This window comes from Miscanthus floridulus, chromosome 8 (genome assembly GCF_019320115.1).
Source record: "Miscanthus floridulus cultivar M001 chromosome 8, ASM1932011v1, whole genome shotgun sequence".
Classification (NCBI taxonomy): Eukaryota; Viridiplantae; Streptophyta; class Magnoliopsida; order Poales; family Poaceae; genus Miscanthus; species Miscanthus floridulus.
In genome coordinates, this window is record NC_089587.1 from 65,138,380 (window position 1) to 65,282,558 (window position 144,179).

The 144,179-nt window shown below is 44.5% G+C and overlaps 3 protein-coding genes and 5 pseudogenes across 3 annotated transcripts; 6 read left to right on the forward strand and 2 right to left on the reverse strand.

Annotated features, from left to right (window-relative positions):
* Positions 1 to 11,944: 11,944 nt before the first annotated feature.
* On the forward strand, positions 11,945 to 13,723 carry LOC136472358 (glutathione S-transferase T3-like; annotated as a pseudogene).
* A 308-nt stretch (positions 13,724 to 14,031) lies between these two features.
* On the reverse strand, positions 14,032 to 16,806 carry LOC136472360 (protein ALP1-like; annotated as a pseudogene).
* Positions 16,807 to 18,218: 1,412 nt separating this feature from the next.
* LOC136472359 (uncharacterized) lies at positions 18,219 to 24,095 on the forward strand. Its single transcript, XM_066470071.1, has 2 exons — positions 18,219 to 18,846; positions 22,448 to 24,095. Exons 1-2 carry the CDS (start codon positions 18,505 to 18,507, stop codon positions 23,894 to 23,896), a joined length of 1,791 nt encoding a protein of 596 aa, XP_066326168.1. The 5' UTR covers positions 18,219 to 18,504; the 3' UTR covers positions 23,897 to 24,095.
* Positions 24,096 to 36,864: 12,769 nt separating this feature from the next.
* On the forward strand, positions 36,865 to 57,591 carry LOC136469242 (uncharacterized; annotated as a pseudogene).
* Positions 57,592 to 60,203: 2,612 nt separating this feature from the next.
* LOC136469243 (glutathione S-transferase T3-like) lies at positions 60,204 to 62,108 on the forward strand (annotated as a pseudogene).
* Positions 62,109 to 62,415: 307 nt separating this feature from the next.
* On the reverse strand, positions 62,416 to 65,630 carry LOC136472361 (protein ALP1-like; annotated as a pseudogene).
* A 1,026-nt stretch (positions 65,631 to 66,656) lies between these two features.
* Positions 66,657 to 72,724, forward strand: LOC136472362 (uncharacterized). The gene is made up of 2 exons (XM_066470073.1): positions 66,657 to 67,299; positions 70,954 to 72,724. Exons 1-2 carry the CDS (start codon positions 66,955 to 66,957, stop codon positions 72,400 to 72,402), a joined length of 1,794 nt encoding a protein of 597 aa, XP_066326170.1. The 5' UTR covers positions 66,657 to 66,954; the 3' UTR covers positions 72,403 to 72,724.
* Positions 72,725 to 85,401: 12,677 nt separating this feature from the next.
* Positions 85,402 to 106,135, forward strand: LOC136469244 (uncharacterized). The gene is made up of 2 exons (XM_066467519.1): positions 85,402 to 85,644; positions 104,669 to 106,135. Exons 1-2 carry the CDS (start codon positions 85,402 to 85,404, stop codon positions 106,133 to 106,135), a joined length of 1,710 nt encoding a protein of 569 aa, XP_066323616.1.
* Positions 106,136 to 144,179: the final 38,044 nt, after the last annotated feature.

A 144,179-nucleotide genomic window follows, 5' to 3' on the forward strand; every position in this document is an offset into this window, starting at 1 on the left:
TGTCTTTTGGACCATTTGTGCTCTTTCAGGCCTATCTTCTCCAATATGAAATCTATCTGTTTCTGCAATCCACCTTACTATTTGTTCATAGAAGAACGAATCAATCAACATTTCTAAAATATAAGATGTGTACAAATAGCTGTGTTAGGAAATACCCATAATTTTATTGATGTCAGCACGTCTGAACATCTCGTGCAAAGAGTCTAGCATCTGGACCTCACGTTTTTCGACGTTTATAACAGCAAGGTACCAATGTGTATTTGTAACATTTATTGGAAGGAACACCTATCAAATCAAACAATAAACATTTTGCCATACATAAAAAATTGATAATGAAAGACCAATAGACCGTTTAAAAAATGCTACCATGTCATGCTTCAAGTAAGCTAGCACCCTTTGAACTAAACCTAGGACGCTGTGAAGTGCCACTATTAAGGTAATTGACTTCAATGGTCTCATCCTTTTCTCCATCCCTGCTTCATGATTACAACTAAGCACGCAGTTTTAAGAATTAAGATAGACTGTACCTCCTGACATCTTTTTCAAACCCTCTTAGCCTTCAGTAGTTTAATATAAGCATCTATGACCACCTCATGAATTCCTCCCGCTCTAGCGCTACGTGGCTCCTCACGACACGCTCCTTGCACGCCGTGCACATGGTCTAGGAACTATAAGAGACACACGCACGGTATAGGTAGACAAATTAAATTTGTAAGTAATGCGACTCATGCGTGGGTGGACTATGGACACGTATGTGCCATGGAGGCTACAGAGGTCCTCCATCGGGTGTGGCGAGGTCGCAGCGACAAGACCGATGATCTCGAAGACTATTTCGTACTGGGAGCAGCTAGTAGCGTCCGTCGCTGCCACCCAGTGAGGAACCGCTCTGGACGGAATTTGTCAGGGTCTATCCATACCTTGCTGTTCCTCCCGATCTTGTGTATGTCCATTATGACGCTCGCTGGCATGCTATCGGTGGATGTCGATGTTCGAGCGATCGCCGCGTCCATGGCACTGACATCGCGTTAGTGAGATACTATTTGTGCAATATTTAATTGAATAAAAAATACATTGTATGTGTTAGTAATGTTCTGTTACCTTGCCTATGGCGTTAGAACATTCTTAAATATAATATTCTTCGTGAAAGTTCCATCCACTATTGGGGTCTTCTTATCCTTATCTTTTTATTTGACGCATTCTTATTTTTTTTCTTCGGCATTTTTTAGCATTTTTCTTCTCCATCTTTTTGGCCTCCTCCTCCTGTGCATCTGCATCAGGTAGGAGGGCAAGGATCTTAATATTCGTTCTTGACGTGGCTCTAGACATCGCAACGTACAACTGATCGTGAGAGGAACACCAGGTGCGGGCAGGTACACACCTATGTTCGGGATACTTTGGCCCTGTGACTTGTTGACCGTCATGGCAAAGCTCAGCCTGATAGGAAACTGCTTCCTCTTAAACAGGAACATCTCATCATTGGACGGGCATAACGTTATTCGAGGAAGGAATACCCGCTTTCCAGCATGCTGCTCCACCACGATTTTCGCATCGATTGTATTTCTTCGGAACCCTCGCACCACCGGTCTTGTAACATTGCATAGCCCATTTGCAGGGTCAATATTCCTAAGCAATATGATAGGACACTCAAGCTTGAGCTTCAAGATGTGTGAAGGCAGCCTGTTGGGGGTCAGACTGTTAAGGAACTCTGATGGATAGTAGTTAGGTGGATCATCTACCGCGGAGTCAAAACTATGATACAACGTCTCACCACCCTAGAACATATCAATCATTTTCATATTGATCATGTCAACCCAATCGTTACATGTAGATAAAATCGCTCTAGTGGTGATGTAGTCTTTGTCCACCATGTTTTCATTTAGATCTGGAAACATGATGCCGATCAATCTATAAAGATCTTTCTCGCCATCGCTAAAGTACGGGACACAGATCTCATCTAGAATATATACATTGCCATCTTCGTTAACCTCTTCCATTCCACCACCAATGTGCAATAGATAATCAGCCCTCATGTTGTGGACGAGCTTTAGGTGGCGCATGGATTCCCAAAGATATGACCTTCGTAGAGAAGCACCGACTATTTGAGCCCTGGATCCTTTCCTCACAACAGGGAGGACCTATCTGAAATCCCCACCAAGGACAACAGTCTTCCCACCAAACGGTAGGTCTGACTGACCCATTATATCCCATAGGTTGTTGTCTAGTGCTTCCACATTTTGCCTCTTTGTCATAGATGCCTCGTCCCAAATTATGAGAGCTGCTTGCTGCAACAACTTGGCAGTACCACTCTATTTCGTGAAGCTACAGCAACCACCCTCTACAATAGTGAGGGGTATCTTGAAACGCTGAGTGGGCCATCCTCCCGCCTGGCATTATGGATGCTGCGACTCCAGATGTAGCTGTAGCCACGACAAGCTTGTCCTGGTTACGTAGTTTTGTGAGAAGTGCCCTATACAAAAGGTCTTTCCTATCCCGCCAGGTCCATCCACAAAGAACATCCCACCTTGTTTGTTGTAGACAGCGGCCACTTATCTCATCGTAGACAGACCTTTGCTCGGTGTTGAGTGAGTCACACAATAGCACATCTTCGAGATTCTGCTCGACGCTAGCTTCCTCAAATATCTCATGAGGAATATGGCTAGCATCGTTGTATGAGTGATCAATATCTAGAAGAGGAAATGACCTTATGCCCTTCCCCATAGACTGTAGCATGATTCTAATGTCTATCAAAACCATCTATTACACCAGATCCGAGGATGGATTATTGTAGCTGTAGTCCTCTGACATTGCATTGTAGTGTTTTTTCCACAACCATATCACAGCATTCGGCTCGCAGAATACCAATATTGTTGCAAATAGCCTTCGCAGAGAGGAAGGCATCTGGAAGAAAGTTGCTTCACTTAGACATTCATCTAGTGTATTGTCTTCTTCGATTAGACCCCTCCTTTCTGTAGCTTCACGGAACGAAGGCAGTAGCACGCCATCAACCGTCCTAAGGTGTTCATATGAGGTAGCACCAGTAACATTATTTAAGAGAACACGAAGAAAGTAGCGTTCTCCCTTAGCAGGATGGGCCGAGATGACTCTACCAACTTGGAAAACGAAGTTTTTCCTTTTCTGCCAGAATTTACCATCAGACTACCAGGTAAAATGCTTCGAGAAGTCTCAATACAAGATTCGACGGGCTTCCTCATGCATCTTGTTTGCCTCAAAGTATGATGTCAACATTGACTCTTCTACACCTGGCCTATTAACGATCCGTTCGACCTTGTCCTGTTTATGAAATGCCACCATGTGCATGTTGGGTAGATGAAGCTACAGTTGTTGTACTGGTGGATGGTTCTTGCTCAAGTCAAAGCCATATATCCTCCATAATGCTTCTAGAGGCATCACCCACTGGGCGTCTCTATACTGCTTGATCTCATCAACGTTGCCTTTCTCGTCTGCTTTGTCGATCTCCCTCATCACCACCGACGCCCTGTCATGTCCCTTGTATATGTACTTGAACAGATACTTTATCGATTTGATGCTCCTACAGGCCTCAACATTTATATGGCAGTTGAAGGTACGTAGTAGGCAAGGGTTGTAAGGAATGACCCATTGATTGTCCAAGTAATGGCCTCAAACTTTTTGCGTACAGTCGTCATTGCGTCGTCGATAGATGGGGTACGAATCCTTTCCCTATGACGTGGCCTCACAGAATGGGCGCGGGTAATGGTTTTTGCATGACCCGTGGTCCACCATGCATGGACATTATGGATTAAGCGTCCCACAAGAACCATGCATCATATGCTTCATGACCATCTTGTATAGCTCAGGGTACTTTTTCTTGTTTGGTAGCTCTGCAGTGATGATCATGTCATATTGCTTGGGACATGTGAGTTTGTACTTCTATTCCATTATTAGCAAGAAGTGTGCATGCGGCAAGCCCCCATTCTGGAACTCCACTACATATACGTGGCCTTCACCTTCCCAAGTATGTCATTCTTCATCAACATTTTTCTCATCGCCTCTAACTTTGCTCTAAAGACTCGTGTGACAAGATTTGGGCGGTCATGTGGTGTCTGGCATGGATAAAGTTCATTCTTGATCTCATCCCAGTTAGGGTTGCATGTCATTGTGAGGAAGATATCAGGTTTATCGTACTTTCACACCAGAGCCATTGCATCCATGTACCTTCGATGTATGACGAAGACAGGACAGTACACCTTCTAACATTCTCAGTAGATCCTTCACCCGAATGCATGTTGTCCACCAGGCCTTGGTATAGGTCAGCCCTCAAAGTATCTTGATTGTTCCTCATGTAGTCTAAACGCTGAGCTCTCAATCTTGATGTAGGTGTTGACAGGCGAATTGCTAGGAAATGACACCGACCATAGAGTATTGGATTAAATATCCCTGGCCACATCTAGAACTTGTAGCTAGTAGTAGTCATGCACAGAGACACATGTATTCACAATAGGTTCTACTAGGAAGACATTGTTCGAATTAGTATCATGAGTTAACTATAAAAGAGTTTATATTGCATTATTGAAAAGAGTTCAAGTTACCTCCATCATCATCATCACCATTCTCAGCATGCTTTTTGTGGATTGCTCGAGCTTGATCAACGTGAGCCATAGTCACACCCACTTTTGGAATGCAGTTGTCCCACCCGAGCTCACCCATTGGAAAGAACATAGGGTATGACAGTGGGTCGTAGCATGCATTATATGAGCGGATGCCGTGTATAGACCGATCCTTCCCTTGCAGGAGAACACTATGCTCGAATTGGTCATGACGCTCACTCCCCTCAACCCAAACGGTGGCCACCTCTGATGTCAATGGCACGTTATATGTTCTCTGGTCAAGCCACGGGTCAAGGTTCAACTCGACTCAGGTAATCCTCGAGGTTTTCAACAGTGTCCCATACTCCTTAGTTGCTGAGAGTAGGGGATTTCCATTAAAGATACTAACCAATTGCTCTATAACTTCTCTGTCTTTTTGGGTACATTGCTCATAGGCACTTGCTCATCCGATGCTCGAGGGACGGATCGTCGTCATAAAAATAAAGCTCGAGGTGTCTCTTTTCGACACCATCCTCTTTACCAAATGATCAGTATGTTATGGTAAATCTAGCCATGGGCACAGGAATGTGTAGACACCGCAGATTCGGATGTAGTGGTCACACGATCTAGGTGGCAGTACAAAGAAGTGAAAGAGAAGTGGCAGTTGAAATATCTAATGTTTGCACAAAAGTGCCTAGCATCAGCGTCCGAGCTTGACGACAACCTCATGAGCTCTGGTGGTGTCTCAGGAGTTGAAAGATGAATCTTTCCACCCCAACAATAGAATTCAGGCAGTTCACCTTCAAATTTCTTTGTGTTGCAGTGCTCGTAGTTCGGCACCGATGGTAGCATGTGTGACTCTGATGGGATGTTAGTGTAAACCTTATCGTATGGATCCAGGACATCAGGCTCACTGTTCTCTTCCTCATCCATGTCGAGATTGTGCTCGATGTCGGTTTCCTCCTTGTTGTCTTCTAACAAAATATTGATGTGTTACACGTTGAAAGAAAGTTTGTGAAAGAATGTTTTGACTATTACACGATGTACCTTGTCTGACGAAAAAAGTATGCCTCGTCCTCCTCCTCGTCCTCCTCAAATATGCCATCCTCATCATAGTCAGTGCAACATAGTCACATATATGATGAGAGAAACATAATGGCATACAAAAAAACAAAAAAGATAAATTTAATAAAGAAAATACCATCCCTGACCATAGAGTCTAGCGTATGAGCTTATGCACCATTTAGAGGCATTGAAGAGGTACCGTTAACTACAGACGGTTGTGTCTGTGTACCTGTACAATTATTAGGTGGTGGAACTAGAGTTTCCTGGGTGACACCACCTGTAGTAACAAAAGGTATGAGTTTTTGGAATAGAAGAGCGAAGGTGAAAGTACCGACAATATATACCGATCAAGGCTAATTACTGTTGTAAACCACACTCGGTTAAGTCAGGTCATTCAAATCATTGCACTTTCCATCCGCACACCCTCTAGCCCTTCTTCCAATGTTTGCTTCAAAGGCCCGATTGCGATGGGATAGAAGGGCATTTCTCTCTCTAGTGGTCACTCGATGCCTATGTATGGTCTGTGCCATAGCCATTTCAGGGGTTTGGACTTCTAGATTTTGAACTACAGACAGCGTGATGTCAACAATTGTGCCCCTCGATTCGGGTATTTTCATATCATGTGAAGGTGTTTTAGGAGATTGAGGTGAAGAAGGGAAAATAAGCTGAGGGTTAAAGTGAGGGCTCTCCATGGCTAATGAGCCTGGATGCAAATTGTTGGCTTGGTGTTCTCTCACCACCCTATTATAGTTTTTCTTAAATTCTTTTTGCTTCTCCTTCTCTTGTGGAGTCATTTGTAGTTTTCTTGCTGCATTTTTTGCCGCATACAAGTCACGCCGCCTCTTGTTTATTAGCGCTTTTTGTTCAGGAGACAGTGCAACCCGTCATGCTCTATCTAGTTCACGCTTGCGCTCTTTTGGATACGTGACAATATTGTTGATGGAATTTGATGCATTTGCAGCACCTATATATTGATAAAAAAGTACGGTCTCAAATAAATTACAGAAGGGCACATATTGCAAGAACATTAATTCCTTATTACATTGTCATGAACCACATTTGGGTTGCCCACTATATTTTTTCTTCTCAAATAGATAACATTAATGAAAAAAACAATGTACCTGGGTTTAGATCAGGTGATGCATCAATCAAGTCAATTATGTCACTTTGATCTATACATCTATTAGAGTAGTCATCTACATATATAATAACATGATATTAACCATGGTCTCGGCATCATACAAACACAACAAAAAAATAAGTAGTATTAGGAACAAAAGAAACCAAAATGGTACATGTGTTATCTTTATCAATCTGCATGAGTTCGTATGAGTTGTTTCGATGTAGCCAGTCATTATCTTCATAGCCATTAGTGTTTTTCGTGGTTGATTCAACTTCAACTGGTACAACATAATTACACAACAAATAAGCGAACCAATGACTGATGCAAGTAGGTGGTATCATTCATACACAACAAAAAACTTTTCTTAATTTGCAAAGTTTTCGTCCATCTGATTTTTTCCTAATTTGCACAAAACTTTTAGCTTAATGTATATACATTTACAACATGTACATCACTATACATTAAATAAACTAAAAATGGTAATACTGAATTTAGAAATGGAAAATCAGAATGTGGTGGACCTCTCGACCCAGCAGCTAGTGTAGTTTTTGCCTTTCTCAGAAGATACTTTTCTCTATGTTTTTTATTTTTTTTCATTCCTTTCTTGTTGAGTCATTGCTGCATATCGTGCTTTTTCTCTTTCCCTTTTACGCTGCGCACGTTAATCAACTTGCGCTTGTGCATTTGATGTTGTCTGAACCGCTGTTTGAAAATAAGTTGATAGATATTTACTTAATCACCACAAATAATACTAGTGAAAGCGTCTATGGACATGTGTATAAACAATTACCTCCATTGATGGTGTTTGTCAAGTCTGCAAATGGTGTACGACCTTCATTATTTTGCATAGGTTCCATTATGATGAAACTAAACATAAAATTAATCCCTAGTTTCAATCAGAATTTAATCTCTCAAAGTGGTCGAAGTTAGCAAGCATAATACATGTACACAAATGTAATTAGATCAGATCCAAATACAAATAACCAATTATCTTAAGTTAGGGTTGGATCCTCGGTTTAGTAAACTATCACCACTTGTGTCAGTTGTAACCAAGTGGCGATCAACAGGACAAAAGCTATCTGTGTATCTTGATTCCTTCAATTTCCTCACATCTAAGTTTGATAGATAGCAAAAAGCTTGGCATTGAATAGAATTTGGATGTGTACCTATAAATGGATGGATGTGCTTGATTTTTTAGAAGAAAATCTTGAGAGACCAATAGCAGGAGTTGCCTAACCTGAACATCGAAGGCATATACAAATTCATAGTAGTTCATATTTGTGGCTGCAGCTACTGGCTGTCAAAGGTATATACAAATTTAGAGTAGTTCATATTTGAATGCACACAAAATATACAATAGCACAAAGGCACCATACTAGTGATCATCTGTTGAGTTCACATAGTGGACATGCCAAAATCCCATGGTGACAGTGTGGGTGAGTGGAGTCAACCGGCCCAGGGTCGACCACATAGGTTGGGACAAAATCAAATAAGGGCCTTTGAGATGGTAAACAGGCAATCACTTTAACTATATTTGGGCTCAAAGCACAATGACCATACATGAACAGGAAGCTAAAGAAAATAGCAGGGCATGAAAATTAAAGCACATGACATGCAATATTCAATCAAATGGAAGATGTAATCGAGCACTATTAGGTAAGTAGATCAATGGACTGTACAATAGCACTATATATGGATTGAGAGCTAGATTGTTTTTTAAGTCAAAATCCTACAGTGAACAACTTGATGATGATAGTTAAATAGTTGTCAGAGAGCATATAACAACAACCTAGTGTTCTATAACTATGCTGATTCAGGTTCCCTACAAAACTCTTAAGTTTACTACTATCCAGAACTACATACAAGTTTATGATATTATGATTGCTGACTAATTCTGTAATTCATCAAAACAAATATATTGATTGAGAAACAGTAGTGCGACCATCATCCCTGATGCCGACGTCAAGATCGGGGAGATGACCGAGTAGGAAGCGGGAGAAACAGGACACGGTGAAAGCAATTCACATCTAACTGAATCCTCTCTACTTCTGAATCCAATTGCTGGACCATGAAGGATTAAGAAATTACTTGGTCAGGCAAACTCTGATTTCAGGCATTGCTTGGCTGAAGCCCTGCAATCATGCTTGTGTGAATGACACGGGCAGACAGTGGTTTGATTTTTTTAGTTCCTGCGAGTCCCAGTAAAGAACAAAAGCATGTGTCATTATTTATATAAGAGAAGTTTTAAAATATACGTTGGACAGTTGTGCAGTTCAGTCATTCTATCTTAAAGGAAATAATATCAGCATGGCTTGCAGTCTCACGAGAAAGGAGTATAGGACTGATTTATATTTATAAAAATTCTGAGATATTTACAACACCAACATACTAACAACATCAGATTATGATGGCTACTGACCTATTGTAATAGGCATAATTACTAAACAATTGTTGCACTTATGGTGATCGGGGAGATACACCAGAACGTGTTAGCATTTTAGTAGTCTATTAAATTATTTGACTGAAAACTTTATGAGTTAGCTGTCTTCTTTTCCTGACAATTTGGACATGAAATTTAGTGAACATTGACAATGTCTGTTGTTACCTTATTCTGACCGGAGCTCCAAATCATTGCCGTTGGTACTGTTTCAACGGTCTCCAGCCCTACTGTTAACAAATTGCAGGCACCTACAAATGCAAGCAGAAATGCAGATGCTGAACCAAGATTATCAAAACACATGGAAGCAAGCAGAACACCATATTGATGCAATCATGATTCATGAAAGAGCATGATGAGTCCTAACTTAATATAAAACAAGGCACAAACTATTTAGCACATTGTGATTGCCAAAAAAAAAACAGAAAAAATCATGCTTGTACCTCAATCAATCTATAATGACCTATCCATCGAGACCTAAAAGACATACATATTATTATTTTTAAATAATTAAGGTATACGAAACATGGAGGTCATTAATTTCTTTGTTCTACTTTATTTTTAAAAAAGTATTATATTCTCTCGGTTTAGTTTTCTAAGCACTAATAATGAAATCATTTATATTTGTTCTGTTCAATTGAATAACTAAACAAAAATAGCGATAATTATTTAGCTGATTTAATCAAACCCTAATTATGATGTATTTTTATATAGCTATATATCATTTCAGTGCTCACACCAGGTAGCTTTGCCTCGGTGTAAAGCAGACAGCCCTAAATAAATAAGAACGATTTGGTCCCAAATTAGTATGAATGGTTAACTGATTATCAAACTAAATAATTTAGTTGAGGGATATCAAACATGGGTATGTACCTTAATTAATTAAAAACATATTCAATTATTTTAAAATTGCAATCATGCCATGTATATAGTATCATGTTTTTTTCGCAGAGAAATGAATGGTAAGGAGGCAGACCTGGACTGCAGGTAGCCTTGGCCAATGGTGTCGTGACCGTCCCTGAACGACTTGTGCTAGCTGCTGATGCACCGTTGCGGGCGGCAGGTTCGTGGATAGCGAAGCTTGTGTTGGAGACGACGTGAGGCCTGAGGGAGCAGTGATGAACCAAAACCACAGAGTCTGCAAATCTAGGACCTTAATATATTAGAAATCACACGACTGGCGTCGATCCTCACGGAGACAAGAGGCAGAAATGAACAATTAATTAAATTAAGCAGTACATGAATTTTCAGTATACAATTAAAGCATGATTAAAGATCACGGTATACCTTAGGCCAATCGTGGGAGGACCAACGGTTGGTTGTGGAACAGTGATGCAATCCACTGGACAAGGGATCCGAGGTGGGTCAGGCGGTCGTGGTGATGCGTGGTACTCGTCTCCTCCTGCCGTCGAGAGAAATCACTGTGTATTGGATAGACGGAGGTCGCCGCCGGTGGCTGGCCGTATCACCGAGGTGGGATGATCAGGGCAGCAGTCACTCGTAGGCCCTTGGTGAATGGTTGTCTGCTGCAGGTGGCCCCTTGTCAAGGCTAGGAGTGGGAGGTGAAGGAATTATCGGTGTCGAGCTCAGGCGGCAAATGAGGAATGACGACAGATGGGCGTGGAGAGGTCCTTAAAGAAAAGAAAAGATGGAAAGGGTGTCCACGATTTTGGAGCAGTTGATTTTGCATGCGGGCATGTGGCCGATTTGTGAGGGGCGCTGATCTTGCGTGGTGTCGATTTTGCATGGAGGCGCCTGCAGCTGATCGTGAGCAACAAAAAAGGAGAGGAAATCAGAAATATCCGGAGGAGGCGTGGATCCTAATGGGGAGAGGTAGACCCAAAACAAATATCGCACAAAAAAGTGTCCACGCTTTGTTCTTTTTAGCTGTAGGAGAAGATTATTATAGGTAGAGACTTGTCTCCGCTACACTAGATGTTTCATTTTGTTTAGGCATACGTGCATGCCAATGGCATGTGGGTCCCTCCTTGCATGCGGTGGTGGGGGGCTTACTTTCTTCTCAAAGCAACTCCAAGAGATGATGTATATTTGTCTTGAAGCCAAAATTAAGATTTTTTTAACAAAAATAGGCCTCCAATAGGTTATGTATCCGGTCTTCCAAAATACAAAGCCATCTATCTCGTGAAATCCGCTATCCAAAGATAGCCTTCCACGATGGCTCGCTATTTCTCTTCCCCGCGCAAAATTTTGCTCTGCGCTCCCCTTCCTGCATCGTGGGAGAATTGTTTTCCGCGTGCTGCAGCACGACACCATCTCCGTACCCTCCCTCATCTGCGCAGCTGCCTTCAGACGACCCTTCACCTCCGTCCCCTATCTGTGTGGTTCCCTACGTCCCTTGCCCCGTCCATGCGCCTCCGAATGGGCCTTCCCCGTCGGCTCGTCTCCCTCGGATGGCCGCTGCCTGGACTGCGCATCTCCGGACGGTCCTTCTCCATTGGCGAGGCTCCCTCAGTTGACCCTCCCCGTATGCGCCATTGTCGCAGCCAGGTACCACGTCCTTGCCCTTGTGCTCGTCGGTGTGCCTAGTCTTGGACACTCGTTCCCGGCACGCACGATGGGTAGCCGCCCCTTCTCTGGCCTTGCATGTCTCTAATTTGCATGTGTTTCCTCAGAATGTCGCATCCATCTGATGGCACTTCACCCACCATGTGCTGGGAAGACCCCAATTCTGCTTCTATGTACTCATTCCCTATGTTCCCGGAGGCTGGCGAGTGGGAGCAATTAGAGTCGCCGATGTTGGCTTGGTTGGAAAATGCGGGTGTTCCTGGGCAGCGGCGACGAATTATTCCTCCCAATGTCGCGGCCACTGCATCGGCCTCCTTCCCCAACATGAGCTCTGGTGAGTTGGACAGACCTATATGCAATTTTTAAGTTTTCGTGTTGTGATATATGGTTTCTGAAGAATGCATGACCCGTGTTCGAAATGTGTTTGGTGTTTCCACTGAAAGGAAAGTGTTTAGATTTAAATCAATGACATGTTAGACAAAATCACAGAATTGCTTTCAGCTACTATTGTACTTGGGACAAAAACAGTCATGCACAATGGTGTTCCAATCATACATGTGTCCTGAAAGCATTCAACAATTTAAGTAATCTTCTCTTGCCTTTGCAACTATAATCCTGAAAGTCATTTCTGCACGGCTAATTGCAAGTTAATTTGGGGCTTAGGTATTTTGATTAGTTGTTGCACGGCTAGGCAATGTTCTGAAGAGAGTATACGCAGAACAAGAGCCTTGATAGCTCTGAAAATTGCAGTAAGCTTACTTGACAAAGTTCAGATATGGACACTCGATAGAGAAAACAAGCATGTAGTTCTTATGAAGTCCTCAACTTTATATGTCCATGGGAGTCCTATTCTCGTGAGGATGAAAGCATGTATTTTGAAACTGTTGCTTATCTGGCACGCTTTAATTTTTTCTAATTGCTGAAATCATAATTCAGGTAATGATCTTATATGTTCACAGGTGGCATCGATTCGGAAAGATCTTTCACCGACATGATTATAGGGGGTTGCACTCCTGCTACTTTGTCTGATAATGTCGCGCATACTAATGAAACACCAACATGTGAGGAGGCCCTAGGAAGTGTGAAAGGGCAGAAAAGAAGCAAAAATTTCACCAAAGACGAGGACTTAATGTCGGTCTTAGCATGGCTAAATGTGAGTTTGGATCCGGTTCGTGGAGCTGATCAACCACGTTCGACATATTGGAAAAGAATATATGATTATTTCCATTCCAACAAAACATTCACTTCTGATCGAACGCAAAACTCCCTAATGAGCCGTTGGTCCGGTATACTGCATGATGTGAACATCTTTGCTGGTTGTGTTTCAAAGGTAGAGGGTAGAAATCAAAGTGGCTTGTCTATCTATAATAAGGTTAGATAACATACCTTGCCCTTTCAATTGTATATTATGTCTGTCTACCTCATGCATTCTTGGTGTTATTTGCAGCAAGCAAACGCATTGACCATGTTCACGGAAGAAGACAAGATGCACCAAAATTTCCCGTACATCCATTGCTAGAAAAAATTGAAAGACCAAGACAAGTTGATCAATAGGAACAACCCAAGTGAAACTCAGAAACCAGCACCCAAAAAGCAAAAAACCACTGCGAAATCAAGTTCTGCACAACTAGTTGTAAGTAGTGATGTTGATGATAGTTAGCCCGGAGTGCCTACGCTGACAGGCCTATAGGGAAGAAGAAGGAGAAAGACAAATTACGGCAACGTTCCAGCATCGAAGCATTGGATTATCTGTTGGCGAAAAAGAAAGATGCTGATGTGGAGAAGGAATTGAAGAGACAGGAGAGGGAGTTAAAGAAAGAGGAGAGGTGCCAAAAAGCCCTTGCTTTGCAGGAAGAAAGGTTAAAACTTGACCAAAAAAAGTTTGACTTCGAGCGGGATAGAGATGAAAGAATTTTGAATGTTGATACGAGTACCATGTCAACCGATCATCAATAGTTCTATGCGCACCTAAAGGCTAAAATACTTGCAAGACAGCTCAAAAATTAGGACCATCTTCTTCAATTTTTAGATTTCTAGCATAGTGTGAGACATGTCTATTTTTCTCACATTTTAGATTTCCAGAATAGTGTGACTAATGTTCTTGTATTGTCCCTTGTTATCTGAACTGATATTTGTCTTTGATGTGTACTCTATAAAGGAGTCAGTTTCCATTGAACTATTAAAAGACAGATCAAGTAAATTGAGTGGCGTCCTCATCTCAAAATCAGATTTATTACAATATTTATTACATCAGATAAATAAGATAGGTCCTCAAACTAATACAAAATGCCTAGATATTGTAATATTAAATGTAATCATTCAACAATATAATTTATATATAAATCTAGAAAATTATGCCAGAAGTGTTCAATAAGGTCGGCTTGAAGCGTTGTGTGTGTTTCCTGGTCCTTGATCTTCTTGTAATTCTAAATAAATTCATCAAATATCATCATGTGATATAGTCACCTTTTCTCCCACATCATCATATCTAAAATCTTTTTCATCAACTCCTTCATCTTCAACAATCATGTTGTGCATAATGATACAAGCTATCATGATAAGTTGAAGCGTATTTTCATCCCACAGACGAGCTGGCCCTCGAACGATGGCAAAGCGAGATTGTAGAACTCCAAATGCTCGTTCAACATCCTTCCAACAAGCTTCTTGTGCTTTTGCAATATACTTCTTCTTATTACCCTACGGCTTAGGTATGGTCTTCATGAATGTGGCCCACGATGGATATATACCATCTGCTAAATAATAACTCATTGTATAATCATTTCCGTTAATGGTATAATTTACCTATGGCCCTTGACCTTCAGCAAGCCTTGCAAATATAGGAGATCTTTGAAGAACATTTATATCATTGTGTGAACCTAGCATCCCAAAGAATGTATCCCAAATCCAGAGATCTTAGAAGCAACAACTTCTAGTATAATTGTAGGCTCCTTTTTATGTCCCATATATATACCTTGCCATGCAATAGGACAATTCTTGTAGCTCCAGTGCATACAATCAATGGAACCAAGCATGCCTAGAAAACCTCTACTCTCACCAATTGTCGGGGACCAATACTAGGGTATCCAAAGAGGAGGGGGCTAATGGTCATCAATATTAATTCATCCTAACAGTCAAAAGCGCGACTACGGCTCCAACCAACCCCTAGGCGTGCCTCTGGGGAAGGACTCCACCTCGCCCGACCCCAAGGCCGTGGGCTTTGCCTCGCCCGACCCTTGGGTTTGCACTCCGCCTCGCCCGTCCTTTGGGGGAGGGCTCCGCCTCGTCTGACTCTTGGGTTTGCGCTCCGCCTCGCCTGGCCTCTAGGGGAGGGCTCCACCTCACCCAACCCCAAGGCCACGGGCTACGCCTTGCTTGACCCTTGGATTTGCGCTCCGCCTCACCCGGCCTCTAGGGGAGGGTTTCGCCTTGCCCGGCCCCAAGGCCACGGGCTCCGCCTCGCTTGACCCTTGGGTTTGCGCTCTGCCTCGCCCAACCCGACCCTTAGGTTCGCGCTCTGCCTCGCCTGACCCCAAGGCCACTAGTTTCGCCTCACCTGACCCTTGGGATTGCGCTTCGCCTCGCCTGACCCCGAGGCCATGGACTCCACCTCGCCCGGCCTCTGGGGGAGGGCTCCACCTCGCCCGAGGTCACAGACTCTGTCTCGCCCAACGAAGAGCTATGCTACCACCAACCACTCTAGGTCCAAGTGTATGAGCCTGGGTCAAAGCTCTGATACCAGGAAGGTGATCGGCATGCCCTGATATAACCCGCTGCCACAACGGGTCATACTCGAGGATTCACATCAGGAATAGCGTCGGGCATACCGATGTTGTTCTGCCTAACCCTCGTATGAACACCGACAGGCATGTCAGTTCACCACGACATCTGCTAGGACGGAGTGGAGCGCCATGACCGGCAGACGACGCCTGCGCATGGCGCCAGTGACGGATAGGGCCACGACGTGGAGCCATCCCTGTTGACATCTACAGGGTCGGTGGGACCCGTATGAAGGATAAGGACCTAGTGATCCTGAAGGCCTTCGGCTCTCTCTCGTTCTTCTTTTTCCCTCCGCTGTAACCCATGCTTTCTCTTGGCCTATAAAAGGGAAAACAGGGCGCCCCACGAAAGGGATCGATCGATCGATTGAGGCCAGACCCGATCGAACCATCACAAACCCATCGAACCTCGAACCGACCAGAACACAACACAAGCACTCGGTTGAGCAGCAACCGAGCTCTCGGCACCCGTTCACTCCTTCCACCAGAGACTTGGGACCTGTCTCTCTCTCGTCCATTTGTAACCCCTACTATAAACTTTCAGTGCTAGTAACACGAGCTGCGACGAACTAGACGTAGGGATATTTTGCCCGAACCAGTATAAACCTCGTATCCTCTAAGCACACCATCCGAGCCAGATGCACAATACTAAAAATTTACTCGTTGGTGGTAACTCGAAACACCGACACCAATTGCAAGTAATCTAGCAGTATCATGCTCATTAGGCAACCTCAAGTATTCAGGTCCAAATACTTGAACAACAGCTGTGACAAGCTTTCTAAGACTTTCTAGAGCAGTACTCTCCCTAATATGGATGTAGTCATCCATAGCATCAGCTGCTCCTCCATAAGCTAACATCCGAAATGCCGCTACCACCTTCTGCAAATAAGATAGTCCTAGGGTTCCAGCTGCATTCCTCTTCTGCACGAAATAGTCGTCATACTCCTCAACAACATTCATTATATGTACAAATACATGACGCGTCATTTGAAACATGTGGCATCCGATATAAAATTAGCCACAATTGAATGCATGCGCTAAACATAATTGAACAAAATATGAGAAAATTAACGTGCGCCTAAAATAGCTCGGCCCATACATAGGATTATCTGAGAAATAATCTTCATACAGTCTGATGTGCCCCGACTGCCTATCACGATTTAAAACATGATGTCCCTCTACAGAACCACGATGGCTTGCTGAATTTGCAATGTCTGACACTACGTGTGCTGCCGCAATATAAAGTTCATCGTCATCATCCGAAGACGACGACGACGAATCCATCATCTCATTCAATACATCTTCCGAATCCATTATAGACTTTTGATTAGGAGAATCCCAGGAATTTGTTCGAGCACCTGCACAAGGATTAAAAAATAAGATGTCTGGTAATTATTTCCCATGCAATGTTACAAACTCAATCTGCTCATCATATAATGTGACCTAAATAAATATTTCAAACAAGAATTAACACCAGAATACCATGCATAAACATCATACATCTCAAAGTCGTCAATATTTGCATCTCTGTTCTAACGAAATATAAGAAACTAATTTAGTGTTAGAAAACTTACTTGACAGAATTGGGCAAGGTATGATAGAACAGATGGCGGGGAACTCTGATCTCGTGCGGAGGCAGCAGTCTGTCGCCGCCAGAATCAGCGTCACGTGGTGCAGTCTGAAGTTGAAACCTGGAACGTCAGTCTGAAGTCGAAACCTGGAGGCCGCAGAGTTCTATTCTCGCGGGAGAGACGTAGTCTACGGAGTCCTATTCTTGCGAGGGAGAAGTAGTCCGTAGGATCCAATTGTTGCCACAAAACTAGGATCGGTTGGGATTTGGATGACAGGTATGTTGACGTGGCTTGTTTTCAAATATAGAAGAGCCAAAATAGCTAGGCTGTTGTAGAGTCCTCTTTTTTATGACTTTTCTATTTTACACATAGGCTAAAACAAGGAATTTGGCTAGCTATTTTTAGATGAACTCATGGAGTTGCTCTCATGTGGTGTTCTGCTGTATTGGTGTGGGCCCGGTGGTGCCACGGCCCTACTGGTTTTTGTGTTTGGTCAAAGGAAAAAGGAAAAAAGAAAAACGGGCCAGAGAGGAAATCTGGCGTGCGGTGCGGTGCCGTGGCGTGGCGTGCCTCTTCCGTTTGGTTGAAAGGAAAAATGGCGAGCCTAGCGTTAGGGTCTCGTCTCACTCTCAAATTGCCTGGCCTGCTGGTCTCCGGTCTCTCTCTGGGATTAACCGAATAACCGTTGTAGTAGTAACTAGTAAGGTGTGGCTTCTGCATGCCTTGTTGACGAGGGAAGGAAATTAAGGAAGCGCGAGCAACCACAACGCCGGGATAAGCCTGCGCGCGCCGATCGTTGATTAGGTTACTTATACTTGTACGAGTAGTACGTACTACCTCTGTTCTAAAAAGAATACAATTATAAATTGTGTGTCATGAAAAGTGATTCAACGTTTGACTAAATTTTTATTGAATAATATTTACAGTTATATCCTTAAATTAACTTATTATGAAAATACATTTCGTAATTAATTTAATGGTATTTATTTGGTATATAATTAATCAAATTTAAGGTACTAAAATGTAACACTTCACTAGAATTACATTTTTTAGGGAGGGAGGTAGTATATTCTACGTGTGGCTGTCGTACGTAGCTGCGACCTGCGTGCGTATACGGAGACGGAGGGACGTGGTTTCTTCTTCTTCTCCTCCTCCTCCTCCTCCTTTCTTCCGTAGATATGTACTGTATAGTGGAGTCGTCGTTTAGTGCAGTGCTCTCTGCCGCCTCTGCTTTCTTCTCCCTCCCTGGTCGTCGCGGCCTGGCCGGTGCAATTATATATATCTCCGTGCCGTCAGATAGCTAGCCCTCCATCGATCCATCGATCATCCATGCATATAATATAAATTATATATTCCAAACCTAGCTAGCTTGGTTACTTGAAGCAGAGCAAGCAAGCTACTAGCTAGCTAGGCATCCATCACTCCATCCATCCATCCATCCATGAAGAAGAGCTTGGAGGAGCAGCGCGACGAGGAGGAGGGGGCGGCGTTGGTGCCGCCGCCGCTGCCGCAACATGAACAGGAGGAGGATCCGGAGAAGCAGCAGATGGAGGATGAGCACGACGGTGAAGATCAGCACACAAGAAGGACGACGACGACGACCAAGCAGACGACGGAATCATCATCAGCCGAGCGGCAGCTGGTGGCGGCGTGGTGGAGACGGAGGGCGCAGAAGCTGGTGCCCACCAGAGGCGTGGGCCTGATCATCGCCGGTCTCCTCGTGCTGGCCTTGCTCGTCGGCGGCGGCGGCACCAGCCGCTGGATCCACCTCGACTACGCATCGGTATGTAGCTACTTAGCTAGGATCCTCTCATGTGCATACATGTCCTTAATTACTGCACACATAATTACTGGCTTACTGCGGAGTATATGAATGAACTGCGCACATGCAAGAAATTAAAGCATGCATGATCTAGCTAGATCTATCTGCAATATAATTCTGCATGATACTCGTAGTATATATGCATGATTTGTAGCGCGTCAGCAAGCTATAGCAGCTGACGATGCATGGTAGTATGGTTTACGGTGGAGGATCGGATCAATAATAATAATAATCAAAAGGAAAATTAATATATAATCCCCACCATGAACAACCTGGCCAGACCCGGACACACGGCAGAAGAAGGCTTGAACTACATCTTCAACGCGTGAAATAGAAATAGAATAGAATAGAATGGAATGGAATTCAGCAAGAAATTCTTCTCTCTCTCTACTTTTGCTGCTATCTAGATAGTCCACGGATTACATGCATGATATCATCGTCAAGACTCCCAACATATCCAAGGCAGCCACGCATGCATGCAGCTAGTAATAGCTAGTATATGGGCGCCCTTCAACCTTGACTAATCAATCTTCCTTGACACGTGCGATGCATGACGATATATGACAACATCACAAACTAACTTGTAGTCTGCTACAGTATATATAATATATATATATATATCCTACCTGCCTACTATACTACTCCTACATAAGGGCCTGTTGGGTTTCCTCCTGCTAAACTTTAGTCACTTTATCTACTAAAATGCCAAACAAACTGACTAAAAATAGGCTAAAGTAGTTTAGTCATATTAGTACCTTAAGAAAGTGCCCAGTGAACAAGGGCTACCCCTCATTATTGCTTGCCCCCCACCCTGATTTGTGTATTCATTAGGAGTAGTTTGGTCTTTGTTGAACTGCTTTAATAGCCTTTAGTCACTGGAATCAAACATGAGTGACTAAAATTTAATTATTGGTTTTGGCAGCTAAATTTTAGTCATGGAAAACCAAACGGAGCTTGAGTCGTAAAGTAATTAACCCAATTATACTAATACGCAAGTCAACACTCGCCCGGGCCCGGGCCCGGGCCCGGCCCTTCATCTTTTTTTTTTCTCTCTCTCTTCCTACCTTGACTTGGAAATGGAAACACACACTAGGGCCTTGTTTAGATTGCAAGTTTTTTTTACTCTCTCTCCATTACATTAAATTTTTAAACACATGCATGGAGTATTAAATATAGATAAAAAAATAACTAATTACACAATTTGATTATAAATTACGAGACGAATCTTTTGAGCCTAGTTAGCCTATGATGGGACAATAATTGTCAAATACAAACGAAAGTGCTACAGTGCCAAATACTGATTCCTAACCTCAATCTAAACAAGGCCTAGGTAGCTAGCATAGCAGAATATAGGACTGCCTAGCTGACCGTTCAAAGCGCTTCAATGCCTGCTAGCGGCTACCCTATACCGTAGTAGCTCTGGATGTGAGCTGATCGAGATACATGATTGATGTTGAGAGGCAGGCAAAAGGGTAAGGTCGGGTAGCTATAGCCAATTAGCCATCTCCAGTGCAAGAATGCATGTGCGTGGGTTCCTTGCATGGTCACGTACGCACATATATGCACCATCCCTTATGAATCCATCACGAGGAAAGCGTCTCACGGGATATGCGCCATATTTCTAGCTTCCACATATATGCATGATGCATCAATTGCCATCGTCCTAGCTAGGTTCATCTATACCGTATCTCCCTCTCTTCGTTTAATTTCTACATGTATGTATGTACTAACTATGTACGTAGTAGTACCCGCAGCTTCACAGTTCAAAGTCCAAATAAACTAGCTAGGTACGTGCCAAATAATTAAATAAGGCCACATATTGATCGATCGATCTGGCCGCCCGCCCATGGAAACAATTAGACGTGCGTACCACGTACTGACTTTTCAAGAAACAAAATTCCATCCATTGTTTTGACTTCCAAACCCTGACTTGGCTGTGTGCACCGATAGCGATGTCCATCTACCTTCCTTTTGACGTTCACACTCATGACCACGACAAGCTATTTACTACTAATGCTCTCTCCATTTCAAAGTCGTAACCTGTTCTAGCTTTTCTAGAAAATTACTCCCTCCATCGGTCCATAAAAGAACGCAATTATGGTATCCATGCTGGTCAATTGAGCTCAAATTTGATTAAGTTTATAGTAAATAGTATTAGCATTTATGTCTCTAAATATATTTATTATGAAAATATATTCTATAACTAATTTAATGGTACTTATTTTGTATAAAAAATATTTATACTTTTTTATATAGATTTAGTCAAAGTTTGGATTGTTTGACTCCTCGAAATCCGAAAATTACATTCATTTTGTGGACGCATGTAGTAGCTTTTGTTAATTACTACACATAGATATATATTATGTCTAGATACATAGTAAAACCTATATATGTATTTACAAAACTCAAAATGACTTTTAGTTTACAACAGGGGGAGTAACTATAATAGGGTCGCTACATACTTTCTGATAAGTATACATAGTGCAAACAACCAAAAGCGCCAAAGTCCCATCGGATCTCCTTTTTCCCCCTCAAGCTTTCACTTGAAGAGGGCAACTTATACTCTTTGAGCTGCTCATCTTTTTTCATTGGCTTAAGCTTTTTTCGGTATAATCGGTGCATGTATACAACTTACAGTTTGACCTAAACGGTCCATTAAATGGTTTGACCCCATTAATTGGTTTGACTGTTTGAACAACCAAAAATAGGGAAAACAACTTAAATAGAACGGAGGTAAATATGATAGTTAGATTAGATGATCTAAAAGGCTTTTTATATGATAGGAGAAGTGAGATTTCAACCACCACAACATTGGCATGCCACAAATTGACATAGTAAATATACGAGGGAGACTGAGATTTAATAATTTCCTTCACAGAAAGTTTTTACTCGCTAAAATACTTTATTTTGGACATGCATAAATATGTGTATGATATATATATACTACTACTACTACCACCACCACCACCCACTAACTCAGTGGCACACTAACTCAGTGGCACAGCACAAACCTTGTCTAACCCTCCTTAGTCGGGGAACACTAACTCAGTGGCACAGCACTAACCTTGTCGAAACAGGGGTTTATATAATTGGCAGAGGTGTAGTTATCAGTTGCATTTTAAGTCAAGTCAGCTACATAAGTGCTTTGTTAGGGTGAGAATTGATGGATGGAGACAAACACTTGCACCATTACGTTGCACCATCATCCCATCCATTACAGTATTGTATATAGAGGTAGTAGTACTTAGTAATTAGAGAATTGCTATTTTTCAGCTGTCTGAATTTTCAGACAATAATTTTACACAACCAACTTGTACAATTAAAGCAAACTCACAAGGGATAATTTATATTATTTTATAGTCAGACAATAACAAAATTACATGTTATCCTAACACAACAATGAAAAATCAGACACCTTAGATATGGGAGTGCAGTAATTATAGTCAGACGAGAATAGTATGTCAGTTTCTTGTGTAATCTTTTGCATTGGAACTTGGCACAAGTCATTTGAACTTATGGCATTGCATTGTTCTCTCTAAATTTGCATGCATATTGGTTGCAGTCGTTTCTGCTTGGGAGCGGCGGCGGCGTGAAGCAGCACCGATGGCCTCCTCACCACGTCCCCTCACCTGAAGCGGACCTCGTGCCCATACCCTTCAGCTGCGGCAAGGGCACTGGGTCGCCGGGGACATGCCGCCGCCGTGACACGACGACAGTACAATCCCCCTCTCCGTCGCCGTCATTGCAACCAGTAGCGTCGTCGACGTCGTCCTCCAAATCAGCATCGAAATCCGCCCCTCCTCCTCAGTGCCCGGAGTACTTCCGGTACATCCACTCCGACCTGTCGCCATGGCGCGAGACGGGGATCACGCGCGAGGCGGTGGAGCGGGGGCGCGACCGGGCGGCGTTCCGGCTGGTGGTCGTGGATGGCCGCGCGTACGTGGAGACGTACCACCGCGTGTTCCAGACGCGGGACACCTTCACGCAGTGGGGCATCGCGCAGCTGCTGGCGCGCTACCCCGGCCGCGTGCCGGACTTGGACCTCATGTTCAACTGCGAGGACATGCCGGAGGTGCGCGCCGCCGACTTCGCTGCCGCGCCGTTCCATGCGCCGCCGCTGTTCCGGTACTGCAAGGACGACTCGACGCTGGACATCGTGTTCCCGGACTGGTCCTTCTGGGGGTGGCCCGAGGTGAACATCCGGCCCTGGGCGCCGCTGCTGGAGGAGATGGCGGCCGAGATGGCGCGGCTGCCGTGGGCGGAGCGGGAGCCGTACGCGTACTGGAAGGGCAACCCCGGCGTATCGGGGGAGCGCGGCGACCTCCTCCGGTGCAACGACTCATCGGGGGAATGGAGGACGCGCGTGTTCTGGCAGGACTGGGGCGCCGCCATCCGGGACGGCTTCCGGGACTCCAACCTGGCGAAGCAGTGCCGATACAGGTACAAGATCTACGTGCGTGGGCGGTCGTGGTCCGTGAGCCAGAAGTACATACTCGCCTGCGACTCGCCGGTGCTGCTTGTCGCCACCCCCTTCAAGGACTTTTTCTCCCGGGGCCTCGTCGCCGGCAAGCACTACTGGCCTATCGAACCCGGCGCCCGCAAGTGCGCCGACATTAAGTTCGCCGTCGACTGGGGCAACGCGCACCCGGAGCAGGCGCGCCGGATGGCCGAGGAAGGCAGCGGATTCGCGCGTCACGACCTCAGCATGGACTACGTCTACGACTACATGCTGCACCTGCTCACCCAGTACGCCGGCCTACTCCGCTACAAGCCCACCGTGCCGGAGAACGCCGTCGAGCTGTGCGCCGAGACTGTCGCGTGCCACTCTGCCACGCACGCTAATAACAGGGAATTCGACTTCATGATGGAGTCCAGGGAGAGGTACGTCGCCGACTACCAGCCCTGCACGCTGCCACCGCCCTTCACCGCCGATGAGGTGAGGGAGATGACACGAAGAGACCAGGAGGTGCGCGCCAACGTGCACAGGATGATGACCATCATGACTCCATGACGACCTGATGATCAGCTAGATAGCTAGCTGACGTCGTCCTTAACTCCTTACTATACGAAATACGATACGATACGACTCCACGCACGTCACCAAGCTCCACGTCCACAACATTCATGGTCCAGTCATGGATTCTGTTACTATCTTTCCATTTTACTATTCTCTATTCTCTATATATCTATACATTTTTGGATATCCAAAATTCTTTATAGTCGTACGTATAGATGATGAGATTATATATGACAGCATTGGCCCACTGCATGGGGACTGGGAAACAGAAACTTCTTATATACTCAATACTATTGTTCAAAATAATTAATCTTATAATCTTACAACACATCGGTTGTATTTATTTATTTTCCCAACATGTAACTATTAATAAAAGGGTTCCATTTTAAAACTCTATTCAAATTTACACGTTTTTGTAATACATGGCACTGATGTGTAGGCATGAGGCACATGGGCAGCAATTTTGGCCCGGCACAGGCATGGCACGAGCCTATGCTAATCGTGTACAGCATGCTTGGGCCGAGGATGCGGCCCCATTAACCTATCTCTTATCAAGCGAGGCAACATGGTTTTGGGACCGCTAGGCCAGGGTTTTCATGGGCTGTTGACGGAAAATTAGAAGTAGTAATTGCTTTGTTTAGGGCTGGATCAAGGGGTGGAGCCCCAAGCCCTAGGTGCAAACCCGCCCTGCATATGTATACAATTCTTCGACCCTCAAATCCTAGCTTCTTCGTTCTTCCCTACCGCCGCCATCCCAGCTGCACGCTGCTCCTGCTGCTTGCTGCTGCACCACACTTGCCAGTAGCCTGCTGCCTTGCTAGCTTGTTGCTGCACCGCACTTGCCAGCAGCCTGCTGCCTTGCTTGCTGCTGGAAGTCTCTTACTTGGTCAATGCATTCACACGAACAACCTTGCATGCCACACCTTCCTGCTCTTTGCACGCACTCGTGTCCCAGCACCCTACGCCCAGCCTCCTCTTCACTCCTTGACATGCTGCAAGAAACAGAGACACCGTCCGCCATGCTCGTACTTTATCTCCAAGCATGAGCTCACAGCTCACCATGCTCCTTGTGATCATCTCCAACGGCACCCTCGCAGCCTCCGTCATGCGTGCTCACCCACACGCGCGCAACCTTGCTGAAACAGCTGCGCCTCCCACGTCGCCATCTCCCGGACAACAACATCCGCATCTTGCCGCAGGCCCTGTAGAGCGTGGTCCACCTGCACGTTCAGGCTCTGCCGTGACAACGATGCCCTCGCACACCTCCTGTGCACAAGACATGCTGCACCATGGCCACACATCACCGACACCCTCTGCTCGCTATGTCGTGCCGCCGCCCCTATGCAACGCCCGGTCACACCACCACTATGGTGCTCCCACACTCCAACCGACCCAGCTCCCACCACGTCTGGCCCTGTCGGTCTGGATCGCGAGCCAAGGCCGACGCTCCCTGTGCCGCCTTCACCGGCCACTGTGTCGGTCTGACCGCCACGATGGTCGATCCTCACCGACTTGCAGCCCATCGGACGGTCTAGGCCTCCTACCTAGAGTGCCCAACACCACCGACCGGAGCACCGGTCGCCGCCATGCTCCACCTTCACTACAGGAAACACGTGATTTGCCGAGTGCAAAAATCTTTGCCGAGTGCCAAATTTCGGGCACTCAGCAAAGACCTGCTTTGCCGAGCGCCGCACTTGGCAAAATATGACACTCGGCAAAGAGGCCTGGCACTCGGCAAAGACCTGCACTCGGCAAAGGCTATCTTTGCCGAGTGCCTGGCACTCGGCAAAGGCAGACACTCGGCAAAGATTGGTAGGGCTTAACGGCATCCAGCGGCGTCCTCTTTGCCGAGTGCCCCCCGTTTGGCACTCGGCAAAGAATTTACTTTGCCGAGTGCCAACCCTAGGCACTCGGCAAAATAATTTTTTTGTTTTTGTTTTTTGCCACCATTTTTTTTGAAGCTTTAGTACACTACCACAAACAACATGTTTAAATTTGGGACATTTTCATTGCCTTTTGGCATATTTCTATAGTTTATTTTGTTTTGTTGAATTTTTCCAGAAAATGTAAGTTTGAACTACAGGTGCATCGAATAATGGATTACATTCGTTCAAAAAATGTTATCCTTGTTTCTTAGTGTAAATTTAGGCTAAATCCAGGAACTGTCTCGAAATTTCGATCAACGTGCTCACGGGGCAACGCCGCCAACTTGCGTGGGAGTGGTTTTTTAATTGTATAAAATGCGAACGAATTCTGAAAATCATGAAACTTGTCGAGTTGTCGCCGTATCGTATCGTATGCGTCTGCCTGCACCGCATCGCCTCGCCACTGCACCGACACGCCACTGCCCCGCTAGCCTAACTCCACCGCCACCCTAGGTATAACCCTCTCCTCCTTTGCATGCATGTTTTATATGGTCACGTAGCCCAGTTAGGCGTCTTCCGTTCGAAAGAGATACGGTCGGAGGTATGCAGATCTTTGCATATCTGCGACCGTATCTCTTTCGGATTGTCCACGTATTTTGGACAGCCCGCGGATGCGTAGATAAGGTTAGTTTTCATGTTTCGCTCCGGTCCGAGACAGACTTTCGGCATCACCTCCCTGTTGTTCTCCGGATACACACTCTCCCTTGCAGGACGTGTATCGGGAGAACAGCGGGGAGGTGCTGCCGAAATTCTATCTTGGATAGGTGCGGAGCATTAAAACTGACCTCATCTACGCATTCGCGGGTGGGATTAGGACCTATCCTCACCTATTAGATGGTAGGAACGCCGTGCAGATGCAATTGCTGGTTATATTACTCGCTTACATATGTATATGCCAGAGGATGGAGAACCGTGATTGGATGTACACGGGCCACACAAGTATGACCCCAGAATGGATGACTAAGACTAATGCTTTCTTGGAGCATTCATTTGGCGAGGCTGCTAGAGGGTCGAGTCGGATGCCGTGTCCCTGCAGCAAATGTGACAACCGTGTAAGAAAGAATAGGAAGAACGCGGGGGAAGATCTTTGCAAGTATGGATTCACGCCAAACTATACCTGCTGGATCCACCATGGTGAAGCCGATCATATTAGAGAGGAGGTGGTGAGACCACGCCTCGAGGCTTTTGATGGAGATGTAGGGGTAGCAGACTGGATGGATGACTTTCAGGAGGCACGGTTCGGTGAAGGATTAGAGGACGAGCCAAAGGAATCCACAAAGGAGTACTATGATATGTTGTCTTCGGCACAGAAGCCCCTTCACGAAAAGACAATGGTTTTTGCAACTGGATGCCATTGGACGCCTAATGGCGTTCAAGTCGTAGTGTAGCATGAGTCGAGACAACTTCGATGGTATGTTGGCAGTTGTTGGATCCCTGCTTCCGGAGGGTCACATTCTGCCGAAGAACTTGTATGAGTCACAGAAACTTCTTCGTGCCCTTAAGATGCCGTATGAGCACATCCATGCTTGTCCGAATGGTTGCGTCCTATTTAGGAAAGATCACGAGAAAGCAACACACTGTCTAAAGTGCAAATCCTCTAGGTATCTAGAGGTCGACACTAGTGATGGCAAGAAGGAACAACTTGGTATCCCCACGAAGGTCCTACGGCACCTTCCTATCATACTGAGGATCCAATGGCTGTACATGACAGAGGAGTCCACGAAACAGATGACATGGCACAAACATGGCAAAAGATACAATGGTGACAAGATGGTACACCCATCGGATGGCGATGCATGGACCCATTTTGATGGCATACATCATGGTAAAGCTGAGGAGGCTCGGAATGTACATGTAGCGCTGGCAACAGATGGGTTCAACCCCTATGGATTGCTGGTGGCCCCGTACACTTGTTGGCCCCTGTTCGTGATCCCCCTCAATCTCCCCCCCGGCGTCATGTTTCAACCCAAGAACATATTCTTGTCACTGATAATTCCTGGACACCCGGGGAACAAGATGGGTTTGTTCATGGAGCCTCTCATTGATGAATTGATCCTTGCTTGGAAAAAGGGGGTACTGACATACGACCGAGCTACAAAGAAGAACTTCACAATGCATGTGTGGTACCACTACTCCCTGTATGACTTCCTGGTGTATGGCATATTCTACGCGTGGTGTGTTCACGGGAAGTTTCCATGCCCAATATGCAAGACAGCTGTGAGGTTCACTTGGCTGAAGAGGGGTGGCAAGTTTTCTTTGTTTGACCAACATCGTCAATTCCTCTCTCTTGACCATCCATTCAGACGAGACGTCAAGAACTTCAGGAAAGGGGTTCAAGTCACCGACCCTGCACCTCAGATGATGACCAGTGCCGAGGTTCGTGCTGAGTTAGAGGCTCTCAAAGATGATAAAGAGAAAGGTGGTTTTATTGGATATGGTGAGGAACACCAGTGGACTCATAAATCGGGCTTGACTAGGCTCCCCTATTTCAATGACCTTCTTGTTCCACACAACATTGATGTAATACACACAGAAAAGAATATTGCCGATGCGCTTTTTGCAACACTCATGGACATTCCTGATAAGTCAAAGGACAACGTTAAGGCTAGACTGGACCTGGCAACGATGTGCGATAGGCCAAAGCAAGTGATAAAGCCTCCCACGCCCGGCAAGAAATGGAGAAGGACTCCGGTCGATTTCATCTTGAAAAAGGACCAAAGGAAGGAAGTACTGCAGTAGATCCAGACGTTAATGTTCCCTGATAGGCATGCGGTGAATTTGAGTAGGGGAGTGAACTTGTCCACTATGCGAGTCTTAGGGATGAAGAGTCATGACTACCACATATGGATTGAGCGGCTCCTTCCTGCGATGACCCGGGGATACGTCCCTGAGCATGTGTGGCGCGTGCTGGCAGAGTTGAGCTATTTCTTCTGCCAGCTTTGTGCCAAGGAGTTATCTCAGGGCGTGATTGATGACTTGGAGAAAGTGGCACCTGTGTTGCTCTGCAAGTTGGAGAAGATCTTCCCACCCGGCTTCTTCCTGGCGATGCAACATCTGATTTTGCACCTACCATACGAGGCACGAATGGGGGGCCCGTGCAGGCCCATTGGTGCTATACAATTGAGAGATGTCTAAAGATTCTTTAGAAAAAGTGTAGAAATAAAGCCAAAATTGAGGCTTATGTGGCAGAGGCATTCATTCTGGAGGAGGTGTCAAACTTCACAACAGCATACTATAAGTATGGCCTTCCCAGCGTGCACAATCGTCCCCCTCGTTACAACGCGGACGAGAGTTCATCGAACCTCAGCCTTTTCAAAGGGCAACTCGGAAAGGCAAGCGCATCGGGCACCAAGACCTTGCGGCATGATGAGTGGCGCACTATCATGCTGTATGTGTTGTTGAACCTTGATGAAGTGAAGCCTTATGTGCAGTAAGTTCTCAATGAGCTTGTTACATACGCCCTTGTCACTATCCTCCATCTATCGAACCCCCTTATCTCTTGTTTTTTCAGGGAATTTCTGAAAAAATACCGGAGAGGGAATAGGGCTCCTTCCCCTCAAGAAGAAGATAGTCTTCTCAAAGATGGTGTGCCCGATTTCATATCCTGGTTCGATACGAAGGTACCGTCCAATTTACCTCGTTCAATCTTTAACATCCCACTTTGCTCCTACGAGCGAGTAATGTAACGATCTATCCGGCCTCACCTTGTAGGCCTGCAAGGATGCAGAAATGGATGCTGAGTTGAAAGGGCTCGCCAAAGGCTTCGCCTACAAGGTCAAGTCATTCACCATTTATAATGTGAATGGCTATCGCTTTCACACAAGAAACTACGAGCGGAGTCGGCCCAATCGGAAAACCACGAATACCGGAGTTCATACGCCCGGCACCGATGAGCGCGACTACTATGGCATAGTAGAAGAAATATATGAGCTCAATTTTGAGTGTCGCAAAGCTCCTAATTAAGTCGTATTCAAATGCCATTGGTTCAATCCTAATGTCACGAGAACAACCCCTAAGATTGGATAAGTCAAAATTCAACAGGATTCTATCTATCAAGGAGAGGATGTCTATATTGTGGCTCAACAGGCCACACAAGTTTATTATCTCCCATGGGCGTGCCAAAAAGACCCCAATCTTATCGGTTGGTACCTTGTGCAGTTGGTATCACCGCACGGTAAACTGCCTGTCCCAAACGATGAGGATTACAACTTTGACCCAAACACACGGGAGTTCTATCAACCAGACAGGCTAGAAGGGAGGTTTGACATAGACATGTTTTCGCTGATGGGCATGGAAGTAGACAATGACATTGATCAGGACGATGGAGATGAGGACGATGAAGAAGAGGTGCAAAATGCTTGAGCGATTATAGTTAGGCGATGACAATGATGACAACGATGGAGATGAGCCCGATTTACTCGACAATATTGATAGTGATGATGACACCTATGATCCAGCCGCTGCCGATCATGAAGAATATTTCTAATTCATGTAATACTATATTATTATTATTATTATTATTATTATTATTATTATTATTATTATTATTATTATTATTATTATTATTACAATTATGTTTTGTTCATTTTGCATCTCTTTATAAGTACTTGTAATTTAACTGTGCTAATTGGTTTACTCTTTGAAATTGCAGGCACTCGACAAAATGCCGGGCGGAAGGCAGGCCCGTCGGGGGGTCAACTCCCTCTACACGAGGGAGCGCTCACCACCCCATGCTGAGGAGGACCCCTTGCCGAAGCCGCCGATGAGGAGGACGAGGAGCGGCCGCCCCCGCGGCCGTCCAAGGACGAGGGTGCAGCCGGCTGCCACCCCGTCGGTGGACGAGGACGACCAGGCGGTGGGCTTGCACATAGGAGGGGGTGGCACTTCCTCTGACTCGTCGGACCATGGGGAGGCGGCGATAGCGACACCAGGGGGTTCCACTAGCACTGCCTCTGGCTCTACCTCGTCGGGAGTCTACTTGCGCGGGCCCTCGTAGCTCCCGGCGCGGCCGATCCCACTTCACCGGCGCCCAGTGATTCGACCCAGCGGTGACAAGTAAGTATTATTTCACTACTATTTCATATGACATGTTGAAAATCGAACTACATCTCCACAATTCTTCTTAATGACTCTTACAGCAACTGGGAAGTTGTGTCCGGAATGGGCCAGCACATCAATGGCACCCTGGGCCTTCTGATTCAGCAGCACTACCCTGGCATGGTCACCTACGCCTCGGTGACTTTGCCGCCCTGGACGTGGGACCACTTCTACGCCGTCGAGGACAACGAGTTCGACACCGTTGTGGCGCGGATCAAGGCCGAGTTCTGGGTGAGTCTTCATCACACTAAATTGGTCAATACTACGCATTCATTGGTCGTTCTTGAAATAATAAAATAATACATGATGTCTGTATGCAGGACTTCTTCAGGTGCGACGAAGGGTTTGAGGACTAGGCGGCGTTAGTGTAGGACAAGGTCTGTAGGTCCCGACTCTCGGACCTGTACTACGAGACGCGGCTCCAGTGCATCATCAACTACAGCGCCGACGTCCTTGGTCAGGTGGTGAGGAAGGCCGATGCCAGGACCAGGACGCTCACCAAGGAGCAGTACCTCTTGGTAAGTACGAAACATTAATACTGACTCCTTCCATGAAGAATAGGTAGGCTTTATTTCATCTTCTGACATATCAATAATTTGATGGTATGCAGCAATGTCCTGATTGGTGCGCCAGGCACCGCCTTTGCTAGGAGGCCATTGTGGACAGGTGGTTCTCGGAAGAGTGGGCGAAGAAGCACAACATCCGTCGGGATTGCCACCTGCAGATGGGTGGGGCATCACACCACCAAGGCAACCGGAGCCTCAGCGCGTACGCCCAGACATGAGTAATCTTCCTTGTGTTTTCATCTTTATTTATTTATTCTAACGCTCAATTCTCATTACTTGTAATCATCTTTGTGTTTTCCTCGTAGTCCCAGGCGCACCAAGGCCAGGAATGCAACGAGTTCATGGCGTACGCCCTGGCACACAAGGGCAAGGCGACGTCCCCGGAAGTCACCTACAACCTAGCGGACGGGCCCGAGGCGTACACCAGCGCGAGCGTCCACAGCAAGCTTAGCGAGTACACCTCGGCGGCCCGCGAGCGCCATGGGGAGGACTTCGATCCGGCCACCCAGCCCCTGGACACAGACCTCCTCATGAGGCTGGGAGGAGGGAAGCAGCATGGCCGGTACTGGATGGAGGACAGCACAGTCGACTCTACCTCTGTTCCCAACCTCGCTGAGATTCAAGCAAGGAGCACGAGCTCCTCCCTCCCCATACGCTCTCGGCAGCAGAGCTCACAGCAGTAGATGGTGGAACTCCAGGTTAGTACTGTTTTATTCGTCGTTCATTGCTTTTACACATCTACCTTGCCTTTGCATTGTTTAAACATTGCGGGTGGAATATTGCAGGCTGACTTGCGGAGGTTGGAGGCCCAGCAGGTGGCCCAGGCAGAGGCCCATCGGCTGGAGATGGAGGCTGTACAAGCCTAGAGGGCGGCCAAGACGCAGAGGCTGCAGGACATGTTCAGCTTCATGGCGAGCCTTCAGACCTGTGCTGTGTGTTGATATATATGTGATTTCTTTGTTTGCGCTGATGGAAAGCAAAAAACAAAAAAAGCATTTTCCCCCTCTTTGCCAAGTGCCACACTCGGCAAAGAGGGCTTTGCCGAGTGCCGTGACCATGGCACTCGGCAAAGCTGGGAAGCAGAGACCCAATTTCCCAACTTTGTCGAGTGCCAGAGCCATGGCACTCGGCAAAGATTTTTTTTAAAAAAGAAAAAAATTCTTTGCCGAGTGCAAGAGTATGGCACTCGGCAAAGAGGCCGTCAGAGTTGACGTCGGTTTTTTTTTGCCGAGTGCTGACGTGACACTCGGCAAAGGCTTTACCGAGTGCCCGATATGTGGCACTCGGCAAAGAAACCTTTGCTGACGGGTTCTTTGCCGACTGCTCTTTGCCGAGTGCGGCACCCGGCAAAGCCTTTACCGAGTGTATTTCGGGCTTTGCCGAGTGCCGCTGGCACTCGGCAAATTGCTTGTTTCCAGTAGTGCTTGTGCCACCCTGAGCAGCACCTCAGCACCCGTCGAGCATGATCTTCGAGCTTCCACCTCTTCCCTCGCCTCCTAAGATCCTCAAAACAACCATACAACTTCGATACCAATTGTTGTGATATCGGCGCCTAACATGAATCGATTGCTTGGATCTACCTAGGCGAGATGCTCACGAGAGATCGCACACAACACATAAGAGATTTGATGTTTGGTAACGAGGTTCGGCCGAAGCCTATGTCCCAAGAGCATGCTTATGGATGCTCCTCCCCGATACCACGACACCGGCTACCCGGGGCACCGGCCAAAGCCGCCAGCACCCCTTGCGAGCCTGTCACTACGTGTTGCTTCTCACTCTCGTGATGGAAGTGGGTTACAAGTGTAGCCCCCTCCTTCTATAGAGGGATCAGGTTACAAGAGTCAACACCTAGCTCATCTAACCCTATAATGCTAATTACAACATAAGTCTACTATAACCCCATTAGTACAAATAAATATTCGACATATTTTTAACATCTATGAATTTTATGGCCTGTTCCCACCGTATGTTACTACATGTTATGCAAATGCACAAAAACCGTGGAGATGGTCGCCAAGGAAGGCAGTTTCCTCAAGTTGGCTGTTTTTTTTCTTGAAACAATAAGTTGGCTGTTGAAAGGCAAAAGGGAGCTCAGCCAGCTCAGCAAGGCCTAGGTGCAAACCCGCCCAACATATGTATATAATTCTTCGCCCCTCAAATCATAGCTTCTTCGTTCTTCCCTACCGCCGCCATCCCAGCTACACTCTCTTTCCCCTTCCACATAGGTTAGTAGCGTGGCTCCGCTTGGTGGTGCGGCCTCAACGAACTCGCGTGGTGGTGTGGCCGGCCATTGCAAAGGCGGTAGCGGCATCCTCCTCTTGGATTTGATTCATTTTTTTTACATAGGATTTGATTTGACTTTGTGTGTGTATGAACAATGAATGTGAAGGATGAATTTTCATGATCAAAGATTCCTCTTGATTTCATGTTTTGTTGAGCTAGTCGGGCTAGCATGACCCATTGGGCCCGTTAGGCCGGCATGGATAACCCAACATACCATTGTGCTGGGCCAACCTCAGGTGGGCCGTGCCTTATTGGGCTTGTTCCGGGCCACCCATTTTTGGCCATCTATACCAATATGACCAAATCTAATACCTTTTGCATTTTAGGAAAATTAGGAAATGTTAACTTCTTTCACTCACGCCATATCTATAAACCAAATATATTTTGGCACATATATGCATCTTAGATTTCCTTCATATTCTCTCCATTTCAAATTATAAGACGTTTTGGTTTGTCAAGATGCATAACTTTTACTATGCACTTAGATTTATACTATGTCCAGATACATTGTAAAAGCAATATATCTAGAAAGGCCAAAACATTTTATAATTTAGAATGGAGGGAGTATGTGCTTAATTGATATTCTATTTTTTACAAGGACATGGTTCCAAAACTTTGGAAATTAGTAAATAACTTTAAACAATGCTAACCATCAGTTTTTAAATTATTACACTATTGATTTTTTCCATTTATTTGCATCTTTTGTAAATACTAGGTTTGTGGACGTGGGTTGCAGCGGGGGAGCTGAAAATTTGTTACAAGATAACTTGTTGATGAATCAGCGTCAAGCTTCCCAAGGAAGCCATCGATGAGGACGGATATGTCTGGTTCGTTGCTCACCAATCACACATGTCCGTGTAGCTGGATAGTCATTGAAGTTGCCCCAAGATACTCACGTACATTTTCATAGTTGTCAAATCTTTGTCGCATCTCTATACTTACCAATAACAACCGTGACAAAAACGCTAGTAAGGATGCTAACAAAAAAATAATCGGTTTTCAAGACCATGTAGTTCCTACTTGTCCTCATCATGGATGTCCAGCAAATGGTTGCATGGTAAAAGCAAAAGTTCTTCAGCCTATTATTGCTAGAAATATATAAATACACAGCATCTCCAGGAGACTCTCCATATCCTTCCTAAATGCTAGGAATAGAGATTTTGATGAAAAACTATCCTCCAACAGCTTTTCCAAATGGTCATCAAAATATAGCTATCTTCTATTTTAGATTTTTCGCTAGCCAAAAATAGAATACGAGAATGACTCTCTAGAGTGTGCATGAGATATAGAAAAACTGTTGGAGAGTGAAAAGATATAGAAAGCGATTTTTAAGCAAATGACTTTTCAAATAATGATTTAAAGAGTGAAATTTAGAAAGGCTCTTGGAGATGCACTTGGATGCTGTCTATCAAATTTATGCTCTGTTCCCACCGTGTGCTTATTTTCTATCTGTCGGATGGTCTTGCATCTTTAATTAAATTGGACTAGCATTATCCCTATATTTGTCTCAAAAATTAAATATTTATGATATTAATGACTGCATGGTTTATTCCTTGCAACACACATATAAGTGTTGCAACAAAGTAAATCAATATGTTGCAACAAACCATAGAAGTAGTTTGCCGATGGTTTGTACACAGACATATAAGCGTTGTCATAACCTATTATTATGTGTTGCAACTTTACAACAGTTATTAGTATGTGTTACCAACATATAAATAAGTGTTGCAATTGATCCTTGCAATGCCACTCTTTAAGCAATGCATATTATACGCGTTGGTAACTAGGTATAAACCCTGCCAACACATATATGGACTTTTAGCAATGCATATTCACGTTGCAAAAGGGGGTGTCATGTTGTAGTGAGAGTTTGTGTATATAAAATTAGATGTTTATGATTATTTGCCACATAATCAAATGGGATTAGTGATCCAAATAGCATATTACCATGACCAACCCGTTTAAAATAAACTTTTATTGAACTTAATAGTCCACAAATCAAGGCTATAATCGGAGGTCCTAATAATTATGAAAGAATGAAAAATGAGTCTCTACTTAGGGTCTGTTTGGATCCTATATATAGACTAAGTGGCTAACAACTTTTATCTAAAATTTTGCTTAGTCATCCATAGTAGGGCTAATTTTTAACAAGTATTGACTAGTTGTTAGCCCATTAGCGAAGGATACAAACATACACTGACTAATATTTAGATGGCTAATTTTTTAGCTCGGCTAATAATTAGTCTTAGCCTATCAAATAAACCTTACTATTCTTATGTCTACTTGGTATCGAGTCTATTTGTACCTCAAATGGAAAAAAAAAATCTCCACAATACAAATCTGAACACTAGAGATAGTCTGCAAACATGCAGTAATTACTTGCTTGGCATTGGTCGGCTCGAGCTTATTTCATGCTGCGACTCTTTCTTGCAGACCTCCAGGTTGCACGCCATGGCGTGCTTGCAGTTTTAGCACACACCAAAGACAAGTAAGTGTCTGAGCGTATGTAAAAACGGCACCATATGCCGTCCGTCCCTACATCCACCAAGCACGCAAGGAAGAACAAGGTAGGGAGAAGAAGAGGACTTATAGTTTTGGTAGTAGCAGCTAGGTAGTAAAGGTGTGGCGTCTGCCTGGTTGACGAGGAAATCAAAGGAAAGGAAGCGCGCGAGCAACGTAACCGTAGTAGCAGTGGTAGTATATTATACGTGCATGTGTTTCTTCTTCATAATGATGATGGTAAATATGTAAATAATCCCTTAGCTAGCTAGATATGTTTAAGTAAAGACCACGCAAAGGGGGTTCTTCTTTGCCGATTAACACGCAAACGGAACCACCGATGGAGTGGAAGACTGCCCTCGATCTGCGTGCGCTGACTATTAGCTAGTGGAGTCGTTTAGTGCAGTACTGCAGTGCTCTGCTTAATTTCTTCTCCCCCGGCCCGGCGCGCGCGGCCGGCCGGTCAAATAGCCCTCCATCCATCATCCATGCGACCATGCATATAAATTAACCTAGCTTGGTTAGTCCAAGCAAAGCAAAGCAAGCAAGCTAATAGCTAGTTAGCAGGCATCCATCATCGTTCCATCCATCCATGAAGAGCTTGGAGGAGCAGCGCGACGACGAGGAGGGGGCGGCGTTGGTGCCGCCGCAGCTGGTGGAATCATCATCAGCAGCAGAGCGGCAGCTGGTGGCGGCGAGGCGGAGGCGTCGGGCGCAGAAGCTGGTGCCCGCCAGAGGCGTGGGGCTGGTCATCGCCGGTCTCCTCGTGCTGGCCTTGCTCGTCGTCGGCGGCGGCGGAGGCACCAGCCGCTGGATCCACCTCGACTACGCATCGGTACTATGTACACCTCTAGCTAGCTAGGATAGGATCCTCACGTGCATACATGCATCATGTCCTTAATAATACGGGCATGGCTAGCACCCAGACGTCCGGGCGCTAGCCCGTCTGTTCGGACGCCCGCACCGCTGCGCCCCATCTCGCATCTTGCGCTTGCCCGTCCATGTCTCGCCAGCTGCGCAAGCCCGCAAGCATGTGGGGCCCGTCCGCGCCAATGGGGACTGCCTCCGTCTTCCCGTGCCTGACACCTGAGGCGAGACAGCAGAAAGGCGATGAGGGAAGATGCAACACTTGATCTAATTTTGAAACATTCAGATACAATAATTGCAACATACGTCCCAAAATAAATAAAACATTTGAAACATGCGTACGAAGCATTTGAAAAAAACACCTGAAAAAATACTTGAAACCATTATAAACATACACAACATCCAGATAAAACACTTGCATCATATGTATAAAAATATATGCAACATCTAGATAAACAACCTGCAACATACATTGGAAAAAATAGATGAAACATTGAGAACGAGAGCTTGCAACATATGTGTACAACCATTACAACAAGTACAACATCCTGATCTACTTTTGCAACATCCAGTATGAAACACTTATAACATACCTCCAAAACATCCGAAACACTTGAAACAAACGCTTGCAACAACCGTTTTTCACCCTTCTTCCGTACGACGCAGCACAAGAGCGGGGGACGGCTGGTTTCGGCCAGCTAGCAGCCAAGGATGCTGGCGCTGCTAGTTGCGCCTGGGCCTGGCCAGTGACGCCCCCTCTCCTGGCCGCCTGGCCTGGGCGCGGCGAAGGACGGAACACAGCAGGGTGGCAGGGGACCGAGGCGCCGCTGCACTCGACGAGCACGTGCATGAAGCTTGGAGGCGGAGGGCAAGGCGCCAACGACCGGGTCCGACGGCAATTGCAGTCGGTGGGGCGACTGGCAGCATACCTCACGCGGAGGATTCCTCCTCTCCGCGAGAGACGGAGGTGCTGTAGGGATGGGGGCGCCGTGGGGATGGCGCTGGCGGCGCGGGATGGAGACGGCGGCGCGGCGAATTGGGACAGTCGGATGACCACACGACGCCGGAAAGCCACGACGCACGAGCGTGGAGTTAGGGAGACGAGCTTTTCATGGGGACTTGATTTTTTTAGACGAACCATGCATGCGACAATAAGTGGAGCGTGGCGTCCGGCCTTTGGGACATTTTAACGGTGGCTTCATCGTAGTAATACATATATCGTGAATGACGTTCGATATATATGACAACATCACAAACTAACTTGTAGTCGTCGTCATGTACAGTATATATATATATATATATATATATATATATATATATATATATATATATATATATATATATATATAAGTATGTCCTATCCACTTCAAAATGGAGAAAGAATATTGAGTTACCACTTCAAAATAATATAATTTTCAATCCACCCCCACCAATTTTGATTCATTGGAACATATGAGACCCACTATAAAAATTTGGTACTGTTTTGAATCGTTTTGAGGTAGCCTCAGTTCAACCTCCAGTTAATTTGTACCATCACACATAAATTTATTTAAACTATAGAAAATAGCAAACCATCTCCGAAAAAATCTGAAACTTAGCATCTCCTTAACTCGTGGCATGCACAAGCTTGAGAAAAAGTTTGAGGCGCATACGACATCGAATCTCAGAGCACTTCCAACAGATTACTTATCCTCTCTCCCCTAAAAGCATATATGAAGGATCTCCTAATATTAGTTTCTATCTAGGTTTTCCCCTATCATCCAACAGATTACCTAAAACCAATTTCTAATGGATTACCAACGTGATCAACAAATACTTTTGTTTTATCATATATATCACGTTGAAGCTTACAGGTGAATAGATGGAAGATTAGAGAGTTATGCTCTAAAATGAACATGACCTATGATAAATGCACAAATAAAACGAATATCAGTGATATATTTATTTACTTTGATAGAACAACGAAAGGTCCTATGTTCGATTTCTACTAGATGACGTTTTTTTATTTCTTTTGAATGCAAACTTGCATTGAATGAAAATTAATAATTAATTATGTTTAGTAGCCGACGCTCGTAAAAGCATTTGGGTTCTAGTGGTCTTGATCCTTAAGGTTTGTGGAGTTTGATTCTTGAATCGGGGTCCTTATTTTTCTCTTTAGATAAGAATCGTACGTATATTAAACTCGCAAGATATTGTATTACACAAACATTTACGTGTTTAGTGGTATGACCACGTTTCCTCTAAGTGGCCGTTCTCAGGTTCTGGCCTTTGTTGCTGCAAATTTATTTTGTATTTTATTTATTTCCCACCACTTCGGAGGCTCCTGGGCTGGTGCTGTTTTTATTTATTTATTTTGCGAATCGGGCTGGTTCGGAGGAACCTGGTCTGGCTAGTGCTCAGCTAAAATATTTTTAACTACAGCTTATATTAAATGCAAGACTGATTATCCTTGTCGCTGGCTAGTGCTTTTCACCTGAATTCTTTGTTACAAGAAAAATATGAATGAAGAGATATCAAAATTATGAACTACCACTAGTAGAGAACATACCTTTGATCCTCGGTCAAAATGGGACTCTAGTCCCGGAATTTTTTGCGTCTGGGACTAGAAATACCTTTAGTCCCGGTTGGTGGCTCCAACCGAGACTAAAGGTCCCTGCCCAACGGCTACTGCGCCAGACAGAGGTGGCAGGGACCTTTAGTCCCGGTTGGAGCCACCAATCGGGACTAAAGGTATACTTTTACTCCCGGTTGGTGGCTCCAACCGAGAGTAAAGGTCTACTCCCGGGCCGTGGCTGCGCCCGGGGTTGGAAAGTTACCTTTAGTCCCGGTTGGAGCCACCAACCGGGACTAAAGGTCCCCCCTTTATATTCCAGTCGTCTCCTTCCTCCCCGAGCCCGAGCTCAGCACATTTTGAAACTCACTGCAGTAGTGTTCTTGCTTCCTCCCTCCCTCCATTGTTCCTCCATCCATTCTTCGATTCCTCCGTCGATTTCTTCGATTTCTCCGTCGATTCTTCAGTTGTAAAGGTTACCAATCTCATACTCTCATTTTTCACCATTGTCTTATCTCATTTTGTTCACTATATATATGGTTCTTTATTGTGGTTTTTTTCATTTGTAAGCAATTTGAGCTTAAAATCACTTCAAGCTTGCATATTTACATGAAAGAAGGTTAAAGTAGCTAGTTGAACTTGCGGACCGTGTTCATCTCGGCGACTATGTTCTCTGCCGAGCGATAACGGACGTCAAGGAGGAGCTTTGATTCTACGAGGGAGAGCGGCAACGGTCGTGGAAGACTGTGTTCCCTTTCTCGTAGAATCGGAGCTCTTCCGTGGCAAGTACGGTGCCGTCCGGTGGAGAAATGCTCGCTGAGATGATCACGTAAGCAAGTTCAACTAGTATGGATAGTTATTTATTCATATGTCCCGATATCGTCGCAGTAGTCTGTCAATCACCGTACTTTTTATTTTTACTTTTTATGAAATAAAAACTTAGAAAATAGTTAGAAAATTATAGAAAATCCGTACTAGTTGAACTTGCGGACCATGTTCAGCTCGGCAAGCATGTTCTCTGTCGAGCGGTAACGGACATCAAGGAGGAGCTTTGATTCTACGAGGGAGAGCGACAATGGTCGTGGGAGACCGTGTTCCCTTCCTCGTAGAATCGGAGCTCTTCCTTGACCAAGTACGGTGCCGTCCGGTAGAGAAATGCTCGCCGAGATGATCACGTAAGCAAGTTCAACTAGTACGGATGCTTATTTATTCACATGTCCCGATATCGTCGCAGTAGTCTGTCAATCACCGTACTTTTTATTTTAATTTTTTATGAAATGAAAAACTTAGAAAATAGTTAGAAAATTATAGAAAATCCGTACTAGTTGAACTAGCGGACCGTGTTCATGTCGGCGAGCATGTTCTCTGCCGAACGGTAATGAACGTCAAGGAGGAGCTTTGATTCTACGAGGGAGAGCGACAACGGTCGTGGAAGACCGTGTTCTCTTCCTCATAGAATCGGAGCTCTTCCTTGACCAAGTACGGTGCCGTCCGGTGGAGAAATGCTCGCCGAGATGATCACGTAAGCAAGTTCAACTAGTACGGATGGTTATTTATTCACATGTCCCGATATCGTCGCAGTAGTCTATCAGTTACCGTACTTTTTATTTTAATTTTTTATGAAATGAAAAACTTAGAAAATAGTTAGAAAATTATAGAAAATCCGTACTAGTTGAACTAGCGGACCGTGTTCATTTCGGCGAGCATGTTCTCTGTGGAGCGGTAACGGACGTCAAGGAGGAGCTTTGATTCTACGAGGGAGAGTGGCAACGGTCGTGGAAGACAGTGTTCCCTTCCTCGTAGAATTGAAGCTCTTCCGTGGCCAAGTACGGTGCCGTCCGATGGAGAAATGCTCGCCGAGATGATCACGTAAGTAAGGTCAACTAGTACGGATGGTTATTTATTCATACGTCCCGATATCGTCGCAGTAGTCTGTTATGTGTGTACACTCCCATTCTTCTGTTAATTTGCGGAAATATCATGTGAATTACTTACCTGCCGTAGTAAAAGACGAGAATACAATGACCATTAAAAATATCATTGTTTAGAGATCTAGATAATTTTATAGTTTCTTAATTTTATTTGTTTATAAAAGGAGAAATTTATAGTGTATTAAAAAATAAGTATAGAGAGTAGATGGCAACTGCTTCTGGGTCCTCGGCCTCTCATGGGTTTCCAAAGCGACTTAGGCCGGGCCTCCCTCTCATTCCATGCGACAAGTGTCGTGATGAGACGAAGATTGTGATGGAGTACCGAGTGAAGAAGGAGGGTCCCAACAAGGATCGTATCTTCTATAAGTGCCCGGATCGCAATGTGAGTTATTTTATCGTATTTAATGATTATGGTTAGTTTATACCTATTTTCATGATGGTTGTGATTAAAGTTCTAATTTTTTGTTTTAATTTCAGTGGGATGGCAGTGGACGATGTTCAGGCTTCTACTGGGAGGAAGAGTATGTTGAACTCGTGCAAAAATATCTTGCACAACAGGCAGATACGGCGGCTAATGAGGCAGTAATCCAGCCGAAGAAGCCCAAAGATGTTGCACAATCGGAGGATCTGTCTGTTTTAGTTGAGATTGGTCGTGAAATCCTAGTGCTACTGAAATGTATTTTAGCTTTAGTTCTTTTAGTGGTAGTTGGGATTATCTACATTATAGCGATGCTTTCATAAATTTGTATCTTTTGTGGTGGCACGCATGTTGTATAAATAATTAATTATGATCTAGGTTTTAATATGGTATTTATGTCATGTAATGCAGATGAGCCATCATTGGATGTATAATGCTGATCGCCGCTCCCAAGAGTTCATTGACAGCGTGCATTCTTTGTTACGTGCAGCCGAGGTAAACAAACGCGACGGTTTCATGTGCTGCCCATGTGCCATATGTAAGAATACGGTGGAATATCCTTGCTCAAGGACTCTTTATTCACACTTGTTCAAGTCGGGTTTCATGCCAAACTATATTTGTTGGACAAAGCACGGAGAAACCAGTGTTGTAATGGAAGAAGGTGAAGAAGAACAATGGGACGACAATGATATTATTCCCGATGATGCGTGCTTCAATGATACTGCAATAGGAGAAGCTGAAGAAGAGGTAGCCGTAGAAGATGAGCCGGATGATGATCTTTCTCAGGTCATTCGTGACGCACAAAGAGAATGTGAAAGTGAAAAGGAGAAGATCAAGTTCGAGCGGATGCTAGAAGATCACAAGAAATTGTTGTACCCAACTTGTGATGTAGGGCAGAAAAAGTTGGGAACCACACTAGAATTACTGTAATGGAAGGCAAAGAATGGTGTATCTGACAAGGGATTTGGAGAGTTACTAAAAATCCAAAAGAAGATGCTTCCGAAGGACAATGAATTGCCCGCCACTACCTACGAAGCAAAACAAGTTGTCTGTCCTATGGGGCTAATAATAGAGAAGATACATGCATGTCCTAATGACTGCATCCTATACCGTGGCAAAGAGTACGAGAAATTGGATGCATGCCCGGTATGCCATGCGTCGCGGTATAAGATCAGGCGAGATGACCCTGGTGATGTTGAGGGCGAACGTCCGCGGAAGAAAATCCCTGCCAAGGTTATGTGGTATGCTCCTATAATACCACGCTTGAAACGTCTGTTCAGAAACAAAGAACATGCAAAATTGTTGCGATGGCACAAAGAAGACCGTAAGGTAGACAATATGTTGAGACACCCTGCTGATGGGTCCCAGTGGAGAGCAATCAACAGAGAATTCCCGGAGTTTGCAAATGACGCAAGAAACTTAAGATTTGCTTTAAGTACAGATGATATCAATCCTTTTGGAGAGCAGAACAGTAGTCATAGCACTTGGCCTATTACTCTAAGTATCTACAACATTTCTCCTTGGTTATGCATGAAGCGGAAGTTCATTATGATGCCTGTGCTATCCAAGGCCCGAAGCAACCTGGCAATGACATCGATGTGTACCTGAGACCACTTATTAATGAACTTCTCATTTTGTGGAATAAAGAAGGTGTACATGTGTGGGATGAGTACAAACAGGAACACTTTGACCTGCGAGCATTGTTGTTCGTAACAATCAATGATTGGCCTGCTCTAAGTAATCTTTCAGAACAGTCAAATAAGGGATATAATGCATGCACACACTGCTTCGGTGATATTAGAGGTGTATTCTTGAAAAAATGTCGAAAGGTCGTGTACCTTGGCCATCGTCGATTTCTTCCTGCAAATCACCCCGTAAGAAAGAAAGGCAAGCATTTTAAAGGGAAGGCAGACCACCTGACCAAGCCTCGCAACCGAACCGGTAAGGATGTACTCGATATGGTCAATTATGTGAAAGTCGTCTTTGGAAAAGGACATGGAAGCCAACCTGTTCCGAACGACGCTAACGGTCACGCACCCATGTGGAAGAAGAAGTCCATATTTTGGGACCTACCCTATTGGCAAGTCCTAGAGGTCTACAGCTCGATCGACGTGATGCACCTGACGAAGAATCTTTGTGTGAACCTGCTAGGCTTTATGGGTGTGTATGGAAAGCCTAAGGACACATTTGAAGCACGACAGGACCTGCGTTGTTTAAGAGAAAGAGACAACCTACATCCAGAGAAGACAAATGATGGATGCCATTACTTACGTCCTGCTAGCTACACTCTAAGCAAAGAGGAGAAGGAAATCATGTTTGAATGCTTAAACAACATCAAGGTACCATCTGGATTCTCCTCGAATATAAAGGGTATTATAAATATGCCAGAGAAGAAATTCTATAACTTAAAGTCCCATGACTGTCACGTTCTCATGACGTAATTACTTCCAGTTGCATTAAGAGGAATTCTACCTCCAAATGTATGTTTAGCCACCGTGAAGCTATGTGCATTCCTCAATGCAATTTCTCAGAAGGCAATTGATCCAACTGATCTAGCTAAACTACAGAATAATGTGGTTCAATGTCTCATCAGCTTTGAGTTGGTGTTCCCTCCTTCCTTCTTTGATATTATGACACACCTCTTAGTTCACCTAGTCAAGGAGATTTTCACTCTCGGTCCTGTGTTCCTACACAACATGTTCCCCTTAGAGAGATTCATGGGAGTCCTAAAGAAATATGTTCACAACCATGCTCGCCCAAAAGGAAGCATCACCAAGGGCTATGGAACAGAAGAGGTCATTGAGTTCTGTGTTGACTTTATTCCCGACCTTGAATCGATTGGTGTTACTAAATCGAGACATGAAGGGAGACTAAGCAGAAAGGGGACACTAAGGAGGAAAACATATATTGATATGGATGATGATTATTTCAATAAAGCGCACTACACAGTTCTACAGAACTCCTCTTTGGTAGATCCGTATATTGAGACACACAAGGATCTCTTATGATCCGAGTTTCTAGGGAAGACTGAAGCTTGGATTACGCGTAAGCACATGGAAATTTTCAGCGGTTGGTTGTGAAAAAAATGTCAAGGTGATGAGAGCATCCATGAGCAACTGTATTTATTGGCTATGCAACCATCATGGCATATCGTCACATACAAAGGGTACGAGATAAATGGGAACATATTCTACATAGTAGCCCAAGATAAAAGGAGTACCAACCAAAACAGTAGTGTCCGTATAGATGCCACAGACCCGAATAGGAATAAGCAGACATATTATGGATGCATAGATGAAATATGGGAACTAGAATATGCACCTACTTTGAAGATCCCATTGTTCAAGTGCCAATGGGTCAAGGTGACCGGAGGCGGGGTAACAGTAGACAACGAGTATGGAATGACAACAGTAGACCTTAGTAATATTGGGTACAAAGACGAACCATTCGTCCTTGCCAAGGATGTGAATCAGGTGTTCTATGTCAATGATATGTCTACCAAACCAAAAAGAGGAAAAAACGATAATGACTCAACCAAAGAGCCAAAGCATCACATAATTCTTTCAGGGAAAAGAGTCATCGTGGGAATTGAGGACAAGTCGGACATGTCAAAAGATTATGAAAAGGATGACCGAATTCCGCTATTCAAAGTGAACAAAGACCCTAGCATCTTGGTAAATGATGAGGACACTCCATGGTTACGACGCGATCATAACCAAGGGACATACGTAAAGAAGAAGTTCACTGCTGTGCCCACTTGATGATATAGTGATTTAATGTAGTGTGTGTTTGAGATATTATGTAATAATTGTGAATTCAGATGTTTATTATGTCATGTTTCAAATTAAATCAATGTTTGATTTGGTGGGATTTCTCTCTCAAAAAGGTAAATTAGGATACTGAGTGATGAAAAATTAAAATATTAACGTTAAAATGATGTGAAAACAAATTTCCTGTCCAAAACCAATAGTTTTAATAATTTTAATTAAACACTACATTTTTGCATTAACGAAATAATAAATATTAGTTACATTATGTTTTATAATTGTAACAAAAAATAAAAAAGTTAGGTTATAGATTTTTTCTATGTGCAATAAAGAAAAAGAAAATCCATATTTTTAACAAAATAATTTTATGCTTTTTATTTAATTTACTATGTATTTAACAAAAACTATTGCATTTCTATTGTATTTAACAAGACTATTGCTTAAAACAGGCGGGAAACGAAACTGTAGGCCACCTTTACTCCCAGGTGGGAATCCCACCCGGGAGTAAAGGTGGTCTGCAGTTTCGTGGCCCGCCAAAAAAAACCCTTTACTCCCGGTGCGTGTTACCAACCGGAGTAAAGGTATACCTTATACTCCCGGTTGGTAAGACGCACCGGGAGTAAAGGTACCTTTACTCCCGGTTGGTAATACGCACCGGGGGTAAAGGACCTTTACTCCCGGTGGGGGGATGGCACCAGGAGTAAAGGGGTATGGCCTATATATACCAGGGCCATCTTCTTCCTTGCGTTCTTCGCCGATTCCTCTCCCCTGCACCCACGCCACACCGAGGACGCCGCCGCCACCCCGCCCGACGCCGGTAGTCACCACCGCCTCGCGCGCATCCGCGGTCCCCATGCCACCCCACGCGCCGACGACCTCGCTGCTGCTGCCTGCCTCGGCCCAACGCGCGCCAGCCGCTGCTTGGTAAGTTTTGGTAAGTTAATTTCGTCATTAGCGCCGACGACCTCGCTGCTGATGCGATCTTGAATGTGTTTCATCATTAGCGCCGATGACCTCGCTGCTGATGCGATCTTGAATGTGTTTCGTCATTAGCGCCGACGACCTCGCCAGCCGCTGCTTGGTGTTGTAAAAATGTGTACCGCGCGCCGACGACCTCGCTGCTGATGCGATCTTGAATGTGTTTTGTCATTAGCGCCGACAACCTCGCTGCTGATGCGATCTTGAATGTGTTTCGTCATTAGCGCTGACGACCTCGCTAGCCGCTGCTTGGTGTTGTAAAAATGTGTACCGCGCGCCGACGACCTCGCTGCTCTGCTGCTGCTGATACGACCTCGCTGCTTGGATGTGTACTGTGTTGTAAAAATGTTAAGTTCGTCGTCCGCGAGTGTGCACAAGCAGCTATTGTCAGCCACCAGGCCATTCCTTAACGACGACGACAAGCGTAGTCTTCATCATTAGCGCGCGTAACCGACGCGTGTCATCCAGCGACACCAACGAAAACGGCAAATTAAGCGTACAACGATACAGTGGCTAGTCACCATTTATCTTTAAAAATACTTACAGATATTACGATTGATGTTTCAAGTTACCACCATAAATCGATTTATAAAGACGGTTGGTATATCACCCTGAAATCGATTTGTAGACATAGTTGGTAATAATGTGACCGGTCTCAAAAAGAAATACAGCGCAATGAAGTTCATAACCCTTTCAAGTTAGATTAAGAACTTTCTATTGAAGTTGTTGAGCTAGAAGACATGTACAACCTTTACTTGATGATATTTTCAATTAAAATAGTATATGGCCCCAAAATTATGCTTTAAATTTTTTAGTTTTTCAAATTCAATTTTAAAATGTACATTCTTGCTGTGATACCGAATAGATCTGAAACGTAGAAATTTGTTCTCCTAAATTGAAAACATTTCTCTTTTGAAAGTAGAACATTGTTTCATGAATCTAGAACATTGCCTTTGCTCAATACAAGAATTTTTTCTATCTTCATAGATCAATGTTTGTTAACAAAATTTTATCCAAATATATTCATGTAGGGTCTTTTTTTTGAAGGATTTATTGTAGGATATATAATGGTCAAATAGGAACTCAATTTGGATACCCAGTTTGTAAACTAAGCGTTTTTTAGTTTATAAAAAATATCACATGTGATGATGTAAGCAGTTTTGGTTGGACTTGCATGCATGGCTAAAGACAATTTGGGCCACAAGAAAGAAAAGTCCAAAAAGAAGATAAATTCTTATCATTTCGGAAATAGTAATGGTTATATTAGCAATAAGACACATATACTTACATTTCATAATGACTTATACTTACATTATCAGCATAGAATTTATGTATACGGCGGAGCACCGCCGCCCTCGTTCACCCATGTGTACAGACATATATACGGCGGAGTGGAGCACCGCCACTCTTGTCACACCGCCCTCTCTCGCGGCCTAGTCGATCAACATTCGTATTATCGTTATCATTAACGCTAAACAATCACACCAGGGCGAACCGCGCTGTTGATGTCATCGACGTGGTTCGCCCTAGTCACCGACGCAATTCGCCCTCGGCCATTTATGTATAGCCCTAATTCGCCCTAGTACCGACGCAGATTCGCCCTAGTGTGGCGAATTGCATCCGTGACCGAGGGGCAAGATTTAATAATGCATATTGTTCATAGATTATACGCATGTAAGCAAAGATTTGACGTACTATATATTGGTTTTATTTTTTGAAGCTAGATGGCCGACCCGAGAAACATGGACGAGGAGGAGTTGATGATGAATTTGATCAACACTGGCACTCAAGTTGCCGGCGATGATGGTGCTAAAAATAACATGCAAGAGGATGCAGATGACGGGAGTCAGTACTTAGCTCTTGAACAAAATGAGAAACAACATATTGGCCAAGTATATATTTTTTATTATTAGCTATATATATTATCATATGTCTTATGTGTGCTCATGACATTAAAAATAATGTTTATGTTTTGTAGCCCTCTGGATCGACATCAACAACTACAACGAAGAGTAAAAATGTTCGAGGTCCCAAAAAGCCATTGGAGGGTCGCTTCATCATCTCGGAGTTCAATATGGATACAGGAGAAACGGGGGGGCCAAATAAAATGAAATTTGTGCACCACTGTGGTTACCTTGTACGGGATCGGCTCCCGATTAGTACCCGTGAATGGAAGAAGAAGACCAATGCTCCTCATATCAGTTTTGTCTCCGATCGTGACAAGACGTTAATTTGGAAAGATGTCTTGGTACATTTCACGCTCTAAACAGAAGGTTATGATGATATAATTGATGGTGATGAATTGAAGGAACGAGTTAGGGATTGGGCAATGAAGAAGATGGCCACCCAATTTCAGACTTGGAAGAAACACCTATACACGACGTATGTCAAGAAGAACATAGCACCAGATTTTACTGTCCCAGGCCCGATCTCAAAGCAGATGCCCTATTGGGATGAGTTTGTATAGTACAAGACTTCGGAAGAGGGTGTGAGTCAGGTGATAAAGAACCAACGTAATGCCCAACAGAAGACATACCACCATAACTTGGGATCAGGTGGCTACCCGACTGCCATTAAGAAGTGGAACAAAATGGAAGCAGACCTTCTTGCCAAGGGTATCAGACCAGAATCACTCGAGTGGGGAGAACGTGTAAAGAATTGGTTTTTCGCTCATGGGGGAACACTAGACCAGGAGACAGGGAAGTGCTTTTATGGTGCAAGACTGCAAGAAGCAGCAGACAGATTGTTTTATGCTCAGAGAGCTACTGCTAGTGGTGCGTTCAGGCCCAACAGAGAGAAGGATGAGCTGACATACGCCATCAGGACTATTGAACATGGTGGCCGAACTAGAGGCAAAGGAAGTGTCTCGTGGGAGCATGGATTCCCTCAGGACAGACCTTCCTACAGAAGCCGCCAGAGAAAGAAGGAAGAAGAGGCACAATGGCTCTAGAGGTTGGAGGAAGCGGTGCGTGAAGCACAGGAGCAGGAAAAAAACCTTGAAGCGAGAATGCAGGAGGAAATCAGAAGGCAAGTGCAAATAGCAGTGAGTGCAAGCAAGCAGGCATCAGAGCCAGGACTTCCACGGAGATACCAAATCAAGGGGACACAGGACCGCGCTTCCCTATGGATGACGTCACTGAACCTTGTACAACGTGTGAGCTACACATTCCGAAGGGGAATTCCACAATCAAGGTGGCTATCGGTCTTGTTAATCCTATCAACCGAACCAAGACACCAAGGATTCATGGGAATATAATCCAAGAAGGATATGCTACCATCTCGGTAGATAAAGCTGAAAAAGGTTTTAGTGATTTACCTCTTGACATTCCTGGAGGTGATGGCGAGAAGACTCTAGGAGAAGCGGAGAAGACATTCATTCTATGGCGCAAGCGCTACATTATCATTCTAGGGATGTCGGCTCCACCTCCTCCTGAACTACCTCACCATAGGTACGTGCGGATGAAAACACTACATCATTAATTTGTATTGGCTTAAATAATTAACAATCTGCTCATAATAATATGTCATTCCTTTTTTTGTAGCAGATCCTCCCCCAACCTAAATCCAATTGTTCAATCGCCAGATCATCATAGTGCTCTGTACGATGACATTGTGTTGGAAGGCGAGGCTGCATCCACACCATCTCCAAGGAGGTCTCCAACGCCGCAGCCGCCACCTCCAAGGAGGTCTCCAACACCGCTGCCAACACCTCCAAGAAGGTCTCCAACGCCTCCCCCGCCCCCGCCTACCAGGAAGCCTAGCAAGAGGCCAGCCCCTCAAATGAAGAACCAGTCCCCGCCTGCAAAGAAAGCCACCGTGAAACTAAGGGCTATTCTCAAAATAATATCTGAAGAGAAGGAAGAAGGAACTGATGCATATAAAAAAGATATGTCTAGATTCTATGACAAACTTAAAAAGAATCAAGAAGCAAGGAGAAACCCGGAGAAACCATACTTCTTCGTAGCTCCAGATATTCTAAGAAAAAGGGTGGCTTCTTACCAGCAACAACAGCGGGAATCTCGTAAGCTGTCCAAATCAACGTTATCAGACTATGACCGCACTCTCACCAAGTCAATTGAGGCGGCACAGAAAAAGAAGCGAGCAGGGAAAGGAGTTGCCCAACTCGGATAATAAGCGCACCAATCAGTCCCCCCGCTAGTTGTTGGTAATGAATATGGTTCGAATTTAGGATTAATGCATCAAGCAAACATACCTCCGAATGTCGATTTGGATCACCTTGGTGAATTTATTGATGAGACTGGTCTCGACCTTTACCAGATGTTTGGTGATGGAAACATTGAGAGTGCGGTGGAGGTTGATATTTGGAAGAAAAAATTTATACTAGGTCAGAGTCTATACAACCCTCAAGCCTTATCTGATCTGGGGACGCAAATGTACATGCTAAACAATTGGTACATGCAGGTGTCTACCGGTGGAGACTTCTGCGTTGGTGTCAGAATTAGAGACGAACATTGATTCCGTGGTGATGATGTTATGTATGTTGACTTTGCAGAATTTCATCAACTATGCCACCTGACCTCTCTGGACAAAGTTATCATTAGCTGCTATTGCCTGTAAATAATAATTCTTTCGATCTATTATTAAACTCATCATATGTGTGTATATGCATATAAATTATCCTAACAAGTACTATATATATGTAGATTTACAATGACAGAGCTCAGAAAGGAAGGCTGCAATAAAATTGGTTTTGTTGATCCCCATATAATATTCAAAAACCCAATTACTCCAAAGACTAATTGGAAGTCTAAGTCAGAGAGTAACGTCATGAACTTCTTAGTGAACCAACGCCACAAGAAGGATATACTCTTTCCCTATAACTTCAAGTGAGTGTTAATAATGTCGATCATCCTTAATGGTTCATATGTTGATTCTAGTTAATTAATGAGTGTTATGCGTTATATCCTATAAACACATGCAGCAATCACTAGATATTGATGGACATCGATTTGGTGAAAAGTCACTTGATAATCTATGACTCGATGAGAAAACCACAACAAGACTACCAAGATATGATAGATATTATTCAGAGGTAATTTCGGGATCTCTAGCAACTATATATACACACAAACATGATGATTAACTATATCTGATGACGTGGCAAATTTTTTATTGGGCAGTGTTTGGAAAACCTTTATTGAGAAGCAACACATGGAAAAATGCAAAGCGCCACTGAATGTAATCCCTTTGAAAGTAAGTCCCCTGAATCGCATCATCTTTATTAATTAAACATATAGCTTTCACCGGATCACCAGATTGGATGACAAATCTTTTTCTCGTAAAATGGTGTCTGAGGCAGGAACAGGGAAACAACTACTGTGGTTACTATATTTGCAAGTTTATCAAGGTGGTCTCCCAAAGAACTCCTACAGAGAGACTCAAAGTACGTTAAAAATACACTATATATTCATTTAATTATTATTATTGATTGTGTTACTATGTCTTTATATATATATGTACATATATTAATTTATTTTCCTTTAATTTAAACCTGTAGACTCGATGGTTGGAGGAAAAGGTCATACGGCAAGACCAAATCAAAGCAATTCAATAGTCTATAGCCGGATTTTTTAATGAGCAGGTCATCGGTTCCAAGGGCGAGTTCTACTTCGACCCAACACTGCCATGGAAGCCAAGCTAGAGGATGAGAGGAAACTTGTTATATCACAACAACTGTAATGCAATCTTTTTGTAATATATGTACATGAAATAATATAATGTAAAATACACATATGCATGCATGCATGTAAATATATATATGATGCATGCATGCATATATATATATATTTTTTTCTATGCTTGAATTGTATGATTTAATACATTCATTGTGCTTGAACCGAAACATAATATACGCGCGTATAAATGTATAATTAGTAGCGTACAATATGACTTCGAAAACAAAAAAATGAAAAGAAAAGAAAAAAAAACCTTTAGTTCCTGTTCGTATTACCAACCGGGACTAAAGGTGCCGGCCATCGTGGCATGTCAGGAGGCACGTTTAGTCCCGGTTGGTGTTACCCACCGGGACTAAAGGTCCTCCTTTAGTCCCGGTTCCTGACCCGGGACTAAAGGACCCCCTTTAGTCCCGGATGCTTGCTCCCGGGTGGGGAACCGGGACTAGAGGGGGTTCCCCACCGGGAGTAAAGCTCGGTTCTCTACCAGTGTACGATACTAACTTTGTTTCAAAACTTTTATTCAAATTTTGATAAAATTGGATCATACTTGTTGTTATGAAGATATTGAATTGGTTTATCTAATGAGCAACCTTTCTTAAAAAACTTGTATGTTATGAATCACTATAATGTTAGACTTTTTATGATTTAGGCGTGAAGTTAAAATATCATCTAAATTATGCACTTATGTGTTAAAAAAATTTGCAACAACTCAAGTATATATGGTACATCCGCTCCTTTGGATCCTAGAGACTAGAGATCCAGCGTACGAGATCTGCTGTTGTCACATTATTTTTTGTTAAAATATAAATTTATGACACACCATCCTTGTCATGGATTTACGTCGATTGCAAATTGGTGTTGATGACACAAGAATATTGTCACAATATGGAATTGGACTATCTTTAAGACGTTTCTTGTGACTTGCATTTACTTATGTCACTAAGTTGAAATGCATCCACAACAAACGTCATAAACTGATCGATTTAGTTTATGGCGTGCACCTTTTGATCAGATGTCATGTTATAAACCAACACATTTCTGGTAGTAAATGTTATTCTCGCAGGTATTTTCAAAATGTAAATTTTGCGCTAAAAGAAAAGGTAGTATTGTATAACTTAGCACTGTCAAATTATTCGTCGAAGTTATGCTCACTCAGTTATGTGCGCACGATTCTCAAAAAAATAAAAGAAAATGTGGGAGCGCGTGAGATCCACCACGTCCGCGAAAAAAGAATGAAATGCGTGTGCGCCCACCACGCCCTCCCGAAAGGAGAAAGAGAATGAAATACCATCAGACTACCCTAAAAAGGTGACAGGTGGGAATGAATGGTTTTCTATTAAGGCCTAATTTAGTTCAAAAAAATTTCACCCCAAACTATCACATCGAATCTTGCGGCACATGCATGCAGTATTAAATATAGACGAAAAAAAACTAATTGCACAGTTTGGTTGGAAAACGCGAGACGAATGTTTTAAGACTAATTAGTCCATGATTAGCCATAAGTGCTACAGTACTAACATGCACTAATGATGGATTAATTAGGCTTAATAAATTCGTCTCGCAGTTTCTAGACGAGCTATGTAATTAGTTTTTTTTATTAGTATCCGAAAATTCCTTCCGACATCCCTAAAACATCCGATGTGACATCCAAAAATTTTCATTTCGCGAACTAAACGCAGCGTAAGGCAAGTCTGCTGGTCGGAGAATAGTTCGCTGACATCTGTTTGAATGAACGTTCGCCAATTAGTGGCATCGGTCCCCTGCTCTAACGTTAACGCCCATCCTGAACTTGAAGGAACGAAACAACCAAGAGAAATGACAACACTGCACCCTGCTTCTTCACTGGCCGGAGAGCGTTGTTGGCTGTTGCATTGTATTGTATTGTACGCAAACGTAAAATGCGGATTGCTGTGATCTGTGAGGCCAAGCAAAGCATAGAAACTCAACGCATGGACAGAATCGCCGTGGCTTGGAGTTCCGCAGGTAGGTAATAAGGCATCTATAGCTAGCGTTAGGCACATGGTGCACGCCAAACATTTTCCAGCTAGAGCATCGATCCGCCCATCGTCGACTGAGCAGACAGCAGTGTGTTCGGTCTTGTCCTCGTACAGGGTGGCCACAAACTCTGTCTGTACACGTCCTTCTTCTACTAATAACCTAGCTTTCCAGTGTCCGGTCAGATAGTCCTCCATCCATCATCCATGCGACCATGCATATAAATAAATTAACCTAGCTAGCTTGGTAATTAGTTCAAGACTTCAAGCAAAGCAAGCAAGCTAATAGCTAGTTAGGCATCCATCGGTCCATCCATCTATGAAGAGCTTGGAGGAGCAGCGCGACGACGAGGAGGGGGCGGCGTTGGTGCCGCCGCCGCAGCTGGTGGCGGCGTGGTGGATGCGTTGGGCACAGAAGCTGGTGCCCACCAGAGTCGTGGGCCTGGTCATCGGCGGTCTCCTCGTGCCGGCCTTGCTCGTCGGCGGCGGCGGCGGCGGCGGAGGCACCAGCCGCTGGATCCACCTCGACTGCGCATCGGTACTGGCCCTTCAACCTTGACTAGCTAATCAATCTTCACGTACGATGCATGACGATATATATGACAACATCGCAAACTAACTTCGTCTATACAATATAAACATATATGGCGTATCCATCCTACCTGCCTACTATTCAGTATACTACTACTACATGCAGTAGTAGGAGTCGTAGAAACTAATTAACACAATTATACTAATACATAAACACTAGCCCCGCCCCTTCATCTTTTTTTCCCCCTACCTAGCTTGACTTGGAAATGGAAACACACACTAGCTAGCTAGCAGAAGCAGAATATAGGATTGCCCAGCTGACACAGTGACACAGTTCAAAGTGCGTCATGCATGCATGCTTGCTGCTCCGAGATTTTTCCTTTTCCTTTTTTATTTTGTCATTTGATATTTTTTTCCTTTTTTCTTTTATTAAGATAAGAAAAACCGTGCGTGGGAGCTGCCTGCTAGCGGCTGAGGTTGTTAAAATGCTCGGAAAATAATAAAAAATTTCATCAGCATATTGCATAGTAGCATTAGAAAAATAGAGATTTGCTATATTTCAGGTGTCTAAAATATAGACTTTTCTTCAGACGACAGCCATAGAACATCACATGTACACTATGCGAACATCATAAAATACATTATAGAATATTACATGTACACTGCGCGAGCATCACCACACGTCGTCTGAATAGCAAACACAAATTCAGGCGACTGTCGTATGTACGTGAACATTGCAAAATATAGGTCCCCGTTCGCTTCGCTGAAAAAACAATTCGAAACGCAGTTTCGGCTGATTTGTTGTGAGAGAAAAACACTGTCTCGGCTGAAAAAATAAGCTGAAAAGTACGGATTATAAGAGAAACGAACAGGGCCATATTATAGAACATCACATGTATACTACGTGAACATCGCAAAATTTATCATAGAAACATCGTCTGAACAACAAACACAAAATTCAGGTGACTGAAGTACAGGAAAAATGAGAAAAATAATAGCGTATTTGTATGGTGTTAAATAAAGATACATTTTATATCAAAGTTGTACCTATGGATGTAAAATAATATTGTTACATGTTGTAAATGTGACAGTATACTTGCATGCATGTTTGGTTGCAGACGTTTCTACCTGGGAGCGGCGGCGGCGGCGTGAAGCAGCACCGATGGCCTCCTCACCACATCCCCTCACCTGAAGCGGACCTCGTGCCCATACCCTTCAGCTGCGGCGACAACGGCAATAGTTCCTCCTCCTTGGCATCGGCGTGTCCCCGCCGCCGCACAGGCACAACAGCAGTACAATCCCCCTCTACGTCGCCATCATTGACACCATCACTGGCCTCCAAATCATCATCATCGAAGAAACAAGCCCCTCCTCCTCAGTGCCCGGAGTACTTCCGGTATATCCACTCGGACCTGTCGCCATGGCGCGAGACGGGGATCACGCGCGAGACGGGGATCACGCGCGAGACAGTGGAGCGCGGCCGAGGCCGGGCGGCGTTCCGGCTGGTGATCGTGGACGGCCGCGCGTACGTGGAGACGTACCACCGTGTGTTCCAGACGCGGGACACCTTCACGCAGTGGGGCATCGCGCAGCTGCTGGCGCGCTACCCCGGCCGCGTCCCGGACCTGGACCTCATGTTCAACTGCGACGACATGCCCGTGGTCAGGTCCTCAGAGGCCTGCGCCGCCGCCGCTGTTCCGGTACTGCAAGGACGACACGACGGTGGACATCGTGTTCCCGGACTGGTCCTTCTGGGGGTGGCCCGAGGTGAACATCCGGCCCTGGGCGCCGCTGCTGGAGGAGATGGCGGACGAGACGGCGCGTCTGCCGTGGGCGGAGCGGGAGCCGTACGCGTACTGGAAGGGCAACCCCACCGTGCACGGCGAGCGCAGCGACCTCCTCCGGTGCAACGACTCATCCGGCGAGTGGAGGACGCGCGTGTTCTGGCAGGACTGGCGCGCCGCCAACCGGGACGGCTTCCGGGACTCCAACCTGGCGAAGCAGTGCCGGTACAGGTACAAGATCTACGTGCGGGGGCGGTCGTGGTCGGTGAGCCAAAAGTACATCCTCGCCTGCGACTCGCCGGTGCTGCTTGTCGCCACCCCCTTCAAGGACTTCTTCTCCCGGGGCCTCGTCGCCGGCAGGCACTACTGGCCCATCGACCCCGGCGCCCGCAAGTGCGCAGACATCAAGTTCGCCGTCGACTGGGGCAACGCGCACCCGGAGCAGGCGCGCCGGATGGCGGAGGAAGGCAGCGGATTCGCGCGCCACGACCTCAGCATGGACTACGTCTACGACTACATGCTGCACCTGCTCACCGAGTACGCCAGCCTGCTCCGCTACAAGCCCACCGTGCCGGAGAAGGCCGTCGAGCTGTGCGCCGAGACCATCGCCTGCCCTGCGGCCGCGCACGCTAATAACAGGAAATTCAACTTCATGATGGAGTCCAGGGAGAGGTATGTCGCCGACTACCAGCCCTGCACGCTGCCGCCACCCTTCACCGACGATGAGGTGAGGGAGATGGCGCGAAGAGACCAGGAGGCCCGCTGCAATGTGCACAAGATGATGACCACCATGACTCCATGACATTGACGACTGATGATCAGCTAGCTACCTGACTTCGTCCTCACTATATGGTCGATCGTCTATATACGACTACTCAATCTGTTTTAAATTATGAGACATTTTGACTTTTCTAGATTCATAATTTTTGTTAGGCACTTATATATACACTATGTCTAGATACATAATAAAAATAACATATTTAGAAAAGATAAAACATCTTATAATTTGGAACGAGGGAATACTGCATACTTGGAACGGAGGGAGTAGTACTGCATACTCCACGTACGTCACCAAGCGTTGTCCAAGCTCCACGTCCACAACATGGATTGTCCACACACGGATTCTGTTATTTTATTAGTATTCTCTATCTATATATCTTTGGATGTCCAATTCTTTAGTTGTACGAATATATATGAGATTATTATGACAACATTGGCCCATGGGGACCCGGAAACACAAAAAATTCCTATATACTTAATACTATTGTACGAAATAATTAATCTTGTAATATTCAATACATTGGCTGAATTATATTGTCTTTGTTCTACTTTGTTTTTAAAAAAGTATTATATACTCTCAGTTTAGTTTTCTAAGCACTAATAATGAAATCATTTAGATTTGTTCTGTTCAATTGAATAACCAAACAAAAATAGCGATAATTATTTAGCTGATTTAATCAAACCCTAATTATGATGTATTTTTATATAGCTATATATCATTTCAGTGCTCACACCAGGCAGCTTTGCCTCGGTGTAAAGCAGACAGCCCCGAAATAAATAAGAACGGTTTGGTCCCAAATTAGTATGAACGGTTAACTGATTATCGAACTAAATAATTTAGTTGAGGGATATCAAACATGGATATGTACCTTAATTAATTAAAAACATATTCAATTATTTTAAAACTGCAATCATGCCATGTATATAGTATCAGGTTTTTTCATAGAGAAAGGAATGGTAAGGAGGCAGACCTGGACTGCAGGTAGCCTTGGCCAATGGTGTCGTGACCAGCCCTGAACGACTTGTGCTAGCTGCTGATGCACCGTTGCCGGCGGCAGGTTCGTGGACGGCGAGGCTTGCGTTGGAGACGGCGTGAGGCCTGAGGGAGCAGTGATGAACCAGAACCACAGAGCCTGCAAATCTGGGACCTTAATATATTAGAAATCACACGGCTGCGTTGATCCTCACGGAGACAAGAGGCAGAAAAGAACAATTAATTAAATTAAGCAGTATATGAATTTTCAGTATACAGTTAAACAGGATTGAAGATCACGGTATACCTTAGGCCAATCGTGGGAGGACCAACGCTGGCTGTGGAACAGTGATGCAGTCCACTGGACAAGGGATCTGAGGTGGGTCAGGCGGTCGTGGTGATGCGTGGTACTCGTCTCCTCCTGCCTATCGAGAGAAATCACCGTGTATTGGATAGACGGAGGTCGCCGCTCGGTGGCTGGCCGTATCGCCGAGGTGGGATGATCAGGGCAGCAGTCACTCGCAGGCCCTTGGTGAATGGTTGTCCGCTGCAGGTGGCCCCTTGTCAAGGCTGGGAGTGGGAGGTGAAGGAATTATCGGTGTCGAGCTCAGGGCGGCAAATGAGGAACGACGACAGATGGGCGTGGAGAGGTCCTTAAAGAAAAGAAAAGAAAAGATGGAAAGGGTGTCCACGATTTCGGAGCAGTTGATTTTGCATGCGGGCATGCGGCCGATTTGTGAGGGGCGCTGATCTTGCGTGGTGCCGATTTTGCATGGAGGCGCCTGCAGCTGATCGTGAGCAACAGAAAAGGAGAGGAAATCAGAAATATCTGGAGGAGGCGTGGATCCTAATGGGGAGAGGCAGACCCAAAACAAATGTCGCACCAAAAAGTGTCCACACTTTGTTCTTTTTAGTTGTAGGAGAAGATTATTATAGGTAGAGACTTGTCTCTGCTACACTAGATGTTTTATTTTGTTTAGGCATACGTGCATGCCAATGCCATGTGGGTCCCTCCTTGCATGCGGCGGTGGGGGGCTTACTATTCTTCTCAAAGCAACTCCAAGAGACGATGTATATTTGTCTTGAAGCCAAAATTTAGATTTTTTAACAAAAACAGGCCTCCAACAGGTTATGTATCCGGTCTTCCAAAATACAAAGCCATCTATCCCGTGAAATCCGCTATCCAAAGATAGCCTTCCACGACGGCTCGCTATTTCTCTTCCCCGCGCAAAATTCTGCTCTGCGCTCCCCTTCCCGCATCGTGGGAGAATTGTTTTCCACGTGCTGTAGCACGACACCATCTTCGTACCCTCCCTCGTCTGCGCAGCTGCCTTCAGATGACCCATCACCTCCGTCCTCCATCCGTGCGGTTCCCTACATCCCTTGCCCCGTCCGTGCGCCTCTGGATGGGCCTTCCCCGTCGGCGCGTCTCCCTCGGATGGCCGCTGCCTGGTCTGCGCGTCTCCAGACGGACCTTCTCCATTGGCGAGGCTCCCTCAGTTGACCCTCCCCGTACGTGCTGTTGTCGTAGCTAGGTACCACGTCCTTGCCCTTGTGCTCGTCGGTGTGCCTAGTCTCGGACACTCATTCCCGACACACACGGTGGGCAGCCGCCCCTTCTCTGGCCTTGCATGTCTCTAATTTGCATGTGTTTCCTCAGAATGTCGCATCCATCTGATGGCGCTTCGCCCACCCTGTGCTGGGAAGACCCCAATTTTGCTTCTATGTACTCGTTCCCTATGTTCCCAGTGGCTGGCGGGTGGGAGCAATCAGAGTCGCCGTCGTTGGCTTGGTTGGAAAATGCGGGTGTTCCTGGGCAGCGGCGGCGAATTATTCCTCCCAATGTCGCGGCCACTGCATCGGCCTCCTTCCCCAACATGAGTTCTGGTGAGTTGGACAGACCTATATGCAATTTTTAGGTTTTCGTGTTGCGATATATGGTTTCTGAAGAATGCATGACCCGCGTTCGAAATGTGTTTGGTGTTGCTACTAAAAGGAAAGTGTTTAGATTTAAATCAATGACATGTTAGACAAAATCACAGAATTGCTTTCAGCTACTATTGTACTTGGGACAAAAACAGTCATGCACAATGGTGTTCCAATCATACATGTGTCCTGAAAGCATTCAACAATTTAAGTAATCTTCTCTTGCCTTTGCAACTATAATCCTGAAAGTCATTTCTGCACGGCTAATTGCAAGTTAATTTGGGGCTTAGGTATTTTGATTAGTTGTTGCACGGCTAGGCAATGTTCTGAAGAGAGTATACGCAGAACAAGAGCCTTGATAGCTCTGAAAATTGCAGTAAGCTTACTTGACAAAGTTCAGATATGGACACTCGATAGAGAAAACAAGCATGTAGTTCTTATGAAGTCCTCAACTTTATATGTCCATGGGAGTCCTATTCTCGTGAGGATGAAAGCATGTATTTTGAAACTGTTGCTTATCTGGCACGCTTTAATTTTTTCTAATTGCTGAAATCATAATTCAGGTAATGATCTTATATGTTCACAGGTGGCATCGATTCGGAAAGATCTTTCACCGACATGATTATAGGGGGTTGCACTCCTGCTACTTTGTCTGATAATGTCGCGCATACTAATGAAACACCAGCATATGAGGAGGCCCCAGGAAGTGTGAAAGGGCAAAAAAGGAGCAAAAATTTCACCAAAGACGAGGACTTAATGTCGGTCTTAGCATGGCTAAATGTGAGTTTGGATCCGGTGCATGGAGCTGATCAACCACGTTCGACATATTGGAAAAGAATATATGATTATTTCCATTCCAACAAAATATTCGCTTCCGATCGAACGCAAAACTCCCTAATGAGCCATTGGTCTGGTATACTGCATGATGTGAACATCTTTGCTGGTTGTGTTTCAAAGGTAGAGGGTAGAAATCAAAGTGGCTTGTCTATCGATGATAAGGTTAGATAACATACCTTGCCCCTCCAATTGTATATTATGTCTGTCTACCTCATGCATTCTCGGTGTTATTTGCAGCAAGCAAACGCATTGACCATGTTCACGGAAGAAGACAAGATGCACCGGAATTTCCCGTACATCCATTGTTGGAAAAAAATTGAAAGACCAAGACAAGTGGATCAATAGGAACAACCCAAGTGGAACTCAGAAACCAGCTCCCAAAAAGCAAAAAAAAAAAACCACTGCGAAATCAAGTTCTGCACAACTAGTTGTAAGTAGTAATGTTGATGATAGTTAGCCTGCAGTGCCTATGCTGGACAGGCCTACAGGGAAGAAAGAGAAAGACAAATTACGGCAACGTTCCAGCATCGAAGCATTGGATTATCTGTTGGCGAAAAAGAAAGATGCTGATGCGGAGAAGGAATTGAAGAAACAGGAGAGAGAGTTGAAGAAAGAGGAGAGGTGCCAAAAAGCCCTTGCTTTGCAGGAAGAAAGGTTAAAACTTGACCAAAAAAAAGTTTGACTTTGAGCGGGATAGAGATGAAAGAATTTTGAATGTTGATACGAGTACCATGTCAACCAATCAGCAACAATTCTATGCGCACCTAAAGGCTAAAATACTTGCAAGACAGCTCGAAAATTAGGACCGTCTTCTTCAATTTTTAGATTTCTAGCATAGTGTGAGACATGTCTATTTTTCTCACATTTTAGATTTCTAGAATAGCGTGACTAATGTTCTTGTATTGTCCCTTGTTATCTCAACTGATATTTGTCTTTGATGTGTACTCTATAAAGGAGTAGTTTCCATTGAACTATTAAAAGACAGATCAAGTAAATTGAGTGGCGTCCTCATCTCAAAATCAGATTTATTACAGTATTTATTACATTAGATAAATAAGATAGGTCCTCAAACTAATACAAAATGCCTAGATATTGTAATATTAAATGAAATCATTCAACAATATTATTTGTATATAAATCTAGAAAATTATGCCATAAGTGTTCGATAAGGTCGGCTTGAAGCATTGTGTGTGTTTCCTTGTCCTTGACCTTCTTGTAATTCTAAATAAATTCATCAAACTCAGGTATATCATCGTGTGATATAGTCACATTTTCTCCCACATCATCATATCTAAAATCTTTTTCATCAACTCCTTCATCTTCAACAATCATGTTGTGCATAATGATACAAGCTATCATGATAAGTTGAAGCGTATTTTCATCCCACAGACGAGCTGGCCCTCGAACGATGGCAAAGCAAGATTGTAGAACTCCAAATGCTCGTTCAACATCCTTCCGACAAGCTTCTTGTGCTCTTGCAAAATACTTCTTCTTATTACCCTGCGGCTCAGGTATGGTCTTCATGAATGTGGCCTACGATGGATATATACCATCTGCTAAATAATAACTCATTGTATAATCATTTCCATTAATGGTATAATTTACCTGTGGCCCTTGACCTTCAGCAAGCCTTGCAAATATAGGAGATCTTTGAAGAACATTTATATCATTGTGTGAACCTGGCATCCCAAAGAATGTATGCCAAATCCAGATATCCTTAGAAGCAACAACTTCTAGTATAATTGTAGGCTCCTTTTTATGTCCCATATATATACCTTGCCATGCAACAGGACAATTCTTGCAGCTCCAGTGCATACAATCAATGGAACCAAGCATGCCTAGAAAACCTCTACTCTCACCAATTGTCGAAGACCAATACTAGGGTATCCAAAGAGGAGAGGCTAATGGTCATCAACATTAATTCATCCGAATAGTCAAAAGAGTGACTACGGCTCCAACAAACCCCTAGGTGTGCCTCTGGGAAGGACTCCACCTCGCCTGACCCCGAGGCCACGGGCTTCACCTCGCCCGACCCTAGGGTTTGCACTCCGCCTCGCCCGTCCTTTGGGGGAGGGCTCCGCCTCACCCGACCCTTGGGTTTGCGCTCCGCCTTGCCTGGCCTCTAGGGGAGGGCTCCGCCTCACCCGACCCCAAGGCCATGGGCTATGTTTCGCTTGACCCTTGGGTTTGTGCTTCGCCTTGCTCGGCCTCTAGGGGAGGGTTTCGCCTCGCCCGGCCCCAAGACCACGGGCTCCGCCTCGCTCGACCCTTGCGTTTGCACTCCACCTCGCCCGATCCTTGGGTTTGCGCTTTGCCTTGCTCGACCTCTGGAGCAGGGCTCCGCCTTGCCCGACCCTAAGGTCGCGGGCTCTGCCTCATCCGACCCTTGGGTTCACGCTCTGCCTCGCCCGACCCCAAGGCCACTAGTTTCGCCTCGCTCGACCCTTGGGATTGCGCTTCGCCTCGCCCGACCCCGAGGCTGCGGGCTCCGCCTCACCCGGCCTCTGGGGAGGGCTCCACCTCGCCCAAGGTCGCAGACTCTGTCTCGCCCAATAGAGAGCCATGCTGCCGCCAACCACTCTAGGTCCAAGTGTATGAGCCTGGGTCAAAGCTCTGACACCAGGGAGGAGACCGGCATGCCCCGATATAACCCACGGCCACAACAGGCCATACCCGAGGATTCACATCAGGAACAACGTCAGACGTACCGATGCTGTTTTGCCTAACCCTCGTACGAACACTGACAGGCGTGTCAGTTCACCACGATGTCCGCTAGGACGGAGTTGAGCGCCATGATCGACAGACGACGCCTACGCATGGCGCCAGTGATAGACAGGGCTACGACGTGGAACCGTCCCCGTTGACATCAACAGGGTCGGTGGGACCCACATGAAGGATAAAGACCTAGTGATCCTGAAGGCCTTTGGCTCTCTCATTCTTCTTTTTTCCTCCGCTGTAACCCATGCTTTCCCTTGGCCTATAAAAGGGAAAACAGGGCGCCCCACGAAGGGGATCGATTGATTGATTGAGGCCAGACCCGATCGAACCATCACAAACCCATTGAACCTCGAACCGACCAGAACACAACACAAGCACTCGGCTGAGCAGCAACCGAGCTCTCGGCATCCGTTCACTCCTTCCACCAAAGACTTGGGACCTGTCCCTCTCTCGCCCATTTGTAACCCCTACTATAAACTTTCAGTGCTAGTAACATGAGCAACGATGAACTGGACGTAGGGACATTTTACCCGAACCAGTATAAACCTCGTGTCCTCTAAGCACACCATCTGAGCCAGACGCACAATACTAAAAATTTACTCGTTGGTGGTAACTCGAAACACCGACACCAATTGCAAGTAATCTAGCAGTACCATGCTCATTAGGCAACCTCAAGTATTCAGGTCCAAATACTTGAACAACAACTGTGACAAGCTTTCTAAGACTTTCTAGAGCAGTACTCTCCCCAATACGGATGTAGTCATCCATAGCATCAGCTGCTACTCCATAAGCTAACATCCGAAATGCCGCTACCACCTTCTGCAAACAAGATAGTCCTAGGGGTCTAGCTGCATTCCTCTTCTGCACGAAATAGTCGTCATACTCTTCAACATCATTCATTATACGTACAAATACATGACGCCGCATTTGAAACATGTGGCACTTGATATAAAATTAGCCACAATTGAATGCATGCGCTAAACATAATTGAACAAAATATGAGAAAATTAACCTGCGCCTAAAATAGCTCGGCCCATACGTAGGATTATCTGAGAAATAATCTTCATACAGTCTGATGTGCCCCGACTGCCTATCACGATTCAAAACATGATGTCCCTCTATAGAACCAGGATGGCTTGCTGAATTTGCAATGTCTGACACTACGTGTGCTGCCGCAATATAAAGTTCATCGTCATCATCCGAAGATGACGACGACGACGAATCCATCATCTCATTCAATACATCTTCCAAATCCATTATAGACTTTTGATTAGGAGAATCCTAGGAATTTGTTCGAGCACCTACACAAGGATTAAAAAAATAAGATGTCTGGTAATTATTTCCCATGCAATGTTACAAACTCAATCTGCTCATCAGATAATGTGACCTAAATAAATATTTCAAACAAGAATTAACACCAGAATACCATGCATAAACATCATACATCTCAAAGTCGTCAGTGTTTGCATCTCTGTTCTAACGAAATATAAGAAACTAATTTAGTATTAGAAAACTTACTTGATAGAACAGGGCAAGGTATGATAGAACAGATGGCGGGGAACTCTGATCTCGTGCGGAGGCAGCAGTCTGTCGCCGCCAGAATCAGCGTCTCGTGGTGCAGAACGCCGGTCTGAAGTCAAAACCTGGAGGCCGCTGAGTTCTATTCTCGCGGGAGAGACGTAGTCCACGGAGTCCTATTCTTGCGAGGGAGAAGTAGTCCGTAGGATCCAATTGTTGCCACAAAACTAGGATCGGTTGGGATTTGGATGACAGGTATGTTGACGTGGCTTGTTTTCAAATATAGAAGAGCCAAAATAGCTAGGCCGTTGTAGAGTCCTCTTTTTTTATGACTTTTCTATTTTACACATGGCTAAAACAAGGAATTTGGCTAGCTATTTTTAGATGAACTCATGGAGTTGCTCTCATGTGGTGTTCTGCTGTATTGGTGTGGGCCCGGTGGTGCCACGGCCCTACTGGTTTTTGTGTTTGGTCAAAGGAAAAAAGAAAAACGGGCCAGAGAGGAAATCTGGCGTGCGGTGCGGTGCCGTGGCGTGGCGTGCCTCTTCCGTTTGGTTGAAAGGAAAAATGGCAAGCCTAGCGTTAGGGTCTCGTCTCACTCTCAAATTGCTTGGCCTGCTGGTCTCCGGTCTCTCTCTGGGATTAACCGAATAACCGTTGTAGTAGTAACTAGTAAGGTGTGGCTTCTGCATGCCTTGTTGACGAGGGAAGGAAATTAAGGAAGCGCGAGCAACCACAACGCCGGGATAAGCCTGCGCGCGCCGATCGTTGATTAGCTTACTTATATTTGTACAAGTAGTACGTACTACATCTGTCCTAAAAAGAATACAATTATAAATTACGTGTCACGAAAAGTGATTCAACGTTTGACCAAATTTTTATTGAATAATATTTACAGTTATATCCTTAAATTAACTTATTATGAAAATACATTTCGTAATTAATTTAATGGTATTTATTTGGTATATAATTAATCAAATTTAAGGTACTAAAATGTAACACTTCACTAGAATTACATTTTTTAGGGAGGGAGGTAGTATATTCTACGTGTGGCTGTCGTACGTAGCTGCGACCTGCGTGCGTATACGGAGACGGAGGGACGTGGTTTCTTCTTCTTCTCCTCCTCCTCCTCCTCCTTTCTTCCGTAGATATGTACTGTATAGTGGAGTCGTCGTTTAGTGCAGTGCTCTCTGCCGCCTCTGCTTTCTTCTCCCTCCCTGGTCGTCGCGGCCTGGCCGGTGCAATTATATATATCTCCGTGCCGTCAGACAGCTAGCCCTCCATCGATCCATCGATCATCCATGCATATAATATAAATTATATATTCCAAACCTAGCTAGCTTGGTTACTTGAAGCAAAGCAAGCAAGCTACTAGCTAGTTAGGCATCCATCACTCCATCCATCCATCCATCCATGAAGAAGAGCTTGGAGGAGCAGCGCGACGAGGAGGAGGGGGCGGCGTTGGTGCCGCCGCCGCTGCCGCAACATGAACAGGAGGAGGATCCGGAGAAGCAGCAGATGGAGGATGAGCACGACGGTGAAGATCATCAGCACACAAGAAGGACGACGACGACGACCAAGCAGACGACGGAATCATCATCAGCCGAGCGGCAGCTGGTGGCGGCGTGGTGGAGACGGAGGGCGCAGAAGCTGGTGCCCACCAGAGGCGTGGGCCTGGTCATCGCCGGTCTCCTCGTGCTGGCCTTGCTCGTCGTCGTCGGCGGCACCAGCCGCTGGATCCACCTCGACTACGCATCGGTATGTAGCTACTTAGCTAGGACATACATGTCCTTAATTACTGCACACATAATTACTGGCTTACTGCAGAGTATATGAATGAACTGCACACATGCAAGAAATTAAAGCATGCATGATCTAGCTATATCTATCTGCAATATAATTCTGCATGATACTCGTAGTATATATGCATGATTTGTAGCGCGGCAGCAAGCTATAGCAGCTGACGATGCATGGTAGTATGGTTTACGGTGGAGGATCGGATCAATAATAATAATAATCAAAAGGAAAATTAATATATAATCCCCACCATGAACAACCTGGCCAGACCCGGACACACGGCAGAAGAAGGCTTGAACTACATCTTCAACGCGTGAAATAGAAATAGAATAGAATGGAATGGAATTCAGCAAGAAATTCTTCTCTCTCTCTACTTTTGCTGCTATCTAGATAGTCCACGGATTACATGCATGATATCATCGTCAAGACTCCCAACATATCCAAGGCAGCCACGCATGCATGCAGCTAGTAATAGCTAGTATATGGGCGCCCTTCAACCTTGACTAATCAATCTTCCTTGACACGTACGATGCATGACGATATATGACAACATCACAAACTAACTTGTAGTCTGCTACAGTATATATATATATATATATATATATATATATATATATATATATATATATATATATATATATATATATATATATATATATATATATATATATATATATATATATATATATATCCTACCTGCCTACTATACTACTCCTACAGAAGGGCCTGTTTGGTTTCCTCCTGCTAAACTTTAGTCACTTTATCTACTAAACTGCCAAACAAACTGACTAAAAATGGGCTAAAGTAGTTTAGTCACATTAGTACCTCAAGAAAGTGCCCAGTGGACAAGGGCTACCCCTCATTATTGCTTGCCCCCCACCCTGATTTGTATATTCATTAGGAGTAGTTTGGTCTTTGTTGAACTGCTTTAATAACCTTTAGTCACTGGAATCAAACAGGAGTGACTAAAATTTAATTATTGGTTTTGGCAGCTAAATTTTAGTCATGGAAAACCAAACCGGACCTAAGTCGTAAAGTAATTAACCCAATTATACTAATACGTAAGTCAACACTCGCCCGGCCCCGGCCCCGGCCCTTCATCTTTTTTTCTCTCTCTTCCTACCTTGACTTGGAAATGGAAACACACACTAGGTGCTTGTTTAGTTCTTAAAAAGTTTCCCAAAAAGTGCTACAGTAGCCATTACATCGAATCTTGCGATACGTGCATGGAGCATTAAATGTAGATGAAAAAAAAATTGCACAGTTTGGTTAGAAATTACGAGACGAACGTTTTGAGCCTAATTAGTCTATGATTGAACACTAATTGCCAAATAAAAACGAAAGTGCTACAGTAGCCAAATTTCCAAAATTCGTGAACTAAACACGGACTAGGTAGCTAGCATAGCAGAATATAGGACTGCCTAGCTGACCGTTCAAAGCGCTTCCATGCCTGCTAGCGGCTACCCTATACCGTAGTAGCTCTGGATGTGAGCTGATCGAGATACATGATTGATGTTGAGAGGCAGGCAAAAGGGTAAGGTCGGGTAGCTATAGCCAATTAGCCATCTCCAGTGCAAGAATGCATGTGCGTGGGTTCCTTGCATGGTCACGTACGCACATATATGCACCATCCCTTATGAATCCATCACGAGGAAAGCGTCTCACGGGATATGCGCCATATTTCTAGCTTCCACATATATGCATGATGCATCAATTGCCATCGTCCTAGCTAGGTTCATCTATACCGTATCTCCCTCTCTTCGTTTAATTTCTACATGTATGTATGTACTAACTATGTACGTAGTAGTACCCGCAGCTTCACAGTTCAAAGTCCAAATAAACTAGCTAGGTACGTGCCAAATAATTAAATAAGGCCACATATTGATCGATCGATCTGGCCGCCCGCCCATGGAAACAATTTAGACGTGCGTACCACGTACTGACTTTTCAAGAAACAAAATTCCATCCATTGTTTTGACTTCCAAACCCTGACTTGGCTGTGTGCACCGATAGCGATGTCCATCTACCTTCCTTTTGACATCACACTCATGACCACGACAAGCTATTTACTACTAATGCTCTCTCCATTTCAAAGTCGTAACCTGTTCTTGCTTTTCTACAAAATTACTCCCTCCATCCGTCCATAAAAGAACGCAATTATGGTATCCGTACCGGTCAATTGAGCTCAAATTTGATCAAATTTATAGTAAATAGTATTAGCATTTATGTCTCTAAATATATTTATTATGAAAATATATTCTATAACTAATTTAATGGTACTTATTTTGTATAAAAAATGTTTATATTTTTTTATATAGATTTAGTCAAAGTTTGGATTGTTTGACTCCTCGAAATCCGAGAATTGCATTCATTTGTGGACGCATGTAGTAGCTTTTGTTAATTATATACATAGGTATATATTATGTCTAGATACGTAGTAAAACCTATATATGTATTTACAAAAATCAAAATGACTTTTAGTTTACAACAGGGGGAGTAACTATAATAGGGTCGCTACATACTTTCTCATAAGTATACATAGTGCAAACAACCAAAAGCGCCAAAGTCCCATCGGATCTCCTTTTTTCACCTCAAGCTTTCACTTGAAGAGGGCAACTTACTCTTTGAGCTGCTCATCTTTTTTCATTGGCTTAAGCTTTTTTCGGTCTAATCGGTGCATGTATACAACTTACAGTTTGACCTAAACGGTCCATTAAATGGTTTGACCCCATTAATTGGTTTGACTGTTTGAACAACCAAAAATAGGGAAAACAACTTAAATAGAACGGAGGTAAATATGATAATTAGATTAGATGATCTAAAAGGCTTTTTATATGATAGGAGAGTGAGATTTCAACCACCACGACATTGGCATGCCACAAATTGACATAGTAAATATACGAGGGAGACTGAGATTTAATAATTTCCTTCACAGAAAATTTTTACTCGCTAAAATACTTTATTTTGGACATGCATAAATATGTGTATGATATATATATACTACTACTACTACCACCACCACCCACTAACTCAGTGGCACACTAACTCAGTGGCACAGCACAAACCTTGTCTAACCCTCCTTAGTCGGGGAACACTAGCTCAGTGGCACAGCACTAACCTTGTCGAAACAGTGGTTTATATAATTGGCCGAGGTGTAGTTATCAGGTGCATTTTAAGTCAAGTCAGCTACATAAGTGCTTTGTTAGGGTGAGAATTGATGGATGGAGACAAACACTTGCACCATTACGTTGCACCATCATCCCATCCATTACAGTATTGTATATAGAGGTAGTAGTACTTAGTAATTAGAGAATTGCTATTTTTCAGCTGTCTGAATTTTCAGACAATAATTTTACACAACCAACTTGTACAATTAAAGCAAACTCACAAGGGATAATTTATATTATTTTATAGTCAGACAATAACAAAATTACATGTTATCTAACACAACAATGAAAAATCAGACACCTTAGATATGGGAGTGCAGTAATTATAGTCAGACGAGAATAGTATGTCAGTTTCTTGTGTAATCTTTTGCATTGGCACTTGGCACAAGTCATTTGAACTTATGGCATTGCATTGTTCTCTCTAAATTTGCATGCATGTTGGTTGCAGTCGTTTCTGCTTGGGAGCGGCGGCGGCGTGAAGCAGCACCGATGGCCTCCTCACCACGTCCCCTCACCTGAAGCGGACCTCGTGCCCATACCCTTCAGCTGCGGCAACGGCACTGTGTCGCCGGGGACATGCCGCCGCCGTGACACGACGACAGTACAATCCCCCTCTCCGTCGCCGTCATTGCAACCAGTAGCGTCGTCGACGTCGTCCTCCAAATCAGCATCGAAATCCGCCCCTCCTCCTCAGTGCCCGGAGTACTTCCGGTACATCCACTCCGACCTGTCGCCATGGCGCGAGACGGGGATCACGCGCGAGGCGGTGGAGCGGGGGCGCGACAGGGCGGCGTTCCGGCTGGTGGTCGTGGATGGCCGCGCGTACGTGGAGACGTACCACCGCGTGTTCCAGACGCGGGACACCTTCACGCAGTGGGGCATCGCGCAGCTGCTGGCGCGCTACCCCGGCCGCGTGCCGGACTTGGACCTCATGTTCAACTGCGAGGACATGCCGGAGGTGCGCGCCGCCGACTTCGCTGCCGCGCCGTTCCATGCGCCGCCGCTGTTCCGGTACTGCAAGGACGACTCGACGCTGGACATCGTGTTCCCGGACTGGTCCTTCTGGGGGTGGCCCGAGGTGAACATCCGGCCCTGGGCGCCGCTGCTGGAGGAGATGGCGGCCGAGATGGCGCGGCTGCCGTGGGCGGAGCGGGAGCCGTACGCGTACTGGAAGGGCAACCCCGGCGTATCGGGGGAGCGCGGCGACCTCCTCCGGTGCAACGACTCATCGGGGGAATGGAGGACGCGCGTGTTCTGGCAGGACTGGGGCGCCGCCATCCGGGACGGCTTCCGGGACTCCAACCTGGCGAAGCAGTGCCGATACAGGTACAAGATCTACGTGCGTGGGCGGTCGTGGTCCGTGAGCCAGAAGTACATACTCGCCTGCGACTCGCCGGTGCTGCTTGTCGCCACCCCCTTCAAGGACTTTTTTTCCCGGGGCCTCGTCGCCGGCAAGCACTACTGGCCTATCGAACCCGGCGCCCGCAAGTGCGCCGACATCAAGTTCGCCGTCGACTGGGGCAACGCGCACCCGGAGCAGGCGCGCCGGGTGGCCGAGGAAGGCAGCGGATTCGCGCGTCACGACCTCAGCATGGACTACGTCTACGACTACATGCTGCACCTGCTCACCCAGTACGCCGGCCTACTCCGCTACAAGCCCACCGTGCCGGAGAACGCCGTCGAGCTGTGCGCCGAGACTGTCGCGTGCCACTCTGCCACGCACGCTAATAACAGGGAATTCGACTTCATGATGGAGTCCAGGGAGAGGTACGTCGCCGACTACCAGCCCTGCACGCTGCCACCGCCCTTCACCGCCGATGAGGTGAGGGAGATGACACGAAGAGACCAGGAGGTGCGCGCCAACGTGCACAAGATGATGACCACCATGACTCCATGACGACCTGATGATCAGCTAGATAGCTAGCTGACGTCGTCCTTAACTCCTTACTATACGAAATACGATACGATACGACTCCACGCACGTCACCAAGCTCCACGTCCACAACATTCATGGTCCAGTCATGGATTCTGTTACTATCTTTCCATTTTACTATTCTCTATTCTCTATATATCTATACATTTTTGGATATCCAAAATTCTTTATAGTCGTACGTATAGATGATGAGATTATATATGACAGCATTGGCCCACTGCATGGGGACTGGGAAACAGAAACTTCTTATATACTCAATACTATTGTTCAAAATAATTAATCTTATAATCTTACAACACATCGGCTGTATTTATTTATTTTCCCAACATGTAACTATTAATAAAAGGGTTCCATTTTCAAACTCTATTCAAATTTACACGTTTTTGTAATACATGGCACTGATGTGTAGGCATGAGGCACATGGGCAGCAAATTTGGCCCGGCACAGGCATGGCACGAGCCTATGCTAATCGTGTACAGCATGCTTGGGCCGAGGATGCGGCCCCATTAACCTATCTCTTATCAAGCGAGGCAACATGGTTTTGGGACCGCTAGGCCAGGGTTTTCATGGGCTGTTGACGGAAAATTAGAAGTAGTAATTGCTTTGTTTAGGGCTGGATCAAGGGGTGGAGCCCCAAGCCCTAGGTGCAAACCCGCCCTGCATATGTATACAATTCTTCGACCCTCAAATCCTAGCTTCTTCGTTCTTCCCTACCGCCGCCATCCCAGCTGCACGCTGCTCCTGCTGCTTGCTGCTGCACCACACTTGCCAGTAGCCTGCTGCCTTGCTAGTTGCTGCACCGCACTTGCCAGCAGCCTGCTGCCTTGCTTGCTGCTGAAAGTCTCCTACTTGGTCAATGCATTCACACGAACAACCTTGCATGCCACACCTTCCTGCTCTTTGCACGCACTCGTGTCCCAGCACCCTACGCCCAGCCTCCTCTTCACTCCTTGACATGCTGCAAGAAACAGAGACACCGTCCGCCATGCTCGTACTTTATCTCCAAGCATGAGCTCACAGCTCACCATGCTCCTTGTGATCATCTCCAACGGCACCCTCGCAGCCTCCGTCATGCGTGCTCACCCACACGCGCGCAACCTTGCTGAAACAGCTGCGCCTCCCACGTCGCCATCTCCCGGACAACAACATCCGCATCTTGCCGCAGGCCCTGTAGAGCGTGGTCCACCTGCACGTTCAGGCTCTGCCGTGACAACGATGCCCTCGCACACCTCCTGTGCACAAGACATGCTGCACCATGGCCACACATCACCGACACCCTCTGCTCGCTATGTCGTGCCGCCGCCCCTATGCAACGCCCGGTCACACCACCACCACTATGGTGCTCCCACACTCCAACCGACCCGGCTCCCACCATGTCTGGCCCTGTCGGTCTGGATAGCGAGCCAAGGCCGACGCTCCCTGTGCCGCCTTCACCGGCCACTGTGTCGGTCTGACCGCCACGATGGTCGATCCTCACCGACTTGCAGCCCGTCGGACGGTCTAGGCCTCCTACCTAGAGTGTCCAACACCACCGACCAGAGCACCGGTCGCCGCCATGCTCCACCTTCACTACGGGAAATACGTAATTTGCCGAGTGCCAAATTTTGGGCACTCAGCAAAGACCTGCTTTGCCGAGCGCCGCACTTGGCAAAATATGACACTCGGCAAAGAGGCCTGGCACTCGGCAAAGACCTGCACTCGGCAAAGGCTGTCTTTGCCGAGTGTGCCTGGCACTCGGCAAAGGCAGACACTCGACAAAGATTGGTAGGGCTTAACGGCATCCAGCGGCGTCCTCTTTGCCGAGTGCCCCCCGTTTGGCACTCGGCAAAGAATTTACTTTGCCGAGTGCCAACCCTAGGCACTCGGCAAAATAATTTTTTTGTTTTTGTTTTTTGCCACCAATTTTTTTTGAAGCTTTAGTACACTACCACAAACAACATGTTTAAATTTGGGACATTTTCATTGCCTTTTGGCATATTTCTATAGTTTATTTTGTTTTGTTGAATTTTTCCAGAAAATGTAAGTTTGAACTGCAGGTGCATCGAATAATGGATTACATTCGTTCAAAAAATGTTATCCTTGTTTCTTAGTGTAAATTTAGGCTAAATCCAGGAACTGTCTCAAAATTTCGATCAACGTGCTCACGGGGCAACACCGCCAACTTGCGTGGGACTGGTTTTTTAATTGTATAAAATGCGAACGAATTCTGAAAATCATGAAACTTGTCGAGTTGTCGCCGTATCGTATCGTATGCATCTGCCTGCACCGCATCGCCTCGCCACTGCACCGACACGCCGCTGCCCCGCTAGCCTAACTCCACCGCCACCCTAGGTATAACCCCCTCCTCCTTTGCATGCATGTTTTATATGGTCACGTAGCCCAGTTAGGCGTCTCCCGTTCGAAAGAGATATGGTCGGAGGTATGCAGATCTTTGCATATCTGCAACCGTATCTCTTTCGGATTGTCCACGTATTTTGGACAGCCCGCGGATGCGTAGATAAGGTTAGTTTCCATGGTTCGCTCCGGTCCGAGACAGACTTTCGGCATCACCTCCCTGTTGTTCTCCGGATACACACTCTCCCTTGCAGAACGTGTATCGGGAGAACAGCGGGGAGGTGCTGCCGAAATTCTATCTTGGATAGGTGCGGAGCATTGAAACTGACCTCATCTACGCATCCGCGGATGGGATTAGGACCTATCCTCACCTATTAGATGGTAGGAACGCCGTGCAGATGCAATTGCTGGTTATATTACTCGCTTACATATGTATATGCCAGAGGATGGAGAACCGTGATTGGATGTACACGGGCCACGCAAGTATGACCCCAGAATGGATGACTAAGACTAATGCTTTCTTGGAGCATTCATTTGGCGAGGCTGCTAGAGGGTCGAGTCGGATGCCGTGTCCCTGCAGCAAATGTGACAACCGTGTAAGAAAGAATAGGAAGAACGCGGGGGAAGATCTTTGCAAGTATGGATTCACGCCAAACTATATCTGCTGGATCCACCATGGTGAAGCCGATCGTATTAGAGAGGAGGTGGTGAGACCACGCCTCGAGGCTTTTGATGGAGATGCGGGGGTAGCAGACTGGATGGATGACTTTCAGAAGGCACGGTTCGGTGAAGGATTAGAGAACGAGCCAAAGGAATCCGCAAAGGAGTACTACGATATGTTGTCTTCAGCACAGAAGCCCCTTCACGAAAAGACAATGGTTTCGCAACTGGATGTCATTGGACGCCTAATGGCATTCAAGTCGTAGTGTAGCATGAGTCGAGACAACTTCGATGGTATGTTGGCAGTTGTTGGATCCCTGCTTTCGGAGGGTCACTTTCTGCCGAAGAACTTGTATGAGTCACAGAAACTTCTTCGTGCCCTTAAGATGCCATATGAGCACATCCATGCTTGTCCGAATGGTTGCGTCCTATTTAGGAAAGATCACAAGAAAGCAACGCACTGTCCAAAGTACAAATCCTCTAGGTATCTGGAGGTCGACACTAGTGATGGCAAGAAGGAACAACTTGGTATCCCCACAAAGGTCCTACGGTACCTTCCTATCATACCGAGGATCCAACGGCTGTACATGACAGAGGAGTCCACGAAACAGATGACATGGCACAAACATGGCAAAAGATACAATGGTGACAAGATGGTACACCCATCGGATGGCGATGCATGGACCCATTTTGATGGCATACATCATGGTAAAGCTGAGGAGGCTCGGAATGTACATGTAGCGCTGGCAACAGATGGGTTCAACCCCTATGGATTGCTGGCGGCCCCGTACACTTGTTGGCCCCTATTCGTGATCCCCCTCAATCTCCCCCCCCCCCGGCGTCATGTTTCAACCCAAGAACGTATTCTTGTCACTGATAATTCCTGGACACCCGGGGAACAAGATGGGTTTGTTCATGGAGCCTCTCATTGATGAATTGATCCTTGCTTGGAAAAAGGGGGTACTGACATACGACCGAGCTACAAAGAAGAACTTCACAATGCATGTGTGGTACCACTACTCCCTGCATGACTTCCTGGTGTATGGCATATTCTGCGCGTGGTGTGTTCACGGGAAGTTCCCATGCCCAATATGCAAGATAGTTGTGAGGTTCACTTGGCTGAAGAGGGGTGGCAAGTTTTCTTTGTTTGACCAACATCGTCAATTCCTCTCTCTTGACCATCCATTCAGACGAGACGTCAAGAACTTCAGGAAAGGGGTTCAAGTCACCGACCCTGCACCTCAGATGATGACCGGTGCCGAGGTTCGTGCTGAGTTAGAGGCTCTCAAAGATGATAAAGAGAAAGGTGGTTTTATTGGATATGGTGAGGAACACCAGTGGACTCATAAATTGGGCTTGACTAGGCTCCCCTATTTCAATGACCTTCTTGTTCCACACAACATTGATGTAATGCACACAGAAAAGAATATCGCCGATGCGCTTTTTGCAACACTCATGGACATTCCTGATAAGTCAAAGGACAACGTTAAGGCTAGACTAGACCTGGCAACGATGTGCGATAGGCCAAAGCAAGTGATGAAGCCTCCCACGCCCGGCAAGAAATGGAGAAGGACTCCGGTCGATTTCATCTTGAAAAAGGACCAAAGGAAGGAAGTACTGTAGTGGATCCAGACGTTAATGTTCCCTGATGGGCATGCGACGAATTTGAGTAGGGGAGTGAACTTGTCCACTATGCGAGTCTTAGGGATGAAGAGTCATGACTACCACATATGGATTGAGTGGCTCCTTCCTGCGATGACCCAGGGATACGTCCCTGAGCATGTGTGGCGCGTGCTGGCAGAGTTGAGCTATTTCTTCTGCCAGCTTTGTGCCAAGGAGTTATCTCAGGGCATGATTGATGACTTGGAGAAAGTGGCACCTGTGTTGCTCTGCAAGTTGGAGAAGATCTTCCCACCCGGCTTCTTCCTGGCGATGCAACATCTGATTTTGCACCTACCGTACGAGGCACGAATGGAGGGCCCGTGCAGGCCTGTTGGTGCTATACAATTGAGAGATGTCTAAAGATTCTTCAGAAAAAGTGTAGAAATAAAGCCAAAATTGAGGCTTATGTGGTAGAGGCATTCATTCTGGAGGAGGTGTCAAACTTCACAACAGCATACTATAAGGATGGCCTTCCCAGCGTGCACAATCGTCCCCCTCGTTACAACGCGGACGAGAGTTCATCGAACCTCAGCCTTTTCAAAGGGCAACTCGGAAAGGTAAGCGCATCGGGCACCAAGACCTTGCGGCATGATGAGTGGCGCACTATCATGCTGTATGTGTTGTTGAACCTTGACGAAGTGAAGCCTTATGTGCAGTAAGTTCTCAATGAGCTTGTTACATACGCCCTTGTCACTATCCTCCATCTATCGAACCCCCTTATCTCTTGTTTTTTCAGGGAATTTCTGAAAAAATACTGGAGAGGGAATAGGGCTCCTTCCCCTCAAGAAGAAGATAGTCTTCTCAAAGATGGTGTGCCCGATTTCATATCCTGGTTTGATACGAAGGTACCGTCCAATTTACCTCGTTCAATCTTTGACATCCCACTTTGCTCCTACGAGCGAGTAATGTAACGATCTATCCGGCCTCACCTTGCAGGCCCGCAAGGATGCGGAAATGGATGCTGAGTTGAAAGGGCTCGCCAAAGGCTTCGCCTACAAGGTCAAGTCATTCACCGTTTATAATGTGAATGGCTATCGCTTTCACACAAGAAACTACGAGCGGAGTTGGCCCAATCGGAAAACCACGAATACCGGAGTTCATACGTCCGGCACCGATGAGCGCGACTACTACGGCATATTAGAAGAAATATATGAGCTCAATTTTGAGTGTCGCAAAGCTCCTAATTAAGTCGTATTCAAATGCCATTGGTTCGATCCTAATGTCACGAGAACAGCCCCTAAGATTGGATAAGTCAAAATTCAACAGGATTCTGTCTATCAAGGAGAGGATGTCTATATTGTGGCTCAACAGGCCACACAAGTTTATTATCTCCCATGGGCGTGCCAAAAAGACCCCAATCTTATCGGTTGGTACCTTGTGTAGTTGGTATCACCGCACGGTAAACTGCCTGTCCCAAACGATGAGGATTACAACTTTGACCCAAACACACGGGAGTTCTATCAACCAGACAGGCTAGAAGGGAGGTTTGACATAGACATGTTTTCGCTAATGGGCATGGAAGTAGACAATGACATTGATCAGGACGATGGAGATGAGGACGACGAAGAAGAGGTGCAAAATGCTTGAGCGATTACAGTTAGCCGATGACAATGATGACAACGATGGAGATGAGCCCGATTTACTCGACAATATTGATAGTGATGACGACACCTATGATCCAGCCGCTGCCGATCGTGAAGAATATTTCTAATTCATGTAATACTATATTATTATTATTATTATTATTATTATTATTGCAATTATGTTTCGTTCATTTTGCATCTCTTTATAAGTACTTGTAATTTAACTGTGCTAATTGGTTTACTCTTTGAAATTGCAGGCACTCGACAAAATACCAGGCGGAAGGCAGGCCCGTCGGGGGGTCAACTCCCTCTACATGAGGGAGCGCTCACCACCCCATGCTGAGGAGGACCCCTTGCCGGAGCCGCCGACGAGGAGGACGAGGAGCGGCCGCCCCCGCGGCCTTCCGAGGACGAGGGTGCAGCCGACTGCCACCCCGTCGGTGGACGAGGACGACCAGGCGGTGGGCTTGCACATAGGAGGGGGTGGCACTTCCTCTGACTCGTCGGACCATGGGGAGGCGGCGATAGCGACACCAGGGGGTTCCACTAGCACTGCCTCTGGCTCTACCTCGTCGGGAGTCTACTTGCGCGGGCCCTTGTAGCTCCCGACGCGGCCGATCCCACTTCACCGGCGCCCAGTGATTCGACCCAGCGGTGACAAGTAAGTATTATTTCACTACTATTTCATATGACATGTTGAAAATCGAACTGCATCTCCACAATTCTTCTTAATGACTCTTGCAGCAACTGGGAAGTTGTGTCTGGAACGGGCCGGCACATCAATGGCACCCTAGGCCTTCTGATTCGGCAGCACTACCCTGGCATGGTCACCTACGCCTCGGTGACTTTGCTGCCCTGGACGTGGGACCACTTCTACGCCGCCGAGGACAACGAGTTCGGTACCGTCACGGCGCGGATCAAGGCCGAGTTCTGGGTGAGTCTTCATCGCACTAAATTGGTCAATACTACGCATTCATTGGTCGTTCTTGAAATAATGAAATGATACATGATGTCTGTATGCAGGACTTCTTCAGGTGCGACGAAGGGTTTGAGGACCGGGCAGCGTGAGTGCAGGACAAGGTCTGTAGCTCCCGACTCTCGGACCTGTACTACGAGACGCGGCTCTAGTGCATCATCAACTACAGCGCCGACGCCCTTGGTCAGGTGGTGAGGAAGGCCGATGCCAGGACCAGGACGCTCACCAAGGAGCAGTACCTCTTGGTAAGTACGAAACATTAATACTGACTCCTTCCATGAAGAATAGGTAGGCTTTATTTCATCTTCTGACATATCAATAATTTGATGGTATGCAGCAATGTCCTGATTGGTGCGCCAGGCACCGCCTTTGCTAGGAGGCCATTGTGGACAGGTGGCTCTCGGAGGAGTGGGCGGAGAAGCACAACATCCGTCGGGACTGCCACCTGCAGATGGGTGGGGCATCACACCACCAAGGCAACTGGAGCCTTAGCGCGTACGCCCAGACATGGGTAATCTTCTTTGTGTTTTCATCTTTATTTATTTATTCTAACGTTCAATTCTCATTACTTGTAATCATCTTTGTGTTTTCCTCGTAGTCCCAGGCGCACCAAGGCCAGGAATGCAACGAGTTCATGGCGTACGCCCTAGCACACAAGGGCAAGGCAACGGCCCCGGAAGTCACCTACAACCTAGCGGACGGGCCCGAGGCGTACACCAGTGCGAGCGTCCACAGCAAGCTTAGCGAGTACACCTCGGCGGGCCACGAGCGCCATGGGGAGGACTTCGATCCGGCCACCCAGCCCCTGGACACAGACCTCCTCATGAGGCTGGGAGGAGGGAAGCAGCACAGCCGGTACTGGATGGCGGACAGCACAGTCGACTCTGCCTCTGTTCCCAACCTCGCTGAGATTCGAGCAAGGAGCACGAGCTCCTCCCTCCCCATACGCTCTCGGCAGTAGAGCTCACAGCAGTAGATGGTGGAACTCCAGGTTAGTACTGTTTTATTCGTCGTTCATTGCTTTTACACATCTACCTTGCCTTTGCATTGTTTAAACATTGCGGGTGGAATGTTGCAGGCCGACTTGCGGAGGTTGGAGGCCCAGCAGGCGGCCCAGGCGGAGGCCCATCGGCTGGAGATGGAGGCTATACAAGCCCAGAGGGCGGCCGAGACGCAGAGGCTGCAGGACATGTTCAGCTTCATGGCGAGCCTTTAGACCTGTGCTGTGTGTTGATATATATGTGATTTCTTTGTTTGCGCTGATGGAAAGCAAAAAACAAAAAAAGCATTTCCCCCCTCTTTGCCGAGTGCCACACTCGGCAAAGAGGGCTTTGCCGAGTGCCGTGACCATGGCACTCGGCAAAGCTGGGAAGCAGAGACCCAATTTCCCAGCTTTGCCGAGTGCCAGAGCCATGGCACTCGGCAAAGATTTTTTTTAAAAAGAAAAAATTTCTTTGCCGAGTGCAAGAGTATGGCACTCGGCAAATAATTTTTTTTTTAAAAAAGAAAAAATTCTTTGCCGAGTGCCGCTGAGGTGGCACTCGGCAAAGAGGCCGTCAGAGTTGACGTCGGTTTTTTTTGCCGAGTGCTGACGTGACACTCGGCAAAGGCTTTACCGAGTGCCCGATATGTGGCACTCGGCAAAGAAACCTTTGCCGACGAGTTCTTTGCCGACTGCTCTTTGCCAAGTGCGGCACTCGGCAAAGCCTTTACCGAGTGTATTTCGGGCTTTGCCGAGTGCCGCAGGCACTCGGCAAATTGCTGGTTTTCAGTAGTGCTTGTGCCACCCTGAGCAGCACCTCAGCACCTGTCGAGCATGATCTTCGAGCTTCCACCTCTTCCCTCGCCTCCTAAGATCCTCAAAACAACCATACAACTTCGATACCAATTGTTGTGATATCGGCGCCTAACACGCATCGATTGCTTGGATCTACCTAGGCGAGATGCTCACGAGAGATCGCACACAACACATAAGAGATTTGATGTTTGGTAACGAGGTTCGGCCGAAGCCTATGTCCCAAGAGCATGCTTATGGATGCTCCTCCCCGATACCACGACACCGGCTACCCGGGGCACCGGCCAAAGCCGCCAGCACCCCTTGCGAGCCTGTCACTACGTGTTGCTTCTCACTCTCGTGATGGAAGTGGGTTACAAGTGCAGCCCCCTCCTTCTATAGAGGGATCAGGTTACAAGAGTCAACACCTAGCTCATCTAACCCTATAATGCTAATTACAACATAAGTCTACTATAACCCCATTAGTACAAATAAATATTTGACATATTTTTAACATCTATGAATTTTATGGCCTGTTCCCACCGTATGTTACTACATGTTATGCAAATGCACAAAAACCGTGGAGATGGTCGCCAAGGAAGGCAGTTTCGTCAAGTTGGCTGTTTTTTTTCTTGAAACAATAAGTTGGCTGTTGAAAGGCGAAAGGGAGCTCAGCCAGCTCAGCAAGGCCTAGGTGCAAACCCGCCCAACATATGTATATAATTCTTCGCCCCTCAAATCATGGCTTCTTCGTTCTTCCCTACCGCCGCCATCCCAGCTACACTCTCTTTTCCCTTCCACATAGGTTAGTAGCGTGGCTCCGCTTGGTGGTGCGGCCTCAACGAACTCGCGTGGTGGTGTGGCCAGCCATTGCAAAGGCGGTAGCGGCATCCTCCTCTTGGATTTGATTCATTTTTTTTACATAGGATTTGATTTGACTTTGTGTGTGTATGAACAATGAATGTGAAGGATGAATTTTCATGATCAAAGATTCCTCTTGATTTCATGTTTTGTTGAGCTAGTCGGGCTAGCATGACCCATTGGGCCCGTTAGGCCGGCATGGATAACCCAACATACCATTGTGCTGGGCCAACCTCAGGTGGGCCGTGCCTTATTGGGCTTGTTCCGGGCCACCCATTTTTGGCCATCTATACCAATATGACCAAATCTAATACCTTTTGCATTTTAGGAAAATTAGGAAATGTAAACTTCTTTCACTCACGCCATATCTATAAACCAAATATATTTTGGCACATATATGCATCTTAGATTTCCTTCATATTCTCTCCATTTCAAATTATAAGACGTTTTGGTTTGTCAAGATGCATAACTTTTACTATGCACTTAGATTTATACTATGTCCAGATACATTGTAAAAGCAATATATCTAGAAAGGCCAAAACATTTTATAATTTAGAATGGAGGGAGTATGTGCTTAATTGATATTCTATTTTTTACAAGGACATGGTTCCAAAACTTTGGAAATTAGTAAATAACTTTAAACAATGCTAACCATCAGTTTTTAAATTATTACACTATTGATTTTTTCCATTTATTTGCATCTTTTGTAAATACTAGGTTTGTGGACGTGGGTTGCAGCGGGGGAGCTGAAAATTTGTTACAAGATAACTTGTTGATGAATCAGCGTCAAGCTTCCCAAGGAAGCCATCGATGAGGACGGATATGTCTGGTTCGTTGCTCACCAATCACACATGTCCGTGTAGCTGGATAGTCATTGAAGTTGCCCCAAGATACTCACGTACATTTCATAGTTGTCAAATCTTTGTCGCATCTCTATACTTACCAATAACAACCGTGACAAAAACGCTAGTAAGGATGCTAACAAAAAAATAATCGGTTTTCAAGACCATGTAGTTCCTACTTGTCCTCATCATGGATGTCCAGCAAATGGTTGCTTGGTAAAAGCAAAAGTTCTTCAGCCTATTATTGCTAGAAATATATAAATACACAGCATCTCCAGGAGACTCTCCATATCCTTCCTAAATGCTAGGAATAGAGATTTTGATGAAAAACTATCCTCCAACAGCTTTTCCAAATGGTCATCAAAATATAGCTATCTTCTATTTTGGATTTTTCGCTAGCCAAAAATAGAATACGAGAATGACTCTCTAGAGTGTGCATGAGATATAGAAAAACTGTTGGAGAGTGAAAAGATATAGAAAGCGATTTTTAAACAAATGACTTTTCAAATAATGATTTAAAGAGTGAGATTTAGAAAGGCTCTTGGAGATACACTTGGATGCTGTCTATCAAATTTATGCTCTGTTCCCACCGTGTGCTTATTTTCTATCTGTCGGATGGTCTTGCATCTTTAATTAAATTGGACTAGCATTATCCCTATATTTGTCTCAAAAATTAAACATTTATGATATTAATGACTGCATGGTTTATTCCTTGCAACACACATATAAGTGTTGCAACAAAGTAAATCAATATGTTGCAACAAACCATAGAAGTAGTTTGCCGATGGTTTGTACACAGACATATAAGCGTTGTCATAACCTATTATTATGTGTTGCAACTTTACAACAATTATTAGTATGTGTTACCAACATATAAATAAGTGTTGCAATTGATCCTTGCAATGCCACTCTTTAAGCAATGCATATTATACGCGTTGGTAACTAGGTATAAACCCTGCCAACACATATATGGACTTTTAGCAATGCATATTCACGTTGCAAAAGGGGGTGTCATGTTGTAGTGAGAGTTTGTGTATATAAAATTAGATGTTTATGATTATTTGCCACATAATCAAATGGGATTAGTGATCCAAATAGCATATTACCATGACCAACCCGTTTAAAATAAACTTTTATTGAACTTAATAGTCCACAAATCAAGGCTATAATCGGAGGTCCTAATAATTATGAAAGAATGAAAAATGAGTCTCTACTTAGGGTCTGTTTGGATCCTATATATAGACTAAGTGGCTAACAACTTTTATCTAAAATTTTGCTTAGTCATCCATAGTAGGGCTAATTTTTAACAAGTATTGACTAGTTGTTAGCCCATTAGCGAAGGATACAAACATACACTGACTAATATTTAGATGGCTAATTTTTTAGCTCGGCTAATAATTAGTCTTAGCCTATCAAATAAACCTTACTATTCTTATGTCTACTTGGTATCGAGTCTATTTGTACCTCAAATGGAAAAAAAAAATCTCCACAATACAAATCTGAACACTAGAGATAGTCTGCAAACATGCAGTAATTACTTGCTTGGCATTGGTCGGCTCGAGCTTATTTCATGCTGCGACTCTTTCTTGCAGACCTCCAGGTTGCACGCCATGGCGTGCTTGCAGTTTTAGCACACACCAAAGACAAGTAAGTGTCTGAGCGTATGTAAAAACGGCACCATATGCCGTCCGTCCCTACATCCACCAAGCACGCAAGGAAGAACAAGGTAGGGAGAAGAAGAGGACTTATAGTTTTGGTAGTAGTAGCTAGGTAGTAAAGGTGTGGCGTCTGCCTGGTTGACGAGGAAATCAAAGGAAAGGAAGCGCGCGAGCAACGTAACCGTAGTAGCAGTGGTAGTATATTATACGTGCATGTGTTTCTTCTTCTTCTTGACTCACATCATAATGACGGTAAATATGTAAATAATCCCTTGACTAGCTAGCTAGATATGTTTAAGTAAAGACCACGCAAAGAGGGTTCTTCTTTGCCGATTAACACGCAAACGGAACCACCGATGGAGTGGAAGACTGCCCTCGATCTGCGTGCGCTGACTATTAGCTAGTGGAGTCGTTTAGTGCAGTACTTCAGTGCTCTGCTTAATTTCTTCTCCCCCGGCCCGGCGCGCGCGGCCGGCCGGTCAAATAGCCCTCCATCCATCATCCATGCGACCATGCATATAAATTAACCTAGCTTGGTTAGTCCAAGCAAAGCAAAGCAAAGCAAGCAAGCTAATAGCTAGTTAGCAGGCATCCATCATCGTTCCATCCATCCATGAAGAGCTTGGAGGAGCAGCGCGACGACGAGGAGGGGGCGGCGTTGGTGCCGCCGCAGCTGGTGGAATCATCAGCAGCAGCAGAGCGGCAGCTGGTGGCGGCGAGGTGGAGGCGTCGGGCGCAGAAGCTGGTGCCCGCCAGAGGCGTGGGGCTGGTCATCGCCGGTCTCCTCGTGCTGGCCTTGCTCGTCGTCGGCGGCGGCGGAGGCACCAGCCGCTGGATCCACCTCGACTACGCATCGGTACTATGTACACCTCTAGCTAGCTAGGATAGGATCCTCACGTGCATACATGCATCATGTCCTTAATAATACGGGCATGGCTATGTTCGGACGCCCGCACCGCTGCGCCCCGTCTCGCATCTTGCGCTTGCCCATCCATGTCTCGCCAGCTGCGCAAGCCCACAAGCATGTGGGGCCCGTCCACGCCAATGGGGACTGCCTCCGTCTTCCCGTGCCTGACACCGAGGCGAGACAGCAGAAAGGCGAGGAGGAAGATGCAACACTTGATCTAATTTTGAAACATTCAGATACAACAATTGCAACATACGTCCCAAAATAAATAAAACATTTGAAACATGCGTACGAAGCATTTGAAAAAAATACCTGAAAAAAATACTTGAAACCATTATAAACATATACAACATCCAGATAAAACACTTGCATCATATGTATAAAAATATATGCAACATCTAGATAAAACAACTTGCAACATACATTGGAAAAAATAGATGAAACATTGAGAACGGGAGCTTGCAACATACGTGTATAACCATTACAACAAGTACAACATCCTGATCTACTTTTGCAACATCCATATGAAACACTTATAATATACCTCCAAAACATCCGAAACACTTGAAACAAACGCTTGCAACAACCGTTTTTCACCCTTCTTCCATACGACGCAGCACAAGAGCGGGGGACGGCCGGTTTCGGCCAGCTAGCAGCCAAGGATGCTGGCGCTGCTAGTTGCGCCTGGGCCTGGCCAGTGACGCCCCCTCTCCTGGCCGCCTGGCCTGGGCGCGGTGAAGGACGGAACACAGCAGGGTGGCAGGGGACCGAGGCGCCGCTGCACTCGACGAGCACGTGCATGAAGCTTGGAGGCGGAGGGCAAGGCGCCAACGACCGGGTCCGACGGCAATTGCAGTCGGTGGGGCGACTGGCAGCATACCTCACGCGGAGGATTCCTCCTCTCCGCGAGAGACGGAGGTGCTGTAGGGATGGGGGCGCCGTGGGGATGGCGCTGGTGGCGCGGGATGGAGACGGCGGCGCGGCGAATTGGGACAGTCGGACGACCACATGACGCCGGAAAGCCACGACGCACGAGCGCGGAGGTAGGGAGACGAGCTTTTCATGGGGACTTGATTTTTTTAGCCGAACCATGCATGCGACAATAAATGGAGCGTGGCGTCCGGCCTTTGGGACATTTTAACGGTGGCTTCATCATAGTAATACATATATCGTGAATGACGTTCGATATATATGACAACATCACAAACTAACTTGTAGTCGTCGTCATCTATAGTATATATATATATATATATATATATATATATATATATATATATATATATATATATATATATATATAAGTATGTCCTATCCACTTCAAAATGGAGAAAGAATATTGAGTTACCATTTCAAAATAATATAATTTTCAATCCACCCCCACCAATTTTGATTCATTGGAACATATGAGACCCACTATAAAAATTTGGTACTGTTTTGAATCGTTTTGAGGTAGCCTCAGTTCAACCTCCAGTTAATTTGTACCATCACACATAAATTTATTTAAACTATAGAAAATAGCAAACCATCTCCGAAAAATCTGAAACTTAGCGTCTCCTTAACTCGTGGCATGCACAAGCTTGAGAAAAAGTTTGAGGCGCATACGACATCGAATCTCAGAGCACTTCCAACAGATTACTTATCCTCTCTCCCCTAAAAGCATATATGAAGGATCTCCTAATATTAGTTTCTATCTAGGTTTTCCCCTATCATCCAACAGATTACCTAAAACCAATTTCTAATGGATTACCAACGTGATCAACAAATACTTTTGTTTTATCATATATATCACGTTGAAGCTTACAGGTGAATAGATGGAAGATTAGAGAGTTATGCTCTAAAATGAACATGACCTATGATAAATGCACAAATAAAACGAATATCAGTGATATATTTATTTACTTTGATAGAACAACGAAAGGTCCTATGTTCGATTTCTACTAGATGACGTTTTTTTATTTCTTTTGAATGCAAACTTGCATTGAATGAAAATTAATAATTAATTATGTTTAGTAGCCGACGCTCGTAAAAGCATTTGGGTTCTAGTGGTCTTGATCCTTAAGGTTTGTGGAGTTTGATTCTTGAATCGGGGTCCTTATTTTTCTCTTTAGATAAGAATCGTACGTATATTAAACTCGCAAGATATTGTATTACACAAACATTTACGTGTTTAGTGGTATGACCACGTTTCCTCTAAGTGGCCGTTCTCAGGTTCTGGCCTTTGTTGCTGCAAATTTATTTTGTATTTTATTTATTTCCCACCACTTCGGAGGCTCCTGGGCTGGTGCTGTTTTTATTTATTTATTTTGCGAATCGGGCTGGTTCGGAGGAACCTGGGCTGGCTAGTGCTCAGCTAAAATATTTTTAACTACAGCTATATTAAATGCAAGACTGATGATCCTTGTCGCTGGCTAGTGCTTTTCACCTGAATTCTTTGTTACAAGAAAAATATGAATGAAGAGATATCAAAATTATGAACTACCACTAGTAGAGAACAGATCTTTGATCCTCGGTCAAAATGGGCTCTAGTCCTGGAATTTTTTGCGCCCGGGACTAGAAATACCTTTAGTCCCGGTTGGTGGCTCCAACTGGGATTAAAGGTCCCTGCCCAACGGCTACTGCGCCAGACAGAGGTGGCAGGGACCTTTAGTCCCGGTTGGAGCCACCAACCGGGACTAAAGGTATACTTTTACTCCCTGTTGGTGGCTCCAACCGGGAGTAAAGGTCTACTCCCGGGCCGTGGCTGCGCCCGGGGTTGGAAAGTTACCTTTAGTCCCGGTTGGAGCCACTAACCGGGACTAAAGGTCCCCCTTTATATTCCGTCCGTCTCCTTCCTCCCCGAGCCCGAGCTCAGCACATTTTGAAGCTCACTGCAGTAGTGTTCTTGCTTCCTCCCTCCCTCCATTGTTCCTCCATCCATTCTTCGATTCCTCCGTCGATTTCTTCGATTTCTCCGTCGATTCTTCAGTTGTAAAGGTTACCAATCTCATACTCTCATTTTTCACCATTGTCTTATCTCATTTTGTTCACTATATATATATGGTTCTTTATTGTGGTTTTTTTCATTTGTAAGCAATTTGAGCTTAAAATCACTTCAAGCTTGCATATTTACATGAAAGAAGGTTAAAGTAGCTAGTTGAACTTGCGGACCGTGTTCATCTCGGCGACCATGTTCTCTGCCGAGCGGTAACGGACGTCAAGGAGGAGCTTTGATTCTACGAGGGAGAGCGGCAACGGTCGTGGAAGACCGTGTTCCCTTCCTCGTAGAATCGGAGCTCTTCCGTGGCAAGTACGGTGCCGTCCGGTGGAGAAATGCTCGCCGAGATGATCACGTAAGCAAGTTCAACTAGTACGGATGGTTATTTATTCATATGTCCCGATATCGTCGCAGTAGTCTGTCAATCACCGTACTTTTTATTTTTACTTTTTATGAAATAAAAACTTAGAAAATAGTTAGAAAATTATAGAAAATCCGTACTAGTTGAACTTGCGGACCGTGTTCAGCTCGGCAAGCATGTTCTCTGTCGAGCGGTAACGGACATCAAGGAGGAGCTTTGATTCTACGAGGGAGAGCGACAACGGTCGTGGGAGACCGTGTTCCCTTCCTCGTAGAATCGGAGCTCTTCCTTGACCAAGTACGGTGCCGTCCGGTGGAGAAATGCTCGCCGAGATGATCACGTAAGCAAGTTCAACTAGTACGGATGGTTATTTATTCACATGTCCCGATATCGTCGCAGTAGTCTGTCAATCACCGTACTTTTTATTTTAACTTTTTATGAAATGAAAAACTTAGAAAATAGTTAGAAAATTATAGAAAATCCGTACTAGTTGAACTAGCGGACCGTGTTCATGTCGGCGAGCATGTTCTCTGCCGAACGGTAACGAACGTCAAGGAGGAGCTTTGATTCTACGAGGGAGAGCGACAACGGTCGTGGAAGACCGTGTTCCCTTCCTCGTAGAATCGGAGCTCTTCCTTGACCAAGTACGGTGCCGTCCGGTGGAGAAATGCTCGCCGAGATGATCACGTAAGCAAGTTCAACTAGTACGGATGGTTATTTATTCACATGTCCCGATATCGTCGCAGTAGTCTGTCAATCACCGTACTTTTTATTTTAACTTTTTATGAAATGAAAAACTTAGAAAATAGTTAGAAAATTATAGAAAATCCGTACTAGTTGAACTAGCGGACCGTGTTCATTTCGGCGAGCATGTTCTCTGCGGAGCGGTAACGGACGTCAAGGAGGAGCTTTGATTCTACGAGGGAGAGCGGCAACGGTCGTGGAAGACCGTGTTCCCTTCCTCGTAGAATTGGAGCTCTTCCGTGGCCAAGTACGGTGCCGTCCGGTGGAGAAATGCTCGCCGAGATGATCACGTAAGCAAGGTCAACTAGTACGGATGGTTATTTATTCACACGTCCCGATATCGTCGCAGTAGTCTGTTATGTGTGTACACTCCCATTCTTCTGTTAATTTGCGGAAATATCATGTGAATTACTTACCTGCCGCAGTAAAAGACGAGAACACAATGACCATTAAAAATATCATTGTTTAGAGATCTAGATAATTTTATAGTTTCTTAATTTTATTTGTTTATAAAAGGAGAAATTTATAGTGTATTAAAAAATGAGTATAGAGAGTAGATGGCAACTGCTTCCGGGTCCTCGGCCTCTCATGGGTTTCCAAAGCGACTTAGGCCGGGCCTCCCTCTCATTCCATGCGGCAAGTGTCGTGATGAGACGAAGATTGTGATGGAGTACCGAGTGAAGAAGGAGGGTCCCAACAAGGATCGTATCTTCTACAAGTGTCCGGATCGCAATGTGAGTTATTTTATCGTATTTAATGATTATGGTTAGTTTATACCTATTTTCATGATGGTTGTGATTAAAGTTCTAATTTTTTGTTTTAATTTCAGTGGGATGGCAGTGGACGATGTTCAGGCTTCTACTGGGAGGAAGAGTATGTTGAACTCGTGCAAAAATATCTTGCACAACAGGCAGATACGGCGGCTAATGAGGCAGTGATCCAGCCGAAGAAGCCCAAAGATGTTGCACAATCGGGGGATCTGTCTGTTTTAGTTGAGATTGGTCGTGAAATCCTAGTGCTACTGAAATGTATTTTAGCTTTAGTTCTTTTAGTGGTAGTTGGGATTGTCTACATTGTAGCGATGCTTTCATAAATTTGTATCTTTTGTGGTGGCACGCATGTTGTATAAATAATTAATTATGATCTAGGTTTTAATATGGTATTTATGTCATGTAATGCAGATGAGCCGTCATTGGATGTATAATGCTGATCGCCGCTCCCAAGAGTTCATTGACGGCGTGCATTCTTTGTTACGTGCGGCCGAGGCAAACAAACGCGACGGTTTCATGTGCTGCCCATGTGCCATATGTAAGAATACGGTGGAATATCCTTGCTCAAGGACTCTTCATTCACACTTGTTCAAGTCGGGTTTCATGCCAAACTATATTTGTTGGACAAAGCACGGAGAAACCGGTGTTGTAATGGAAGAAGGTGAAGAAGAACAATGGGACGACAATGATATTATTCCCGATGGTGCGTGCTTCAATGATACTGCAATGGGAGAAGCTGAAGAAGAGGTAGCCGCAGAAGATGAGCCGGCTGATGATCTTTCTCAGGTCATTCGTGACGCACAAAGAGAATGTGAAAGTGAAAAGGAGAAGATCAAGTTCGAGCGGATGCTAGAAGATCACAAGAAATTGTTGTACCCAACTTGTGATGCAGGGCAGAAAAAGTTGGGAACCACACTAGAATTGCTGCAATGGAAGGCAAAGAATGGTGTATCTGACAAGGGATTTGGAGAGTTACTAAAAATCCAAAAGAAGATGCTTCCGAAGGACAATGAATTGCCCGCCACTACCTACGAAGCAAAACAAGTTGTCTGTCCTATGGGGCTAGAAATAGAGAAGATACATGCATGTCCTAATGACTGCATCCTGTACCGTGGCAAAGAGTACGAGAAATTGGATGCATGCCCGGTATGCCATGCGTCGCGGTATAAGATCAGGCGAGATGACCCTGGTGATGTTGAGGGCGAACGTCCGCGGAAGAAAATCCCTGCCAAGGTTATGTGGTATGCTCCTATAATACCACGCTTGAAACGTCTGTTCAGAAACAAAGAACATGCAAAATTGTTGCGATGGCACAAAGAAGACCGTAAGGTAGACAATATGTTGAGACACCCTGCTGATGGGTCCCAGTGGAGAGCAATCGACAGAGAATTCCCGGAGTTTGCAAATGACGCAAGAAACTTAAGGTTTGCTTTAAGTACAGATGGTATCAATCCTTTTGGAGAGCAGAACAGTAGTCATAGCACTTGGCCTGTTACTCTAAGTATCTACAACATTCCTCCTTGGTTATGCATGAAGCGGAAGTTCATTATGATGCCTGTGCTCATCCAAGGCCCGAAGCAACCTGGCAATGACATCGATGTGTACCTGAGACCACTTATTGACGAACTTCTCATTTTGTGGAATAAAGAAGGTGTACGTGTGTGGGATGAGTACAAACAGGAACACTTTGATCTGCGAGCATTGTTGTTCGTAACAATCAATGATTGGCCTGCTCTAAGTAATCTTTCAGGACAGTCAAATAAGGGATATAATGCATGCACACACTGCTTCGGTGATATTAGAGGTGTATTCTTGAAAAAATGTCGAAAGGTCGTGTACCTTGGCCATCGTCGATTTCTTCCTGCAAATCACCCCGTAAGAAAGAAAGGCAAGCATTTTAAAGGGAAGGCAGACCACCTGACCAAGCCTCGCAACCGAACCGGTGAGGATGTACTCGATATGGTCAATGATGTGAAAGTCGTCTTTGGAAAAGGACATGGAAGCCAACCTGTTCCGAACGACGCTAACGGTCACGCACCCATGTGGAAGAAGAAGTCCATATTTTGGGACCTACCCTATTGGCAAGTCCTAGAGGTCCGCAGCTCGATCGACGTGATGCACCTGACGAAGAATCTTTGTGTGAACCTGCTAGGCTTTATGGGTGTGTATGGAAAGCCTAAGGACACATTTGAAGCACGACAGGACCTGCGTTGTTTGAGAGAAAGAGACAACCTGCATCCAGAGAAGACAGATGATGGACGCCATTACTTACGTCCTGCTAGCTACACTCTAAGCAAAGAGGAGAAGGAAATCATGTTTGAATGCTTAAACAACATCAAGGTACCATCTGGATTCTCCTCGAATATAAAGGGTATTATAAATGTGCCAGAGAAGAAATTCTGTAACTTAAAGTCCCATGACTGTCACGTTCTCATGACGCAATTACTTCCAGTTGCATTAAGAGGAATTCTACCTCCAAATGTACGTCTAGCCACCGTGAAGCTATGTGCATTCCTCAATGCAATTTCTCAGAAGGCAATTGATCCAACTGATCTAGCTAAACTACAGAATGATGTGGTTCAATGTCTCGTCAGCTTTGAGTTGGTGTTCCCTCCTTCCTTCTTTGATATTATGACACACCTCCTAGTTCACCTAGTCAAGGAGATTTTCACTCTCGGTCCTGTGTTCCTACACAACATGTTCCCCTTAGAGAGATTCATGGGAGTCCTGAAGAAATATGTTCACAACCGTGCTCGCCCAGAAGGAAGCATCGCCAAGGGCTATGGAACAGAAGAGGTCATTGAGTTCTGTGTTGACTTTATTCCCGACCTTGAATCGATTGGTGTTCCTGAATCGAGACATGAAGGGAGACTAAGCGGAAAGGGGACACTAGGGAGGAAAACATATATTGGTACGGATGATGATTATTTCAATAAAGCGCACTACACAGTTCTACAGAACTCCTCTTTGGTAGATCCGTATATTGAGACACACAAGGATCTCTTACGATCCGAGTTTCCAGGGAAGACTGAAGCTTGGATTACGCGTAAGCACATGGAAACTTTCGGCGGTTGGTTGCGAAAAAAATGTCAAGGTGATGAGAGCATCCATGAGCAACTGTATTTATTGGCTATGCAACCATCATGGCATATCGTCACATACAAAGGGTACGAGATAAATGGGAACATATTCTACACAGTAGCCCAAGATAAAAGGAGTACCAACCAAAACAGTGGTGTCCGCATAGATGCCACAGACCCGAATGGGAATAAGCAGACATATTATGGACGCATAGATGAAATATGGGAACTAGAATATGCACCTACTTTGAAGATCCCATTGTTCAAGTGCCAATGGGTCAAGGTGACCGGAGGCGGGGTAACAGTAGACAACGAGTATGGAATGACAACAGTAGACCTTAGTAATATTGGGTACAAAGACGAACCATTCGTCCTTGCCAAGGATGTGAATCAGGTGTTCTATGTCAATGATATGTCTACCAAACCAAAAAGAGGAAAAAACGATAATGACTCAACCAAAGAGCCAAAGCGCCACATAGTTCTTTCAGGGAAAAGAGTCATCGTGGGAATTGAGGACAAGTCGGACATGTCAGAAGATTATGAAAAGGATGACCGAATTCCGCCATTCAAAGTGAACAAAGACCCTAGCATCTTGGTAAATGATGAGGACACTCCATGGTTACGACGCGATCATAACCAAGGGACATACGTAAAGAAGAAGTTCACTGCTGTGCCCACTTGATGATATAGTGATTTAATGTAGTGTGTGTTTGAGATATTATGTAATAATTGTGAATTCAGATGTTTATTATGTCATGTTTCAAATTAAATCAATGTTTGATTTGGTGGGATTTCTCTCTCAAAAAGGTAAATTAGGATATTGAGTGATGAAAAATTAAAATATTAACGTTAAAATGATGTGAAAACAAATTTCCTGTCCAAAACCAATAGTTTTAATAATTTTAATTAAACACTACATTTTTGCATTAACGAAATAATAAATATTAGTTACATTATGTTTTATAATTGTAACAAAAAATAAAAAAAGTTAGGTTATAGATTTTTCCTATGTGCAATAAAGAAAAAGAAAATCCATATTTTTAACAAAATAATTTTATGCCTTTTATTTAATTTACTATGTATTTAACAAAAACTATTGCATTTCTATTGTATTTAACAAGACTATTGCTTAAAACAGGCGGGAAACGAAACTGCAGGCCACCTTTACTCCCGGGTGGGAAGCCCACCCGGGAGTAAAGGTGGGCTGCAGTTTCGTGGCCCGCCAAAAAAAACCCTTTACTCCCGGTGCGTGTTACCAACCGGGAGTAAAGGTATACCTTTACTCCCGGTTGGTAAGACGCACCGGGAGTAAAGGTACCTTTACTCCCGGTTGGTAATACGCACCGGGGGTAAAGGACCTTTACTCCCGGTGGGGGGATGGCACCGGGAGTAAAGGGGTATGGCCTATATATACCAGGGCCATCTTCTTCCTTGCGTTCTTCGCCGATTCCTCTCCCCTGCACCCACGCCACACCGAGGACGCCGCCGCCACCCCGCCCGACGCCGGTCGTCACCACCGCCTCGCGCGCGTCCGTGGTCCCCACGCCACCCCGCGCGCCGACGACCTCGCTGCTGCTGCCCGCCCTGGCCCAACGCGCGCCAGCCGCTGCTTGGTAAGTTTTGGTAAGTTAATTTCGTCATTAGCGCCGACGACCTCGCTGCTGATGCGATCTTGAATGTGTTTCGTCATTAGCGCCGACGACCTCGCTGCTGATGCGATCTTGAATGTGTTTCGTCATTAGCGCCGACGACCTCGCCAGCCGCTGCTTGGTGTTGTAAAAATGTGTACCGCGCGCCGACGACCTCGCTGCTGATGCGATCTTGAATGTGTTTCGTCATTAGCGCCGACGACCTCGCTGCTGATGCGATCTTGAATGTGTTTCGTCATTAGCGCCGACGACCTCGCCAGCCGCTGCTTGGTGTTGTAAAAATGTGTACCGCGCGCCGACGACCTCGCTGCTCTGCTGCTGCTGATACGACCTCGCTGCTTGGATGTGTACTGTGTTGTAAAAATGTTAAGTTCGTCGTCCGCGAGTGTGCACAAGCAGCTGTTGTCGGCCACCAGGCCATTCCTTAACGACGACGACAAGCGTAGTCTTCGTCATTAGCGCGCGTAACCGACGCGTGTCATCCAGCGACACCAACGAAAACGGCAAATTAAGCGTACGACGATACAGTGGCTAGTCACCATTTATCTTTAAAAATAGTTACAGATATTACGATTGATGTTTCAAGTTACCACCATAAATCGATTTATAAAGACGGTTGGTATATCACCCTGAAATCGATTTGTAGACATAGTTGGTAATAATGTGACCGGTCTCAAAAAGAAATACAGCGCAATGAAGTTCATAACCCTTTCAAGTTAGATTAAGAACTTTCTATTGAAGTTGTTGAGCTAGAAGACATGTACAACCTTTACTTGATGATATTTTCAATTAAAATAGTATATGGCCCCAAAATTATGCTTTAAATTTTTTAGTTTTTCAAATTCAATTTTAAAATGTACATTCTTGCTGTGATACCGAATAGATCTGAAACGTAGAAATTTGTTCTCCTAAACTGAAAACATTTCTCTTTTGAAAGTAGAACATTGTTTCATGAATCTAGAACATTGCCTTTGCTCAATACAAGAATTTTTTCTATCTTCATAGATCAATGTTTGTTAACGAAATTTTATCCAAATATATTCATGTAGGGTCTTTTTTTTGAAGGATTTGTTGTAGGATATATAATGGTCAAATAGGAACTCAATTTGGATACCCAGTTTGTAAACTAAGCGTTTTTTAGTTTATAAAAAATATCACATGTGATGATGTAAGCAGTTTTGGTTGGACTTGCATGCATGGCTAAAGACAATTTGGGCCACAAGAAAGAAAAGTCCAAAAAGAAGATAAATTCTTATCATTTCGGAAATAGTAATGGTTATATTAGCAATAAGACACATATACTTACATTTCATAATGACTTATACTTACATTATCAGCATAGAATTTATGTATACGGCGGAGCACCGCCGCCCTCGTTCACCCATGTGTACAGACATATATACGGCGGAGTGGAGCACCGCCACTCTTGTCACACCGCCCTCTCTCGCGGCCTAGTCGATCAACATTCGTATTATCGTTATCGTTAACGCTAAACAATCACACCAGGGCGAACCGCGCTGTTGATGTCACCGACGTGGTTCGCCCTAGTCACCGACGCAATTCGCCCTCGGCCATTTATGTATAGCCCTAATTCGCCCTAGTACCGACGCAGTTCGCCCTAGTGTGGCGAATTGCGTCCGTGACCGAGGGGCAAGATTTAATAATGCATATTGTTCGTAGATTTTACGCATGTAAGCAAAGATTTGACGTACTATATATTGGTTTTGTTTTTTGAAGCTAGATGGCCGACCCGAGAAACATGGATGAGGAGGAGTTGATGATGAATTTGATCAACACTGGCACTCAAGTTGCCGGCGATGATGGTGCTAAAAATAACGTGCAAGAGGATGCAGATGACGGGAGTCAGTACTTAGCTCTTGAACAAAATGAGCAACAACATATTGGCCAAGTATATATTTTTTATTATTAGCTATATATATTATCATATGTCTTATGTGTGCTCATGACATTAAAAATAATGTTTATGTTTTGTAGCCCTCTGGATCGACATCAACAACTACAACGAAGAGTAAAAATGTTCGAGGTCCCAAAAAGCCATTGGAGGGCCGCTTCATCATCTCGGAGTTCAATGTGGATACAGGAGAACCGGGGGGGGCCGAATAAAATGAAATTTGTGCACCACTGTGGTTACCTTGTACGGGACCGGCTCCCGATTAGTACCCGTGAATGGAAGAAGAAGACCAATGCTCCTCATATCAGTTTTGTCTCCGATCGTGACAAGACGTTAATTTGGAAAGATGTCTTGGTACATTTCACGCTCCAAACAGATGGTTATGATGATATAATTGATGGTGATGAATTGAAGGAGCGAGTTAGGGATTGGGCAATGAAGAAGATGGCCACCCAGTTTCAGACTTGGAAGAAACACCTATACACGACGTATGTCAAGAAGAACATAGCACCAGATTTTACTGTCCCAGGCCCGATCTCAAAGCAGAGGCCCTATTGGGATGAGTTTGTACAGTACAAGACTTCGGAAGAGGGTGTGAGTCGGGTGATAAAGAACCAACGTAATGCCCAACAGAAGACATACCACCATAACTTGGGATCAGGTGGCTACCCGACTGCCATTAAGAAGTGGAACAAAATGGAAGCAGACCTTCTTGCCAAGGGTATCAGACCAGAATCACTCGAGTGGGGAGAACGTGCAAAGAATTGGTTTTTCGCTCATGGGGGAACACTAGACCAGGAGACAGGGAAGTGCGTTTATGGCGCAAGACTGCAAGAAGCAGCAGAAAGATTGTTTTATGCTCAGAGAGCTACTGCTAGTGGTGCGTTCAGGCCCAACAGAGAGAAGGATGAGCTGACATACGCCATCGGGACTATTGAACATGGTGGCCGAACTAGAGGCAAAGGAAGTGTCTCGTGGGAGCATGGATTCCCTCAGGACAGACCTTCCTACAGAAGCCGCCAGAGAAAGAAGGAAGAAGAGGCACAGCGGCTCCAGAGGTTGGAGGAAGCGGTGCGTGAAGCACAGGAGCGGGAAAAAAACCTTGAAGCGAGAATGCAGGAGGAAATCAGAAGGCAAGTGCAAATAGCAGTGAGTGCAAGCAAGCAGGCATCAGAGCCAGGAATCAACATTAGCCAATCTGTTCAGTTGAAAAGCAGCTGCGCTTCCACGGAGATACCAAATCAAGGGGACACAGGACTGCGCTTCCCTGTGGATGACGTCACTGAACCTTGTACAACGTGTGAGCTACACATTCCGAAGGGGAATTCCACAATCAAGGTGGCTATCGGTCTTGTTAATCCTATCGACCGAACCAAGACACCAAGGATTCATGGGAATATAATCCAAGAAGGATATGCTACCATCTCGGTAGATAAAGCTGAAAAAGGTTTTAGTGATTTACCTCTTGACATTCCTGGAGGTGATGGCGAGAAGACTCTAGGAGAAGCGGAGAAGACATTCATTCTATGGCGCAAGCGCTACATTATCATTCCAGGGATGTCGGCTCCACCTCCTCCTGAACTACCTCACCATAGGTACGTGCGGATGAAAACACTACATCATTAATTTGTATTGGCTTAAATAATTAACAATCTGCTCATAATAATATGTCATTCCTTTTTTTGTAGCAGATCCTCCCCCAACCTAAATCCAATTGTTCAATCGCCAGATCATCATAGTGCTCTGTACGATGACATTGTGTTGGAAGGCGAGGCTGCATCCACACCATCTCCAAGGAGGTCTCCAACGCCGCAGCCGCCACCTCCAAGGAGGTCTCCAACGCCGCTGCCAACACCTCCAAGGAGGTCTCCAACGCCTCCCCCGCCCCCGCCTACCAAGAAGCCTAGCAAGAGGCCAGCCCCTCAAACGAAGAACCAGTCCCCGCCTGCAAAGAAAGCCACCGTGAAACCAAGGGCTATTCCCAAAATAATATCTGAAGAGAAGGAAGAAGGAACTGATGCATATAAAAAAGATATGTCTAGATTCTATGACAAACTTAAAAAGAATCAAGAAGCAAGGAGAAACCCGGAGAAACCGTACTTCTTCGTAGCTCCAGATATTCTAAGAAAAAGGGTGGCTTCTTACCAGCAACAACAGCGGGAATCTCGTAAGCCGTCCAAATCAACGTTATCGGACTATGACCGCACTCTCACCAAGTCAATTGAGGCGGCACAGAAAAAGAAGCGGGCAGGGAAAGGAGTTGCCCAACTCGGACAACAAGCGCACCAATCAGTCCCCCCGCTAGTTGTTGGTAATGAATATGGTTCGAATTTAGGATTAATGCATCAGGCAAACATACCTCCGGATGTCGATTTGGATCACCTTGGTGAATTTATTGATGAGACTGGTCTCGACCTTTACCAGATGTTTGGTGATGGAAACATTGAGAGTGCGGCGGAGGTTGATATTTGGAAGAAAAAATTTGTACTAGGCCAGAGTCTATACAACCCTCAAGCCTTATCTGATCTGGGGACGCAAATGTACCTGCTAAACAATTGGTACATGCAGGCGTCTACCGGTGGAGACTTCTGCGTTGGTGTCAGAATTAGAGACGAACATTGGTTCCGTGGCGATGATGTTATGTATGTTGACTTTGCAGAATTTCATCAACTATGCCACCTGACCTCTCTGGACAAAGTTATCATTAGCTGCTATTGCCTGTAAGTAATAATTCTTTCGATCTATTATTAAACTCATCATATGTGTGTATATGCATATAAATTATCCTAACAAGTACTATATATATGTAGATTTACAATGACAGAGCTCAGAAAGGAAGGCTGCAATGAAATTGGTTTTGTTGATCCCCATATAATATTCAAAGACCCAATTACTCCAAAGACTAATTGGAAGTCTGAGTCAGAGAGTAACCTCATGAACTTCTTAGTGAACCAACGCCACAAGAAGGATATACTCTTTCCCTATAACTTCAAGTGAGTGTTAATAATGTCGATCATCCTTAATGGCTCATATGTTGATTCTAGTTAATTAATGAGTGTTATGCGTTATATCCTATAAACACATGCAGCAATCACTGGATATTGATGGACATCGATCTGGTGAAAAGTCACTTGATAATCTATGACTCGATGAGAAAACCACAACAAGACTACCAAGATATGATAGATATTATCCAGAGGTAATTTCGGGATCTCTAGCAACTATATATACACACAAACATGATGATTAACTATATCTGATGACGTGGCAAATTTTTTATTGGGCAGTGTTTGGAAAACCTTTATTGAGAAGCAACACATGGAAAAATGCAAAGCGCCACTGAATGTAATCCCTTTGAAAGTAAGTCCCCTGAATCGCATCATCTTTATTAATTAAACATATAGCTTTCACCGGATCACCAGATTGGATGACAAATCTTTTTCTCGTAAAGTGGTGTCTGAGGCAGGAACAGGGGAACAACTACTGTGGTTACTATGTTTGCAAGTTTATCAAGGTGGTCTCCCAAAGAACTCCTACAGAGAGACTCAAAGTACTGTTAAAAATACACTATATATTCATTTAATTATTATTATTGATTGTGTTACTATGTCTTTATATATATATGTACATATATTAATTTATTTTCCTTTAATTCAAACCTGTAGACTCGATGGTTGGAGGAAAAGGTCATACGACAAGACCAAATCAAAGCAATTCAAGAGTCTATAGCCGGATTTTTTAATGAGCAGGTCATCGATTCCAAGGGCGAGTTCTACTTCGACCCAACACTGCCATGGAAGCCAAGCTAGAGGATGAGAGGAAACTTGTTATATCACAACAACTGTAATGCAATCTTTTTGTAATATATGTACATGAAATAATATAATGTAAAATACACATATGCATGCATGCATGTAAATATATATATGATGCATGCATGCATATATATATATATATATTTTCTATGCTTGAATTGTGTGATTTAATACGTTCATTGTGCTTGAACCGAAACATACTATACACGCGTATAAATGTATAATTAGCAGCGTACAATACGACTTCGAAAACAAAAAAATGAAAAGAAAAGAAAAAAGAAAAAAACCTTTAGTCCCGGTTCGTATTACCAACCGGGACTAAAGGTGCCGGCCATCGTGGCATGTCAGGAGGCACCTTTAGTCCTGGTTGGTGTTACCCACCGGGACTAAAGGTCCTCCTTTAGTCCCGGTTCCTGACCCGGGACTAAAGAATCCCCCTTTAGTCCCGGATGCTTGCTCCCGGGTGGAGAACCGGGACTAGAGGGGGTTCCCCACCGGGAGTAAAGCTCGGTTCTCTACCAGTGTACGATACTAACTTTGTTTCAAAACTTTTATTCAAATTTTGATAAAATTGGATCATACTTGTTGTTATGAAGATATTGAATTGGTTTATCTAATGAGCAACCTTTCTTAAAAAACTTGTATGTTATGAATCACTATAATGTTAGACTTTTTATGATTTAGGCGTGAAGTTAAAATATCATCTAAATTATGCACTTATGTGTTAAAAAAAATTGCAACAACTCAAGTATATATGGTACATCCGCTCCTTTGGATCCTAGAGACTAGAGATCCAGCGTACGAGATCTGCTGTTGTCACATTATTTTTTGTTAAAATATAAATTTATGACACACCATCCTTGTCATGGATCTACGTCGATTGCAAATTGGTGTTGATGACACAAGAATATTGTCACAATATGGAATTGGACTATCTTTAAGACGTTTCTTGTGACTTGCATTTACTTATGTCACTAAGTTGAAATGCATCCACAACAAACGTCATAAACTGATCGATTTAGTGACCTTTTGATCAGATGTCATGTTATAAACCAACACATTTCTTGTAGTAAATGTTATTCTCGCAGGTATTTTCAAAATGTAAATTTTGCGCTAAAAGAAAAGGTAGTATTGTATAACTTAGCACTGTCAAATTATTCGTCGAAGTTATGCTCACTCAGTTATGTGCGCACGATTCTCAAAAAAATAAAAGAAAATGTGGGAGCGCGTGAGATCCACCACGTCCGCGAAAAAAGAATGAAATGCGTGTGCGCCCACCACGCCCTCCCGAAAGGAGAAAGAGAATGAAATACCATCAGACTACCCTAAAAAGGTGACAGGTGGGAATGAATGGTTTTCTATTAAGGCCTGGTTTAGTTCAAGAAAATTTCACCCCAAACTATCACATCGAATCTTGCGGCACATGCATGGAGTATTAAATATAGACGAAAAAAAACTAATTGCACAGTTTGGTTGGAAAACGCGAGACGAATGTTTTAAGATTAATTAGTCCATGATTAGCCATAAGTGCTACAGTACTAACATGCGCTAATGATGGATTAATTAGGCTTAATAAATTCGTCTCGCAGTTTCCAGGCGAGCTATGTAATTAGTTTTTTTATTAGTATCCGAAAATTCCTTCCGACATCCCTGAAACATCCGATGTGACATCCAAAAAATTTCATTTCGCGAACTAAACGCAGCGTAAGGCAAGTCTGCTGGTCGGAGAATAGTTCGCTGACATCTGTTTGAATGAACGTTCGCCAATTAGTGGCATCGGTCCCCTGCTCTAACGTTAACGCCCATCCTGAACTTGAAGGAACGAAACAACCAAGAGAAATGACAACACTGCACCCTGCTTCTTCACTGGCCGGAGAGCGTTGTTGGCTGTTGCATTGTATTGTATTGTACGCAAACGTAAAATGCGGATTGCTGTGATCTGTGAGGCCAAGCAAAGCATAGAAACTCAACGCATGGACAGAATCGCCGTGGCTTGGAGTTCCGCAGGTAGGTAATAAGGCATCTATAGCTAGCGTTAGGCACATGGTGCACGCCAAACATTTTCCAGCTAGAGCATCGATCCGCCCATCGTCGACTGAGCAGACAGCAGTGTGTTCGCGCGTCTTGTCCTCGTACAGGGTGGCCACAAACTCTGTCTGTACACGTCCTTCTTCTACTAATAACCTAGCTTTCCAGTGTCCGGTCAGATAGTCCTCCATCCATCATCCATGCGACCATGCATATAAATAAATTAACCTAGCTAGCTTGGTAATTAGTTCAAGACTTCAAGCAAAGCAAGCAAGCTAATAGCTAGTTAGGCATCCATCGGTCCATCCATCTATGAAGAGCTTGGAGGAGCAGCGCGACGACGAGGAGGGGGCGGCGTTGGTGCCGCCGCCGCAGCTGGTGGCGGCGTGGTGGATGCGTTGGGCGCAGAAGCTGGTGCCCACCAGAGTCGTGGGCCTGGTCATCGGCGGTCTCCTCGTGCCGGCCTTGCTCGTCGGCGGCGGCGGCGGCGGCGGAGGCACCAGCCGCTGGATCCACCTCGACTGCGCATCGGTACTGGCCCTTCAACCTTGACTAGCTAATCAATCTTCACGTACGATGCATGACGATATATATGACAACATCGCAAACTAACTTCGTCTATACAATATAAACATATATGGCGTATCCATCCTACCTGCCTACTATTCAGTATACTACTCCTACATGCAGTAGTAGGAGTCGTAGAAACTAATTAACACAATTATACTAATACATAAACACTAGCCCCGCCCCTTCATCTTTTTTTCCCCCTACCTAGCTTGACTTGGAAATGGAAACACACACTAGCTAGCTAGCAGAAGCAGAATATAGGATTGCCCAGCTGACACAGTGACACAGTTCAAAGTGCGTCATGCATGCATGCTTGCTGCTCCGAGATTTTTCCTTTTCCTTTTTTATTTTGTCATTTGATATTTTTTTCCTTTTTTCTTTTATTAAGATAAGAAAAACCGTGCGTGGGAGCTGCCTGCTAGCGGCTGAGGTTGTTAAAATGCTCGGAAAATAATAAAAAATTTCATCAGCATATTGCATAGTAGCATTAGAAAAATAGAGATTTGCTATATTTCAGGTGTCTAAAATATAAACTTTTCTTCAGACGACAGCCATAGAACATCACATGTACACTATGCGAACATCATAAAATACATTATAGAATATTACATGTACACTGCGCGAGCATCACCACACGTCGTCTGAATAGCAAACACAAATTCAGGCGACTGTCGTATGTACGTGAACATTGCAAAATATAGGTCCCGTTCGCTTCGCTGAAAAAACAATTCGAAACGCAGTTTCGGCTGATTTGTTGTGAGAGAAAAACACTGTCTCGGCTGAAAAAATAAGCTGAAAAGTACGGATTATAAGAGAAACGAACAGGGCCATATTATAGAACATCACATGTATACTACGTGAACATCGCAAAATTTATCATAGAACATCGTCTGAACAACAAACACAAAATTCAGGTGACTGAAGTACAGGAAAAATGAGAAAAATAATAGCGTATTTGTATGGTGTTAAATAAAGATACATTTTATATCAAAGTTGTACCTATGGATGTAAAATAATATTGTTACATGTTGTAAATGTGACAGTATACTTGCATGCATGTTTGGTTGCAGACGTTTCTACCTGGGAGCGGCGGCGGCGGCGTGAAGCAGCACCGATGGCCTCCTCACCACATCCCCTCACCTGAAGCGGACCTCGTGCCCATACCCTTCAGCTGCGGCGACAACGGCAATAGTTCCTCCTCCTTGGCATCGGCGTGTCCCCGCCGCCGCACAGGCACAACAGCAGTACAATCCCCCTCTACGTCGCCATCATTGACACCATCACTGGCCTCCAAATCATCATCATCGAAGAAACAAGCCCCTCCTCCTCAGTGCCCGGAGTACTTCCGGTATATCCACTCGGACCTGTCGCCATGGCGCGAGACGGGGATCACGCGCGAGACGGGGATCACGCGCGAGACAGTGGAGCGCGGCCGAGGCCGGGCGGCGTTCCGGCTGGTGATCGTGGACGGCCGCGCGTACGTGGAGACGTACCACCGTGTGTTCCAGACGCGGGACACCTTCACGCAGTGGGGCATCGCGCAGCTGCTGGCGCGCTACCCCGGCCGCGTCCCGGACCTGGACCTCATGTTCAACTGCGACGACATGCCCGTGGTCAGGTCCTCAGAGGCCGCGCCGCCGCCGCTGTTCCGGTACTGCAAGGACGACACGACGGTGGACATCGTGTTCCCGGACTGGTCCTTCTGGGGGTGGCCCGAGGTGAACATCCGGCCCTGGGCGCCGCTGCTGGAGGAGATGGCGGACGAGACGGCGCGTCTGCCGTGGGCGGAGCGGGAGCCGTACGCGTACTGGAAGGGCAACCCCACCGTGCACGGCGAGCGCAGCGACCTCCTCCGGTGCAACGACTCATCCGGCGAGTGGAGGACGCGCGTGTTCTGGCAGGACTGGCGCGCCGCCAACCGGGACGGCTTCCGGGACTCCAACCTGGCGAAGCAGTGCCGGTACAGGTACAAGATCTACGTGCGGGGGCGGTCGTGGTCGGTGAGCCAAAAGTACATCCTCGCCTGCGACTCGCCGGTGCTGCTTGTCGCCACCCCCTTCAAGGACTTCTTCTCCCGGGGCCTCGTCGCCGGCAGGCACTACTGGCCCATCGACCCCGGCGCCCGCAAGTGCGCAGACATCAAGTTCGCCGTCGACTGGGGCAACGCGCACCCGGAGCAGGCGCGCCGGATGGCGGAGGAAGGCAGCGGATTCGCGCGCCACGACCTCAGCATGGACTACGTCTACGACTACATGCTGCACCTGCTCACCGAGTACGCCAGCCTGCTCCGCTACAAGCCCACCGTGCCGGAGAAGGCCGTCGAGCTGTGCGCCGAGACCATCGCCTGCCCTGCGGCCGCGCACGCTAATAACAGGAAATTCAACTTCATGATGGAGTCCAGGGAGAGGTATGTCGCCGACTACCAGCCCTGCACGCTGCCGCCACCCTTCACCGACGATGAGGTGAGGGAGATGGCGCGAAGAGACCAGGAGGCCCGCTGCAATGTGCACAAGATGATGACCACCATGACTCCATGACATTGACGACTGATGATCAGCTAGCTACCTGACTTCGTCCTCACTATATGGTCGATCGTCTATATACGACTACTCAATCTGTTTTAAATTATGAGACATTTTGACTTTTCTAGATTCATAATTTTTGTTAGGCACTTATATATACACTATGTCTAGATACATAATAAAAATAACATATTTAGAAAAGATAAAACATCTTATAATTTGGAACGAGGGAATACTGCATACTTGGAACGGAGGGAGTAGTACTGCATACTCCACGTACGTCACCAAGCGTTGTCCAAGCTCCACGTCCACAACATGGATTGTCCACACACGGATTCTGTTATTTTATTAGTATTCTCTATCTATATATCTTTGGATGTCCAATTCTTTAGTTGTACGAATATATATGAGATTATTATGACAACATTGGCCCATGGGGACCCGGAAACACAAAAAATTCCTATATACTTAATACTATTGTACGAAATAATTAATCTTGTAATATTCAATACATTGGCTGACACTACTAGAGAATAGACTTTAGAACGATGTCCCAATTTAGCATTAGCCTCGGCATTTTTTGCCCCCGGGACTAAAGGACCCTTTAGTCCCGGTTGGTAATACCAACCGGGACTAAAGGTCCCTGCCCAACGGTCGTCCGCGGGGCAGGGATCTTTAGTCCCGGCTGGTATTACCAACCGGGACTAAAGGTTTACCTTTAGTCCCGGTTGGTAATACCAGCCGGGACTAAAGCTTTTAGTCCCGGTTTGGGTTATTCCCCGGGAATAAAGATTAATATTTAGTCCCGGTTTGGACCCCTAACCGGGACTAATTATCCCGGCCTATAATTCTGCTCAATTCTTCCTCCCCGAGCCCGAGCCATTCCATTATTCAAACTCACTGCCTCTGTTCTTCAGCTTGCTGTTGTTCTTGCACTCTCCCCCTCCATTGGTGTTGCTCTTCGATTTTGGAGGTAACAAACTTAATCCTCTTATGTTTTATCAGTAGCTTATCTCATTTTGCAATGTAGATGCATGTGTAACTTTATATGTTGGACTTTATTATGATTTTATATGTCATTTTTAGCTCAAAATCACATGATGATTTGCATATATGTTTGGATAAACAAAAGTTAAATTAGTTCATCAAAATCACGCCTCGCTCGTCCTCGCTGGAGCACGCGCCATTCTCGTCCCCGGTGGCTTACGTGATCTTAGAATTAATTTTTCCATGAAATGAAAAACTTAGAAAATTGTTAGAAAATTATAGAAAATCCGTACTAGTTGAACTTGCGGACCGTGTTCATCTCGGCGAGCATGTTCTCTGCCGAGCGGTAACGGACGTCAAGGAGGAGCTTTGATTCTACGAGGGAGAGCGGCAACGGTCGTGGAAGACCGTGTTCCCTTTCTCGTAGAATCGGAGCTCTTCCTTGGCCAAGTACGGTGCCGTCCGGTGGAGAAATGCTCGTCGAGATGATCACGTAAGCAAGGTCAACTAGTACGGATGGTTATTTATTGAAACATGTTTTTGAGCTATAATTTGATGGATATTTGAAAATATGAAATTTACACTAGTTTGCAAAAATAAGTATAGAAAGTAGATGACAACTGTTACTGGATCCTCGGCCTCTCGTTCGGTTGCGAAACGACTGAGGCCAGAACTCCCTCTCATTATCTGCGGCAAGTGTAAGCAGAAGATTGTGATAGAGTACCGAGTCAAGAGACAGGGACCCAACAAGGGTCGTGTTTTCTACAAGTGCCCGGATCGCGATGTGAGTTTCTTACGCATTTTATAATTATGGCTAATTGACCTGCTTTTCTTGAATATTTTTGACTAAATATTTTTTGGCTTTAATTTCAGTGGGAGGGCAATGGATGCGATGGTTGGTACTGGGAGGAAGATTATGCTACATACGTGCAGAATTTGGGTGCGCTTGAGGTAGCGGATGCTGCTGATGAGGCAGTGAGCCAGCAGGAGAAGCTTATTGATATTCAACAGAAGAATGATTTGTCTGTTTTAGTTGCGTACGATCACAAAATAATTATGTTACTGAAGTGCATTGTAGTTTTAGTTTGTTTAGTGATAGTTGGGATTGCTTACGTTGTAGCCAGGCTTAGTTAATTAATCAACCGTGTGTGTGTCATTTATGTTGTGTAATAAAATACTTAATTATGTTCAAGGTTTTCATAATTTGTCGTGTAATACAGATTATGTCACGCCATTGGATGTACAATGCCGATCGTCGCTCCCAAGACTTTATAGAGGGCTTGCACTATTTCTTAGGTGTGGCCGAGGCAAATAAGCGGGATGGTTTCATATGCTGTCCATGTGCCCTATGTAAGAATTTAAAGGAATATTCAAGCTCAATGAGTCTTCATTCACATTTGCTTAAGTCAGGTTTCATGTCAAACTATATATGTTGGACTAAGCATGGAGAAAGCGGGGTCATGATGGAAGAAGGTGAAGGAGAAGATTTAGACATTGATGACATTATTGCTCAGTATGGTGCCTTTGATGATACTACAATGGGGGGAGATGAAGAAGAGGTAGCGGTAGAAGATGATCTCGGTGATGCTCTTGGCGATGCCATTCGTGATGCACAACAAGAATGGGAAAGTGAAAAAGAGAAAGTTAAGTTGGAGCGCATGCTTGAGGATCATAGGAAGTTGCTATACCCGATGGCCGAAGAGGGGCAAAAAAAGCTGGGTACAACACTGGAATTGCTACAGTGGAAGGCAAAGAATGGTGTATCCGATAAGGCATTTGGGAATTTATTAAACCTCATAAAGAAGATGCTTCCGAAGCCAAATGAATTGCCCACCACTACGTACGAAGCAAAAAAGGTTGTCTGCCCTTTGGAATTAAAAATCCAGAAGATACATGCATGTCCTAATGACTGTATCCTCTACCATGGCAATGAATACGAGAATTTGGATGAATGCCCGGTATGTAAAGCATCGCGGTATAAGATCAGGCGCGATGATCCTGGTGACGTCGAGGGTGAACAACGTCCTAGAAAGAAAATCCCTGCCAAGGTTATGTGGTATGCTCCTATAATACCACGCTTAAAACGTTTGTTCAGAAATAAAGACCACGCAAAGTTGTTGCGGTGGTATAAAGAAGACCGTAAGGTAGACAATATGCTGAGACACCCAGCTGATGGGTCCCAGTGGAGAGCGATAGATAGAGAATTTTCAGAGTTTGCAAATGAGGTTAGAAACTTAAGGTTCGCCTTAAGTACAGATGGTATGAATCCTTTTGGACAGCAGAGCACTAGTCATAGCACTTGGCCAGTTACTCTATGTATCTACAACCTTCCTCCATGGTTATGCATGAAGCGGAAGTTCATTATGATGCCGATCCTCATCCAAGGTCCGAGGCAACCTGGCAACGATATTGATGTATATCTGAAGCCATTAGTTGAAGAACTTCTAGTTTTATGGAACAAACCAGGTGTACGTGTCTAGGATGAGTACAAACAAGAACACTTTGACCTACGAGCAATGTTGTTCGTAACCATCAATGATTGGCCTGCTTTAAGTAATCTTTCAGGTCAGACAAACAAAGGATATAATGCATGCACACATTGTTTTGATGACCTTGACAGTATATATTTGAAAAGATGTCGAAAGGTCGTGTACCTTGGCCATCGTCGATTCCTTCCTTTGAACCACCAAGTAAGAAAGAAAGGGAAGCATTTTAAAGGTAAGCCAGACCACCGGAAGAAGCCTCATAACCGAACCGGGGAAGATGTACTCGCAATGGTCAAGGATGTGAAAGTAGTATTTGGAAAGGGACAAGGCAGTGAATCTGTTCCCAAAGATGCTAATGGACATGCACCCATGTGGAAGAAGAAGTCCATCTTTTGGGAGCTACCCTATTGCTTCCAGTTGCTTTAAGAGGAATTCTACCTCCACATGTACGTCTAGCCACCGTGAAGCTATGTGCATTTCTCAATGCAATTTCTCAGAAGGCAATCAATCCAGTGGAACTAGCTACTCTACAGAACGATGTGGTTCAATGTCTTGTCAGCTTTGAGTTGGTGTTCCCTCCATCCTTCTTTAATATCATGACACACATCCTAGTTCATTTGGTGAAGAAGATTAGTATTCTTGGACCTGTGTTCTTACATAACATGTTCCCCTTCGAGAGGTTTATGGGAGTCTTGAAGAAATATGTGAAAGTCCGTTCTAAGCCTGAAGGAAGCATCGCCCAGGGCTATGGAACAGAGGAGGTCATTGAGTTCTGTGTTGACTTTATTCCTGACATTGCTCCGATTGGCGTTCCCGAATCACGACATGAGGGGAGACTCAGTGGTAAAGGAACTTTAGGGAAGAAAACATATATTGGCATGGAAGACGATTATTTCAATAAAGCACACTACACAGTTCTTCAGAACTCGTCATTGGTGCATCCGTACATCGAGATACATAAGGAGTTCTTACGATCCAAGTTTCCAGGGAAGACTGAAGCTTGGATTAGGCGTCAGCACATGAAAAGTTTCAGTGGTTGGTTGCGAAAAGAATGTCAAGGCGATGACAATATTGATGAGCAACTGTATTTGTTGGCTAGGCAGCCATCGTGGCATATCCTCACGTACCAAGGGTACGAGATAAATGGGAATACATTTTACACAGTTGCCCAAGATAAAAGGAGCACCAATCAAAATAGTGGTGTTCGCATAGATGGCACAGATCCAAATGGGAATATACAAACATATTATGGCCGCATAGAAGAGATATGGGAACTAGACTACGCACCTAATTTTAAAGTCCCTTTGTTCCGGTGCCAATGGGTGAAGCTGACCGGAGGAGGGGTAACAGTCGACAAAGAGTATGGAATGACAACAGTGGACCTCAACAATATTGGATACAAAGAGGAACCATTCGTCCTTGCTGCCGATGTGAGTCAGGTGTTCTATGTGAAAGACATGTCTACAAAATCAAAGAGAGGAAAAAACGAAGACATCAACTCAATGATCAATGAGCCAAAGCGCCACATAATTCTTTCTGGGAAAATAAATATAGTAGGAATTGAAGACAAGTCAGACATGTCAGAAGATTACGAAAGAAATGTCCGAATTCCACCCTTCATAGTGAAGAAAGATCCAAGCATCATGTTAAATGATGAAGACACTCCATGGTTACGACAAGATCATAACCAAGGGTCATACGTTAAGAAGAAATTCACTGTTGTGCCCGCATGATACAACGATGCATGTTTAATATATTATGTTTTAGAGACGGATATTATGTAATATGTTTTCGGAACCCTAGATTGTCTAAAATTGAAAAGTTTTGAATACCAAGTTTGTTCATATCATCAATATCTACAATCCTTATATAGACCATTTTTTCATTTGAGAAAGCTTGAACAAAATGTAGTTCAATTTTCACAAGTGTGTGACATAGTTTTAGAAAGTCTATAAGAGATAAGGAAAATTGTGACTAGTGTTTGATAAAAATTTCTCAAATGGGAAAATGATCTATGTAACAATTGTAGATCTTGCTGAGATGATCAAACTTGGTATTCAGAGTTTTTTCATCTGAGGTCATTTAGTGTCTCATTTGAGCAAGTTTGACCAAGTCAAATTTGGTCAAATGAAAAAACAACACTTTGACCCTAGTATTATGGACTCTAAATGACTTCGAATTGAAAAGTTTTGAATACCAAGTTTGTTAAACTCAAAAAGATCTACAATTGTTGTTTTGGTCAACTTTCCATTTGAGAAAGTTTGGACGGTTCAAATTTATGATTTTTAAATTTCGATGCCTACAAACTAGTTTTCGGAACCCTAGATTGTCTAAAATTGAAAAGTTTTGAATACCAAGTTTGTTCATATCATCAATATCTACAATCCTTATATAGACCATTTTTTCATTTGAGAAAGCTTGAACAAAATGTAGTTCAATTTTCACAAGTGTGTGACATAGTTTTAGAAAGTCTATAAGAGATAAGGAAAATTGTGACTAGTGTTTGATAAAAATTTCTCAAATGGGAAAATGATCTATGTAACAATTGTAGATCTTGCTGAGATGATCAAACTTGGTATTCAGAGTTTTTTCATCTGAGGTCATTTAGTGTCTCATTTGAGCAAGTTTGACCAAGTCAAATTTGGTCAAATGAAAAAACAACACTTTGACCCTAGTATTATGGACTCTAAATGACTTCGAATTGAAAAGTTTTGAATACCAAGTTTGTTAATTTTGGTCGAATTGAAAAAACAACAATCCTTATATAGGCCATTTTTTCATTTGAAAAAGTTGTACAACAAAAAATACTATATTTTCTTTATTTTTATAGGTTTAACAAAAATTTCCTGTCAATTTTGGTCAAAAACCGAGAAAAAATTGAAACATTGACGTTACAATAATGTGATAATAAATTTCCTATCGAATAATATTAGTTTTATTAATTTTAAGTTACAAATATATTTTTGCATTAACAAAATACTTAGTATTAGTAACATTTATATTCTATATTCATAAAAGAAATTAAAAACTATAGGTTACAAAATTTTCCTATTTACAATAAATAATTAGTTAATCAATAGAATTTTTTAAAATAAATATTGCAAAGTATTGAAGTTGCTATGGAATTAATTGATTAACCTAGTATTAAACAAAATCAAAATCCCAGGTCTTTCCAATTACGCTGGCGGGTTGCCAAAATTTTCGGTGCCTTCAGTCCCGGCCCAGACCAAGAACCGGGACTAAAGGGTGAGCGGCAATTTCGGTGCCCGCCCAAAATACTTTTAGTCCCGGCTAGTAACACCAACCGGGACTAAAAACCCTTTAGTCTCGGCTTGTAAGGCGAGCCGGGACTAAAGGGTTGGGCCTTTAGTCCCGGCTGGTAATACAAGCCGGGACTAAAGGGTTTTTAGTCCCGGTTGGTGTTACTAGCCGGGACTAAAGGGTCCCGGCCTATATATATCGAACGGTTTCATCTTCTACCTTTCGATCTACACGTCGATCATCGCCGCCGCCACCGCCTCCGTCGCCCCAGCCCCGGCCGTACATCGAGCTCGTCTCTGCCGCGCCGCCGTCGTCTTCTACCCCCGCCCGGCCGCGCCATCCGCCCGGCCCCGTCTCTGCCCGCACCCGAGCCCCCTCCGTCGACCGCTTCCCGCGCGCCCGGCGGCCTCGTCGTCGAGCCCCGCCGTCTCCGCCGCCGTACGTCGTCCTCGCGCGATCGAGGTGCTCAGCTCGGCCCCGCGCGTGGCCGGCCAGCACGCCCTGCCGGCCCGCGCCATCCGCCTCGATCCACAGCCTGCTAGAGCTTAGCTGCTTGCTCTCGGCCGGCCAATATATATTAGATTAAAATGTTAGATTTAATTAGTAGTTTTTGATATATGTTAGATTTAAATGTATTAAAATTTAATTAGTACTTTATTTAGATAGTTTTTTTAGATAGTTTTTTATTATAGTATTTGATATATGTTAGATTAAAATGTATTAAATTTTAATTAGTACTTATTTAGATAGTTTTTTTAGATAGTTTTTTATTATAGTTTTTGATATATGTTAGATTAAAATGTATTATCTATTACTAGTTTATCTAATTTCATGTTAGATTTATTTAATTGGATTTAGTAATTATATATTCTATCTCTCTATATATATATATCTATATGTATACATATGGTACTTAATTAATTATTTCTATATGTATATATACATGTACTTATTTTCATGTGTTGAGAGAGAGAGAAAATTGTATCTAGAGAGACATTCTATGTGTTATCACATGCATATCTAGAGATATAGACATATGCACTTATTTCTATGTGTTGAGAGAGAGAGAAAATATATTGTATCATTCTATGTGTATATATATACATGTACTTATTTTCATGTTTTTGGATCGAAAGTGTTTTTGATTCGATTCCAAAGCCTATACCTTATTATTGTTTATCCTTATGAAATATTATGTGTTATTATATTTAATTGGATTTAGTAATTCTATATGTGTTATCACATGTACTTATGTTATGTACCATAATAATTCTATCTATGTGTTATCTTGAAGATACAAATGGCTGCTCCGGATGATAACTTGAGTGATGACATAATGGCGGATATTATCAACGCCGGCACCAATGTGGATGTAGATGACACGAGTCAGTACTTTGCTGATTATGAGGATATCCTGAATATGCCGGTGGTTGAAGATCAACAAATTGTCGCGCAAGAAAATACTGGCGAGGTATATTCGATTATCTATCATCTCTTATAGATGCATGCGTACGTATATTTGTTGTTAATCGTTGTGTTTCTACTCATGTAGCCGGTCTCTGGATCTACATCAACCACCGACAAAAGTAGGAAAGTCCGAGGGCCAAAAAAGCCATTAGAGGGCCGTTTCATAATATCAGAATTCGACACCGACACCGACAAACCATTGGGACCACATGCTCAGACATATGTCAATCAATGTGGGTTCATTGTAAGGGATAGGATCCCAGTTAGTGCTCGTGAATGGAAGCAGAAGATATCCGCTCCTAATGTTAGTTTTGTATCTGATCGTGATAAGAACCTAGCTTGGAGAGATATCACTCAGCATTTCACATTACAAGCAGATGATGCTTTGAAGGAGCTAGTGAGGGATTGGACAATGAAGAAGATGGCAACATTGTTCCAGAGTTGGAAGAAGACATTGTATAAAAAGTTTATCTTGAAGAATGCTACGCCGAATTTCAATGCTAAGGCGTTTGTCAAGTTGGAGTCCCATTGGGATGCCTTCGTAGAATACAAGACATCTCAAGACAGTGAGGAACGTGTGATGAGGAATCGGCAGAATGCCCGACAGAAGCAATACCATCATCGCATGGGATCAGGTGGTTATAGGAGTGCTATTCCCAAGTGGCAGAACCTAGAAGCAGAGATTACTGCCAAGGGAATCATACCTGAAACAATAGAAAAGAACTGGCCTCAACGCGCGAAGAATTGGTTCTACGCTCATGGGGGAAGCCTAGACCCAGACACTGGCAAGCTAATTTTCGGCCAAAAAATTGAGAGAGCAACACAGAGACTAGCTCGTGCTAGGGAAGAAGCTGATAGTGGTGTTTTCAAGCCCAACAGAGAGAAGGATGAATTGACATATGCCCTAGAGAATCCCGAACACGGTGGTCGAACAAGAGGCTATGGGGCGGTTCCGTGGCTACACGTATTCCCAGCAGACAAGGATACCTACAGAAGCCGCCAGAGAAAGAAGGATGAGGAGGCAGAACGAATTCGTGCATTGGAGCAATTTGTTGATGAGTCACGACAAGCATTGCTTGAATCACGTGAACGAGAAAAATCTCTTGAGGCAAGAATGCAGGAGGAGATCAAGAGGCAAGTGCAGCTAGCAATGAGTCAAATGCAATCGCAATCAACGCCGGGAGTCACCATTAGCCCCGTTGGTCAGATGAAAAGCAGTTGTGCTTCTACGGAGCTGCCAGTTATTCAAGACGACGCTGGGTTGCGCTTCCCTGTTGATGACATTACCGAGCCTCTAACAAAATGTGAGCTGCACATTCCAGATGGTAATGCATCAATCATGGTGGCTGTCGGGGTTGTATCTCCAATAGACCGAACGAAGACACCAAGAATCCATGGGTCAGTTATTCAACCTGGATATGCTAGCGTCTCGGTCGATAGAGTGCTCAAAGGTTACAGCAATGTTCCTCTTGACATTGAAGGCGGTGATGGGGAGAAGACACTAGGAGAAACAGAGAAGACATTTATTCAATGGCGCAAACGCTTCATCATCATTCCTGGGGCGCCACCGCTTCCCCTACCTCACCCTAGGTACGAATGAAAGTGAATGAAATATTATTTTCCATTAATTTTCTATTGGCTTCAAAAATAATTGACACACAAATTGTTTTTATAGCAGGGTCTCTCCCCAGCCTAGCCTAATCATTCATTCCCCATCTCATCACAGCGTCGCGGGGGGCGAGACGACTTCATCCCCACGGCGATCGCCAACTCCTACACCGGCCCCATCGCCTCCACAACGATCTCCAACTCCTACACCGGCCCCATCGCCTCCACAACGATCTCCAACTCCTACACCGGCCCCACCGCCTCCACAACGATCTCCAACGTCTCCACGCCGGTCTCCACCAACACTGGCCTCATCGCCTCCACGCCGATCTCCAACACCGCCCCCACCCCCTCCACAGCGACGCACTACAAAGACGTCTAAGGTCCCGGCGGCAAAGAAGACCCCAAGAAAAAGAGTTATTTCTCAAGAAATACTTCCTGAAAAGACTGATGAGCAAATAGCAGCTGAAGAAGACAAAAAAGTAAAAGATTTTTTATAGATATCAAAAACAAGAGTCAAGCAAAGCTTAAGGAGAAGCCGTACTTTTACATACCACGAGATGTGCTGAGGCAGAAGGTCGATGCTCACAAGAAAAAGATGATTGAACTTCGTAAGCCTTCGCCACTATCAGACTATGACCGCTCCCTCGTGAAGTCACATGATGCAGATAAGAAAAGGAAAAGAGCATCAGGGAAGGATGTCCCACAGCTCGGACAACAGAAGCAACCAATGCAAAATCTTGTTGTTGCTAATGAATATGGTTCCAACATAGAAGTCTATCGACCAGACAACTCTGGAGAAGTGTCGGTTCAAGCCCTTAATGCTTTTTTTAAAGATACTGGTTTAACCTTGGATCAATTGACGGGCAAAGCTCCAATCCAGAACCTGGAAGTTGATACCTGGAAGACTTATAAATATGGCAAAAGTCTATACAACCCTGCGGCTCTGAATGAATTGGGTACGTAAATGTACTTGCTCAACAAGTGGTACATGCAGGCGTGTGGCAGGGGTGAGCAGTGGATCTTTGTCAGATTTAGAGACCATCATTACTTCCGTGGCGATGACATCTTACATATTAGTTTCGAAGAATTGCATCAACTATTCCACTTGGACGCTCTGGACAAATCAATCATGAGCTCCTTTTGTTTGTAAGTGATTCTTACTTTTATTTAATAAACTCACTTCCATGCGTACGTGTATATAATTATCCTCACATGTAACTTATATTTATATATAGATTCCAGATGTCAGAGCTCCAAAGAATACAAGACACCAGTGTTGGCTTCATTGATCCTTATATCGTATTCAAAACCGATATTATTGTCAAGGACCACTGGGTATCTGAAGCACAGACGAATATCATGAAGTTCTTCGTGAAGCAGCACGACAAGACAACAATACTTTTCCCGTACAACTTTGAGTAAGTGTTAATAATAATGTAGTCTACACATTTTATGTAATATCAATACAACTTATATGCATGTACGTGTGTGTATAAACCAATGCAGTTTTCACTGGATACTCATTGTCATTGAGTTAAACTCAAGTCGGTTACTAATCTTTGACTCGTTGAGAAAAGAACGGGCACTATACCAAGATATGATAGACATTATCCAGGGGTAATTTCGATCTCTCGCGCACAACTATTATTGAATAGACTTTGCCATAATTTATTAACGATCGTACATTATTGGTCGCACAGGGTTTGGAAAGAGTTTATTCGGCAACATCGCAAGGATTGCAAGGCACCACTTAATGTAGTTGAAATACCAGTAAGTTGTACTATATACATTTCCCCACGTGTTTAATTACTATATCGTACTTCAATTTACGTGTGAGATGATGAGAATAATCTTCTTCTCGTACAGTGGTGTTTGCGGCAGGAACCAGGTAATAACTTGTGTGGATACTACGTTTGTGAATTTATCACTGCGCACATAAGAAGAACTCCTGAAGATGTCCTCAGAGTACGTATATATCAATTTTTATTTATTTTTAAATGAATATATATACATATATGTGTATTAATACTTTTCCTTTTATTTCAAATGCAAGACTGAATGGTTGAAACGAAGGGTCATGCAAAAAGACCATCTGAAAGCAGTTCAAGAGTCAATAGCAGGATATCTTCTAGAAAAAGTGCTAAATCCCAACGGCGAGTTCTACTTTGATCTTAAGGAATAAATGATGTAAATTAAATGTTTATTGATATCGTTATTTTCGAGAACAAGATTATGAAAGTGTTGTATATATACATATATATATATATATATATCTATAATATATATAGTTTCATACTTTATTCGAATATAATAATGCTCAAGATGAGAATTAGATGTAATTATATGCATGCGTGTATTTATATTAGCAACGTAGAATACGTACATAAAAACATATTATATATTAAACAAATACGTGTAACTGAACTGAAAACAAATTAAACAAAAAAAAAAGAAAAAGAAAAGGAACCTTTAGTCCCGGTTGGGGTTACCAACCGGGACTAAAGGGTGAACCATTAGTCCCGGTTGGTAACCCCAACCGGGACTAAAGGGTGCGCCAGGTTCGCTCGGCTGGAGGGCCTTTAGTCCCGGTTGGTGTTACCAACCGGGACTAAAGGTCCCTCTTTAATCCCGGCTCGATGACCCGGGACTGAAGGTTCCACCTTTAGTCCCGGGATCGTTGTCCCGGCGCGGTAACCGGGACTAAAGGCTGTTACCGCCCGGGACAACAGGTCCATTCTGTAGTAGTGTGAGTTTAATTAGTTTCCAACATGTAACTATTAGTAAATGGGTTCACTTTTCAAACTCTATTTGAATTTATCCATTTTTGTAACACATGGCACTAATGTGTAGGCACGAGGCCCATGGGCCAGCCTGTGGCCGGGCTATTTTGGCCCGGCGCAGGCATGGCACCAGCCTATGCTAATCGTGTATGTGCCAGTCCAGTCCATATAGCACGTGCCATGCTTGGGCTGAGAGTGCGGCCCATAGTACCGGCATAGAATGGCTTAATTAAAAAAATAGTCGACCCGTTAGACACGTTAACCAATTTTACTGAGGCCACTAATTTTTGTCTACAACATGTCTATAGCCACGAATTTATACATATAATAAAAAAAAACTAATGAACAGTTTTATATTTGGAGTCCTAAACTATTCCAAATTCATCGAGACATTTTTCACTTTAGTTGTTAAAGTCAAATATTTTTAACTTTAATCATCGATTTCAAAAGAAAGTTACATAGTTTCGCAAAGGACCAGACCTTACCAGATTGATTGTGGAAGGAGACGACGTGAGTGGTTGTTGCGCCTGGGGACGCGATCTGCTCAACATCTTTGATTGAACCTCATCAGTAATCAGACGCTTACAAGTGAGCTTCGAGGACTCCGTATCGAACGTGGATATATGGATCCGATTTTCGTATAGGAACAAGGAGGACGCGGACACGTGAGTGGTGGAGGATGATGTGTATCGGACACAGAAACGTCAGCAGGGGATCGAGACTTGGTATCATCAGGTAGTCGATGACGTTTCAATCTTTTTATAGGTGTATAGAAGATACAATGGTGAATCTAGAAACGAGACCGGAGGGGGCGGTGTACTATCTCAGATCCTGGACCGCTGGACAGGATCAGAGGGCAAACAGAGGCATCGAATTTGACAAGTATGCTACTGAGCTTCACCGGATAAAATTCACTTCTTTGCATGAAGAGGGGCAAAAGTGTATTTTCATATACCAACATAACAGCCAGCCCAATGACGGGAGTGACATATTTAGAAGGAAAAATAAATTTAAACAGTGGCAATTTTTTTGAAAGTTCAATCAATGAGTGCAAGTGTTGTGTACATAAAAATGTAGGTAATGTCATATGTGCTTGTTTTGTGCGATGCTTTCTCTCTTGCAACCACTTAGATCTTTTTTTTTTTTGACAAACACCACTCAGATCAGTTTGTTTGGGCAATTTTTTTTGAAACGAAGTTTGTTTGGGCATGACAAGGCTCCAATTGACCTTGTGTTACTGCTATGCTACTGCTAGTCTGCTACCCAATGAAAACGGCATGTAGGAAATTGTATTTTTGAAAATCTCGTATTATGTATTCATTCATCTTTTGTGAGTTATAGTACAGACGCACATTAACAAGTATGCACATATATACCCCCTATGAAGTATGAATGCACATATATACTCCTATGAAGTATGAACACACGCACACACAACCACCTATAAGACTGAGCCGGTATATGTTGAGATTGACGAATTGATCATAAATCCCTCAGTGTTGATGGACATGTCATCTACGATGCATTAAAAGAATATCCATTATTTAACACATACTCCGTATGTAAACAAAAGAATGGAATTTTCTATGACCATAAGACCATTCTCAGCGGAGAGTTTCATGTTATTGTTTTCAAGACTATCATATCATGTAAAATGAATAAAAATATGGTTGAAACATTCATCGTTAATCCTCAATGTATAGTTTCATTCTACTGTTTCATAGGCATTTAATTTCATAACTCATATATAGAGTTGGTAATCGTGTCAAGAGAGTTTATTCGGCTGATGGTTTTTGCGGCTGATAAACCGGCTATGGCTGTTTTGTTGTGAGAGAAAATACTATACCTTAACTGATAAGCCGGGCTGATAAGTTCAAACAAACAGGCGTCTGACACGCGCAATGCAAAAGTAGTCATCAAGATGGCAATCTTTGTTTTCGAAATATTCTTGTGGCGGCACAAGTGAATGAAAAGAAAAAAATGGCATGTTTCTACATTGATGTTGTAGCTACTAGGAGAATCGAGAGTGGAGGAGCAGAGAGGCAGCGACGCCGTGCTTGGTGTCGCCCACGAACAGGGAACGGGAGAGATTGATCTCAATCTCCAGCTGATATCTCAATCTCCAGCTGATCTCTATTAGCTTTAACGTTCAATACTTATAGTTGAATCCTAACAAATTGACTGCTAATTGAAAGGTATAACAAAAGCTCCTAAACTATAGGATCCTAACAACTGACTCTAAGTCACTGGCAGCTCCTGGCGATCACGCTCCCGCGCGTCGCGGCTTGGCTCACTTCCTCAGCCATGGGTCTGCCCGCTGACCACAACATTTCTCCCCCCTCAACGAGCAGCTCATCCTCGAGCTGCAAGGGAGGGTTCACCACGTGAAACGAGTCGATTGGTTCCCACGTTGCTTCGGCCGCGGACATACCCGCACACGGTGCCACTGCCAACACGTTCCCGGGGTCACGCCGGAGGCTAGCCCCGCCGGACGTGCTCTAGCGGCTGGAGAAGGCTGTCATTCTGTAGTGTTGGCAGGGGCGGTGGAGTCAGCGGCGGAGGTCCTTGGAACATCTTTTGAGTGCAGCATGGATGTGGGCACCTTCATGAAGCTGGTGGTAGGTGGTAGGACATTGCATCCACATACGCCTATACAGCGTCTGGCCATGCATACTTGGGTCCCAGCATGCCACGGGGCCGATCACCAAGGGTTGGATGGGGCGATGGTACAGGCGGGGCCATACCCAGGCACCCCGAGAGAACTATATATAGCTCATAGTGGCGCGCGTTGTCGTGGTACGAGACGAAGGCCTGGGCACGGAGAAGATGAGCGCACATCACGGTGAGGGGCTCGTCCCGGCCGTGGTCGATGTAGGAGTCAGCGCAGGGCAACTGGGCCGTCTGGTGAGCGCCCTTGTGTTCGGCCGTGAGCGCCATCTTGCGGACCGGGGAAAACAGGCTCGAAGAGCATGGCACGAAGACACAGCCGCCGTAGAGGATCAAGTCATCGGGGTGGAGGGCCGCCGTCTTATTGCGCTCGCATGCAGCACCAGAGCTGACAAACACACGGGCGAGCTGCCTATCGGGCTCGACGAATGACTGCGTGCGGAGTCTCTGCAGTGCCTTCTGTAGGTCGCTATGGCCGACCATGTGGGTGAGCTACAGGAGCGTGGCCAATGCTACTGAAGAGAGAGGGATGAACACACGGGCGTCGCGGGGGAGGAGTCCATCCACGACGCGCGGCGGCTCACCACTGTTAGTGACCAATAGGTCGCGAAGGACGACGGTGTCCGAACTATCACGATGGAGGTCCTCGCAGATCGTAAAGGGGGTCACCGGTGGTGCGCTGCTATGTGAGCCAGCCTCTGCGGGGCGAGATCGCGTCGCCCCGACCATGTTGCGGCAATCAGGTGTTGCTAGAGCGGCGCCGGTGAAAGTGCAATCAAGCTCTAATTATATGTTTTGGTGATAATGAAAAAAACTCAACCTGTGGGGGTTACGACGGCCCCGAGTTTTCTTTTTAAGAAGAAGATCTTCTCACACAGATCGAGAAAACCCCTGAACCTCCGTCCACGTCCTGACGCAGCGGTATCCTTGGCCAGTGAGATGGCGTCTGCTGGACCTGGGCCGTGCGGCGCTCAAGGCGCACACACACGGATCACAGGCCGGACCAGACTCCGGGCTGGACCATTACTGTGCTTTGGCACATGGGACGGGCGAGGAGATTTTTTTAACCTCAGCCTGAAATTCGCTCCCACGGGGAGTCGAACTCAGGACTCGAGGAGTGCCGCCGAGCCACCTATCCGATTGAACTAGACGACCACTCAATTAGAAGACTAATAAGATTTATCAAGATAACAAGCAGGGAAAACATACTCGAGGATGTTACATGAAGTGGCGGTGCCCCCAATTACAAATGTTGGCGACTTCAAACTCAAGAAGGTTTAAATTCTTTTATATTTCGAATTTGAGTATAGGAAAAGCCGTACTATAAAGGAAGACACAATGCTTAAGCTAACATGTGCTACAAAGTGCTCAAAATTCCACATACATCCTCACTTTCTTAGCCAAGACAACTAGCTTACCACTCTTACCCTTGTTGTCTTGCCTGGTGCGGTAGTGCCACATCTGGAGAGAGGCATTGCCGCTGAGCGGCACTGCCGTGCTTGAGCCGCGGCACTGCCGTGATTTAAGTGACCATTAGGGCCACGAGGGTATTTATACCTTTTCCCTTCCTCTCCAACGTCTCTCTTCTTCCTCTAAACCGATCAGTTTGCCCAAGAACAGAAAAGTACTCATCTCTCTCTTCTCCATTGGTGACCTTGAGCTCCCAAGCTTCTCCATTGATTTTCCCATCAATCCTTGAGAGAAAAAGGTGCTAAACTCGATTAGAGAGCAGATCCACCGATTCCTAAAGCCTAAAGAGCACTTGGTTCACGTTTTGGCCGGCGGTTGTGTTTGTTACTCTTAGAGCTTGGCTCCTAGCCGGCTAGAGCATAGCCTGTGGAGCTTGCCAACTTATGTGGTAGCCCCAAGAGGTTTTTACCAATGTCTTGCAACTAGTAAACTCATCCCCCATCTCAAGAGTTAACTCTCTTGACTTGAGAATGAGGAAGGGTTGCAAAGCCCTAGCCTTAGTGGCAACCTCAACAACGTGGACTTAGGCAAGCCTTAGTGGTGAGCTGAACCACAGGATAAATCATTGTGTCACCTTGTGCTTGATTTACTTCACTTGCATTTCATATTGTCATTGAGGTGGTTTCTAGGCTTTGTGGCTGTTCTACTTGTGTGTGGTGTTCCTACCACTTCTAGCTCTCGATCTGTGAACCTCATACCTGCAGGAGTCTAAGGAATTTCTCTGATATAAGTTTCCATTCACTAATTTTGAACTATGACTCAAAGTTATCTGTAGGTGCGGCAGTGCCGCTGTTCTAGCCCGACAGTGCCACTGTCCGGCAATGCCGCGAGGTCAGAGCAGCAGTGCTGTGGGTGAAATTTGACATCTGCTTGAGCTTTGTTTTAACAAGCCTATTCACCCCCTCTATGCTAACCAGAGATCCTACAAGTGATATCAGAGGAGGTTACCTCGTGTGTGCTTCACTGCGTGAGGTATGGAGCCCGGAAGAGGTACTAGTGGTGTGATGCCGTTGGACATTGATCCAGAGTGAGTTGAGCTGCACGACACTGATAGCAGCGAGCTCAGCGTGTTCACAGCAAGCAACACCATGCTCCCACATCTTGAGGCCACTGATGCCGAAAGAGCTCTCAATGATGAAGAAAGAAGAAGGAAGGAAGGAAGAAAAGCAAAAAGAGAAGAAACAGAGAAGAAGGAGCAGCAAAGACTTGAAGACAAGAAGCAAAGAAAGGAAGAAAGAAAGCTCAAGAGAGAAGCAAGAAGAAAAAGAAGAGAAGCTAGGAAGAAGGAAGAAGAAGTAAAGACAACCAATGCATCATCAAGTGACATATCAAGTAGTTCCGAAGATGGAGATGATGATGAGTCCTACCAAGTGTCCAAGGAGGGCAAGAAGGAGAAGAAGGGAAAGGGCAAAGTCAACAACAACAAATATGCCGTCGTATCCTTTAACTATTCTTCTATGCCTTTGACTAACCATGATTGGAGGTCTTTCATCAATGTACTTGTGGGCAAGTTATCTCATTTCGATGGAACTAACTTTGCCAAGTGAAAGCACTTGATGAGAGCCTATCTTATAGGTCTTCACCCCTGCAATTGGAAGATTGTGTGCAATGGATTTGAGCCACCAGTTGATCCCAAGAACCCAACACTAGAAGAAATGAGAATCATTCACCTCAATGGTCAAGCCACAACTGTGTTGCTTAGTGCTTTGGATAGTGATGAGTACAATAGAGTGATTGGGGTTGATGTTGCCAAGAAAATATGGGATACTTTGCACCTTGCACATGAAGGTGTTGACAAAGTAAGAAAGGCAAGAATTGATTTGTTGATGTCAAAGCTCAACCGATTTGTAATCTTAGATGGCGAAGGGCCACAAGATGTTTGATAGGTTGATGACAATGGTGTGCAAGATTAGAGACTATGGTTGTGATGAGCTAGATGATCACAAAGTGGTCAAGATTATGTTGGAGGCTTATTCACCTAGAAATGAGACCATAGTGACTCTAATTAGAGACAAGAAGAAGTTTGAGTACTTCACACCAAATGATATACTTGGGAGGATCTTGACCTTTGACATGCAAAGCGAAGAAGAAAATGAGAGGAAGAAGCTTGGAGAGTTGCAAGCAAATCTAGAAGGCATCAAGATCAAGGATGTAGCTCTCAAGGCCAACAAATCAAGCAAGCAAGACTCTACAAGCAAGTCCAACATCAACAAGCAAGCTTCAACTAGCAAGCCCAAAACAATCAAGTAAGTTCAAGAGCGAGTAGAGACCATATCATCCTCAAGTAAAAGTGAAAATGATGATGATCAATATGAGAAGGTTGATGATGTTGTTCTCTTTATGAAGAGGTTTTAAGAGGTGCTAAAGAAGCAAGGCTATAAGGTAGTGAAGAGAAAGTTTTCCAACAAGAACAAGAGGACATGCTACAATTGTGGTAGCACCGATCACTTCATTGCCAAGTGTCCATATGAGATCAAGGAAAACAAATACAAGAAGGACAAGAAAGAGGACAAGGCCGACCGTAGGAAGAGTAAGAAGTACATGGGAGAGGCTCACATTGGACATGAATGGGACTCAACTAGAGAGAGCTCAAGTGATGAGGATGAGAAGATTGCAACCGTAGCTATCCATAAGCCATCCTCTACACCAAGGCTCTTTAGCAACATGTCTGATGATGATGATTACTACTCCCCTCATGTTTGTCTTATGGCAAAGGGTGAGAAGGTAAAATCCAAATCCAAGGCCAAACCTCCTCCACCTCCTAGTGATATCTCTAGTAGTGATATTAGTAATAACTCTAGTGATGATGAATCTAGTGATGAAGAAATAAATATGATAACTAAAAATTTGGATGGAAAGACCAAATTGTTCATCACTAAACTAATGGAGGAGTTAGAGAGTGTCCAAGCCGAGCTAGAATCTAGAGAGAAAACTCTTATCCAATAAGAGGTTCTCTACATTGCTAGCAAGGAAGCTCATGCATTAGAGAGATGTGAGGTGAAATCCTTGCGCAAGGCTTTGGTCAAAGAGCAAGAGGACCATGCTATCACAAAGAAAGCAAATAATGCACTCAAGAAAAAAGTATTATGACTTGGATGAAAAGCACAAAGAACTTGAGCTGCAATATGACATTCTTTGGGATAGCAACTCATATCCCTCTAAGGCAAAGGAAGCCTCAACTCCCTCTACTAGTCAAGGTTGTAGAAAATGTTATAATATTGATTTGAATACCTATTCCACTAACCTTGCAAACATGGAGGCTATGAAAAAGGAGATTGCTAGGTTCAATAAAATCATTGGAAAAGGGTGCCTCGGTAAGGCCCAATCCAATGATAAGAAGAAGGATAGATAAAAAAGGCCACAATTCAAGCAAGGAAGGCATCCCTCAATCAAGCATGGGCTCGACCACACAAAAGGAGCTAAGACAAATGGACGAAGGATAGTGAATGGCTATGAGTGTGTGCAGTTTGAGAGGAAGGATAGAATTGGTGTAGAGCAGCCTGCACAGACCGTGGTAGTGCAGCGTGTGGAAGAACCGCCTAATCTAATGCCCTAGCAAGAGTACTTGTCTTCCATTAGATATGAAGTACCCAAGAGAGTGCACTAAATTGTGCCATTTCGTTGAGCACACCCCAAGAGAGAACTTAAAAATCTATATTTTTTCGTCAGGATCATAAATGAGAGAATAAAGCTTACAACATTCCTAACCATTTCTTACATCACTTTATTACAGCATTAGAGTACTTAAACAAGTTGAATGCAATAGCAGAATTAAGACAGTTTTACATGTAAAAGAGTTTATACATTTAGGTTCACATTTTTATCTTGCAGCGGAGAACAACATATGATCAGAGTTACAACAGAAATTAAGATTAATGGTGAATCATTAACACAGTGAACATTTATAAACCAGATATGATGGCAAATCATAAAACTTTTCTTCTAAAAACTATTAGTGAGGGTTATAAATAAACACTACGGTCGTAGCGTGAAAGGAATCCTCTCTGAACCCACCAGGAGGTTTCCACACACATGAGTCAGCTCTTTGTATCCTCTGGTCTCCTGCAACAAGGAGAATAAAACCCTGAGTACTCGATTGTACTTAGCAAGACTTACCCGATAGGAGGAAAATAAAAGACTCCAAGGATATGCAAGGCTATCTAGCTTGTGGGTTTTTGCATCTACAGGAAGCCTTACTAAACATGCGTCCTTATATTCAATTTTATTTGCAGTCACCATTAGTTCATTAACTATCTAATCTAGGTAAGCACCTATGCTACTTTCAAGCATGTGGTAAGCAATCAACACTGCTTTATCTTTTTTCATGTTTCAGTTCTTACTATGGTGCTAGACCATAGCCAAGTCATACCGTCTCACAGAAACGGCGATTCATGAATCAATGTATCCCAGCTGGGTACCCCAAAACACATGCCCTGCTTGTACCCCAGGTACAAACGAAACCAACTCGTCCCACTCCTGTCATGGGGTCCAGGTTCCCATTCAAACTTGGACTCCAAGCCTCCAACACCTGAGACCCGGTCTTAGTATGGTGCTTAGACCTCCACCTAAGACCCACCCCGAAATGTCTATCCGAAAAGAGCCAGAACCCATAACAAAAGAGTGATAAGTCTTCCCGCTCCCATAAGCAAGTATGTGCTCAGGATAATAAGTCTAACCTGACTACCATCCGTAGCAACGGACAGTCCTTAATCGACATAGGTGGAACAAGTGCAACCAGAGCCTCGCTCGATTGCCCAACCGAATCTAGATCCAAAGTACAATTCTGCCTGATCCCCAATTATCATTCTAATATCTATTCCATGTGATAGTTTATAATAATAACAATAATAATGTGTTGACACAAAAATATGGCGATGTGATCAACACACAGCAAGCCGAAAGATCTGAGTGGAACGAGACCAGAGATATGCTTGGCTTCAACACAGAACCGGCCGATTCTAAAAAACCCAACGACGTGCCAGTCAACTTGACCTGCAATTGACAAGGAGAGAAAATCTTATCAGTAATTTAAGGTGGAATATGTCAGTGTTGTACCAAACAGTTCCAAATATATGGTTAAATAGTCGATTCAATGAGGCTATCGACTAAATAGTCGATATCCGACGCATCCATAAGAAACAATACAAGAAAGCATCATCGACTAAATGAGACATGATCGATATAAAGTGTTGAGCCGATAAGTTTGATGAAAAGAGTATAGCATGCGAACAAATCGACTGTCTAATATAAATGAATCTACAAATATTTTGAATCTAATCTATTATCATCAACAGTGAGGCTCGATTGGATCGATACAACTATGATAATGATGATAAACTAAAGCCAAAGAATCTATAAAACCATCTACATATTGATAGATTCATGAAAACATGCTATATGCGTGAGAGTATAGGCAAATCGACTAAAATAGCGGATGCGGCCATAGCAAACAAACAAAGTACATATCTTGGTCATAAACAAGACCACTAATCGATAATTTCTAATCTAAAGTCTTACCAGTGAGGTTCGACCGAATCGATGTAGCTATGGTAGTGTCATTAGATTAGATCTCATTAACTAGTAAGTTTTATTCAAGATTGAAACGTGTCTTTGAATGCATACTATGTTTGATTGGAATAGAAATAGAATAGCCGATCTAGCAGAATTAAGCCATCAATCATAAAATTTAAAGCGTGACTAGACTAGAAGACGACCAATTAAGATGATATGATGTCGATCTATCTCTATCTCAATAAAGATGATTTGTTATAATTAATAAAACATTAATTATAACAAGATCGATAACTGATGATTCAACCAAAAGTAGCAAGGAAAATCTTACTAATCTCAGCAGATTTGATAACTAGTGATATTGTGTTAGACAACAAATTATCTAACACAAAATCAATAACTTTGATCTATATTATAATTCGTAAGAGATCAATCAACTGATGCAGCCTTACAAACTATGATATAGATTGATAACTAACTTATATTATGGCTCATAAAAGATCAATCAGCTGATACAGCTTTACAAGCACAATACAAGTCGTGACGGTACTCACAAGCAAGCTGGAGGTCGATTAGTCGATGCAGCCTTGTTTGCTGAAGAACTCACCGAGATCTATAGTACTCCTACTCCTAATGTGATGGCAAAAGCCGGAAAGATTGTATTGATTGTGTATTCATCCTTTTTTATAATAACCAGGGTCTAATATTTATACCTAGAACCTAAATATGAATCATACTCAAACATGACTCATTACAATTCTTGGAATAAAAGAAAACTTCCTAACTCAATAATAACTTGGACCCTAATTTTCCTTATTCGTAGAGTCCGACACGTTTCCTTGGCGCCACTCAAGTATAGCCCATTGACGCCGTCTGCTGACGTCATCTATAAAATAGCAGATTCTGACATTACATCTAAATCAGCTGATATCAATTCTCATCCAATCGATTCCTTGATGACACAATCCTGGAAGCTTTGAGTTCCTATGTTCTTTTTCCCAAATTTTGGTATAAACACATGCCCCCCAATTTTGGGATAAAAATAATTTTATTCTAACATTTCTATTCTGTTCCCCGTGTTGCACCCGCTCATTCCAAAATAAACGTATGGCTCCTGACTTCTCGGGCCAAATTCTATATAATACCCCAATAGTATTGATGTAGACTAGGCCTGATCTTCCGAAAGGTATGATAGCGTCGATTGGTGGAGACTCAACGTTCATGATCTAGGCTTCGAACCAAGACTGATTCGGACCCCCACAACCATTACACCACTGCTCCGTTGGTTATCAACCACACGAACGCGACTGACCTTGCCGAGAAGGCTTTTCTGTAAGCGAATCGAGAACACAAGCAAGAACGGGATGAACGCAATCTAAAATTGCAAATAAATATGAGGCTTATGATAACAAGAAGGAGTTCAAGTCTTTATTCGAAAGGACTAATCGCCATAGGCGAACAAGATCAAGAACTAGGGCCCTAGTTCACAGCAAGCAGCCTTGGTGGCACAGTTGCAGCAAAATGATGTCTGTTTCACGAGGAAATCAAGAACTAAACAAAGCTCAAACCTTAGGAGAGTGACGGATGCTATGTATAGAGTCTTGGGCATCACCCCCCTGGACGTGCCTCCTAATGGGCCCAAACACGATACACAGTCCAATGGACCAAAAGACGGTGTTGTAACACCCTGGCAGATTCTAGATACTGACTTGTTTCGATGATTCTCATTGATTCTGAAGGTATTTAGATGTGAGACCACTTGGACTGGCTTCCTTATCAAATTAGCTTTCCAACCATATGTGGATCATCGAAAACGGAGTCCGAATGCATCCTAGGTGACCAGTTTAAGACAGACTGGTCTTAGAACCCGAGATGGGCTCCAACTTCAGTTGGACTAGGCCTCCACCATGAGAAAGATGAATTGAATGCCCATGCTAGTCCTCCTCCTCTCCTTGGCTTGTATGTGACGAAGAAGTGATGTCCTCTTCAAGTATCATCTCCAATTCGTTCGGCCTGCTTACCTTCCCCTTCTTTCTCGAACAAACTTCAACAGCCAAAGCCACCACCACCAAAGCCTTAACCCTAGCAAATTCTCTGCTCTACCAAGCTACCGTTTAAGTAGCCTTCCTCAGATTCAGATCCATTTTGGCTACAATGGCAACTACCGATCACGTTCCCGAGGTATGCCTTCAAACTTCTGCCTTTCAAGTGTTAGCCGCTACTCTGTATTTTCCTTTTTTCTTAAATTCATCCCAATTGGTTATTAGGAAATGAGGAACGAAATTCTAATTCCATCAGCTATTGTTCCTAATGCCTACTATCTTGGACCCCTAGGTGACCCTAATCCATATGATTTTATCAATCAAGAAACCGACCAAATACCCTTCAAACAATATGTAGTAGATTTGTCTTCTTGGAACACCAAGGCTAAAAGGATGAAGGAATTGGTTCCATAGGGTATTAGAGAAAAAGGCTGGAGATTGAGAAACTTATGACTTGAATCAATGCCTAACACTCTCACTATTTGGAATGGAGAGGAATGATTCATTTCTGATTTTTGCTTCTTACTTTTGGTCTAACACCTTGAATGCTTTTATTTTTTGTCACAGTCCAATGACCATCACTTTGGCCAATATTTACATGTTGACCAGCCTTAGAATAACAGGATCTATGCAACCCTATGATTTCTTAAGTGCTGGGTCCAAAAAATTAGCCATAATATCAGAATACATAGGATGGACAAGCTATATTCTGAACCATATTGGAGATGGATCGATTGTTGATGAAAGAGAGCATGTAGCTTTCCTGAATATGTGGCTAGAAAAATTCATCTTATGTGGATCATCTTGCGGGCCAACTTATAATCATAAATACATGGCAGAACGTCTAGCAGCCGGTAATGAAATCCCTCTCAGAAAATATCTGCTGGGGTCTACTTATCACCTAATGCACCAAGTATCTGTTCAACTACTGAAAGATGAACCAGTGCATACCATCAGTGGCCCTTGGTGGTTAATACAATTAGTGGCTGAATCTGTACATGCATAAGATTGTAAGACCCGATCTTAGGAATATGAGCTTCCCTTCTTCCAACTTTGCTGAAGATTACAAAGGAAAAGAAGGAAGAATCGATAGTGTATGAATTATGGTGAAGCTGCTTTAGCCATAATAATTGTTGTTGATGTAGGCCACCTTTTCAAGAAAATTTTCAAAGGGTTTGATGCAAACCTCTTGACTTGGCTACCTTATGATGAAGATGAAGACAATGAACTAGTTCTGCCAGTCAAATTTTAGTTTGAAATGGGTTATTTAGATAAAACAGTTGCTATAATTTTTAGTTGTATTATCAAACCCTGTGCACCGCTAGCTGAATTTCATCATGGCTGTGGCAAAATGGCTACTAGTTCTTTTCTCCTAGATAACCTTCCAACTTATGAATTCTATAATCCTTCTTTTGTGGCCCATCAATTTGGCCTTGGTCAACTACCTCCTTGGCTATTCTTTAGGAATATTCTAAAGCCAAGAAAAGGTATCAGTGAGGTGATAGAAGCTTCTAGAGTTTTTCAACTAGGATCAGACCTTCCTTCTTTTTGCCTGCATGAATGGACAAGAGCTACCTTCTCCTCAAATTTGTTTGATTCCTGGTGGCAAGAATGGCACTCTCACCTCTTCTACAGTCTAATTCATCCCAACTGTTTAGCCTTGGATGAATAATTTGCTTCTGATAGTGAGGTAATTTACTACTTTTTCCTTTTAGAAGGATTATCCAACAAACTCTCCTATCAATTCATCTAACGAATTCTTTTGCATGATACCGAATTTGATCCACCAGGCGTGGATAGGAAAGGGCATCCCATAGAATATTATCCACCATGTCCAGCCTAAAGAATGGGATCAACTGCACCTACTCTGAAAAAGTTGATAAAAACCCCAGCTGCCCCAACAAGACTCACATATCAGCCTTCAAAACACATGATAACCTAAGGTGTAACTCAGAAAACCACCACTGGGAAGAGACATCACAGAATAAAATCATCAATTGCTCAGGTAACTTAACTTATCTTCCCTCCTAAGACGATATCCAACTTCTAATTCAATTCCTTTCTTATAGCCATCAACTTTTGCATCTCAATCTGCCTTGGGTACCAAAATTATTGTCCCAAGCATTTGAATCGGCGCCTACCAACCTCCCATCAGCTAATCCTCCTAAGGAGCCGATTACAACTAAAATAACCGATGCTTCTGACAGACCCAAAATAGCAGAAGATGAGAACCTCTCTACTTCACCTCCTGATGCTACCAAGGTATCTTCTCAAGCCTTTTAATCTTATGCAATCCTCACTCTTCTTTGATCATTCTCCTTTATTAGACATCACCTGAGAAAACATCTGCACAAGAGCAAAGGTCTAACAAATCAACAGTTGAAGATGACTCTATTGATGCTGATACCCCAACCGAAATAATCGATGGTAAGAAATTCATATGCTCGTTCTTGTCCTTCTATAACAAATATAAACCAAAAAACTTCTTGATGCTTGTAGGCACTAGCATCGAAAGTCTAGAGTCAATTTAACCAAATGTTGAAAAAGATGTTGGCACATCATCAGTTGTTCCTTCTCCTCAGCCAGAGCTTCTTATAGAAAAGGTATTGTGCCCTCCTCACCATTCATCTCATTGTCAACTTATATACCATTCCTAATAAAACTCCTTTTGTTCACATGTAGTGTCGGTGCAGAAAGTGACCAACACGTAAATATTTGTAGTTTTGCCATATGTTGTGATCGGATGTGGCCGAGCACTCAATGACACAGGGTTTATACTAGTTTAGGAACGTGCCCTATGTCTAGTCTGAGTTGGTCAGAGACTTTATTTTGAGCCTAGGTGCTCAAAGTTTGTTGTGGGGTTACAAACGAGAGGGAGAAATATGGGGGGTGCAAGAGGTCCGGTCGGACTCCGGACTAAAGGGCCGAGAGTGACGGGAGCTCCTACATGCGCTAAGTATTCAAGCATGCGCCCGATGTAGCTTTAGAGTGTCTAAAGCTAGCAGAGGGTGAATCGATCATTAGTTGTTCGAATCATTCATGTGTTCCAGTCCTTGTATTGGGAGAGAACGCATCCCCTTTTATAGATGAAGGGGATGGCCTTACAAGAGAGAGAGAGAGTATGTATGCTACTAAGTCTTGTTGCCCATGCTGTTGGGTACAAGATGATTGTAGGCACCCACAACACTATTTATGTCAGACACATGTGGGAGGTTTTACCGTATTCACCATGTATGGAAAATGACGGTGCCCACAACACTATTGATGCCCAGAGGCATGTGGGGGGTTTTAGCGTGTTCACCTGGTATGGGAAATGATGGCGCCCACAACACTGTAGGGCAAACATCGGTGCCCACAACACTGCTTGGGTTCTGACATGCCTGGAAGATTGTAAGGCACCCTTCTGACATGCCCTGTCAGTACTGTACTATAGGTGTATAGGGTACAGTCCTTGGTGTTACAGTTTGACTTGAGTGCCCTGCCTTACTTGCTGCATGTTTCCTAGGTCCTCACTGAGCTGGCATCCCTTGTCGGTTGGTCCCAGTTGGCTCTGACTACGCCAGTCAGAGAAGAGATGTAAGTAGAGGTCCAGTGCATCCCTGGTTGGAGACGTAGGTTGGAGTTAGAAGTGAGCATCGTTCCTCCTCGGCCAGGCTTCCAGTCGGAGAGGTGGGACAGAGTTGAAGGCAAGGCTTTCCGGTTGAAGAGGTGGGCCAGAGTCAGAAGCGAGGCCTTCTGGTCGGAGGGGTAGGCCAGAGTCAGAAGCGAGCGTTGTTCCTCCTTGGCTAGGCCTTTTGGTAGGAGAGGCAAGCCAGAGTCAGAGGCGAGCGATGTTCCTCCTTGGCCAGGCCTTTCGGTCGGAGAGGTGGGCCGGAGTCAGAAACGAGGCCTTCCAGTTGGAGAGGTGGGCCAAAGTCGGAAGCAAGCATCATTCCTCCTCGGCCAGGCCTTCCGGTCAGAGAGGCGGATTGGAGTCGAAAGCGAGCACTGTTCCTCCTTGGCCAGGCCTTCCGGTCGAATACTGGATCACCCTTCTGACCTATCATTTAGGTATTTTAGGCCAGCCCAGGAGTTGTGTGTCATTTGCAATGCCGTCTGCTAGGCCGAGCTTTTGCTAGGAAGCAGGTTCATGATGGACCCTAGGATTATGAACCCGACAGGAGCCCTCGAGCCCTCAAGTGATTCGGGTAGAATCGTCTAGGGGATTTTTTGGTTTGACGGTGGGTGCGCGCAAGCGCACCCGTGGGTGTAGCCCCTAAGCCCCTGGGTGATTCATGTAGAATTGTCCGGAGGGGGTTTTTCATGTTGCCAGTGGGGGAATTTTTTGTTTCGACAGCAGGTGCGCACAAGCGCACCTACGGGTGTTGCCCCCGAGCCCTTGGGTGATTTAGGTAGATTCGCCTAGGGGGTTTTGTTAGCGGGTGTGTGTGTGTGCATCTTGGTGGGCATAGCCTCCTCTTTCTAGTTTCTAACCCATTGTTATCAGGAGTGCGGTCCTAGGTGTTTGGTCGCGGTCAAGGGTTCGGGCGAGTCAGAGTCATAGATCCAGGAATCAGTCGAGTTGGAGTTGCCAACCAAGGCATCGAGCGCGCCGAGGGATCCAAGCGTCGGGCATAGCCGAGGGATTAGGTGAGTCGGAGTCGTGGATCCAGGCGTTGGATGTGCTGAGGGATCGGGCGAGTCAGAGTTGCTTATCCAGGCATTAGACATGCCGAGGGATTGGGTGAGTCAGAGTCATGGATCTAGGCGTCGGACGTGCTGAGGGATCAGGCGAGTCAAAGTCATGGACCCAGGCATTGGGTGCGCTGATGTCGGTCACTGGGTGCAACCGAGCCTCGTTGGGCATGTTTACACCAAAATTTGGAAGAAGAGCGTGGGAACTCGCAGGCTTCCAAGATGGTGCCAATCAAGGAGTCGATTGCATAAAGATTGATATCTACCGATTCAGGGTGCTGACACTGGGATCGGTTTTCTTGAATGATGTAAGCAGATAACCGATGATGAGATATGATTGGCGTCGGGGAGATACATATCAGACTCTACAAAAGGGGAAAGATTAGGGTCCAAGTTCATCTTAAAATAGGAATGCTTTCTTCGTACCAAAGATTGTACCAAGTCGTACTCGAGTAGGATTCATTTTTATGCTCTGACTATAAATATCAAACACCGGCTATTGTAAAAGACACAATCAATCAAATACAAGTTACATACTTTTTTTGGCTCCTAGCCACCCCTTAGGAAGTAGGAGTAGAGTAGATCTCGATGAGTTCTTCAGCAAGTACTGGCTGCATCGATCTAGGTCGACCTCCACTGCTTGTCTATGAGTACCGTCATGGCTTATACTTCTGTTTGTACGGCTGCATCGATCTAGTCGACCTCCACTGTGACTCTGGTATAAGCTAGTTATCGACTCTTGTCTAATTCAAGTATGGCTACATCGATCCAATCAACCTCCACTGCTCGAACTAGATTAAGGTCAAGTTATCGACTCTATCTAAGGGTGGCATTCCTTCGGATAGATTCATTAAGTTACCGATATTGCTTATTGCTTCCATTATTTATTTAATTACAGCAATATCACTTTGCCCAATTGGAACTGATCTAGATCGGCCTTATATGCTTTTTAACCCATCATTTGTTAATCCAAATTTGATCTAATCTGTATCTTAAATGATGAGTTATGTTTTATCAGTCATTTTATGTCAATCTTGATCATGAATAGTGTGCGGTTAAGGCATGTTTGGTCTTGAGTAGATCTATTGGCTAGCAAAAACTATTCCATGGCCTGTTATCATGGCCTATGTGATTCTGACTCACACACCACTGTTAGCACCATGAAGTGAGGATCATTATTTGGTAGATTTATTCCTGAAAGGACATGACCTTAACTGTGCGCTATGCCTGAATCGACTGTTTTAGCCGATACCGAGCGCTTTCACAAATAGTACACATCATGAGATCATTGAAGTAGGGATAGGTTGAAAGATGTGTTAGCCCTATGATCTTATTATTGTATTATGACCTGCATGATTCTACCTCATGCCCCACTGATATTAGTAATAAGTTAGGGTCATCGAGTCTATTGTTGTTTCTACGGCCTACATGATTCTGCCTCATGCCCCACTGGTCATAGCGATAGATGAGATCTAATATGTTCATTAGATTTATCTTTATTAAATGGTTGAATGGTGATGAGCTGTTTCTTTTAAAAAAGGGGTTCGATTACTCGCAGTTATTGGCTTAGCATAGTTTAATCATTGTTGACATCTTTTTGCCATTGATCGATATTTGTCCAAATAATGATATTCATTCTGAATGATAACTGATTCTTCTTACACAACCCCATGAGCTTTAACTGATTTATTCTTATGAATATGCTGGAATTGACTATTTAGTCGATCTCCTTTCATATCGGCTCTTAGAGCCACACATTCAGGACTGTCTGGCAACACTGGTATGTTCCGCCCTAAATTACTAATAAACTTTCTCTCCTTGTGAATTGTAGGGTCAAATTGACTGGCATGTCTTGGGAGGAGTGCGCATGATCGACCATCCCTGTGCTGAAGCTAGGTGGATCTCCAGCTCGATCGAGCGGACCCTTCTGGCTTGCTCATGTGCCCTCGGCATGGGACAAAATTTCCATGTCGACACACATTTCTAGCACGCTCGGTGGGACCCCACAATCATCATGGCGGTTCACAACAATAATGACATCCTTATGGTACATTACGAAGACCTACCTGATGGAGATAAAGATGTCATCGGCAAAGCTATAGAAGAATTTTAGAACAAATGTTTGTTGTCCTACACCAAAACACGAGACAACACAATTGTTTAGAAATTTCCACTACCAAGAGTTCTATTACACGGACAGATAGATACAGTTGAAGCTGAAGACAGGCCTTTCTTTATAGAAGTTGTAGACAAATCTATTCGTGATGCCATGTTAAGCCATAATAAATCTTTCTTGGACACATTCCACAACGCCATGAAACAGACGATTCATGGGTTTCTAGTTGGTCAAGTTGGGCCGGTTTATTACAACATTCCACATCCGGCAACCCAAGGGACTAATCAAGTCAGTACCAGCCATCAAGAAGCAGCACCAGCTAGTAATGCTGATGTCTAGGCAGTTCAGGGTTCATTTGAACAAGCTCAAGGTACTATTATGAATTAGACACAGTATAATCCTAGATCGTTAGTGTAGCATGTGCAATAGCCGGCGGGGCAAGGTCAGAATCAGGTGATTAATTTTGGCACATCTGGCCACATACTGTCGTTGGCTCAAAAAATAGCACCATCAATTCAAAGGATCCATAGAGATATAGATCCCCATGTCTACAATCAGAGACTTCAAGCAGTAAGCCAGCAAAGGACCTAGCAGATAGAGATTCCATAAGGGTATCACTATGGCACAGATTATAACACCCTTCACATGATTCTGAATCCAGAGTATCAAGGCACACGGGATTTCAATCCATAGATGGGTCAACAGGTGTAGAGAAATCCAAATCTGCAAGCTAATGAGTTGTTGCTAAAGGTGTCCGAGATGATGAAGAATTAGTTCGGTCTGAAGCTAAAAGGGCTGACCTTCTCATACAAACGCCCATATCTAGAATTGTATGATTTGGTCACTCTTCCCACAAATTACAGACTCCTAGAGTTTGTCGAGTTCACTAGCCAAGATAGTACAAGCATGATAGAACATGTCAGTCAGGATCTTACATAATTGGGCGAGGCATCATTTGAGGAGGCCCATCAAGTTTGTTTCTTGTCCTTGCCCCTATTAGGGCCAACCTTTATTTGGTTTTCATCATTGCCGGTCAACTCCATTACCAACTAGGCTGACCTCAAGAAGAAATTTCATACATATTTTTATACTGGGACTAGAGAAAAGAAGATTACCGATCTGACAACTATAAGGCAGAAGACTAATGAATTGGGCACTGAGTTTCTTCAGAGGTTCTGAGAAACTAGGAACTTATGCTTCTCCTTAAACTTGGCTGATGATCAACTAGCTGCTTTAGCCGTTTAAGGAATGCTGCCAATGTGGAAAGAAAAGATGTTGGGACAAGAATTTGATAACTTAGGTCAATTGGCTCAACAAGTGGCAGTACTTAATAACCAATTCTAGAGTATGCACAGAGATACCCAATTTCAGAAGAGTACCACAGTGGTCGAAGCTTATAATCCATATTCAGTCGATGACGGCTATGAAGATGAAGAAGAAGAGGTTGCTACGGCTAAATGGAATTGGGGCAAAAAGACAGTAATAGAGCCAAATCCTTGGAGAAGAGGAGTTGAGGAGAGCAATGACTTTGATGTCACAAAATTAGACAAGCTCTTCAATTTCTTGCTTGAGAAGGGACAGATCAAGTTGCCCGATAATCATGTTATGTTGCCCCCTGATCAGTTAAAGAATAAGAAGTTCTACAAGTTCCATAATGCTACTTCTCATTCTACTAATGAATGTAGAATCTTCCGGCAGCATATACAGAGGGCTATTCAGCAAGGAAGGCTCAAATTTGACATGCCTCGGAAAATGAAAGTTGATGACAATCCTTTCCCAGGAGATCAAAACATGGTTGATGCTAGGCTAATCAAAGGAAAGACTAAGGTCCAAACATCAACCAAATCAAGAGAAGCTAGAATAGTTGATCCCGAGATGTGAATATCAGCTGACGAGTATAGAGAAATTAGAAGACGTCACGACAAGTAAAAGAGCAGATATAAGCAGGGGGAACATCAAAAGATGGGGCGATAAAGCCACGAGTTATATCTTGGATCCTGTTGAATAAGTGGCAGTGGTAGAAGGAAAAGGATTATCAGTGTTGGTTAAAGGATCAAGAATACCAGCATCAACTAGAAAATGAGATGTATGAAAGGAAACAAGCCAAATCACATTGGAATTGCCCTTTCTTTAGACATTGCTGGAATGAAGGTTTAAAGTTGCCTACCAGACATGACTGTCCAGAATGCAACAATCAATATTGGGTGTTTAGGCAATCTCAAACCAACCATCGGTCTATCCATGCTCAAGATGCATATCACCATAATAACATGGATCGGTGTTTAAAAAATAAAAGTGTTTATGATCGGCTTGGAAAACGAGTTGTTGGCCAAGACTGGGTTGATTATAAAGAAGAAAGCAACGAGAGAAAATATGTTTGGCAAGAAGGCCAATGGTGTCCAGGAGGTTTGACAAGAAGCCAGAAGAGAAGGGTGCAACACTTAAGGAACAAAGAGTTGGAATAGGCTCAGGCATCTGGTAAACCTTAAGTATGGTGTACTAAGCAAACAACCGATAAAAAGCAACCATCGGCTAATATCCAATTGGCTTTTCTGTTGCCATCAGAATTCAGAGCTTCGACAGATCAAGAAGTTTATTCGGATTTCGATGAATCAGAGTATGAGGAGATAGTTGCCAAGTTGACGATTATACAGCAAGCAATATTTGATAAACCAGTCAAATATTGGCACTTAAAAGCTTTATACATGAAAGGTTTGGTTGATGGCAAGCCGATGAACAAGATGTTGGTGGACGGAGGTGCTTCTGTTAATCTTATGCCTTACACCACTTTTCATAAACTTGGCAAAGGACCAGGAGATCTAATGGAGACTGACATGATGCTTAAGGATTTTGGAGGTAATGCGTCTAAGACCCGGGGGGCAATAAACGTCGAACTAACAATTAGGAGTAAGACTCTGCTGACCACATTCTTTGTCATCGGTATAAAAGGGTCGTATAGTTTGCTCCTTGGTCATGATTGGATTCATGTGAATTGTTGTGTGTCATCGACCATGCATTAGTGTTTGATTCAATGGCATGGAGATGATGTCAAACTGGTTCGCGCAGATGAGTCTATGAGCATCACAATAGCCGATCCAGTCTTCTAGGAACTAGGAGACTTCGAATGCTTTTCTAGCAAGTTATGGGAAGGAGGCTTCATTAAAATCAGCAATGAAAGCTAGCAGCCGATGCAAGTAATCGGCTCTGAGAGTCTGTTTTAGTAAATAGTCACGGCTTCACGTCGGCCATTGGATTAAGAAAAAAAAATAAGCATTGGTCCTAGAGATGGGTTTAGGCCGACGTATGTGAATGCTAAGTCGAATCGTAAGTGCGATTTAGAGTTGTTAGAGGAAGTTCTATTTTGCTTAATAGGTGCTTGACCTAGGTTGATCGATTGTTTAACCTTTAGCATGAAAAGTTCTGTGGCCAAAATATTTAAAGGGATGTTATCCTAGCATTTGATCAATACTTGATAGCCGATTCGTTTAGTCATTGGCTCTAATAGCCGGTACCAGAAAGGTATCGCCTCTAGTTCAAAAAACAAAAATCTTCAAAGACATAAAAGCTGATACGATACGTATCGCCTCCAGAGCAAGAAATAAAAACAAAAACAGTCATATACAGGGGCATTGCACTAATATGCGTTTATGGAAGAATAAGAGACTTGGTTCATTGATTCACCCTAAGTACAAACTAATCAAAGACCATGTTCAACACATCCTTAGCAGATGTGATGTCCACAATGGCCTCCATCATGACGACAAACTCCTCAAGCAAATTCTCCATGGCATAGAGCTTGTACCCAGTCTAGACTTGCGCCGCGGTCAGCGCCACTGCCACACCATGACGAACGCCATGGAGGGCAATCTCCTAAATGTGGGCCAAAACATCGTTGAGGCGAGCATTGATGAGGGAGCCCCAGTCATTGACGACATCCACGACCGCGTTCACCACCAGTTGGAGAGACTCCAACTACACTGTTAGGGCTGACGATCATAGAAACAAGAGAGTTGTCAACATTAAAGACGATGGAAATCGGAGTAAAGTGTTCCGGGAATTTGTCTTACTCGCCACCATGGCGCTAGACTCGGCTAGCCATGCTTGAACAACGCTGGCCTCCTCCTCGTCCGCATGAAGAGCGGCCTAAGAGACCCCGAGGTGGATTTCAAGCTAGCCATTCACCCGAGTCGCCTTGGAATAGCAGTTCTGAGCCACCCTCCACTCTCAAAGAAAACGCCAGGCATCATCGTCGTTGTACGAGTCGGAGGAGTCCGACGATGAGGCCGGCATGGAAGATGTAGCATTAGAGGGCTCACCGACCCTAGGAAGAGGACAGAGACTGTCATTCAAAATGAATATATAGACAAATCAGAACAATTCGTTGTTACAAGCAGAAGATGTCGATCTCACCTCATACGTCAGAGACGCTGGTTCATCGGCATGTTCTCCTCTAGGATCTCCTCCGCCACGCGCTTGCCTCGGTTATCCTCGCCGGCCATGAAGGATGATTGGATCTATGGAAGGGAGAAAGAAAATTGCTATAGGGTTTTAGTAGGCGAAGGAAAGCAAATGAACAGTTGCAAATGGAGATGTGTTCGAGGACGAAGCCCTCGGCTAGTATTTGAAGACATGAAGCGAAGAGTCGGATGCCTCGGGACACACATAAGGAAACCGCAATTAATAGAAGGTGAAGCGCCACATCGCCAATGTTGAAGAAAATATGGTGCTAGGTGATTGAGGACAGAAAATCGAGGGGTTTGCTTAATGAAGGCCATGTTTTTAGATTTAATTAGATTCAGATTAGAAGTCAAGGATCGGCTGTTTCAGATCGGCTCTTTAGCTGAAACAAGAAGTACAATTAGGCGATGGGGAGTATGATTGATTCTACACAAGGCCCGCATTAATATACAGATTACAAGGCTAGAACATCCTGGATTGCGTTCAGTACTTTTAGCCGAATAGCATCAGCTTTTGCAATTCATGCTTATCTTCTTTGACTGATCTAGAAATGTCTTCAAGGCTGCTGTGGATGACCCTGCCTTCTCTAACTTTGGCCAGTAGTTCTTGCTTCTTCTGTTTGATGGCATCAGGTATTTGGGCCAGGGTGCACTTGCGATGATCAATGGCAGCCTTCATGTTTTTTAGCTCCCTCTCAAGTTCTGCACGCTTAATTTCTAGTTGGGATAATTCTGGATCGGTCCTGAGGGAGGAGTTCTTCAGATCATCAATTAACTATGTCAGCCCTTTAGCCTCTTGCTTGTTGAAGTTCCTCTTGGCTAGTAAAGTCTCATGATCAGACAGATTCCTTTGAGCCTTTTTCACCTTCAGGGCCTAAACTTCAAAGATGGATAAAGATGATAAGACTCTGGAAAGAACTGGGGATGGATTGGTTTTGATGGCCAAGAGGACTCTCTACATTGAATTGGTGTCTTGGACCAAATCAGCTATATTCTTCTCAAACATTGGCAATACGTCTCTTAGCCAATTTCTGGTCTCTTCTAACAAAGCTTCCTTAGAAGAAGTGGCTAATGAACTGACTTCATCTTCATCTAGATATTCCCCAAGATTGAATGAATAGCTCAAAGCTAGGAGATCGGGTGCCTATATATAACTCTTGATTAGAAGGTTTGGATTAGTTCATGACAAAATGGATGGTGAAGTGGATACAACACCTTTTCTATGATAGCCTCCATCTAGAGAGAAGGGACGGTTGATGATGCCCCAGTGATGACTGGTTGAATTGGCTCTAAACTTTCAACTTTGGTATCTGCAAGTATCAAGTAAAAATTTTAGTTCATGATCATTGCAGAAGGATAAAAGGAATTGTATGATTTTCTTACCATCAATTGTATGCCGAACTGGGGAATCAACAGTCTAAGTGTCGACAACAACTGGATCACCTTCAACGCCGACATGATCACTAAGTGGACTGTCAGGCTCCTACCCTTGCATAGGTGTTTCCTCAGAAAGTATCTGGCATGATAAGAAGTCAGACAAAAGATGAAAAATTGAATAAATCGAAAGTTAGAGAACATACTCCGACAAGCAGCAAGGAGGGAACTCACATTTTCTGTTGTTGTGGAAGCATTTGTCATTTCAACCAAAATCAGCTCCTTTTGAGGATCAGCCGATGGGGGCTCAGTTGGTGTTGAATCAAACGCCTGGGATAGCAGTTCCACAGATTGGGACACAATACTTGATAACTATGAAGGAATAGGATCAGAAAGGTGAACATCTATTCGAGAAGAAGATGAATTGTTTACCTGAGCAGCTGATGGCCTTGTTCTATGGAGTCTCTTCCTAGTAGTAATTTTTTGGGTTGCCCCTTGAGCTGCCTTGCGCTTTGAAGATTGATACATCACGATAGCAAAGGCAACATGAGTTTTCATCAAATTTTTTAGTGAAGGCGCAGCCGATCCCATTCTTGAAACCGGGCACGGTTGCTGGTAATCTATAGGACGCACCTTCCTATCCAAGCTCGGAGGATCAAATTCAACATCCTAAAAAGGTCGATTAGAACAGTTGGTAGAGGAATTTGTCAAGCAATTTTCTTGAAAAGAAATAGCAAATTACCTCTCCGTCAGAAGCAAATTCTCCATCCAGGGCTATACACAAAGGATGGACCGATCTATAGAAAAGATGGGAGCACCATTCTTGCCACCAAGAGTCGAAGAGAGTGAAAGAGAGGTTGACCTTAATCCAATCATGCAAATAGAAGGAAAGAAGATCTGATCCTAGTTGAAAAACTCTAGAGGCTTCCAGTACTTCACTGATATCTTCCCGTGGCTTCAGTATGTTCTTGAAGAATAGCTGAGGAGGCAATTGACCAAAACCAAACTGCCAAGCTACAAAGGATGGGTTGTAAAACTCATAAGTTGGAAGGTTGCCTGGGATGAAAGAGCTTGTAGCCATTTTGCCACGGCCATGAAGAAACTCGATCGGAAGAACACAGGGCTTGATAAAAGAATTAAAGATTGCGGCTGCCAC

Excerpts from the sequence above, each read along its gene's own strand:
- LOC136472359 (XM_066470071.1), top strand. The coding sequence starts at position 18,505 with ATGAAGAAGAGCTTGGAGGAGCAGCGCGACGAGGAGGAGGGGGCGGCG. Across the intron at positions 18,847-22,447 it reads TCCACCTCGACTACGCATCG|TCGTTTCTGCTTGGGAGCGG; the intron begins GTATGTAGCTAC and ends TATTGGTTGCAG.
- LOC136472362 (XM_066470073.1), top strand. The coding sequence starts at position 66,955 with ATGAAGAAGAGCTTGGAGGAGCAGCGCGACGAGGAGGAGGGGGCGGCG. Across the intron at positions 67,300-70,953 it reads TCCACCTCGACTACGCATCG|TCGTTTCTGCTTGGGAGCGG; the intron begins GTATGTAGCTAC and ends TGTTGGTTGCAG.
- LOC136469244 (XM_066467519.1), top strand. The coding sequence starts at position 85,402 with ATGAAGAGCTTGGAGGAGCAGCGCGACGACGAGGAGGGGGCGGCGTTG. Across the intron at positions 85,645-104,668 it reads TCCACCTCGACTACGCATCG|ACGTTTCTACCTGGGAGCGG; the intron begins GTACTATGTACA and ends GTTTGGTTGCAG.